The sequence below is a fragment of the Equus caballus genome, chromosome 5 (assembly GCF_041296265.1).
Source record: "Equus caballus isolate H_3958 breed thoroughbred chromosome 5, TB-T2T, whole genome shotgun sequence".
NCBI classification, from domain to species: domain Eukaryota; kingdom Metazoa; phylum Chordata; class Mammalia; order Perissodactyla; family Equidae; genus Equus; species Equus caballus.
The window spans coordinates 68,434,254-68,578,432 of NC_091688.1; the positions used below are offsets into that span (position 1 = coordinate 68,434,254).

At 35.1% G+C, this 144,179-nt stretch overlaps 2 protein-coding genes across 9 annotated transcripts; both read right to left on the minus strand.

The window, feature by feature from the left end:
• Positions 1-11,646: 11,646 nt before the first annotated feature.
• LOC100049851 (pancreatic alpha-amylase) lies at positions 11,647-47,670 on the minus strand. Of its 2 annotated transcripts, none has more exons than XM_023641532.2 (11): positions 47,533-47,670; positions 19,514-19,727; positions 19,009-19,155; positions 17,741-17,938; positions 17,108-17,338; positions 16,313-16,446; positions 15,418-15,540; positions 15,224-15,323; positions 13,433-13,551; positions 13,196-13,321; positions 11,647-11,870 (listed from the first exon to the last, which is right to left on the minus strand). In XM_023641532.2, exons 2-11 carry the CDS (start codon positions 19,679-19,681, stop codon positions 11,681-11,683), a joined length of 1,536 nt encoding a protein of 511 aa, XP_023497300.2. In that variant the 5' UTR covers positions 19,682-19,727; positions 47,533-47,670; the 3' UTR covers positions 11,647-11,680. The 2 variants fall into 2 exon arrangements, with proteins under 2 accessions (XP_023497300.2, XP_001487909.2); XM_001487859.5 differs by lacking the exon at positions 47,533-47,670 and adding an exon at positions 27,606-27,944.
• Positions 20,524-75,114, minus strand: RNPC3 (RNA binding region (RNP1, RRM) containing 3). 7 transcript variants are annotated; one of them, XR_011438800.1, is made up of 17 exons: positions 74,525-75,114; positions 73,068-73,115; positions 68,383-68,501; positions 67,389-67,472; positions 66,881-66,992; positions 65,737-65,805; positions 64,436-64,578; positions 60,528-60,653; positions 57,408-57,559; positions 54,699-54,857; positions 53,527-53,621; positions 53,380-53,438; positions 51,019-51,151; positions 50,175-50,246; positions 49,070-49,125; positions 48,425-48,496; positions 47,390-47,609 (listed from the first exon to the last, which is right to left on the minus strand). XR_011438800.1 is itself a non-coding variant. In XM_023641531.2 (15 exons), exons 1-14 carry the CDS (start codon positions 74,717-74,719, stop codon positions 50,187-50,189), a joined length of 1,554 nt encoding a protein of 517 aa, XP_023497299.1. In that variant the 5' UTR covers positions 74,720-75,114; the 3' UTR covers positions 47,390-47,609; positions 50,175-50,186. The 7 variants fall into 7 exon arrangements, 3 of the variants coding, with proteins under 3 accessions (XP_023497299.1, XP_023497298.1, XP_070123364.1); XR_011438801.1 differs by lacking the exons at positions 48,425-48,496; positions 49,070-49,125 and adding an exon at positions 20,524-20,541 and having other exon boundaries at positions 47,533-47,609; XR_011438799.1 differs by having other exon boundaries at positions 47,390-48,496.
• Between the last annotated feature and the right edge of the window lie 69,065 nt (positions 75,115-144,179).

Sequence of the window (144,179 nt, forward strand, 5' to 3'; positions counted from 1 at the left end):
CCTCTTCAATTTCAATATGACATTTTCTTTTAAGGTTAATAGATATTAGTAATACATATGACCACAGAATATCAGCTACAACAATACCCTAAACATACAGAAGGTAATTCTGTGGCTTCTGTGCCATTAGACACCATCACGGGGCCCAAATCTGACTGGATGTAAGCTCCTTATACTTTAACTCGTTCAGTCTACTATGGCATCATAGAGCATCTGAGCAAGCCTCTCAGTGACAGTGTTTTACCATAACATCTTTCCTGACTTAGTTTCCTCTGTCATAGGATCTCATAGCAACAAAATTTTGGAAACTGTAGGTTTAACCATCAAAAGCAGTGTCATTGTGAAAGACTTTGGGTACTAAAGTAAGATATTAAATGCTAATAATGATCACAGTACTGAGTTAAGGCATATATCAAAATATAAGCTTTGATTAACTTAAATATTGTGACACTTGGATTGCTAACCTAATCAATACATTAGGGTGACTAAATGAAACAAGAAGTCAACTCCCATTTGAATTATTTATATGTGTGTGCTGGAGTCTAGGGGACAGGGAGCAGAGTTAGATGCTAAAGTGAGTCCAAAGTGACAATTCCAGATAGTCAAAAAAGAAGAAAATAATAGGTCTGATGATTGAAACAATTCATATAGCTCTTTAATTTTTAATAGGAAATGACAGATCTATTGAGAATTCTGAAATGCTTCTGCTTGCCTAAGGAGTCTACTCCGTTCTGTTTTAGTGTTAAGCTTCTGTGATCTTACTCTGCAGTCATCTATTTGTTTCTTGTTCTGAGGATAAGAGGAGATAATGAAGTTATATTTCAGAACTCAGCCTATAAATGTAATGCCTGTAAGAATCCACGAGCCCAATAAGTCCAATCGGACGTGTTTATTTTTTTGTGGAGGGATTCTCAACAGGATCAGAAGCTGTGACAGTGATAGAATTTCACCAAGGAACGACTGCGAGGGGCAAGACCTCTCTCTTGCCCAAGAAATCAGAGAACTTTGAGGGAAAAATTCATAAAGAAAGAAAAGCAAAACTTGATGAAAGGATTAAGGAAAAGGAGTGATTCCGAGTACTGTAATGTTCCCTCTATCCCTCAGATTTTTCCTTGTTGTTTACTTGTTTTTGTTTTGTTTTTCTCTATTTATTATTTTATGTTGTTTAGTAAGATTTTATAGTTTTATTCATGTAGGTTTTGTACAGTCTGTGTTAGTGGCTTTTTAATTGAAGTATAGTTGAAATGCAATATTACGTTTCAGGTGTACAACTTAGTGATTCGACATTTGTATACATTACAAAATGATTGCTACAGTCTAGTAACCATCTGTCACCATATAAAGTTATTACAATATTGTTCACTATATTTCCCATGCTGTACATTACATCCTCGTCACTTATTTACTTTATAACTGAAAGTTTGTACCTCTTAATCTCCTCACTTATTTTGCCCATCTCCCACATCACTTCCCTCTGGTGACCACTAGATTTTTCTTTGTATCTAGGAGTTTGTTTCTCTCTTGTTTAGTTTGGTTGGTTTTATAGACTCCACATGTAAGTGAAATCATATAATATTTGTCTTTCTCTGTATGACTCATTTCACTTAGCATAATATTCTCTAGGTCTATTCATGTTGTTGCAAACGGCAAAATTTCCTTCTTTTTATGACTAATATTCCATTGTGTACATATATATATATATATATATATATATATATATATATATATACCCAGAAGTGGAATTGCTGGATCATATGGTCGTTCTATTTTTAATACTTTGAGGAGCCTCTGTGCTGTTTTCCACAATGGCTACACCAATTTACATTCCCACAACAGTGTACAAGGGTTCCCTTTTCTCCACGCTCTCTCCAACACTTATTATTTGTTGTCTTTTTGCTAATACCCATTCTGACAGGTCTGTGGTGATAGCTCATTGTGGTTTTGATTTGCGTTTCCCTGATAATTAGAGATGTTGAGCATTTTTTCATGTGTCTGTTGGCCATCTGTCTGCATTCTTTGGAAAAGTGTCTATTCAGGTCCTCTGCCCATTTTTTAACTGTTTTTTTTTTTTTTTAACATTGAGTTGTATGAGATGTTTATATATTTTAGATATTAACTCCTTATTGGATATATCATTTTGCTAAAATCATTTCCTCTAAGATCAGGAACAAGACAAGGATGCTCACTTTCACCACTTTTATTCAACATAGTATTGGAATTTCTAACCACACCAATCAGACGAGAAAAAGAAATAAAAGACATCCAAATTGGAAAGGAAGAAGTAAAACTGTCACTATTTGCAAGTGACATGATACTAGATATAGAAAACTCTAAGGACTCCACCAAAAAAATATTAGAACTAATAAATGAATTCAGTAAAGTTGCAGGATGCAAAATCGGTATATAGAAATCTGTTGTGTTTCTATACTTTAAAAATGAAGAATCAGAAAGAGAAATTAAGAAAATTATCAAAAAGATAATTTTACAATTGCATCAAAAAGAATAAAATACCTAGGAATTAATTTAACCGAGAAGGTGAAAGACCTGTACTCTGAAACCTATAAAACATCACTGAAAGAAGTTGAAGATGATATAAATAAATGGAAAGAGAGAGCATGCTCATGGATTGGAAGAAATAATATTGTTAAACTGTCCATATTACCCAAAAGAGTCTACAGATTCAGCACAATCCCACGGCAAATATCAAAATACCCATGGCAATAGTTTTCACGGAACTAGAATAAATAATTCTAAAATTTTCATGGAATCACAAAAGACCCCAAATAGCCAAAGCAATCTTCAGATGGTTTTTTTGACAAGTTCCCATATGTTAATAGTTAAGGCCTAGAGAGGAAACTATGCATAGAAACCGAAACTCTTTGTGATACATTTGAATTAAAAGGCAACACTGATTTGAGACTTATGTAACATATCATTGTTGGAGGAAACAGATTCTTCCCAAATAAAAAAAAATCCTTTGGCACATCAAGATCTCCTGCCCATCCGTAAGTACATGAGCTCTATTAGTAGCTTTGGCACGGAAGTGTGGCTTCAATAGAGCATGGCCCTTTTACAAGGAGAATTAGCATCAGCAGGGAAGGGGCTGGTGGTCTATACTAGTCAAAAGACAGTTTCACATGGTGACTTAATAGGCATCGAGGAAGTCATAATATAAAGGAGGAAAATAGCAGGTGCCACATGGTTCAGAAGAATACATTTATGCATGAGTTATGGCATAATGCCTCCAGATAGAGAATTTGGAAGACTTTGAAGGCTAGCTGTCAATGCCACAGTAATAGGTGTTTAGAGTCTGAGACATATAATGAAACATGTAAAACTTGGGATGCATTTTCACTGAGATTTGGGAGTTAATATGAACACCAACTAAGGAAACAAAGATTTTGGCTAAAGAACCCATTTTATTTAGCAAGTCTGTACCTTCAGGAAAAATAACAAATGAATTAATTATGAGTCCAAGATTTGCTGAAAAATTAAGATCACAAGGAAGTAGATGACTCTTAACAAATGAAGGGATATGTATGTGCCAGCAAGGCGACATGACAAATGAGTCCAGAGAAAGAGAACTTTGGAGAAAGACTGCAGAACAAAAAGAAGCAATAAGTATCAGTATGAATGCTTTGGATTTCAAGTGACAAACACTATCCAGCGGGCTCAAGCACAACGAAAATTTGTTAGTGTTATAATTGGGAAGTAAGGGATGCAGATGGCTTCAAACTGGAATTAGGAGCTCAAAAAAAAAAAGAAAATCTCAAGGCATTTTCTCTCTTCATCTCTTGGCTCTGCTTTCCACTGTCTTGGCTTCATTCTCAGGTAAACTTTTCCCCTGCAGTGGCAAAGCTGTTCAAACAGTGTCAAGCTCCCTTCCTATCAGATTGGCAAACTCAGAGAAGAAAGTAAGCATCTCTTTCCCAATAGTTCTAACACCTCTTTCCCAACAGTTCAAGCCAAAGACCCAAGGCTGACTCTTAACTGGTGTGGCTTAGTTCGTAAGCCTATCCCTGAACCAAACATTGTGACAGGGAAATGGAATGTCTTGATTGTTCCACATAGATCACATGCCTGCACCTGGAGGTGAGAAGTGAGGTCAACTTTGCCTTCACAGCAAGGGTGAACCATGGTCTCTGGGTAGTTTCTTAACGGGAAAGTGATATACTGTTACTATACTGTTACCAATAAAGGAGGAAAGGGTGCTTGACAAGTATAAATAGTAAATATCCATCACATGCACATGTTGAAAACTTCTGGTTCATGCAGGCCTGTAAAATATTATCAGTAAAAGTTATTGCTAACTATAATAAAGTATAAACAGAAACTATGCGATCTTAGAATTATGGTAGTGGCAAGTGTGCATGTGCATGTAGGTGTTTTGTCTAACACATTGCTGATTCAGTATACCATACTTGTTCTGAAGTGTCCATGATAAAAGCTGGATTTGATTTTTGTTTTTATTTGCCTTTGATGTTTTTGGTTTGGATTATTATTCAAAATTCTTTAGTTTGCCAATATTAAAGAAATATACATCCATGTCTTTTGCCATATGACTTTGCAATTCCTCCTAGTAGAGTAAAGAGTACGTTATCCCACTCAAGTGATACTGGGCTTGTCCATGTGTGTTGGTTTTACCCACGGAATGTTTGCACATTGAGGCAAGCAAAGGCTTTAAATGTTCTTTCACAATTAGACTTGGTCCCTTGTATTTCTGCTTTGCACCATGAAAAGAACATGCCTTGAGTAGCCAGTGATGGAAGAAAATGGATCAGGCATGACTCCAACCCACAGCCTGGAGTCAAGCCCAGGCAAACTCAAGCATAAAGCAGAGCTAGCCCAAATAACCTGCAGAATTAGGAACAAGAAAAATAAACGTGTTATTTTAAGTTCCTGAGATTTTGAGGTTGTTGATTATGCAACATTATTGCAGCAGAAAACTAAATATTAAAATTTTATGCTTCTTGTGCATTAGATTCCACTTATTTTCAACTTGATATATTGTCTAAAAATAGTGCTGTTAAAAATACTAAGAAAATTTTGACATATCACAGGTTATTTCATAATATTCTTTAAAACAATTTCACTTTTAAACCTCTCAAAAACATTTCCCATATAAGATATTGAAATAAAAAATAAAGCATTTTAAAGATTTCTTCCCAGACTTTAGTTTAAAAGCAAAGCATCATGCCCCTAGAGATACTTCCAAGTTGTCCTGGACAGGGACAGAGAAGGTGAGGGCAGGCACTCCAGCAACCCCATCCCATCCAGTGCAGCTTCGAACAGAGCAGCCTCATCACTAGATTTTGATACATTGAGATTCCGTAAGATTTCAATTTTTAAAGGGATGGGGGAGGGGAGTCTTCTAATTTAAAAAAGCAAGTTTGTAACCTATTTGACTACACAGTCATTTTACCTAGAAAATTACAGATTTTCTCCTTACTCCTAATTTGTTTAAAAGTTTTATATGACATATAGTCATACAAAAGTCTGCAGTGAGGCCTGACAAACACATGTTCAGGCAAATCTGAAACCATTCAAAGATCGGCAGACCTGTGGGCTAGTGGACTGCAGGGGCAATCAGTTTCGCTTTTTAAACTACACAGCTCAGGGCTGGTAAAGAAGGGAAGCAGACCATACAGGTAATGTACACTAAAACTTAATTAGCTAATTCTGTATTAATATCAGTATAAGGAATAATAGTTCCTAGAGTTTCCCAGTAGGAACACATGATTATCTTGCACAGATAGGGATATCTTTTATATCCAGAAATGCCATTGCTGGTATCGGTACATCAAACTTAATAAGAAAGTCTTGACAGAAAATGTATTCTTCTGTGTTTAGCCTCATTCTACCTTTCCAACTGATTTTTCACCTATAAATCCCCTTCTCCAGCCTCACTAATAAACCCATCTATTCACCACTGCACAGTCTCTTTCGTTCCTTTGTCCCTTTGTCACCCCTTTTCTTCTTCTTGGAATATCCCTCCCTCTTTTCTCTTTCTTACAAATCCTTCTTATCCATATCAAGACTTTCCTTTTCCACAAAGCTTTCTCAGACCATTTCAACACATGCATTATCTTCCTCTTTTGAAATCAAACAACCTACTATCCATACTTTATTATACATAACTTTAACTATTTTCCTTTATTTTCATTAGTGAATCACATAGTTATATTTTGCTTTCCCAATTATACTTTGTACTTAAACATGGGTAACATGTTTCAAAATACCTAAAAGAGTGCTGTGCACTTAATAAATATATGTTGGATTTATTGATGTGCATTTTCATTGTAAATACAGACTGATTTAATCTTTACTTGTGGCCCTTTAGCACATAATATACATCATAATATACAAAGCTGAGGCTGAAGTTTCCGATAGAGGCATTTCCACAGATTCTATGACCTACAACTGAATTAGAAACACTAAACTCAAGACACAGATTTTCTGTCAACTAACTTTCAGATAAGGGCACACAGACTGAACCTGGCAAGATTTCAAATTAGAGTAAAATACTACTTTCTGCTCCAATTCCAATCCTTTGTGATTTTTTCTTCTTTGAGTTAAATTTTAGGAGAATATTAGGTTGCCCACACTCAGCATTAAGAATTAGAAGCACATTTTTACTGAGGAGATGAAGAAGTATACATTTAGCCAGAAATAGTGAGTAGTATATTAAATACAATTTTTCTTTAATACACCACACTAAATAAGTAGATACCACTTTTACTTTACAGATGAGAAAACTGAGGTTAAGGGAAGTTTTAATGTCCATTGATTGAATTAATTATGAAAATATAATCCTTTCATGATTCAAAAAAATCTTTAAAAGTATCAAAGAAAAAATAATGAGTTGAATTTGACAGATTTGTAATTACAGGAAATGATAACTGTCATCTTTCATTCTAGTGAAAGTGATGCTTTTTGTACCTAAACTCTTCCAACATGCTTGTTTCTATGTAAAAACAGATTATGTTGAGTGGCTCTGAGCCACACTTCTCTATACAACAGAACCATTTTTAGTCATGAAGATCACTTTGGGTAGCATGGACATTTTAACAGTATTAATTCTTCCAGTCCAAGAACATAGAATATCTTTCCATTTATTTGTAGCTTCTTCAATTTCTTTTTTCAACGTCTGATAGTTTTCAGTCTACAGATATTTCACCTCCTTGGTTAAATTTATTCTTAAGTATTTTATTGTTTTTTTATGCTATTATAAATGGGATTGCTTTCTTAACTTCCTTTTTCAATGGTTTGATGGTAGTACATAGAGACACAGCAGATTTCTTCGTGTTGATTTTGTATCCTGAAACTTTACTGAATTTGTGTTAGTTCTAACAGCTTCATGGTGAAGACTTTAGGAGTTTCCATATATGAGATCATGTCATCTGTAATCAGAGACAATTTTACTTCTCCCTTTCTGATTTGGATGTCTTTGATTTCTTTTACTTGTCTAATTTGTCTAGCTAGGACTTCCAGTAATTTGTGAAATATAAGTGGTGAGAGTGGACATCCTTGACTTGGTCCTCATCTAAGAGGTAAAGCTTTCAGCTTTTCACAATTGAGTATAATGTTAGTTGTAGGCTTGTCATTTATGCCCTTTATCATGTTGAGGTACCTTCCATCTATACCTAATTTATTGAAAGTTTTTATTATGAAAAGATGTTGAATTTTGTCAAATAATTTTTCTGCTTCATTTGAGATCTTATGACATTAACGACCTGAGAAATCAAGGTTAACCATGAATTAATTAAATTTGGGAAGAATTAGAGAGAGAATGAGAGAAATTTCTCTATTCCAAGGGCATATGTTTACTAATATATTTCTCTGTCAAAAATTGATATACTTTTATTTTCTTCTCTTTCATTATCTCAATCTATTTTACAAATAATTATTGAGCTCTTACACAATATGTGCCAGACACTGTCCTGAGACTAAGGATTCAACAAGGAGCAAAACAGACATTGTCCCATAGGACTATTATTAGTGATAAGAAGGAAAGTACAGAAAATCATGACAATAATAGGAGGACTTGGCCTAATCCTGGGTAAATGTCCATGTAGAAGTGGCCTTTGAACTAAGATTTGAGTGATGAATAGGAGTTAATTAAAAGAACAAGTGAGGGACTGGCCCAGTGGCGTAGGGGTTAAGTTCTCACATTCCACTTCGGCGGCCTGGGGTTCACCTGTTTGCATCCTGGGTGCGGACATATGCACCACTTGTTACGCCACGCTGTGGCAGGCATCCCATATATGGAGTGGAGGAGGGGTGTGCATGGATATTAGCTTGGGGCCTGTCTTCCTCGGCAAAAAGGAGGAGGACTGGCAGCAGATGTTAGCTCAAGGCTAATCTTCCTCAAAAAAAAAAAAAAAAAAAAAGAATAAGTGAGTAAAAACATTCCAAGTAGAAGCAGCAGAATGTTCCTTGAGTTGAACTTGAGAAGATAAAATGAGCTTGGTGAGTTTGGAGAAACTAAAAAATTAGTATCGCTAGAGAAAAGTTAAAGAGGAGAGTTCTCTGAGGTGAGGCTTCAGCTGTAGACAAGCCTTATAGTCCTGTTAAGAATTTTGGCCTCTTATCCTAAGGTAAGTGGTAATCCATTGATAGGATTTTGGAAAAGAGGTGGTGGTGATGGTGGTGGTTTTCTGATTTAAAGAGATCACTCTGGCTGCATGGTAGCAAATGGAATCCTTGGGGGCAGTGGAGCTGATGCTGCAGTAGCCCCTTCATAATCAACAAAGCATGAAGTTCTGTTACTCAGATATCCCAAGGTTAAAATTTCAACTAAGACATCCTTGATGTTTTATTCCCCTGGACAAATTCTTTAACCTCTATACAAATATATTGCCTTGTACAAATACTGTTACCTCATTATTGAACTCCTTTCTAATATACTTTTTGAGGTTTTCTAGCTTATGTCCATAAGGTTCATCCTCCAATCCCCTGCTGGGGTAACGCATACGTCTTCATCATGACCTGAACATCGTGAACATCTTGCTCCCCTGCTAACCACCAGGAAATTCTTAAAGGGGTTCTCTGGGTACAATCTTAAACAAAAGAAAGCATGTAATTCTGATATATTACAAAACTTGTATGAGGTGGTCCCAGCCCCTGGTTTGTGATTACTTTCCCTGCTTCCAACGTGGAATGCATTTGTTATAAATAATAAAATCTGGCTTTAAATAGTGAGTCTGTGGCCTTTTACATTCATAATAATGGAGATAAAATAAGATATTTTTGTCATTTAATAAAAAGATAACTAGATAGTGGCAGAGAAGAGAGAAAAGAACATGGTCAAGAAGTATTCAGAAGGTAAAATAAGAATGTGGTGTTTGATTGGACCTGGGAAACATAAGAAAAGGGGGTTTCAAAGATGAGATCCAGTTTCCTGGCTTGCAGAACTGAACGAATGGTGATGTCAGTCACTGAGTTAAGAAACACTTATAAAGAACAGGAGCCGGCCATACTAAAAACTGGGTGAAGAGGATTCCAAAAACTGTGAGGGCAAACTATAAAAAAAGTCCCCAAGATAAAAAATAACATAGCATCTTCAAGAAAACGAAGAAAGGCAGCGTGGCTAAGGGTGTGGAATTGCCAAGGGAAACAGCAGAGCACAGGTTGGAGAGCTAGGTTCATGCCAGATAATGTGTGATTGTAGGCGGTCATGGATAGTTGGGATTTTACTCTAAATGAAATAAAAATTTAAGAGTTTTAGGTGTAAAAGTTTGTAATATGAGTTAAATTTTATGAATATTATGCTGTGATTTTTATTAAAATAAATTGAGGGTAAAAAAGAATACAAATAGGAAATTATTTGTTTGGAAATGCAAGCAAGAGATAATGGTGACCTGGATGAAGATGTGACAGAGGATACAAAAGAAGTGCAAGGAATCAAGAGATATTTTGAAGATAAAATTAATAGGTCATGCTAAGCTTTATATGAGGGGATAAAGAAAGTCACTGAGAGAAAAGAAAAAATCAAGGAAATACCCTTAGTTTCTAAGTGAAATGGTGAGTCAGGATAGCAGGGAATACCAAAAAGTTTGTTGAAGAAAGAAATGGAAGGTCCCATTTTGGATATGTTAAATATGAGATGTCTGTGAAACAGTGAAGTGGAGATGTCAAGCATCTGTTGGAAATGTGAGGTTGAAGTCCAAGAAAAGAAGTGCTTTAGGGACACAGGTCTCCGTGCAGAAGTGTGTGTTTTAAATCCATGGAAATGATTGCAATCGCTTAGAGGAGGGAGGATAGAGACAAGAGAATTAAATGCAAATGAGACCTTACGTTGAACAGAAGACGAGTTAGTAAAAGAATCTGAAAAAGAGCAATCAGTGAGAGAGAAAGAAAAGCAGGAAAGAGTAGAATCACAGAGGCCAAAGGAAGAGAGGAGGAGAGAGTGGCTCAGCATATTGATACTGTTGTGAAGTAGAATAAGTACATTGGATCAGTAACGGAAATGTTTTTGATGATGTTGACAAGAGCAGATTCAATGAAGTGATAAGGGAAACTAACAGTAAAGAGATGAAAAATGATTATTTTTGTGGATGTGGAGACTGTGTGAAGAGAACACAGAATTTTGATTAAAACGAGGAGCAGAGAATGGACTGTACCTAGAGGACAATGGGTTTTTTGGTTGGAAGATCCTAACACATGTAATCTGAGGAGAATAATCTGGCAGATAGGGAAAGATTGTTAAATCAGAAGAGAAAGGATAATGTAAGAAATAAAGTCCCCAAAAAGATAAAGATAGAATGGTATTTTTAACACAAGTAGAGGGAATGGCCTTTGGTAGAATGAGGTGGACTGTCTTCAATATGACAGGAGGAAAGAAGAAAATGATAGAGGCAAGTGTAGAATCATTTGTAGGTGAAAAGAAGAGAGAGTTTCCAAGTTATGGCTTCTGTTTTCTTATTCAAGCATAAGAAAAACATCTGAGAGATATAAGAACTGCTAGATGAGAGCCTCAACAAATTCCACACTTAAAGCCAAGTGAAGAAAATGAATAGGCAAAGGATGAGGAAGAAAACTTGGAGCGTGTGGTGCCTAAATAAACATCCATCCATCTTGGGGATGAAGAGATGGGACTAAAAGCCATACAACAACATCGAGTTAAAGCCCTTAGAAAGAGAAAGAAAAAAGAGCAAAGGATATAGAGAAAGTAGGAAAAGATTCCTGGGAGCTCCATATAATTAAGACAATATAGTTTGCATAATTTAAGGGTTTTATTTTAAATTTTCAATTTATTAACAGTAAAAGAGTATTCACACTGTCAAAAACTACCCAAATATTATAATTTTGCATGGGAACCATCATTAAATCAGCTAACCCTAACTAATTGTTAGAAATACTCAGTGGAAGAAATTCATTAGAGATTCACAGCTGGGCAAATGCTGTTAATGGCAGCAAGCATATTTGTCAAGATGCCTCTCTGAGTTCTTAGAAATTCCTCTGACAAATAGGTTAATGTAAGTCACTAGAATATAGAAAAATGTTGATTGTTATTATCTTATAATTGTATAATTATATGTGATTTACGCTTCTCTGAGTTTTTTAAGTTGATTACTTATGATAGATTTTACAAAAATTAATGAATTATAAGAATTAATGAACATAAAAGAAAAGAAGAACACTTGGTTATTTCTCAGGGTGAATGTATTTAATTCAAATTTTACAATTTTGATTCAGCATGAATAGCAATAAATGGATCTTCAGCAGTGTTACTAATAGAAAAGTAAGCACTGCCATCACTGGAAACATAGATTTTAATTCCTGTACAATTGCCATCAACTTTATCTCCAGAAATAACGTCACAATATGTGCCCCCAGGAAGACCAGTTTGCAAAGTTGAAGACAATGCCCTGCAAGATAAAATTTAAGATTAACTTGAATTCAACACAACTAAAAGCACGAATACAGACTGTCTCTAAAACAAACAGCTTCACTTTGTGCTGTAGAACTCTAAGCAATCAAGGTCTCAGTGAGAAGAAAATTCAAACACAAAGACCTCCCCAGTGAGTGTAAAAAGTATTCTTAGGACCAGAAGAAATCCTACAAAAGACTTAGCAATTTCCTAGGCTTTTATGAATTTTACCAAAAACTTAAAGCAGAGGAATATCACTGAAGATTTGAGTGAACTGCCACTCTTAGAAAAAAGTATATCCTATGGTAAACACAAGTATTTTAAATGTGTCCTCATTCAAATGTAAGAAAATACTGACTGCTTTCATGAATGGAAATTGGATTATTTCTTGGAAAATCTCTTTCTTCCAAGAGGCATTTGGGCTGGAGATAAAAATAATCTAGGATTTCTGTGAAGAAGTATATGGTTTTAAATATAAAGCTGTCTCATAAATTTACGTTGGTTCTCCCATCCACAAAAGACAGAAATTGAAGGACTAACCATGGATACTTCTGGCAAGAAAGAGATATATCTGATTTATTTTTTGTCAGTAAAATATGATTTAGGCTAGAAGGCACTAAGCAGGAGTGAAGTTGGCCTTGGACTGAGACATTTCAACTGCTTGCAAAGTCTTCTAAGCTATCGTTCTGCATCTGAGGGAATCTGTACACTAGAGGCAGAGGCTACAAGGATTTTACAAATGAAAAGCAGGCAGAGAAGTCTCAGAACCAACACCCAACAATCTCCTGAGGTGAATCATTGACCATAAGAGACATATTCTTTATACATATGCTTAAAAAATGCTGTTTGTCACAGAGAGAGAGGGAAATGCAGAAAGAAGACCAAAGAACCAGATACAGGAGTAGTTGAGAAAAAGAGCTAGAAGGAGGATATTTCAACTCTGAGGCAGTATTTTTCCACTATAAAAAAAAACAATGGGTGTGTAAGACATGTTCTTCTAGTGACTTCACAACATTTATACTAAGTATGCTGTGTATTTTGCATGAGGTGTGCATGTGAGCATATACATGAGTCATATCCGTATGCACGTGGTATGAAAGTGTGCATAAAAAAATAACTCTACTTAGAACAAAGTCCTTTAAAGAGGAGATCAAAAGAATAAGAGCCATCATCATTTTTCTTCTCGGCCTTTTCTGATCTCTCTGTTTTCTTAATCTACTGAGTGAAGAATTTTTCAGATATGAAAAAAGTAAATGAGCAGGAAAAGAATAAACCAAGAACAAGTTAGTATAAAATGTAATTTCTACTATTACATCTACTTACCAGTCATCATTGTTAAAGACAATGAATCCTCTGTTTCCTCTTCCAAAAGCTACTTGGTTGCTACCATTATCCCACCAGTTTGTAAAAGCTTGGCCATCAACTACATTACGGAACGCAACCATGTTCCTAAAAACAACATATCATATCATACAAAATGCTCACTAATAATTCAACAGTTTACAATAAAATGTTAAGGAAGTTTATCATGAGAGGATATCTCTACATAGGTCTTCCTACCTTATTTGACGCCATCGGTGTTCACAGACCCAGTCATTGCCACAAGTAGTGTCTGGATTAATAGTAACTTCTTTAATCACACCATTATGATTTGGTGGCCCAATCCAATCATTAGCATCCTTAATCAGCACAAAAAGAATTTTAACTTAAAACGTTCAGTTTTATAACATTACATGTGTTTGCTTCTTCCTTCTCCTGTACACCACACCCAATCTGCCCTGCTATTTGTGTCTCTGCAGTGTCTTTATTTAGAATGCAACTCCTGCAGTATTTTTACAGCCCTCTACCAAGGCCTCAGCATCTTCTCCCCAAATTCTCATTCTCTAGTGCCCTATTTCAAACAGGGGGAAGATATTTTTACTCTCTCATTTTCTTTCCAAGGAATTGCAATGGGTTCTTAATATCACTGTAGGCAGCACAATGTCATTGAAATAGCAAGGGCTTCAGCGTCAGAAACAGCAAGATTAAAACATGGGCTCTATTACCACTTGCTAAGAAAACTTAGACAATATGCGTAACTTATCTGTGCCTCATTTTCCTCTTCTGTAAAAGGACCATATTGCTTAATTGCTATAAAAATTAAATAACATTTGTGAAAATGCCTTGAATATGATAATTGCTAAATAAATGTTAGTTCCCTTCATTCTTCCTTTTGGATAACTATACTAATCAACACATCATAATGTTCTTTACTAAACTGACCAAATTTTTAATATTGTGTCTTTCTGATTTGTACTTTTAAAGGTAGTCATAGAAAAAGCAGATTATATCTAGAAAGGTTCTATGTGTCTCTTAAAATCATGTCATGGGATATCTAGTGGACAAAACTAAGAGTTTTCAGCATGCAGAAGTCTTGGGAAAGTGGAAAAGTTCTGAGGAAAAGGGAAATGGTCATAGTCCATGACTCATGACATCAGACATAAGACCAACTCGTGGAAATTAGAAGTTGGCTTCCTATAAAGGGACATTTTCTAAATATCAAAGTTGCCTAACAATAGAATGAGTTGCTGTATAAAGTAGTGGATTTCTCAATTTGAAAGGACTCTAGAAGAAACTAATTAAATACCTGTCTGGCTTGTAGTAAAGAGGGTTTTCTACTTTAGGTGTGAAATTGCTGTATGACGCTCCATCTGAAATCTTCAGTTTAAATAAAAATTTTCCAAATATTTTCATAATGTTATTGCTCATTTCCCTTCTAAAAGAATTGCTACTCAGATTAATGTATTTACCATATCACAAGTATTTTTCTCATCCTTATCTTTCCCAGAATAATCTACAAATTTCTCTTCTTTAATACATATAATTTCCTTCCTCTTATAAGATACTTCCCCTATTTAACCTCAGTTCAAGTGAATAATTTCTGTGCATTTCATAGAACTTTTTAAAAAAGGCATTTAATGAATATTTATATTGCTCATACTTTGGGCAGGTACTGTCTGAAGTCCTTTACAAGTGTTAACTTATAAGCCTCATATCAACCCTCTGAAGTAGGTACTTAGGAGAAGTACATATTTTACTCAATGTATTCTTATTTTTAACTGTTTTCTTTTCACGTGAGGCGATATATTTGTCATATTTCTGAAGCAGTTTGCATACTCTTTGACAACAGAGACTGACTGTGAATTTTAATTTTTTAATATCCACTTCATTGCTAAAAGGGTCCTGCATAAGGTTTTCTCTTAATAAATATTTGATAAATAGTAAATGTAATAGCATCATGTGAAATTAAAACCAAATTTCCTTCCTTTTCTTCCTTGAGAAAAAGATATTTCGTACAACAACAAAACTTACTTGTCCATTCTGAAAATTTCTTGCCCAACGGTAGCTTGACATTATTCTTGTAAATCCATAAGGATGAGCCAGCATAAATCCAACTGCCATTTTGTACAGTCTGAAAGTTACAAAATGACAGCACCATAGAAGAAATGATATTTTTAGTATCATTAAAAGGTAGGTAAAAACAATTGGGGAACTTAGTTTCTTACCTAGAGTCCCAGAATGTAAGAATAGACGCTCCTCCAGCTCCATGTCCTCGCTGATTGTCATGGTTATCCACAAAGACAAGTGCTCTGTCTGAAGGCATGAAACCCCAGCCTTCTCCCCAGTTCCTATTAAAAAAAAATTATATATGTATATATATATACCTTTTAAAATAGCTTTAAAGTAACCTAAATGTGTATTTCTTTTAGTATACCATCCTCAAAGGAAATTCTCTCTCTAATTAAATGGTTATTCTATAGGGTTTTTTAGAGAAACTATGTAGGTACATTATCTACAAATACATCTCATGTATGTATATGTGTATGAATTACTTGTATTACTTTCATGTTACAGGTATAAGATTTTTGTTGTAAAAAGTCCTTTTAGAGGTTTCAGTATATTATAATTTAGATGGATTTCAGAAGTAGCAACATGCATATCATCTTATACAGAATGGCAAACTGGGCTAAAATAAGGCCTCAATATTTTATTGTTATAATACAAACATTTTAATATTTGAAACTAATTAATTGATATGATATATGTAAATTCCACAGTATGGCCACATGGTAGGCAGTTCATAAATGATAGAGTCATTTTAATAACAATCTGACCATCACAGATTATATGCAAACATTAGTCAAATCTAGTAAAGTCATATAATAGGTAGATTAAAATCTCTAAGTTACGTTTTCGGTTTCTAGACATACTTTCTTGTCATTGACATTCTAAATAATAAAGATGATCTATTGGAGTTTGGACCTCTATACCAGTTATTACTGGCAACAGAATCTTTGAAAGTTTTCTAATTAAAAAGGTTCTAAGAAGATAACTCATACTGGGGTAATATGACTAATAAATCTATGAAATAATTCAAAAGATAAATCATATTTCATTTACTTTAAGTATGCCATCTTCTCTCCATCCCACCTGCGCAGAACTGTGCCTAGTTTAGCACCATACTTGAATTCTGTCACACGGCCATTTCCAAAGTACTCGCTGCCTTTAATTGGCTCAGTACCCAGATCAATTACCTAGTAGAAATAACAGAAGAATATATAATTTTAAATAGGAGCTTTAAAGAATTTTAACCATCACATTAATATTTATAGAAAATGGCTTTAAACTATATTATTTGAAATGCTCAAATGGTTTTCCTTATACAAGATTTTTTAAAAAAATTTTTTGCTGAAGTATATGCAGCACTTAACATCTGGCAGACAACATTTCTACATGCTTGGTAAATATTAACTCATTTAATTCTCCAAAGAAAACAAAGACGTAACCATTATCATTATCTCTTTTCTTCACAAGAAAAAATTGTTGCACAGAAAGGTTAATCAATTTGCCTAAACGAACACAGTGAATAGTGCTATAACCAAGATTTAAACTCAGATACACTGGCTTGAGACAACAACTGTATTATTATCTGTCTTTTATAATGGTCTCTGGGGAGATGGTAAATGACATAGAGATGTTTGCAGCTTAAATAAATTCTTTGCTCTTCCATAAAACCTCTTGGAACAAAGAGTTTGCTGTGTTGTCTCTGAATAAAAGGAGGTTAAAGAACACTGTTTGATAAAAATGGTTCAACCATTAACCAACAGAAATTGTATTTTCAACTAAATCTGCCATTTATTTTCTAATGAATTAAATAATATTATTTTATATGCACATATATATATATTGACGTACCTCCTGGTAAATGAAAGGTTTACTTCCTTGAGGGAACCAGTTTGTGTTTAGATTATGCAGTTTATCCAAAAAAGCCTTTATGTCTCCAGGCCACATGTGCTTAGCAGCATCCAATCTGAACCCTGCTACACCCAAGTCGATGAGATGATTCAGATAGTCAGCAATCGTGGAACGCACATAATCTTTCTCCAGCGCAAGATCAAGAAGACCAACCACGCGACAATCTCTGACCTGTAGAGGCAAAAATTTTGTGATTGATACATAAAACATCATCTTTACTCGAGACTTCATGTGATTATTCATTCATTTATTCACTAACAAATATTTCTATAGAGCCTCCTTTGCATTGGCACTACAGGGATGCTGACATTCTGATATGGACATACCTTTGAAATATTTTCTAGTACTAGAAAAACGGAGAATGTAGGAAATAAAGTGGGTGAGTTTTTTAATTGATTGTGGAAAATGTTTTAAATATTGATTCGAGTTTCTTATTTTTAAACAGTCAGATTTGGAATCCTGTTTTCCTAAGGACTCTAAGCTAATATTTAAAATGGAGATCAATAAACCACATGTGGATAATTAAACGCATAGATGGCTCTTTATTCAGATTACTGTTTTTTTTTTAATTACCTGGTAGATATCATTATAGTTCTCAACCTCGCCACTTCCAGAGTTACATTTACCATCATTAAAATCCCAACCAGAGTATGGGACTGCTGGAAAGTCCCTACTTCCAGCATTGTAGTAACTTCCACAAGTACTGCTCGTTCCTGCACCGCCACCACTTCCGCACATATGATTAACTACAGCATCCACATAAATACGAACCTGAAAAGCAAAGTTTCTATTTCAGTTTGACTTATGGAAAGGTAGAAATCTATAATATTACTGATGAAAGTTTACAGCATGTAAATATTTCCTTGCCATTTTATAACTTATCTTCCTAGAAGACAAAAAAGTCAAGTGTGAAAGGAAATCAATGTGAACGGAAGACCTACAGGCATTCTAGCCACTTGCATTGAGAGAACCAAAAACTACCACAACTGTGAAAAATGCAAAGAGCACTTGGTCAGTAGGTTACAATGAATTGAGACAGGAGAGGTTGTTGGTTTTTGAAATTTCCATGGGCCATCCTATAAAAGAAGTAATCAGCCTCTACTATCTACTTAGCATCTGTAGAGAGGAAGGTAGACATTGTCTCTCCTTATGCTCCTCATCAGAGAGAATATAACTATTTACCATCAAAAAACCTATGGGGAAAGAGGCCCGCCTGGTGGCACAGCAGTTAAGTTCACACGTTCCGCTTTGGTGGCCTGGGGTTTGCCAGCTCACATCACTGGTACGGACCTATGCACCACTTGTCAAGCCATGCTGTGGCAGGCATCCCACATATAAAGTAGAGGGAGATGGGCACGGATGTTAGCTCAGGGCCAGTCTTCCTCAGCAAAAAGAAGAGGATTGGCAGCAGATGTTAGCTCAGGACTAATCTTCCTCAAAAAAAAAAAAAAACCTATGGTGAAAAAGACCCAGGAATTATGGGTGGAGATACAAGTCACATAAAATTGACAGCAAATACTGCAACTGGAATTTCCAATTCCTAACTAGAAAAGAGTTCCCTGGAAATGTGTATAATTACAAAGGTTAAAAGTTGATATTTTGCTTTAGAAATAAGTTCAGATTAAACTTTGACTTAACATCTTCTTAGTAGATAAATGACGCATATACAAAGATTTACCAAAATTGAACATAAGGCAATAATTAAATTTTAATTATAGCTAAAGTACGAAGTAAAATAAAAATTAAGAAATACGGAAAATATTATGCTCAAAAAGCAAGAAACAGGAGAGTGAAAGGATTTTCCCATATAATATTTTGAAAGGCAATTTTCATTCACTTACACCGACGTTGTTACATCTGGTCACCATGTCTCGAAATTCATCTTCATTTCCAGATCTTGTACATATCTTGTAGCTAATTGGTTGGTATCTTTCCCACCAAGGTCTTGAAGGGTTATTAACTACGATATTTTCATTGGGTGGAGAGACCTATAAATAGAACAGTCTTACTAAGTATCAAATTATGGCTTACTTTATATCATTGGATACTCTAGAAACTAATTAATAATCTAAAATTATTTCTGAATCTTTGTATAGCAGCTACATTACTTTACAACCATTTGAAAATATAATAGCATATTGTAAATGTCCTACTGAAGAAAGATTCTATCAGACACAAAACATAAAGTTGCCAATAGTACTAAATGTTTTCTTCCTTAGAAAACTGTTTTACTCAGAGTACTTATTATTGAAGTAAAATGTTGCCCCAGCTTCACAGATACAGATCATTATACAATTTACTATAAGCATAGCACATACTGCAGTGTATCCTATGAACAATACCCACCTGAACCCCTCCAAATCCTTTGGGAGCTAAGTATCGCTCACATTCAAGAGCAATATCAACCCAGCGCCACTCAAACAGATGGACAATAGATGTCCGTCCACTTTGGGTATGTGGGTCATACTGAGCCCAGCAGAACCCAATGGCTGAAAGTAACAGAAGGAACTTCATTGTGCTTTGAAGTTGTCAGGGTTCTTTGCAGCAACTATTTATATTCCTGTAAGAAGCATATTTTTCTAAGTAAATATTTACATGAATAGGTACTTAGAGCACAAGCCCTTTATTTATTCATAATCTGAAGAACATTATCAATAATAATGTTAACAAGTGAAGAACATCCGTAAAATCTCCCAGGAAAACAATCTAAATGACCTCTTAGAACTTAATGTTTTCCTTATCGAGGGAATATTAACCTTTTTAAACATCTGGCATTATATATATACACAAAGAAAGCTTAATCGTGTATTATTTAATTAGGATTAGATCTTACTTCTGAGTCCCTCACTAATCAAAGGAAAATAACAATCAGAGACAACTGAATTCATAGTCAAAATATGCCTTAACTATCTATTTGCAAACATTTGTAATGTTTCAAATTCAAAAAGAGACAGGATATTTAATTCAGTTCTGTTTTTCACTCCCAATCCAAATTTTTATTTAAATTTCTACACTAAGATTTAAGAAACTATTTGTGAGTTGAATGTACATGAATTGAGGAAACGGACTGTTTTTCCTCTCCACTAAGTCTTATGCTTAATTCAATGGCTATAGCAGTAGAGTGGAGTTTTCTTTTCTTCTTTATAGCAAATATCTCTTGTACCTGATAAAACACTAAATTAATGAATTCACAACCCTTTCCTTCTTAATGTGAGCGAAATCCTATAAAAAATAGTACAGGTCAGAAAAACTTAATCCATTAATCCAACAAGTATTAACTGAGTGTCTGCTTTTTGCTAAGCATGTGGATGATGTTCAGGATACGATGAACAAGACAAGACAGACAAGTTTCTTGGTCTCCGGGAGCTTACATTCTAGTGGAAAGGAAAGAAAATATATGAGTAAATGGTAATAATCATAACAAAAAAACAAATTAAGATAGCAATAAAAATTAGTATGAAATAACAGGGTAATAAAATAGAAAATGACTTTACCACCAGGGTATTTTAGACTGGATAGTAAGGGAGAGCATCTCTGAGGAAGTGATTTTCAGCTGGGATTTGAAGGATTAGAAGGAGCCATTCATTTGAACACCAGAGAAAGACAATCTACACAGAGGAAAACATGACAGTAAAAAGCCAAGGAAGGAAAAAGCTTAAAATATTCAAGCAACATTTAAAAAAATTGTGCAGCTAATCAAAGTGTGATACAGTGGAGGGTACAGTGAGATGAGGTTGGAGAGGTAGGCCAAATCATGCAGGACCTTGTCGAACATAAAGAAAGAGAGAGTCATTGAGACTTTAAGAGGGGGAGCTGAGAAACTCGGATACACTATAAAAAAAAAAAAATCACTTTTGCCTCTGTGAAGAAATTGTATTTTAGGAAGACAAAGTGGAGGCAGGGACCTCAGTTAGTCTTTTTCACTGGTCCAGGAAAGCACTGCTTGGCTTGAACTAGGGTACTGACAGGATATATTTCAGAGGTAGCAAGAGGCTGATGGATAGATTAGAGCTGAAGAATGAGGGAAAGAGAAAAATTTTAAAAATAGATATTTGGTGGTGATACCATTTATTTATTTATTTTTTGCTATGGAAGATTTACCCTGAACTGACATCCATTGCCAATCTTCCTCTTTTTTTGCTTCAGGAAGATTAACCCTGAGTTAACATCTGTGCCAACCTTCCTCTATTTTTTTGTACATGAGACACCTCCACATTGTACCTGGTGAGTGGAGAAGGTCTGCACCTGGGATCCAACCCATGAACCCGGGCCTCTGAACTGGAGTGTGTGAAAGTTTAACCACTCAGCCATGGGGCTGGGCCCGATACTATTCATTAAGATGAGGAAAAATTAGGAAGTACTTGCTTTGGAGAAGGTGACCAAGAGTGTTATGGTCAGTAATATTTACTCTATCAACCCTTGCTCTCCTTTGGTCTTTCCTCCAACACCCCGTGTCAACACTGTGTCCTATTTTCTTATTCAGTTTGAGCTATTATAACCAGAATACTATAGACTGGCTGGCTGAAACAACAAATATCTATTTCTAACAGTTCTGGAGGCTGGGAAGGACAAGGTCAAAATGCCAGCACAGCCAGTGTCTGGTGAGAGCCCCCTCTAGTTTCGCAGATGGCATCTTCTCCTTGTATCATCACACGGTGGAGAGTAGAGAGAGCTCTGGTCCCTTTCTCTTCTTGTAAGGACACTAATCCCATTAGGGGGTGCTCCACTCTCATGACCTTGTCTAAAACTGATTACCTCCCCAAAGCCCCACAGACTAATACCACCCCACTGGGGATAAGGGTTTCACATATGAAGTTGGCAGGGGTGAGAGGACCACAAACGTGCAGTCCATAACACTTATCCACTGCAAAGCCAAAGGTTCTTGTATGTTACAAGCAGTTTCATTCCCCTGTGACTTTCAAAGTGCTTTGCTTCTTTCTATGATCCCCTTCTACCATCCTTGTGTACCTGGTAACTACTCTTCTTTCCAAATGCAGTTGAAGCAACATCTATATGAAGCTTATTGCAATATTTCCAGGCATAGTTACTTATTCCTCTGCATTATAGCTTTTTCACTTATGTGACCTTATCAAATTAAATCTGATTTATATTGTAAATAATTGTAAATAGCTAAGTATTCACACATGCATCATTCTGGGCCAAGCTTCTTAAAGGTAGATTTCATATACAATATTCCTAGAATCTAGCAAAACAATTAGCATAATCACTTATGTGATCAATAAATGGTTGTAGCATACAGACTCTAAGTTCCAGGTATTTTGCAAGACATTGGCATAACTGGGGTTATGTCCTCATTGATTTTATAAAATAATTGAACACTATCTCGAAAATTGTATAATGCAATCTACTCTAACCCTTGCAAAAACTTAGCACACATGAAGGAATTAAGGCCCAGGGAGATTCAATAAATTGTCCAGGCTCAAATGGTAAGTAATCAGATTTCGATAATAGGTCCTACTATAAGTGAAAATTCTCTGTATTACACCAATGTTTTCCATAGAATTCTAGACTTCATGTATAATATTCCTAGAATCTAGAACAATTAACATAATGGCTTATGTGATCAATAAATGGTTGTAGAATACAGATTCTAAATTCCAGGTATTTTGCAAGACATTGGCATAACCAGGGGTATGTCCTCATTGATTTTTAAAGGATTGTGTGTGTGTGTGTGTGTATGTGAGAGGAAGATTCAACCTGAGCTAACATCCATTGCCAATCCTGCTCTTTTTTTGCTTAAGGAAGATTAGCCCTGAGCTAACATCTGTGCCAATCTCCCTTTGCTTTGTATGTGTGTTGCCTCCACAGCATGGCTGATGAGCAGAGTAGGTCCAAACCAGGATCCAAACCAACAAGCCCTGGGCCACTGAAGTAGACCCCACAGAAGTTTAACCACTCAGCCATGGGGACAGCCCACTCACTGATTTTTTTAAAATAAATGATCACTATATCAGAAATTGTGCAATACAGTCTACTCTAACCCTTAAAAAAATTTGTACACATGAAGGAACTATGGCTCAGAGATTGAATAAATTATGCTTTCTTATAGGGTAAGTAATTAGAATTTGAGATTGGTCCTCCTACAAATCAACATTCTCCGTATTATGCCAACGTTTCTCAAGAATTCTAGACTCGTGATGCCCAGTATGGTAGCCACAAGCAATATTTGGCTACTGAGCACTTGAAATATAATGAGTCTGAACAGAGATGTGCTATAAGTGTAAAATGCACTCTAGATTTGGAAGACTTAGTGTGATAAAAGAAAGTAAAAAAATTAAGAATTTTTTTGTCGTTCACATGTTGACATAATATTCTGTGATACATTTGACTAAATAAAATGTATTATTAACATTAACTTCCCATTTCTTTTTATGCCTTTTAATACGACTACTAAATTTTTGATATTATTGTCATGGTTTTCATTACATTTATTTTGGACAAGACCATTCTAGACACCACGTAACGTCAGAGAAGGGACAAATCCATGCAAAAAAAACAAAAAACAATCACAAAATGAGGAATATGTTCACTGTCTTAAGAGTAAAGTTCTTCAGCATTTCATTGATAGGAAAATTCATTTGTGATGAATGGGAACTGAGGAAGATAAAATTGATTCAAAGAATGGGTTTGACATTACTAAAAGAGATAAGGTGAAATGGCTTTTAAGGAAGAAAAAATAGAATTATTCAATGTAGGAAATTGGCAAGGAGGATGGCAAGAAATCAATACACTTTTGTAGAACATTAAGTTTGCTGTGGAGGAGCCATAGGAGTTAAAGTAGGAAGTTATATTGCAGTCTCTCAAAGTCAGGGAGAAGAAAGTGGAGCTTCTTCCCAAAGTTATAAGACGCTATAAAAGGTTTTCTTTAATTTGTTTATTTGTTTGTTTTTAAACAGGAAAGTAATGAGAGTAGAGCTTTTGGAGTATATCAGATGGATTGAAAGGCAAAGAGAACTGAGATAGAAACAATTGAAAACTTGTGCAGTAGTAAACAGAGTATCGATGAAAATCTAAACTAGTATTATCGCAATAAGAATGAAAATTGGGAGAGTATGGTAAATTGTTACAATAAGATACACTCAATGAATAGCATTTGCTAATATCAACAGCATCCCGCAGTCTCTTCCAACATAGGCTATAGAATTGGTATACAACTTTGTAGACTACAGAGAGAATAATTGTCCCTAGCCATTCCAACCATCTGAGCTGATAGCCACTAACCGTAGTTGAATAATGACACCAAGGCTAAACTAGCTGAAGAACCATCTAGAATTGTGAAACATAAGTTATTGTTATTAAGCAATAATTAACTAATACAGAGAGGAGAGACGTAATAGATTCAGTGGAGACCTATTCTACAGGAAATGGCTGCTAAGCAGATGTATGGAATAGAGAAAAGGAAGAGTCAGAGGGGACTGTGATTTAAAGTTTAGTGAGTAGAAGAAGGACAATGCCATTATCGTTCATAGTGCAATCTAAAGACAGACTTGGTTTAGAGAAACTGAAGAGCTGATTTGGGGATATACTGAGTTTGAGGGATAAAAAAGCATTAGATATAAAGAAAGAAGCAGGGAGATTTAGGAGCTTTCGACAAGACAATGATAGTTTCAGAAATGGCACACAAAATACTTAACAACTGACTTAGCACAGATACTGACCAGTCAGAACAGATGCCATTCATGAGCAACCAGTATGTACAGGCCAAAGCACGCTGTCTGCATTATTGGGCCTGGAGAGCCGAACCCTTGAGAACTGACAAGGTACCAAGAGAGATGCTGAATCTAAAGTTACAACTTTGGGCAAGCCCACCAATCGATATGATGGGGCTGATAGGAGAGCGCATATAAAGAGGTGTCTTCGATTAGGGAGAGGAGTTTCATTACTAAAGAAATATTTTCAAAAACAGATCCAAGGAAAATTTGCAAGGATGAGAAGAGACTAGCTGGATGAAGACGAATATTAGAAAGAGAATAAGAGAGAAGACTAACTAGTTAGTGGATGACATAGGGCTGATAGTGATAAAGAGCTGGAAGCTGGAGAAGAGCATCATTTGAACTTCATACTTGACTTAGCGTTCCAAATAGCAAAACGTAATGGTTAAGAACATGACCTTAAGAGTTAGGTAAACTGTAGTTTAAATCTTTACCTTGCCATTTATCAGCTGTGTGATCCTGGAAAGTAATGATTTACTAATTTATCTATGAACTAGAAAAGGTAATATGTACTTCATAGAGTTGTTATGATGATTGAATACATTTATACAAATAAAGCTGTTATCCCAGTGCATGGATATAATAAAAGCTCAATATTTGGTTGCTGTAATGTTGTCATTATTGTATTGTGATTTTTACTGCTGGTACTATTCAAACTCCTATAAACTCATGCTCTCTTCCCACCTTCACTTATTATCACTTGGACATTCTCTCTTTCCATTCCACCCTTCCCAAATTCTAATAATACTATCTACTTTTCAAAAATATCTTCATATTCCCCGGAAGAACAGATGGTGATAAGAAGGAAACAGCAATGTTTTCAACCCCAATTTTTTCACATTTTCTTTCTTTATCTTTTTTTTTTTAACCTCTTTACAGCTTGTGGCAGATTACGTGTTGGTTTTAAAATACAATTCTCGTTTTTGGCTCATCAGTTAACTCTGAAATGCTCTTTTAATAACAAATAAGTTTTTTCACAATGCATTCTAGGATGTAATTAAAATAAAGGATAACTTGTGGACATAATATGGGGAAGTTTATTAACCTCCCAGCATAGATGGAGATATACAAGCACATTATAAGATCTACCAATGGTCAGGCATTGTCATATGTTAACTCACTTAATCTTAATTTTCATCTCAATCAATCTAAAGAGCTATAAAACTCCATAAGAGAGGCATTCAAATATATTTATATCTTGTGAAATAAAATCTGCAAACAAATCCTTGATGTCCTTGGCATCAATAACGTAACAAAAAAATAAGAACTTAAAATCATTGTTATGACTAATTTCTGTTATAGTTATCCTAAAATGGTTCTCCTCAGAAAAGATATTCACAGTTATTAATATTAATATCAATGCTCTGTTGCCCACATCTCATATTTCCTGCATTGACCTACAAAGAGGAAATTTCCCTTTATCCTAAAGCTCTAATGGTTATTATAAAGTGCCAAATGAGATGTCTTGGAAATTCTTTAAAAATATGAAATGGGACATTTGATAATGTCCTAATAAGTAATATTCCCTAATATTTGAATTACCAATAAAACATGTCCAATTTTATGAAGAAAAAAATTCTAACTCAGAATCATCCACAGGGTTGCTAGTTTCTGATGTTCTCATGTGTTTTTCTCACAATCAGTAGTAGTATATAAAAGGCATTTGTTATTTTATTTAATGTCCAGAATATGAATGACATTATAGGGGAAAGGCACTAGTACAAATTTAGGTTTTCTCTTAACAGATCAAATGCCATAAGTTCAGTCACTTAGCTTAAAGTCTACTTACATCACATCGAAGTCATGATGTAAATGAAATGAAAGAGCTGTATTAAAATGTTAAGCATAAAGCAGTAGTCAAGAAACTTGTATCTACTTCCATAGATTCCTTTCTGCCTATATAAGTATCAGTTACCTATACTGTATAAGTATCAGTTATGTACAAATGTCTTTTCCCCTATTCAAAGCAGCCTCACATCTCAGGCAGATACTGAGATATTTTTTAACATGTAAATAAACTAGCATTAATGAAGAAGGGACACTTTTTCAACTTTTATCCTTTATAGTTATTTGCCTAGATCCTTACAGTTAAATATCTTTATAACAAGCAATTTAATAAAAGTATCCTTAAAAATTTTAATGGAAGTAGCTTCAGTGTCACATCTATGCTTGTTATTTTGTCACTTATATTTATCTCTGTTTTTATTTTTTATTTTTTATTTTTTTCTATTTTCCCAGCTTTCAATATTATGGACTTTTAGGTAGTGTTATTATTATAGTACTTGGTCATTAGTGGTTTCTCTTACGGAAAAAAAGTCATAATTACTCTAAATTCTACATTGAATTATGTACAATTTTCTCACAATACTATCTCAACATCCAAAAGCCCTCCTTCCCAGAAAAAGGAAAAAGAGCCTGAACCCACTGTAAGTCACATGTAAAGGTTAGAGAAAAGAAGGAAAAGATAAGCAAGTTTGCCTACTAGATTTCTGAAATGAGACAAACATTTTGAGCCAAAGTTCACACACATTTCAAACATAAGTAGTATATTTGTGCTGCTAGAACCTGAAACTTGAGTTGTCAACAAACCTAAAATAGATTGGGCAACCCTGAACCATATCAAATCATATGACAGAAACTACTTATTTCAAGACAAAAAGCGGGGCAGGGATTATGCGATACTCAAGAAACATTAAAATACTTACCACATCAACTTTCTTATATCAGCAATCTCTAAAATCCACAGTTCAGTCTTTTTCAATCATAAAATCACAAAATCACATAGTTCTGGCTTTGCTTTTTCTTTAGCTAGGAAAAATAATCCTGGATATAAGACTTTATAGATTTTCTAGAATCCTCTTACTTTCAATATGTGTTCTTACAATCCTGTTCCAACTCTCTAAATCTAGTTTATACAAAAAGACTAATCTGAGCTCCACAGTGAGAACAGATTGGCCACTGTCACTGCTTCCCGAGCAAACCACTGTCTTCCCCCCCTGCTCAGCTGCTGCACTGCCCCCTCTTCTGAACACACTGCTCCTTTTCAGTTGTTTGCTTTCTCTTTGTCTTTCTTTCTCTTCCTACAAAAACCTCTCTCAATCTCATCTAGTCTTTTATTTCCTGAACTATTCATTTCAATCTATAGCAAAAATTTTGCTAAAATAATCTTAAAGACACAGATTAGAATATGATTTTGTCAAATTAGTTAAATAAAGTGTGTGTCTAAAAGGTCAACAAAAATCGCTAAATTGAAACCCTAATTTGAATCAAAGCTTTGCCATCCACTGTGTGAACCTTAGAGAAAACATGAAAGTTTGTAGATTGCATTTTGGTCCTCCTTTAGAAAATGGACATAATAGTATTGTTGATAAATGTGATAAAAACCAGAAATAACTAACAGCAACTAACAATATGCATTGAGAGCTGCTATGTGCCATTTCCATGTATTAACACTTTCATTCTTCACACATACATAAACGCAAGATAGAACTACGACTATACCCAGTTTTAAAAGGAGGAGACTGAGGCACTGAGAAATTAAGTGATGCAATTTGTCCATGGTCAAAGTTCAGTAAATGCTGAGACTGAAATTCAAAACCAAGCATTCTAACTTGTGGTGAGCTCTTAGGCATTACTCAGTCCTATCAGTCTGCCTCAGTGGGTTGTTATAAAAGTCAAAGAAAATATTGTATGTGAAAATATTATGGAATCTGGAAATTTCTGTTTAGCTAATATTAACATGTTTAGAAGACTGCAGAGGTGGTAAAGTTTATTCTCATATTTCTTATTTTTTAAATTTTCACTCGAATCTAAATTAATTTTCTCTAGCACAGTTTTTATTCCTGATCTCATACTCACCTACAGAATATACAGTTATTCACAAATATTTGGTGCTTCTCCCTGCAGGTGAAATATACACCCCTGTCCTATTGTAGTCGGGAATGTCCATGTGATTTGTTTTGGCTATGAAATGCAAACATAAGCAATATGTTCCACTTTGTGGCCTCTGTGATAGTTAAAGTATGTGTCAAAATGATGTTTCTGTGACAGATTGTAAAGTGATCTGATACAAAGAGCGTCCTTGTTGATCTGAGATGAACATGAGAGATAAACTTGGCATTTGTAAGCCACTGAGAAGTTTTAGTTTTTGTTACTTTCGTATAACCTATTCTATCCTGATTGGTACAACCACTAAGTACCCTTAAGCTCTTTGATTCATAAGACATTCCATATACATTTCCTTTCTTTTGGGATGAAGGAAGTCAAGGGAAGAATAGATCATAGGATCAGAGAACGTTAACATTGAAATAGACTACTGGAATAAACTAGGCCAGTGGTTTCCAGGATTTCCAGATTTCGAGTCTAACTAATCAGTATAACTTCAAAAATTTTATAAACATATTTTAACAGAAATAAACATTAAATTTAGCTTTATAAAGAAATCTACCATTTGTACATTGTTCTGGACTTTTTTTGTCATTTGGAACCCCTTATCTAAAGCTAATCTTATTTTATTGATATAGAAAACCAGATCTAGGAATGAGACAAGTAGAATTACATTTAACAAATAATCACTTTAAAAAGTAACAAAAACGTTTTTGCCTGGTAAATAGTTGTAAAAATTAAAGCAGATACGTCTTTGGCACTATCTTAGTTTTTAGCCACATCTATGATTTCTCAAGACTGGAGAAGCTATTCAAAAAACAAGTGACAGTCTGAGAGAATGTACTTTCTACATACCACAAAGAAACTATAACAAGAACATAAAATAAACTTCAAGTAATCAATAAGGAGAAAAAACTTTAAAAAACAAAAATAGATAGAAAAAGCAATATGCAAATCCTAAAAAAGGAAACCCAAATGGCCAAAAAAGCATGTGAAAGAATGCTCAATCTTGATGGTAATTTGAGAAATGCAAATTAAAATAAGAAATTATTTTTCATCTCTTAAAATGGCAAAAATGAGAGGCTTTATAATGTTAATTTTTAGTGAGAGTGTGGTAAAGTTATTCTGAATGCAGTATTACTACTAGAGAGAGTACAAATTGGTACTATTTATGGGCAATTTTACATAACATCAAAATATAAAAATGTGCTCAAAATTCCACTTCTACTTATCTAGCCTACAGAAATATTCACCCATGTGTACAAAGAGATATGTACACAGAATTTCATTACAACATTACTCATAACAACAAAATCTTTGGAAATAAATGTCCATTACATGGGGAAATGGCTAAATAAAATATAGTATAACCATACTCTGGAAGATAATGCAACAGTTTCTTATTTTTATTTTTTTAAAGAGACAGATTTAGTTGTAATAACATGAAAAGTCATTTTGAATGAAAAAACACTTTTATAGTCATTCCAAAAATATGTACAACATTCTATATGAGCACATGTATGTATGGAAATAAATTGCATGTAAATTCACAAAGGAAATTAGTAACAGGTTCTTTCTGGTGAAGTAGGGATGAAACTCAACGGAATTGAAGTTTAATGTGTAATGTTTTAACACTTTTGAACAACAAAAATATACACATATTACATATAAAATATTTTTAATTGGGAAAAAATACTTCCCCGAAAATGTAGCAATTAATTTCATAAGCCATTTGATAAGAGCCTCTTATGTGATCTTAGTACAATTAGTATATTCTGTAGTATTTCAATCCTTTAAAAGGCTTGCAGGGGCTGGCTAGTGGTGTAGCAGTTAAGTTGGCGTGTTCATTTTGGTTCGCCGGTTCAGATCCCCAGTGTGAACCTACGCACTGCTTGTCAAGCCATGCTGTAGCAGGTGCCCCACATATAAAGTAGAGGAAGATGGGCATGGATCTTAGCTCAGGGCCAGTCTTCCTCAGCAAAAAGAGGCGGATTGGCAGTAGTTAGTTCAGGGTAATCTTCCTCACAAAAAATAAATAAATTAAAAAAAAGAATGTTGAAATGGACAGATTATCCTGGATCATCCAAGTGGGCCCTAAATGCCATCACATTTATAAGAGAGAGGAAGAAGGAGATTCGATACACATATATAGAAGAGGCAATGTGACTCAAAAGGCAGAGAGTGCAGTGATGTGGCCACAAGTCAAGGAATGCTGGTGGCCACCAAAGCCGGAAGAAATAATGTTTCGATTTTTCCTTTGAGCCTTTGGAGATCACATGGTCCTTTTTGACACATTTTTGCTCAGTAGAAGAGATTTTGGATTTCTAGTTTCCAGAACTGTGAGAGAATAAGAGTCTGTTCTTTTAAGCCACTAAGATTGTGGAAATTTGTTACAGTAGCCATAGGAAACTAATACAAGTATGTAGTCTTTTGTATATCACTAGTTGCTTTAATCATATCACCATGGGTTTGGTATGGTAAAGCCAGGCTCAGATCAAGAGAGAGAAATCAGAAAGTTTTTCAGTTTGTTATGATCACAGTTCCCTGAGGGGAAATAGGACACCACACAGGGCCACTCAAGGGAAGCCACAAGGCAGAGGGAGAGCAGGAAATTATGGACCAGTGCCTTTTTTATGGTGTCTGTGGGGAGGAATGGGTGAGGCAGGGGAGGCAGATTTATGATGGCTAGTTTTAAGAATTTCAGTGGGCTCTGGGGTATAAGGCATTTTCTTGGTTGTCTAGCACCTAGCCCTTGGGCAATTGCAGCAGGTATATAGTGGTGTAGAGCAAGAGAGTTAACTAAGGGAGATGGTTTAGAGCATGAATTTAATCAGCTGTTCAAAAAGGAGAACCAACTGGCCTCTAGTCAGGGCCTCAAAATTGGGTCAGACAGCATTTGTAAAATATGTATTACAGTAGTCTGCTCCTTTATATTGCTAGGTGGTATTCTATTGGATGAGTGTACCATCGTTTGTTTATCCAACCACATGTTGATGGACATTTGGGTTGTTTTCATTTTTGGGTTATTATAAATAAAGATGTGAACAAGGATGAACAAGACATTTTATAGTCTTATGTTTTCATATCTCATGGGTAAATACCTAGAAGTAAAATCGTTGGTTCTTATTGTAAGTGCATGTAAAGTTTATAAATATTGCCAAACTGTTTCCAAAGTGATTATACCACTTTATACCTCCACTAGCAACCTGAGTGATGCAATCGATCCACGTTTCATACACTTGTCATTATCAGCCTTTTTAATTTTAGTAATGCCACTCTTCTGTGAGTGAAGTGATATTTCATTGTGGATAAATTTTCATTTTCCTGATAACTAAGGAGATTGACCATCTTTCTCCAAGCAATGTCCTAAAGTGTTCAGTGTTTTGATCTTACATATAGTTTGCTAAATTTATCACTAATTAGTTTATGGGTTTTGGTGCTATTTTATGCTATTTTTCAAAATTTCATTTTTCACTTATGACTACTATATAAATATATATCTTGCTAAATTCACTCATTAGTCTTAGCAGTTATTTTTTAAAGTTTCTTCATGATTTTCTGCATAACCATGACACCTGAGAATGAAGATATTTTTACTTCTTTCTTTCCAATCTATGTCTTTTCTTTTTCTTGCCTTACTGCATTGGCTAGGACTTCAAATAAAATATTAAATAGCTTGCATCCTTGCTTTTTTCTTGATCTCAGAAAGGAAATTATTATGGGTTAGACTGTGTTTCACAGCACCCCCCCAAAGCCTAATTCATATATTGAAGCCTCAGAATGTGTCCTTATTTGGAGATAGGCTCTTTACAGAGGTAATCAAGTTAAAGTGAGGTCACCAGAGTAGGCCCTAATCTAACATGACTACTGTTATTATAAAAAGGAGAAATTTGGACAAAGAGACACACTAAAAGGGAAGAAAATGTGAAGGAACATAGGGAGAAGATAACCATCAACAAACCAAGGAGAGAAGCCTGGAAAAGATCCTTTCCTTTCAGCTCTCAGAAGGAACCAATTCTGTCAACACCTTGAATTTAGACTTCTAGCCTCCAGAATTGTGAGACAACAAATTACTGTTGTTTAAGCCACTCAGTTTGTGGTACTCTTTTATGGCAGCCCTAGCAAAGTAACACAGGAACATTCAATGTTTTACCAATAAGAATAACATTAGCTACAAGATTTTTGCAAATGCTTTTACCAGGTTGAAGATATTTTATTCTCTTCATGGCTTGCTTTTGAATATGAATGTGAGATAAATTTTGTTGAATGCTTTCTCTGTATCCTTTGAGACAAAGTTATTGTGGAGAATTACATCAATTGATTTTTGAATGTTTAAAAAACATTGCATTCCTGGAATAAACCCCATTTCATAATGATCTAGTATTCTATTTTATATACTGCTGAACTGAAATGTTCTCTTCAAATTTTGATATACTCTAACATCACTATTTATTTTTTTTCTAATTTCTCTTGTGATAATTTTCACCCACAGGTTACTGAGAAGTATATTATTAAATCTGCAAACATCTGGGGCATCTTTTAGATATCTTATTGTAATTCCATTTTGGCCAGAAAACATAAATTTAGTATTTGGATCTTTTGATATTTATCAACACTTATTTTATTGCCCCAAATCTGTTGACCTTGGTGTGGTAGGCAGAATAAGGGTTCCCCAACGACGTCCACGCTCTAGTCCCTGGAATTTGTGAATATGTCATGTTAAATTGCAGAGACCTTAGATGTAATTAAGGTTATACCTATTAGAATGGGGAGACTATTCTAGATTGTCCAGGGGGTTTCAATCTAATCACATGAGCCCATAAATAAAATAACTTTCTCTGGGGTTGGGGGTAAAGTGATATCAAAGAAGTTGGAGCAATTAGACTTGTTATTGCTTGGGGGTTAAGGCACACTTGGAAAACAAGAAGGAATGTAGGCAGCCTCTAGGAACAAAGACTGGCTCCTGACTGACAGTGAGCAAGGAAATGAGGACCTCAGTTCTACAACAGCAACTGAATTCAGCCAATAACCTGAATGAGTTTAGAAGCAGATTAATCCTAAGTCTGCAGGAAGAGATGCAGCCAGACTGACACGTGGATTTTGGCTCTGCAGACTCTAAGCAAAGGACCTAGCTGAGTGGCACTGTATCTGGACTTCCGATCTATAGAACTGTGAGATAATAACTGGTCATTGTTCAGAGGCAAAATTTATGGTAATTTGTTACAGCAGCAACAGGAAGTTAGTACACTTAGTTAACATTCCATGAGAACTTGAAAAAAATGTATATTCTACAATTGTTTGGTGTAGTGTTCTGTAAATGTTAATTAATGCATTAGTTTCCTATTGCATTTGTAACAAACTATCAAAAACTTAATGGTTAAGGGGTCAGCCCCGTGGCTGAGTGGTTAAGTTCGTGCCCTCTGCTTCAGCGGCCCTGAGTTTTGCCGGTTCGAATCCTGGGCGCGGACACGGCACTGCTCATCAAGCCATATTGAGGGGGCATTCAACATGCTACAGTTAGAAAGACCCACAACTAAAAATACACAACTATGTACCAGGGGGCTTTGGGAGAAAAAGGAAAAATAAAATCTTAAAAAAAAACAACGATTTAAAACAACTATCCTGAAATCTCCCTCTGCCTCCCTTTTCACCTTGAAGGATCCTTGTGGTAACAGTGGGCCTACCCGGTAATCCAGGATAGTCTCTCCATCTTAAAATCCTTAACTTAATCAACATGTGTTGAATTCCTTTTGCCATTTATGGAAAAATATTCATAGGTTCTGGGGATTAGGATATGGACATCTTTGGGGGCCATTTAACTGACAATGTTGTTTAGATATTCTATATTCCTACCAATTTTTTGTCTATCAATTACTGAAAGAGATATTTTCAAACGTCTACGTATGTATGTCGATTTGTCTATTTCTCCCTTTAATTCTTTCAGGATTTTGTTTATGAATAAGTACTTTTTTATTTCTCATAGTTTTTCTTTATGAGTTTTGACGCTATTTTGTGGATTGTATTATCTAAATATATATATTTTATGAGTATATACAATATACAAATACATATATATTTCAACTGAATTATTCATTTTATCATTAATTGCTCTATCTCGTTATGGTCTTTGTGTTGACCATCATTTGTCTGATATTAATATACCCAATGCCTGCTTTCTCATGCTTTATTTTTATGTTGTCTTTCCCATTCTCTTATATTCAATATGTATCTTTTCGCTGATAAGATGTCTCTTGTGTATAGCATGTAGTTGACTATTGGTTTTTATCAGTCCATTAACATTTCAAGTAATTATTGATATGGCTGAGCTTAAGTCTACCATTTTGCTACCTGATTTTCGTTTATCTCTTCTGTTTTCTGTTCTTTTGCTATCTTTTTCCTATCTTCTTTTGGATTTATCAAAATTTTTTAGGGTATTCTTTCCTCTATTGGATCCTTAGCCTATGTGTTTTTGTTATTTTTTTACTGGTTCCTCTGGGGCTAACATTATGCATTTCTAATTATCAGAATCTACTTAGTATGTTTTGTACTTCTTTCTAACATGTCAAACATCCAATTTTATTCTTTCACTTTCTTCTTTGCAGATGTAATAAACTTACAGCAGTATAATTCCATTTCTGTGGTTCCTGTCATATCTTTTACTTCTATGAATGATGTCAATCCATCTCTCAATGTTATTAGCTTTGTATTCAACAATTATCTTTTAAGTAAATCATGAGAGGAAAATAAAATTCTTTAGCCACTTATTTACCACTTTCCAATGCTCTTCATTCTTTTCTGTTGACCGGATTAACATTCATCAAATTTAGGATGTTTTTGGCCATTATGTCTTCAAATACTTTTTTCTGTCCCCTTCAGTCTCTCTTCTTGTCCTGGGACTCCCATGACATACATGTTGATATAGTTGGTGGTGTTTCACATATTTCTAAAGCTCTCTTCATTTTTCTTCAGTTTTTTTTTTCTTTCTGTTCTATACATTGGAAAATTTCTATGGATCTATTTTCAAGTTCATTGATTCTCCTTTTCCATCACAAATGTGCCATATAGCCATCTAATGAATTTTTCATTTTGAGTATTGTGCTTTTCAACTCCAGAACTTTGTTTCTTTTTAGTTTCAGCTTAGCTGGAATATTTTGTGTGTTGAATCATCATCATATTTTCTTTGGATACTTTAAACGTTGTTTCTTCTCATTCTTGAACATATTTACTATAATCGTTTTGAATTTTTGCTGAATCTAACATCTGTGCCCAGTCAGAGTGAGTTTCCAGAGTACAGGTCTCACTTTCCTGTTTCTTAGTATGTCTTACCATTTTTTGTTGCTATCTAAACATTTGGTTTAGGATAGAGAGTACAAAGTTCAGGGAATTCTCAAATCTGCCTTAGCATTTTCTTTCCATAGGGCCCTTTTCATTCTGTCTGGAAAATGGATATAGTTTCCTAGTCAGGCAGAAACTTGTATAGACCTCATTTCAGACTTTCCATGGCTCTTTGATTTCCAGCACCTTCCCATGAAATTTCTAGCTGGTCCACCACTTGCCACAACGGGGACCACAACATTGCACTAGCAAAGCTGTTTCCATAATATTTCCTAGAGTGTTTGCTACTTTTACTGACACTGGTGCCATAGGTTTTTCAGCCTCCATATAAAATCAATTGCACTCCAGCAGAAAGGCTGCGGGTTACCATGGCCAGGCCCACACTAATCAAGCCAGAGGATGAGATTGGTAGCAACACCAGGCAAGAGGTCAAACTCCAACTGTTCTTACGTGGAGTTATCACAGCTTCTCATTAATATACACTTATCAATTTGTTGTTATCTTGTTCAATATCCAGGATCCTGAGATGGTGGCTTTTGATACTGTGTCTAGTTTTATGCTTAGTTTTTGGACATAGAATTTGCTGATCACTTCAGACTGCATTGCCAGAAATATCACCCCTATATTTGTTTAAAAATTTAAAAAGTTTGACAAATCCAAGGTGTCTAGATAAACTTGAATCTTGATATCATGTATAATACCATGATATTCTTAATATATTTCTGTAAGCTTCATATCCTTTGTATTTGATTAAACTCCCATCCATGCCATAATACTTTCATAAATTTATATAAAAGAAATTAAAATTTATTTTAAAATGTTAAAATTGATTTCTTTACAATCAAAAAGTAAAACTTCTAAATTATGACTATACTAGTCATTGCCCAATTTTTTATTAATAATGCATACTACAAAATTCATACTAATCTAAAGAAGCTTAATGTCACTGATTCAGTTATTTCTTGCCCCACTTACTCAGTAATTGTCTTTCTAAAAATACAAAGCTTGACATGTGTTTGTTTTCCAATGATAATTTGGGAAAGTGATTATAAAACATACAGTTTATAAATTACCTCATCTCCTATCATCATTTACCCATCCAGTACCTCAAACAGTAAACCACCTCTCCCTGAGGCAAGGTCTACAGATTCAGCTGCAGAATAGGATTGTTTTGGAAGAAAGTCAATGTCAAAAGTGATCAAGCTCTTATAAAGAAACTTAGTTTGCCACACAGTCCTCACAAAGACTTCATCTTTCATGATAACATTGGAGCAGTAACAAAAAATTAGATTCCTTATTATAGTCTTTCTTTTGTACTGCACTAATTTTAGTTTCCCTAAATCTAAAGTGGGACATAGGTAACCCATCTCTCTCATAAAAATGGCATGAAGATTTTACATAATATATATATAAAATACTTTGTAATTTACCACACACACAGAGCTATAATATATAATATAGATGGCAACTAATAAATACCAGTAGTAATAGATACTTTATGTATGTGCAGGTATGTGTGCACGTTTATGACTCCTAAGCAATACTGTTGGATTGATATTACACCAAATTATAAATGTGAAAATCAAGGCTCAGAGAGATGAAGGGATTTGCTAAAATCAAGGATTCAAATCAAGACATTTAACTTCAACGCCAAAGTTCTTTTTATTACAATACTGCCTCCAGATACACGTAAAATTTTCCTTTCTACTCACAGATGTAGCCATAGTACTATTTAATATCCTTGAAGAATGGTAGCTGGCATTCACAAATAAAAATTACTGAAAAACTAGCCCTTCATCAAAGCTGACTGAAATGTCCAGAAACTATTTATACATTTTGGAAAAGATTATAGGCAAAGTGGAAAAATCCTTGAACTCCATGCGTTAAGAAAAAAAAAAAAAAACTTCAAACTTAAGGGAGAAAACAGCATGCGTAACACAAAATAACAGTAATACCTCAAAGATATCTCAGTTAGAATAGAGATTAGGTTTACCACCATAAGTTCTATCCTAGTTATATCATCAAGCAGATACAGAAATTATGAATGATACAGACTAGGAAAAAAAAGAATTTTTTTTATTATGCAACTTATTTACATAATGTTTTTTCTAATTATAAATCTGTATTTGGATAAATGCACAGTGTACGGCCAAGTACATTTTTAACATTAATCGCTCTAGTCTTTTTAATCACCTATTGTTAGACTAACAGGCTTGTTCATCCTAGAACCAAATCTTTTTTCAGTAAAAGGTTAAATGTTTATACTGTCCCATTTTCTTCTGTTAATACTTATGATAATATCAAACTGAGCCTCACTCACATTAAACGATTCACTTGAAACATACGCAGAAGTTGTAATTTGCTTTTTATTATTTTTAAGGGGCTTATTAAAGCAACAGTTTTCCACTTAAGTAAATTTATAGATCCTAAATTCATGCACCCCTTAATGGGAGCTAAAGATTTATCAAAACGAAACAAAAAAAAAACCCCACAATATACAATATTTCCATCACATCCCCAAATTCCCATTTCTCTTTTTAGTTTTAACCTGTCCACCCACACCTGGCCCCTGGCAACCACTCATCAGGTCTCTTTCCTATAGTTCTGTCTTGATAGAGATTCATGAAAACGGAGGCACACAGTATGTGACTTTCTGAGTCCGGCTTCATTTACTGATCTGATGCCTTTGAGATAAATCCATACTGTCACATGTATCAGTCATTACTATTTTGTACAGATTTACTACAATAGTTAAAAAAAAAAATTGTGTTGTTTCCCCTTAGGAGGATGATGAATAAAGCCACCATAAAAACTCACATACAGGTTTTTATTAATCAAGTATTTATATATGGTAAAATATACACACGTAACCAAATTTACCCTCTTAATTTTCTCAGGTGTACAGTTCACTGGTATTAAATATATATAACGTTGTGCAACCATCACCATAGATCTCTATAGCTCTTTTCATCTTGTAAAACTGAAACTGTGTATCCTTTACACAATAACTCCCCACTCCTCCCTCCTCCCAGCCCCTGGCAACCATCATTCCACTTTATGTCTCTACACTTTTGACTACTCCAAGTACCTCATACAGATGGAATCATACAGTATTTGTCTTTTTGTGACTAGCTTATTTCATTTAGTATAATGTTCACCCCTCAAAGTTCATCCCTGTTGTAGCATATTGCAGAATTTCCTTCTTTCTTAAGGCTGAATAACATTGTATTGTACACATATACCACGTTGCTTATCCATTCATCTGCTGACGGGCACTTGAGTTGCTTCCACTTTTGGCTATTGTGAATAATCTTCTACGAATATGGCTGTACAAATATCACTTTGAGACTTTGCTTTCAATTTTTTTGAGTATACGTCCATAAGTTGAATTGCTGGATCATATGGTAATCCCATTCTAAATTTTCTTAGGCACGACCATACTGTTTTCCACAGCTGCTATATCATTTTACATTCCCAAAAACAGCACATAGGGTTCAATTTCTCCACATTCTCACCAACACATTATTTTCTGGGTTTTTTTGATAGTAGTCATCCTAATGAGTGTGAGGTGGTATTGCATTGTAGATTTGATTTGCATTTCCCTAATGATTAGTGATACTGAGCATCTTTTCATGTGCTTATTGGCCATTTGTATATCTTCTTTGGAAAAAAGGTGTATTTAAGTCCTTCGCCCATTTTTGAATAGCGTTGTTTGGTTTTTTGTTGTTGAGTTTTAGTTGTTCTCTATATATTCAGGATATTAATCCCTTAACAGATATATGATTTGCAAATATTTTGTCCCATTCTGCGGGTTGCCTTTTTCCTCCATTGAGGGTATCTTTTGGTACAAATTTTTTAAATTTTCATTAAGTCCAACTTGTCTATTTTTTTTCTTACCTGTGCTGTTGGTGTCATATGCAAGAAATCACGGCCAAATTCAATGCCATAAAGCTTTTGTCTTATGTTTTCTTCTAAGAGTTCTATTGTTTTAATTCTTAAATTTAGGTATTTGATCCCTTTGGAGTTAAGTTTCGTACATAGTGTTAGGTAAGGATCCAAATTCATTCTTTTACATGGGGATATCCAGTTTCCCCAGCACTATTTATTCAAGACTGCCCTTTCCCTACTGAATGGTCTTGGCATGCTTGTCAAAAACCATTTCAACGTTTATAAGTGAGAGTTATTTCCGAGTTTCCCAGTCTATTCCGTTGATTTACATCTGTCTTTATGCCAGTACCCCACTGTTCTGATTATTGTACCTTTGTAGTATATTTTGAAAATCAGGCAGTGTTAGTCCTCCAGTTTTGTTCTTCTTTCTCAAGATAGTTTTGGCTATTTGAGGTCCTTTGAGATTCCATATGAATTTTAGTATGGGTTTTTCTATTTCTCAAAAAAAGTCACTGGGACTTTGATAGGGATTGCATTGAACTTGTAGATCATTTTGGGTAGTATTGACATTTTAACACTATTAATTCTTCCAGTCCATGAACATGGGATGTGTTTCCATTTAGTTATGTCTTTTTCAATTTCTTTCAGCAATATTTCATAGTTTTCATTGTACAAGTCTTTCATCTCCTTGGTTAAGTTACTTCCTAAGTATTATATTCTTTTTCATTTGATAGAAAATGGAATTGTTTTCATAATTTGCTTTTCAGATTGTTCATTATTAGTATGCAGAAATACAATTGTTTTTTTCTGTGTTGACTTAGGATCCTGCTACTTTGCTGAATTCATTTATTAATTCTAACAGTTTTTTGAAGAATCTTTAGGGTTTTCTACATAAAAGATCATATCTACAACTCTATAGGAAAAAAGCCCAAATAAATCAATTAGAAAATGGGCAAAGGACCTGAATACACATTTTTCCAAAGAAGACGAACAAATGGGCAACAGATACATAAAAAGAGCATCATGATTAATCACAAAGAGAATGTAAATCAAGACCACAATAAGCTATCCCCTTACACTTGTTAGAATAGCTATTATTAAAAAATAAGAGATAACACTGGCAAGGATGTGAAAAAAAGGAACCCTCGTACACTATAGGTGGAAATGTAATCTGGTACAGCCACCATGAAAAACAGTATGGAGGTTTCTCAAAAAATTAAAAATAAAACTATGATATGATCCATCAATCCCACTTCTGTGTTTATATCCAAAGGGGGTAAAACACATTCTCTAGAAGAGATGTCTGTAATCCTGTGTTCAGTGCAGCATGATTCACAACAGCCAAGGTATGGCCTGCTTTGCCAGGGCAGGGCAGGGCAGCTGGATAGTGATTCCTCCAATAAGAGACACCTTGGAACCTTGGTTCTGAAGAAACTAGGGACACCAGGCAGCAAGTCCAAATGTGGTCTGATGGTCACCAGTGTGCGGCTGCTGTCTTTTCAGGATTTTCAGGAGGTGGGTTCACTCCACCATGGAGGTTATGTACATGATTGTGGCCAGGCCCTAGCACCCCAGGCCTGGAAGGCTCCAGCTGCCCAAGGTCTGCTGAAGAGGAGCCTACTGTGCATGTGCATCAGCATACTACATGGTTGCCAGGGATCTGAACAGGACAAAGGCCTAGACAACTCCAGGTCACAGGAGCCAGTTTTTGCCTTAAAGGAGTATGCCTAATCACAAGCCCTAGGATGCACAAATGTTCATATTTCCCCTGAGAGCACAGCTGGGTGATACAAGACTGCCTTGCCAGGGCAGGGTGGCTGGCTGGTGATTCCTTCAATAAGAGGCACCTGGGAACTTGGCCACATCCAGGGTAAAACCAAGAAATAGGTAAATGCTTAAAGCTTGTATTTAAAAAGTACTGTAGCAGTTCTAAGCAGTTTTTGCTTGGCTCTATGCTGGGCAGTGAAGAAGCCCCCTTAATCCCTGGCCCAAGGACTGAGCAGATGTTCCTGCAAAATCTGTGGTGAAAAACCAGAACTTACTTCTGTCATTTTGCTTATTTGTTTTCCAGTATGCCTTATAGATTTTTTTGTCCCTCATTTCCTGCATTACTGTCTTTTGTTTACTTGATTTTTTGTAATGAAATGTTTAAATTACTTTCTCATTTCCTTTTCGTGTATTTTGTAGCTCTTTTCTTTATGGTTACCATGAGGTTTACATTTAACAGCCAAAAGTTATAACATTAATTTGAATTTATGCAAGTTTAACTTCAGTAACATAGAAAAACTCTGCCTTTACAGTTCTGTTCCCACTCCTTTTGTTTGCTGAAGTCCCCAAAATTATATCTTTATACATCATGTGTGCCAAAACATAATTATTTTACATGCATGTCTCTTAAATTATGTAGAAAACATGAGGAGTTACAAACCAGTTACAATAATATTAGCTTATAAGCTGATTTTTAAAATGTATTAGTCTCTTAAACCAGGTAGAAAACAAGTGTAGGTACAAGTCACTATTATAATACTAGCTTTTATAATTCTTGTATAGAATTGTTGGTTTCTTCATTTAATTTTTGGCAGAATTTACTAGTGAAGCTATTTAGGCCTTAAATTTTATTTGCAGAAGATTTTTAAGTACAAAGTATATTTATTAAATAGATATAGGATTGCTGAGGTTATCTACTTCTCAAATAACCTTTGGTAGTTTGTCACTTTCAAGAAATTGGCTCATTTCATCTAAGTTGTCAAATTTATGGCAACAAATTTGTTCAAAACATTTCAATCTGATCGTCTTACAATTTGGGGAGACTCCTTTTTTCTTTGCAGTCTGGCTAGAACGTTTTCAATTTTACTGATCTTTTTTAGAAACTAGGTTTGTTTATAATATTTGCTATTGTTTTCTGTTTACAAGTTCACTGATCTATGCTTATTTTTATTATTTCCTTTTTCTGCTTGCTCTGGATTTGCTCTTCTTTTCCTAGTTCCTTAACGCGGAAGGTTAAATCATCAATCTCTGATTTTTCTTTTTCTAATATAAGCAAATTCCGTTTAAACACTCCTTTAGTTGTATCCCATAAATTATGTTGTTCTATTTACATTTTCCTTCAATTCAAACATTTTCTAATTTCTCAAGAATTCTCTTTTGACCCATATATTATTTAGAAATCTATTTTTTAATATCCAAAAATGTGAAGATTTTTCATTTTTTTCTGTTACTGATATCTAGTTTAATTCAGCTAAGGTCAGAGAATATACTTTGTGTGATTTGTTAAGGTTTTGAATTTGTTAATGTTTTGTGGTACAGAATCATGTCTTCCAAATGAGTCACTGTTGCTTACCTGGGGGGTGGGGGGGTGGGAAGAAAAATCTTTTTGCACACAAAGACAGATACAGATATAGTTTAGAAACAGACATAGTACATTGTGGTATTAAAATTTCATGTGCGGTGATTATGGATAAAAACGTCTAAAAATGCTCCTTTGGTAGAGGGGTGAATAATGAAGAAATGGCTGAGAAACATTCAATTAGAGATGTTCCACTATTTTATTTTCATTTAAGTTGTAATATATTTGTCATTTAGGAAAAAAAAATATATATATATATATATATATATATAAAAAACAGACCCCATGTCCCAAGGCCCATATTTAACAGATGTTAACATTTTCTAAAAATATTCTTCAAATATCTTATTTAAAGAAAAATACAATATATACAGTGCTACCCACTCAAACCTCAATCTTGTTCCCTTCCATCTTTTCTTCCAAAGGAAGATATTCAATATCTTCATGAATATTACATAATAGTATTTTGTGTATATATTTTTCTAAGCTCTTAAAAGTTTCATATTTGAAGAATATATATATATCAATTAGAAATAAAAAATGGTATTTGATTACACAGAAGAAATTTTAACCTTTTAAATTATGACACAGCACCGATATACCACTTATGATACTTATAATAATACCAGGTGCCTAATAGATACTGATTCCTTTCCTTTCTGTTCAAACACTTAATATCTCTCAATATTGATTTTGGAAGAGTCTCATTTGCACAACAAATACTTTCAAAATCCTCTAAAATAGCAATTTGAATGCTACTCCCTTTTGTTTGGATTTATCTAATTAGGATTATGCTGATTCTGTTAATGTTACTAAAAGTAGGAACCAGAGCCATGATTGGACTGAAGTGAGGAGCATTTGCATTACTCTGAGTGTCTCCTTAAATTTTCCACCCTAGGTGCCTTACTCGCCTTAAATTAGTCCAGCCCTTGTAGAAGGCATAAATGGAAAAGCACCACATGGCAAGAAGAGTTTTACATATTGTATATTGTAGTAAAACACTTGTTTTTGGCTGCCAAGTACCTAGTTTCTCTCTTGATTTTACAGCGCTATGCTTTTCCTTTAGAGAACAAGCCCTTTCTCAACCCTCATGTCATGTAGTTTATATAAAACTTCACTCCTCACCTCAGGGGTGACATATTTGACCCACATTTGGCCAGTTAGTGCCAAATCCCTCCAGCAAAATAAAAAGGAAATAAGTACTTTATTGTTTAAAGTAACTGAAAAATTCAATGATAGACAGCTGTTAGGGCTGCTTTTACTATAGGCTCAAATTATCAGTACTCCATCTCCATGACTCTTTTCTTTAACTCATGGATCATAATGAGCTATCATCATGATAACTGTCAGGATAATGATTACCAGCTCCAAATACAGCTCCACCCAGGAAAAAAAAAAACAAAAAAATTTCTGTACAAGCCCAGGAAACCCTTCTAATTGAACTCACTTAGGTCATACGCTCAATTTATGAAGTCGGCATGAGGTTGGGATGGTTGCACATCATCCATAAAGAGGTTAATTCCTAGACACCAAAGTTCCTAAATTTGTCAAATAGTCTCATACTTCAAGTGCGGCAATGAAGCAATAGAAGCGCCGAGCATCTCAGTCATAATCAAGGTGATAAGATGACTCAAGTTTTTTCTAAGACCTCAGAATCTTTACATCACCTTGGGGACTGAGGTGAGTTGAAAACCACCACAAGAGCTAATGCTTAATGGTTACTGAGAACTTGATTTTTTATATATATACACACACACATACACAGACTTGTTTTAAGTATTTTATATTCATCAAATCATCTTTATAACAAACCTAAGGTAGCTATTATTATTATCTTCATGGAAACTGATAGAGAAGTAAAGAACTTGTCCAAGTCCATAAAGCAATTAAGCCATAGACACAAGACTTGAATCTAGAACCTATACCTGGTAAAACCACTATAATACACCGTTTCTCAGTAAACTATTTAGGCTGCATTTCCTGTCACTGTGACAGCATGGGGACTCAGAGTTTTATCTGTCGATTTTTAAAAACATTGTGTTTTTGCACACCTAATAATTAGCTATTGGCTCACTACTCCTGTCATAATTCTTGATCATTTCAAAATCCACTTAGACGATCCTTTCAATACCCGAGTTTCTCAATTTCTTGAGTTCATCTCTTTCCATGACCTCTCTTTCACTCAAGTATCATGTTCATATCCTAGGACTTAGTCACTTGTTACTGTACTCTCTCTAATATTGTCAATTTGTCACCTTACCGTCTTATTTCAACCTCCCAAATCTCTAGTTCCTACTTCTAGTAAATAACTGCAACTCATCTTTAACCATACTGCAATCTACAGTTGATCATATCATTTCTCCACTGTCTCAACGTCCTTCATTTTCTCACTTTGCTTTTTACCCAGATTTCTTTCCATGTCACTCCTTTATAATCATTCCCCTGAATATACCAACAACACCTCTTCCTTTCCCCTCTTTGTTGTATTCATCTAGGAAAATTCCAACTCTGGTTAAATTTGACTCTGTGTCGACTCAGTGATAGTACCAAGGCTAAACATAACTGGAGAAAAACACAAAACCATGTTGACTGGTCTCACTTAAATTAACAACCATGGACTTGAAGTGGGCACTTTAAGTACTGTCTAGTAATCCTTCTAAGAGTCTATTCACTCTTCCACTTTCCTAAATGTCTATTTTACACCTTCTTTTCTTTCCTCAATCCAACACTTTTCCCTCTTCTTTATGACCTTGCTTCCTATTTCACTAAGAATATATAACAAAACTTTTAACATTCTCCTACTATATATTCCAAACTATGAATCTCTAGACCTACACAATCAGCCCTCCTCCTATTGCTACTAATGAGCTATATGCATGTACATCTTTAAAACTAATCCTTTTATTTGGACACCAATGTATGGCTCCAGTAATATCCCTCTCCTTCCTGTATCATGTGCTTTTTTTCTCTACTGGATATTAGTTCTATTAGCATACAAACCTGCTCTATCCTCAATCTTTATAAGACCAAACAAAGTAAAAACAAAAACCTTCTTGATTCTATACCCTCTTGCATTAACAGCCCATTTCTCTATTCCCCTTGAGAGCAATATTCCTTAACAGAGCTGTCTTCAATTCTCACTACATTAAATTCCTCTTTACTATTCTCTTGAATACCTCCTTTCATTCTTTCCATCATCAGATCAGTTGGTCAAAGTCAAGGTCACAAATGTTGCTAAATCCAATGTTCAATCCTCAGAACTCATCTTTCTTGCATCATCAACAGAGCAGACATATCTGATCACCTCTTCCAACTTGAGATCTTTTCTTCTTTTGGCTTCTACCTATTCCTCCTCAGTTTTCTTTAATGGTTCCTTACCTACTTGACATCTATAAACATTAGCATGTTCTAGGGTTCACTTCTCCATACTTCTAATTCCTATCTTTAAAACTCTCATTGTCCTTATTTCACAATGCTAAGAGTAAAAGATGGGAAGTTGTGACTTACAACAGCATTCCAACAAAGACCCACGTCTTTGGGCAGTGACTCTAAGGGGAAGCTGTTATTACATACTCATAGGAGAATATCAATAAGAATAAATTAAACAAAATACATCAAAATGTTCCTGCTTACATACAGCTGAAACTAATTTCACTAAGAGAACAGAATAATTTTATATGGAAAATATTTACACCTTTGAGTGATATTTTGAAAGATTTAAGGGCACAAAAATGGAAGATTAAATTAGAGCAAGGATACAAATTCCCTAAACTGAGAAAAATCCTCCACTGTTAAACACACAAAACAAAAAAAACAAAACTCAAACAAAACCACTCCTAACATAATCAGAAGCCGTAAGATTACTATTTAAAAAAGTACATAAGCAACTGCGTTGGTATCCAGATAAGACTGAAAAAAGAGGAGTACTTGTAATCATAAAGGAAATTTATATTTAGCATTATAAAATTACCTTAATAACAAAATCTATGTAATTATCAAGTTATACTTTTCTAGATGTATAAAACAACAATAAAGAAAAGTTAGGAACATTATTTTATTGGAAAGAAAATAATTTATTATATATGAGATGATTAAAATACATGTAATATATCTCCAATAAACTGATTTAAATGCATATAGATTTAATTTTTAAATACACTTTAAAAGCTGTTACGCACAGTTCCATAGTCCAGGTGGTCATTTTTATCTCCTCAAAGTTGGAAAGCACTTGAAAGATATGAAATTCAAAAGGAACCTAAAACATCATAAAAGTTCATTAAAAATAAGCATGATTATATAAAACAGTTAATTTAAAGCAACTAAAAGCTAAAACATTCATATTTAGAAAATTAGTGAATCATGTCAGTACAAAATTTTAATCGTCTAAGTAAACAGCTTATGCAGAAACTGTAATTTACAACATTAAAAAATAAAAATTTTAACAGTGCCTATAGGAAAAAACAGCAGCAATTTCAATATCTATAACTTTTTGTACTCTCAGGGTGATACCAATTAACAGAATTTTGAAATGTTTCCATAGGACTATTAATAGCAGGATTTTCAAGAAAGAAATGCAGAGCCTCCAACACCTTATTTTCCTATTTATATAAAAGGTTAGATGGCTAGGCTAGTATTAGGCACCTAACCATTTTAATCTAACAAAGCAGTATCCAAACTGGTCAGTCCTTAGAACTACCAAGGAAATCTGTTCAAATTAGATTCTTGGTACCACTCCCAGAGATTCTGATTTACTAGTTCCAGGATAGAGTTCAGGAATGTATGCATAAAAGTCCTTCCTCGATGGTCCTCAACCTTGATTGCACATGAAAATCAAAACTTTCAGAGGTTTCAAAAATTCTAGTATCTCTGTTATACTCCAGACCAATTAAATCAAAACTCCGGGGAAGGAACCCAGGCATCAGTATATTTTTTTAGCTTTCTTTTTTTAAAAATCAGTATCTCTTTAAAAGTTCCATAGGTCTTTCTAATGTGCAGCCAAGATAGGGAACCACTGCTCTGGGTGGTTCTGGGCATCAACTAGTCTGGAAACCACTGTTCTTACATACCTACCAGGATTGTTTCTTTTCACTTAATGTGCTATACTGAGTCAACATTATGTCTTCTCCCCTCTGTTATTTATTTCTTATTCCTTTTGTTTAGAAAAAGAAAGGAAAGAAGATACTTCTACTTGCTATATATCTCAAAGGAGATTTCAATAAGACGACCTCAGAAGTAAGGTCTGCTTACTCTTACTTGGAATTCACAAAGAAAACCAGCTATTTAAATTTTCAATATACGTACTTTTCAAAAAGAAAAAACTGTTTCCCCAATCAAATTTTACAACACGTTATATAGAACACCTAACCAGATACATCATAAAACAGAAATTACGTGTTACTGAATTAGGTTTAGAAAATACATAAATAGAAAAAAACAAGACTAAATTCTGTGTCAAAGCAAATGTTTACATTCTTCAAGTAAGTTGACCTGATTCACTAACTTTCCTTGGAAAATTTACATAATCTAAAGCACTGCATAGAAAAGTCAGCAACTAATCTTTAAAAATACATAAAATATTTGTTCAATCAACAGATAATTTTAAAAATATTTCATTTCAAAAAATTGTAAAAAATTATTGTTTAATCTAGATCAATGGGTGGGGGAGGGACAAAACATTTCTAGGAAAAACAGAAAACACTGCCCCAAAAAGGATACAAGAAAGGATACACTTTGTATGACAGTATTACAGCAGTATTTACGCAGGAATGCTTCTAAAGAAGAACAGCAGAACGCAGTTTAATTTTTTTTCTTATTTTTCACATTAGATTTGCAAATAAATTTTTTTTAAACACACACTGAAAATCGTTTATTTTTAACTATTCTTCTAAGGTACCTGTAAAACTTCTGACTACACCAGTATAGATACAACAAAATTCAAATGTTCATGGCATCTCCCAAAAGGAATAAATATTAAGCAAACTTCTCTTATTTAGTTATATGATTTTTTTTCAGCTTAACAGCAGTAACTCTGACCCATTTACTTCATGTTCTTCCAGTTTACAAAGGCAGAAAGATTTAAAATAAACGACAAAAGAAATACATTTTCAGTCATCTTTCTTAAATCAAACACTGTGAGATAAACTTTAGAGTTTAAAGTGCTTAAATCTACCATTTTTAATCGTTAAATTACTTAAGTACGCATTAAAATTACATATTTGAAAGGTAAAATATTTCATTCCACAAAACAATATGTATATACTTCTGTGAAGTGTACAATTAGTAATTAGCAAAGCAAATTCTCAGATGCCAACAAGGGTAACCAACTTGTCCTGGCTTGGCAGACACTGAAAGTCCAGTGTCCCAGAAAACCCCTCCTAGGAAAACTGGGATAGCTGGTTACCCAAGGTCTCCAGTCCAGACCTACTGAATCACAAACTCTGGGTGAGAGTAGGGGGAAGCCTAGCAATCTGTTTTTTCAAGCCCTCCAGGTGATTATAATATATGTTAAAGTTTAAGAATCACTGCTTTACTCTAGACAGAAAAAGTAAATAAAAACTAACAAACATACATTCTCTTTATAAATGTCATCTCCAAGTTCAATTTTTACAAAGAAATGGACTTTATTCTGTAGTTACAATTTGAAGTTTAATGGGAATTAACTGCATAGACAGAGAGAGAGAGGGAGGGATGGATGGATGGATGGATCAATCTTTTACAAACCTCAGGAGATACCCAAATTATTATTCTATCAGGCTTTTATCCTTCCTTAAGTTTATCTCAAGAAAGTCTTGTCCTTTGAATATGCTATATCCACACTTACCTTCATTAATTTTTAACACTTTCTTTTTCCTTCTTTAGAATCTTGTTTTGGTCTAGCAGATCGAGCAAATTGCTAATATTGAAAAATTAAGGTTTCTTTCACAAACATGAAGTAATCTTTTCTAAATAACTACAAAGAACTTCCTAATGTAGGGTAGGAGTATAGTTTTTTAATTTATCTTTTATACTTGTCTTCTCATTCTGTCATTTGTCAAATATTTTGTTGAGTGCCTCCGACCTGCTGTCCACAATTTGGGGGACAAGTAAAAACGTACTTTTTCTTTACAGTCATTTTTTATACCTGACCTTCACTCCTTCACCTATCCCTCCTATTTCTAGTTTGCAAACTGCATTAACTACTAAAAGCAGGATCGTTATCAATGACATATTCTGGTTATTAAAATTCTCAAACAGAAACATGAATTACAATATATACTATAAAATAATTTTTTTAAATAGAGATATGAAATAAACAAGAGGTTTCCTTTATAACATAAATATATAAAATATAAAATAAAACTATAATGAATCCTACCTTTAACAGCTCCAAATATATTTCTGGATAATGTAGTCTCAGGCTTAGCATGAGTAGGGACTTTTGAGCTGTACAAGTGAAATGATTTTTTATAAACTGAACTCTAATAACCTCATGACGCTGAGATTCCTTTATTTTCCAATAAAAATATAAATAATACTATCCTCTGACTCAGCTAAGTATGTTTATAACTATCTCAAGTTAGAATGCCAGTTGTTGAGATTTCTAAAAGAAAATATAAAAATTAGTTTCAATTATACTCTTCTCCTCAAAACTACATAGTGTTGGAACAGATTGACTTAAAGGATACAACCACCATAGGTTTTCCAAAAAGAACATATCCGTTAGCTTCCTTTAAGGCTTTTGCTGCTGCTTTTTCATTTGGAAGTCCAATGAAAGCTTGTCCTTTCATACGACCTTCTTTCATCAAGCGTATATCAAACCTAGAAGTCAAAGAAGAGTGGTTTTGATTCAAAGAATGCCAAACAATTTTGATGAAGTGAATGGGAATGTGTTGAACAATTTAAAATTTTGCTATTTCAGAGTAAAAATGACTACGCTGTCTGATTAACACATTAACTACTCAGGCTTTCTAAAATTATATTTTGTATTCTGTTCTAAAATGGATTCTATCTTTTTTTAGCTATGATAAATAGATGTGATCTAAAAATTATATTACTAGCAAGTATAAAAGCAAAGCTCAAGTTTTTATCTCATATCTCTATTTAAAAAAAATTTCATGCAGCCAATTCAATACTATCTAGTGAAGTGACAAAAAAACAACTATATAACCAAGAATAGAAGGGCTGACAGGAACCATAGAAAAGTAACGTAGGATTTCAGAGTAGGAAAGGACCCCACTGATCATCTAGTCAAAACCATCGTTTTACAGGTGATGTCTACAGAGACTGAGTGACTTTTTCACGGTCATGCAGATAACTAAAGTTAGAGACAGAAACACAAACCAGATCCTTTTATTCCAAGTATAGTGTTCTATTATTTCCTAGTGTACTAATTTTTCAACATTTTCAAGAAAAAAAGTATATTGAAAACTAATTAAAAAAATCAGACTGTAATTACAACTAAAGTATTGCCTACCATTTAGATAGTCTATATGACTACCAAAGCATATAAAATATTTAAAAGTATCAATTAAAAAACTGAAATTTTCTTTTTTTAAATTCACATGACTAGTCCCATGGGAAACATTATAATTTATTATTTTGATATGTACAGCTTTCTCAATACAGAATCATTTGTTCTCCTCAAACTCTAATTGCAGGCAATACTGGAAATAGAGGGAAAGGATGTATACATATATATATATATAGGTATGTATTCACATACATGAAATACATATATGTTTTTCTTATAATTGTAATTCAAAGGCAGTAACAAGAAAAAGGATCAGTATTTTGCATGGCATGCAAAAGCAGCTTTTGGTATCCTCATCAAAAGAGATATCTGCCACTAATGAAGATAAATAGAGAATTTTAAGACATGGTACTTTACTCCTTGTGCATACCTATCTAAAAAGATACACAGGACAGATAAGACTTTAAAAGTATTGATTTCACATGAAGATTAAAACAAAATTAGTCTTGAGCCACTTCTCTATTTTACCTCAAGAGTCTCTCTCCTTACCTTTTTTATTATTCCCTACTTCTAAGTTATACGGCCAAAGGTCTCATATACTTGGAGCTAACTGACTTGGAATTTTAAAGAATGAAATTCTAATTCTAAACATTAGCTCTTATATAATTTACAAATCATATTCTTCTCTTTTGCTCTCACAAAATTGGGAGCCTTGCTTAATGCAACCCAATTAAAAGAAGAGAAGTTACAGCCAGGGTAAGAATCTAAAAGAAAAATTTGCCTAACTGCTCTATATTCCTGAATGAGTTATTAAACAGTAGCTCTCCAAGCGTAACCTTTGGGCCAGCAACTTTGGCGTCATCCATGAACTTTTTGGAAACACAAACTCATGGGCCCAACCTGATCCTAGAAAATCAGACTGTCCGGGGAGGGACCCAGGAAACTGTTTTAGCAAGCTCTCCAGGTGATTCTTAAGCAGGTTAAAGTTTGAGAACCATTGCTTAAGAGCTGGGGATCAAGGCTAGAATCTATGATGAAGCTTGTTTCTATAAATAAAGTTTTTAATGGAACTCAGCCTGAATATTCCTTTATGTATCATTTATGGCTGCCTTCAAGGTAAAAAGACAGAATAGAGTACTTACAACAAACACCATATAGCCTGCAATAAAATAAAATTATTAAATTTTTACTACCTGCCCATTTACAAAGAAGTTTTCAAACTCTTGCTCTAGATGACTAAAAGATTAATTATGCAACACATAAGAGAAATTTCTTCATATAATTTTTATCTCTTAAGGGGAAATGTTGGAATAAAAGGGGGTTAATTTGTAATGGATAAAAAACAAAACACAAGGCCAGCCGCAGCGGTGTAGTGGGTAAGTTTGGCAGGCTCTGCTTTGGCAACCCAGGTTCAGCTCCCAATGCAGAACAATGCCACTCATGGCGTGCTAAGGCAGTGACCTACATACAAAATAGAGGAAGACTGGCAACAGATGCTAGCTCAGGGAAAATCTTCCTCAGCAAAAAACAAGCAAACAAAAGAACCCCATAATTTGAGAATACAACAGCCACTTACATTATTCGTTGTGTTTCTGATGAAAAGTCAACATATCTTCCAAAAATAAATTTAAGGTCCTAGAATTTCAACAAGAAAAAGACAGATAAGGAAGTCCAGAAAAAAAAAAAGTAAAACAATAAAGTCAATTTATAAATTTAAACTTACCTTTTCTTGAACATGTTTAGCTAAATTCTTTACATAAATTCTACAGTTTGGTTCACCAGGCTCATAACTTCTAAAAACCGGAAGTGTTTCCATTTCTTATTTAAAAAAAAACCAACAAGGATATAAAATTAAGATATTTTCATCAATTTTTTAAAGAAAAACTGTAACATTCAAATATAAATGTTAAATAGACAAAATAAGCATTATGAAAATGTTAAAACCACAGAACTTAACAGCAATGCTATTAATAGTATGAAAATACTCATTAAAAATCTGAAGTGATAATATGAAAAGTTAAAAATTTTCAGACATCTGGAAAAATTAAATTTATGCAATAAGGTATTTATTATTAAAGCTTCTTTAAGATGAGTTACTTTATGAAAAAGACTGAAGTCAATGAAAATGTCATCAATCATTTGTGCAACTGTTTTGCTTAAAGTCAATTTCCCAAACAAGGCACCAATACGTTGAAATGTACCAATGAAATATACAAATGTAATAATCGAGTATTTCAGACAAACTATGGCTTCTGAATCCCTATACAGCTATTCCTATTTAGTGTCAGTAATCTGCTCCTGACAACTAGATGCTCTATGCAAAAATGCTAGTTGGAAGTTTATTTCCCCTTATTATGGGAAAAATTATTATGTGTTATACATCCATCTAAACCCCTTAAATATTTTCCTAAAACGTATTAAAACAGGAATAATCCATTTGAAATAAAAAACTATCATGTTAGGATACAAAAATCCTTAAACCAGACTACTAATCATCAAAAAATTAAAACTGAGTATTTTTTTTTTTAAACAATTAACTTGCAAGCATCTCAGACACAGTAGTGTGATGGTCTAGTAATTGGTTTTGGAATACAGAACTCCTGACTGTAGGCCTCACTGATTTGTTTAAGATGTCATATGAAAGTTTTAGAAATGAAAATAAAAATTTTTTCCAAACAAATACAGACTGGAAACATTGTATTGTGAGAGATACTTCCCTCTCTATAAAATATAGTTACTAAAAACCAAAAGTGGTGACTAAAAACAGTGACTCGAGAGATGTTTTGAAGTATGTGCCTTAATTAAGGTAAATAACATGAAGAAATTGGTGTTTTGTTTCTGAAGGATTAAAGAAATGTAAAATGAAATAAGCGTTGGTTTATTTCATGAAATTACCTTCTCTAGAAATTCTGCCCTTTTCCAACTCTCTTCTAGAAATACATTCTGATGGCATTTCATCAGAGTCTTCTTTAATCTCCTCTGCGATGTTCAAATTAGGTTTTGGGAAGATTTTTCCAAATCCGGAATTGGCATCAACTTCAGTAGTGGATAAATCTAAGAGTTAACATTTAAACATCAGACATTAAAACTCCCTCCCTTCAAAATAGTTTTTGTTTTCCATTTTTAACCTTTAAGATATCTTTTGGCACTAAAACTCTTTGGTGATTTTTCTCAATGATTTAGAACAGGGATAGGCAAACTTTTTCTGCAAAAAGATTCAATATTTTAGGCTTTGGAAGCCATATAGTTTCTGTCATGACTATTCAACTCTGCCACTGTACCATGGAAACAGCCATAGACAATAGCTAAACAGCCAAATGGTTGCTTTGTGGTGCCATTTAGAGGGTCAGCAGAGTGGAAAGAAAATGAATTTATTTTCAACATACTTCATTTGAGGTGCCAGAGGGGCATCTGATGAAAAGGTTTAGACAGGAAGATGTGTGTTTTGGGGGGCAATAATCAACATTTTGTTTAACCTTCCCTCTCTGAACTATTAATAATTAAGTGAAAAGAAATTTGCAATTTATTACATAAATTACATAACTACCAAAGGCATTCTGCTAATGAGATGTGGTCATTCAAGATTATTTATACAATGGGTATAAAGACTTCATAACACTACATCAGAATATTGTGAAACAAACAACCTTTAACGGTCTCATGATTAAAAGATTAAAATTAACACATTATGCTGGAATAAACTTCATAAAATAAGACACTTCCATTTGAGGATATTGAAAAAAAAATACATTAAACATCCCTCCATCAAAAAAAAACGACCAATCCTAATCTTGGCCCTATAAGAAGTAAAGAAAAATAAGTATTTGCACACTTAAGAAATTATTCGTTCAATTAGAAAAATTAAGAAACATGGTGAATTTTTTATTTTAGACAGCAACAGAATAGATCTCAGAAAATATAAATTTTAGCTTCAGCAAAAATTAAACTTGCATGGGGGAGAGGGCTGGGAAGGATAGGGTTAAACATTCACTAAAAAATTTTAGTGATATTTAATAAAAAAGAAACCAAAAAAACCTCTAGGAAGCTGAGATGATGATGCAAAGAACATGCGACATTTAGGATTATAAATGTCTTTTCGGTATGTAGAAAAACTATTGTATAAACAGACCTCCTGTGTCCTCAAGGCATCAATAAGAGAAAAACTTTTAAAACTGCTTCTACTGTTTTCAGTATTACTACTTGACACTGATGTAGAATGAGATGACTGTCCCCCTCTCATATACATCTAAACCTTTGAGTAAAAACTAAGCTTAAATAAAAATTTGTGTCAAGGGGTGACTAGCCATGAGATAAGAAAGACACACATACAAAAAATGTATATAAATATTGAAACACACAAAAAAGGACCTGTGTGGAAAGGGAATGCATTCTCACTAACCATCAGAGACAGGAACTAAAACCAGTTAGTTTTTCATTCACTACATGTGCAATACTTACTATAATTCTATATTCACACAAGTGTTCAAAGATATATATACAAAAATGTATATTGTAGTATTTTCCGTAACAGTAAAAAACTGGAAACCACTTCAACTTTTATCAACAGAGTATGATTAAATAAAGATTGATATAACTATATTACAGAGTATTATGCAACCACAAAAAAAGTAAAGTATATATTTTTATGTTGACACAGTAAGCTACTCCTACTAGACTTTAAACTCCAAAAGATCACAGACTATGTCTAACTTGTCCTCTAGGGCCTAGCATAAAGCCTGCTATGCTCTATGCTTTCCCTAAGTCCTTACTGAGTCAATGACAAATCCTACATAAAACATAATGCTCACTTTAAAAAAAGACAGAGAAAATGTGTTTACACACGTATATGATACGGCCTGAAAGGCTATCTTTACACCAACTTATTAACCATAACTATTTCTAAGTAGTGAGATGGGAACAGTGGGGTTTGAGGTGTAAACTTCCTAAAATTTTACTTTACATGCTCCTGTTTTGATTACATTTTCTGTAAGCTGGTATTATTTCCAAAATTAAAAAAAAATTATTAAAGAACAAAGGAATACCATTGTATTATATTGATGCCTAAAAGAAGCAGAAAAAATTCGGTAATTTCAATACATTATCTTTAAATTTAAGAATAGTATCTTGGTAAACAACCTTCCATGTGTTCTGGAGGAAGAAAAAAGTACATGACATCTACAATTCACAAGATAGTCACTCTGCTTATTTTCTAGCCAATAATATAATTATACTAATAAAACCACAGAACATCACATTTAACAATCAATAAATAAAATAAGTCAATACAAGAAAAATAAGTCAATACAAGAAACTCTTCTATTTATTTTTAGTGTAAACATCAGCAAAAACCAGACTAAATTTCACCCTAGATTTCATTACTAGCAAAAGGCAACTGTGACAATCTCACCATTAAGCACTCATTTTACTTACATAAAAAAAGTTCAAAATGGACAGTATTCCATGATGTCGAGAAGACCTAACTGCATATTTTAAATATACTTCACAAATACTAAAATAGAGAAACATTATACATAGAATTCTAACATAAAAAGCTGATTGAGAAGAATTTTTACATAGCATATTAAAGAACTAGAATATGCTTACCACACTTCTGTTCGTCGTAAGTTTGTTCCTTTTCTAAATCTTTCTTAAATGCAGCCACCATGTCAGTAGATATATGGAATTCAATTTTTTTACTACCTACAGGTTGTGGTTGGTCAAACACATCTGAAGGTAACAGCACTGGATGTAAATTGCTGTTTATAAACAATTACAGCATTACTTTATAATTGCAAATAAAATCCTAAGTAAAACATTATTTCATATTTACTTTAAATTTAAAAAACTAACACTGATAAAGCACTCACAACACTATAGGCACTGCACAAAGTAACTTACACTTAATACTTCCATAAACCCTAACAAATGTTCTAATACTATTAAATTCCTATTTTAGATAAATAAGGAGACTGAGGTTAAGGGATGTTAAGTATTGCATAAAGTCATTCAGTAAATGACACAGACAGGACTTGAGCACTATTAAATCTATATTTACTAATATGCAAAAAAGCTCATTCTATGTTTAATATAGGATTATAAACTATATTCTGTATACTATATAATAAAGCTATGCTGTCCAGTAGAGTAGCCACCAGCCACATGTGGCTAATGAGCACTTGAAATGTCGCTGTACAAATTAAAATATGCTGTAAGTATAAAATACATACCAGACTCTCACAACTTTGTATTAAAAAACAAGGTAAACATCTCAATAACTTTTTATATTAATTGTATGCTGAAATAATATTTTGGACATAATGGGTTAAATAAAATATATTATTAAAATTAATTCCATCTGTTTCTTTTTTACTGTTTTAATGTGGCTATTGGAAAAATCTAATTTGGTTCACATTATTTATTTAATTTAATTAATTAATTTACTTTGGTAAGGAAGATTGTCACTGGGCTAAATTCTATGCCAATCTTCCTCTATTTTGTATGTGGAATGCCACCACAGCATGGCTTGATGAGTGTTGCATAAGTCCGCACACAGGATCCAAACTCATGAATCCTGGGCCGCCAAGTGGAGTGCATGAATTTAACCACTCAGCCACCGGGCTGGGCCTTCATATTATTTATTTTTAATTGTTCAGTGCTGCCACAGAGATTAAAAGCATGGGACTGTGATGTCAAGACAAGTAACATGGGAAATACATCGTATTATTTATACTTAATGTGAAATAAGAAAAAAATTAAAGACCCAGTCTTTTAAAAATGGGAAAAAAACAGTAATTTTAACAAACTCCTTTCTCAACTTATAAAGTTACTTACAAGTTCAAGGAAAATTTACCTTGTAGAGTTAAAACTGCAATTGATGGTAATTTTCATTGGATAAAGGTATTAAAACACATAGAATTTTACGGCAAAAAGGCAAGTAAAATTTCTGCCATAATTTCAACCAAAATCATGTTAACGCAAAATGTCAGAAAATCAGTCAAAAGGAAAAAACGGGCAATATCTTTCAAACAAAATACATATAACGAATATCATTTCATTGGCAATTTCTGTACTACAACAAAATATTCAAGGAACAGTGGAAAGCTGATTTATATCTAATTAAATTCTTTCATATTCATAGCCCTGACCTTTACCCCAAATTTGCTTACTCACTGAAAAGTTTATTATAAGATAACATAGTCTGAAAGAAATTTTTTTTAAATGTCAATGGCATTACAATGGCTCCCTCAATAAATTCAAACATCTTAGCCTAAGACTTAAGGCAGCTCTCTCTCCACATCCTTCTAGTTTTCATCATTTCAATCTCTATCCAATAAATTTTCCTACCTCTACAAACTTTCCTTTTACTTTTTCATTCATACTGGATATCCTTTCCTTGACTAATTTTTGCCTCTCATCTTTCAAAGCCCAGATGAAATGTCTCCTCTCTCTTAAAGTCTTTCTAGATTTCTTAACTAGCTGTGACCTCTCCTTTCTCACAACCCTTCAGTTCTTAGTTTATATCTTTTTCTTATGTCATTTATTATAACTTCTAATGCAATAGTCATCTATGCATATGGCTTACTGCCCATAAGACTGTGAACTCACTCTTTGAATAGATAGCACTAACCTTTGGACACATGCTCCAAATCACACATGATATTCAGCAGAGAACTTTATCACACATTCAATAAATATTTAAAGGCACTTCGGTAGGTGCTGTGTGCTAAGCTAAGATGTGCGAATTTTTATCCAGTTGGCTACTTTTAAGTCAAAAAATGTTTCATATTGGTAGTGGAGTCAGGAGGAATGAATATAATTTCATATAAACACACTGGTGATTCCATTATCAAAACTGAATGCAGAAGGGGAAAAAGACAGTGAAAGGACACTAAAAGAGTATTGCTTTGGGGGCTGGCCCCGTGGCCGAGTGGTTAAGTTTGCGCACTCCACTTCAGTGGCCTAGGGTTTCACTGGTTTGGATCCTTGGCACAGATATGGCACGGCTCGTTAGGCCATGCTGAGGTGGTGTCCCACATGCCACAATTAGAAGGACCCACAATTGAAAATATACAACTATGTAATTTGGGGATTTGGGGAGAAAAAGCAGAAAAAAACAAAAAGAATATTGGCAACAGTTGTTAGCTCAGGTGCCAATCTTTAAAAGGAAAAAAAAAAAAGAGTACTGTTTTGAAGAATATCTTAAGTGCCTACAGGATACACTGAGCAGGCAAAAAGGAGGAAGCTGGAAAAGAAGACTTCAGGTCTCAGTAGGTTAAAGCTAAAGATAGAGATTTGGTATCTATTAGCTTCAAAAGGTGAAACGAGAAAAATTAATGAGATTAATAAGGAATATAAATATATGAACAAAAGATCATGGACAGAAGCACATGGAATCCAATATTCAAAAGAAAAAGAGCGAGCAAGAGAGAGAGAATGACACGAAGGAAAACAGCAAGAGAGGCAGTAAGATGGGAGATTAAAAAAAAGAGAGAATGATAATGTAAGATTAAGGCTGGACAATTTTGAGACCCAGGGTAGTCAAAAGCATCAAATGCTGGTCAACCGTGACACAATTATGAATATTTGTGAATCTGGCAAATAGGAAGTTACTAGTGAACCAAACAGATGAATATGAAATAAAAGCCAGACTGAGGAATGACATGAGTTAAGCAAGTAGGCAAAGAACATACAGAACCTTTATTTCATAATTCAAAACAAAGTTACCTGTGTGAAGCAGGTGAAGGTGTAATCAACATATCCTTTATTTTTTGCTTTTTTCTCACGTGGCGCTGCTTTACTGTTTTTGGTCTTTTGGGCTGAAGATTTGCTAGTTCCATTAGTTTGGTCATTCTACATTGGAGGAAAGGCAAGTGAAAATAAAATTTCTTATGGAAAAGCATAGCTATTTACCACTGTTGTCTGCTAAGCTTAAATATGCATTTGGGCTTATAAATTATAAAATGATTTGTGTACAGACTAAGCGTAATTTCTAAGTCATCAATTAAGATATAAATTTGACAAAAGCTCAAATTCTAAATCTCCTTGCTCACCTTTCATCTTACTTTGAAGGAATCAAAAATCTATTCAATTGTGATTTATCAACTTTTAAAGATACGTTTCATTATAAAAATTATTATTTGCCCAAATAAGAATGGTTAGACTTAATGCCAAAATATTGAACAGGATACACTAATACAATCTATGTAACTATTTTGCTCTTTTCTTGACTGATATTCAAAAGACCTTACGAACACAGTAAAATTACTTCCATTTATAGTCTAATTATTACAGAGCCTGGATTGAAGTATTTTCATTTAAAAAACCTTCTGTGGGGCCAGCTGCATGGCCTAGTGGGTAAAGTTCTGCATGTTCGGCTTTGGCAGCCCAGGTTCTCAGGTTCAGATCCTGGGTGCAGACCTACACCATTTGTCAGCCATGCTGTGGCAGTGACCCACATTCAAAATAGAGGAAGATTGGCACAGATGTTAGCTCAGAGCAAATCTTCCTCATCAAAAAAACTCTTCCTCACCAAAACAAAAAAAATATTTGCACATAATTGTTGCAAATCAACACTTATGTAAACAAGATAACTTACTTGAGAACAAAATTTTCAAGTCCTATACCCTGAAGTAGCTTGTAAGTAACAATCAAGGTATAACAATTGATACCTTGTACATAGCTTGTCTCCATTACCAGTATGTGTAATATCTGGAACAGATCTTTTCAAAGCATTTTTGTATCTTCCACAGGATCAGATACAGTGTTTCCACAGAGCAGGCTCAAAAACCACTAGTCACAGCTCTACTTCTCTAGCTATATTTGTGAAACTTGAAAGCAAAACAAATACAATAAAATGCAAAGGAGGAGGAGGAGAGTATGTTTAAAATAAGTTTTAAACCTTCCCTAAGCAAGGAAAAATGAAAACAAATACTGTAAATTTTTAAAGCCTCTTTACAACCATGGCTTGCGAAAAATTTTATGAATAAATCCAGTTATACAAAACATGTCTACATTCACAAATTGCTCACCCAAAGTATACTAAGCCTCTACAACAGTGTCTGGCATATATTAGGTAGGTAATCAATATATATTTGCTGAACAAATAAATAGTACCATTTTTTTTTTTAACATTTCTAGAAGATAACAGAGAAGCATGAAACCAGAGATTGATTCACGCAAAGGCTTTGTTCTCATGACTCAAGATGAATTATTTGCAGAATTTCTTACTATATCCCTAAAATGGAAATCTAAATGAACAAAACAAAAACAAACAAAAAAGGTTCTAGCTAGTCTAGATAAAGTATTTCTTATTGCTATCATTATTTTTATTAAGAAAGTAAGATTTACAGAGGTTAAGTAATTAACCTAATGCAACACTCTGCAGCATTGTTCTTTATTTAGCACTAAGTTACAGTCTATTGAGAACTGCCAGCCTTTCTAAACACCTCTGTTCAATGCACTCTATTCACTCCCACTTTGTAGTTTCAGCCCTGCCTACATTTTGATCTTAACTCTTTCCCTAGAAAAAGAACATATATTGAGCCAGTACTTCAGTAACCACCCCTGGTTGTCTAGCAGTTAAGATTAGGCACTCTCACCGCTACGGCCCGGGTTCAATTCTCAGTCAGGGAACCACACCACCTATCTGTCAACTGTCATACTGTGGGGGCTGCATGGTCCTGTGATGCTGAAAACTATGCCCCTGGTATTTCAAATATCAGCAAGGTCACCCATGGTGGACAGGTTTCAGCTGAGCTTCCAGACTAAGACAGATGAGGAAGAAGGCCCTAGTCACTCACTGCCAAAAAACTGCCCATGAAAACCTTATGAACAACAGCAGAGCACTGGCTTCTACAGCACCAGAAGGTCAGAGGATGGTGCAAACAGACCAGGTAGAGTTCTGCTCTGCTGTACACAGGGTTGCTAGGACTCAACAAGCACTAACAACAACAACAAATTACTTAAGTGGACACTGAGTCAACAGATGTCAAATTGCTGCTGATTATTTGTATATGTTTCCCAGTCTGGGTTTTGGTTGACTCATGTCAACGACTCCTTCTGTATCTTGACTCTTCTGTGCAGTTACCTATTCCCATTTGCCTATATGGGTCTTTGAGGCTCGGGGCTGGCAAATTAGAGCCCAACAACCACATCAAGCCAACTGCCTGTGTTTATAAACAAAGTTTTGTTTGAACACAGCCACATCCACTCATTCAGGCATTATCTATGGCTGCTTTCCCACTCCAAAAGAACCCTTTGGCCCTATACAGAAAATGTTTAGCAATTCCTATTCTAGGTTATGCTGTGGATTACATACCTGAACCTTATTAACAACTTACTGTTTTAAGACAGTCTTTAAATAAAATATATGTAGATCATCAAGAATAACCAATAAAAAGAATAATTTATCTGCAGTAGTTACTACAAATAATTTTGTATTAAATCCTACAGAGTTGCTCTAGAAATTTTTCTGAGGTGAGTAAAGTCCAGGAGAAGAAGCTGACAAAATATGACAAAATATGAATACAATTTACTTCTGTTCTCATTATTTGAAAGTAACGAGAGTCCCATAAAGCCTCCACAAACACTAAATTAGAGAATGATGAATCATTGTCTACAGGGGAAATTCAGGATTAGGTTCCCGCAAGCTCACATTTCATCAACTGATCAACACATACCTTGTTTTATGTGTGTTTCTGTTTAAGGACGCTTCATCTAACACACACAGTTATGTGCTACAAAATGATCCACATTTTGGTCCACAATGGACCACATATATAATGGTGGTCCCATAAGATTAGCACGATATAGCCTAAGTATAGCCGTATTATCTAGGTTTGTGTAAGGACACTCTGATGCTCACACGATAATGAAATTGCCTAACAACGCATTTCTCAGAACGCATCTGTCATTAAGTGGTGCATGACTGTATGTTGTCGATTCATTAACGGTGAACTCACAGTCAATAGCACTATAACTCATTCCTGAACAAAGTTTATCTAACACATGTATTTTCTCCATAAAGCACATCACAGTCTTCCTGATCTTGAATTGAATACATTTCAACACTATGCTTGGGGACTATTTTAAACACCAAAATCACCAACAAACAGCACAAAAATGTGAAAAACATGGTACTAAAAAAGACCATAGAAAGGACAAGGAGCTACTGAAACAAGAAGGCAGACTGTCACCTTGTTCTACCTCATCTAAGAATGTGCAAGTTGAGCAACTCAAATTTTCCACCATCTGCATATGCCTATGTTCACAAAAGACCATAAATGCAGTGCAAGTATTGATTTTTGGGTTACAACTAACTTTTACCAAGCTAGCCACATTAAAAAACATAGAATCCACAAATAATGAAGATCAACTGTACTTTATGATACCATAATCATTCATCTAAAAAATTACTCACAATACAAAAATTTTTCCTTAGGTCTTGATATCTTCTCTCAAGTTTCAATCTATACCGACTACATGTTTGAGGGGTTGGGGGCTAGGAACAGACAAATTTTAATGATCCTAAATTATGAAAGATTATATGCAAAATTTTAAAAGAGCTAGAGAATCACTTTCCCAATAGTCTACGTTTCTTGGAATCTAAACAAGTATTATTTAACATTACAAACCTTTGTCGGTCTTCATCATCACTGCTTTCATATTCTGATTCTTTACTAGATAGTTCCTCATCCTCATCTGGCAAAGGAGGTTCCTCTGGTGGCTGAGGAGATGTAGGTGGAAGAGGTGCGTGTAATGGCATATAGTCTTCATACTAATTAAAAGAACAAAACGAAAATACTATAGCAATCTATGTTTATGGAATACAAAAACCATCCACCCAGGCACAATTCTCATATCTCTCTACCTCATGATATTCTTTGACACATTTAACATATATTGAGGGAACATCTGCTGTGGCAGACTGCTAGCTGATCATAAAACTTGTTTCTTTTTCCTTGGCATCTAGCTGGACTAAATTTCCAAACTACAAGATCCCTTGTAGTTAGATCTCACCATGTAACTGCGTTTTAGCCAATGGAATGTTAGCATAAAAAACTTCCATACATATAATCCTCTCTCCCTTCTTGATCTGCAGGTTGCATGGTAATGTCCTCACCAAAACCTGAGAATGCACATAGTGAAGATAACTTAGGTCTTTTGAATGACTCAGTAGAGCAGAACATCATTCTGCCTTACTTTTGGAATGAACTTGACATGAACAAGAAATAACTCACATTGTTTTAAGTGACTAAGATTTCAGTTTTATTTGTTAACAGTAGCTAACATAGTCTTAACTAATATCCCTGCAATGTTCCAGGCATTGAGGTCTTGGCTTACAAAGAAAAATTATGAAGCCAACAGTGTACACATTAGAAAAGCAGCCAAAATACAACAGAAAAGCAAATTTTCCATTTAAATGTTAGTAGTCAAGATAATTTCTCATTGCTATTATCTAAAAAACTACTAAGAGTATCATAGCAAAATAACTAAAATTATTCAAGAGCAGACACAGGCTACTAACTAAATTGGTAGATTTGCATAGCAAATTCTAATTTAAAAAATTAGCAAACTTTCTTGTCTTCTGCAAATGAAGTTCTATATGCAATAAAACCAGAACAGAAATTTTAGAAAATTAAGTTTGTTAAATGCAATTATCTTATAGAATGGCACAACTGTCTGGATCAAAAGATTGAACAATAACACTGGTAGAAACAATGGCTTCTATTACCAAAAGCACCTCTTTCATGTTTTGGCTTTCTTCCACTTTCAGCTCTCCACTTGACTATCATCACATTAACTTTATATTTGTTCCTTCTTTTCAATGTGCATTAGAAGTCACTAGCACAACATTTAAAAATGTTAGCATCAATATTCCCACCTTCAGAAGAGAAATTTAAAATCTTAGAAAAAATCCTAAGAGCTTTCTTACCATGGGAGGTCGTGCAGTAATTGGTCCAAAAGGTGTGGGTAAATTCATTTTATTCATAAGATGAAGCACCTTAAAGTAATTAAACATTTAAAATCACATAGTGAAATGATGATTTGACTCATCTTATATTTTACATAATTAAAAACTTTGCAATAACACTATTGAGTAATTTTTTGCCTTTATAATCCCTGGACAGGGCTAAAACTAGGCCCTAGTATATCTCATATCACCCTTCCTAAAATGTTTGTCAATTCTACTAATGCTATTATTCTCATTATTAAAAATGTCACTTTCTTGCAATGTTAAATCTACTGAAATGTTGTGTCTTTTTCCCTGATTACTAATTATAAAACAGAGAGAAGCAAAATAAAGGAAATAAACATCCATATTTTGTACTTCAAAGAAGTATCTTATTACTGTCAATACTTTGAAGCATTTGCTGAGGGTCCACTATGTCTTTTCCTTTAAGAAAGAATCTCTACATTAAACATGTATGCTAAGGTAACAAAGAATTACCAGAAATTATATTTCCCAAATTAGCTTATGTTTATTATACTAATACTAAACATATTAGTATGTTTATATTATAGTTTACAAAAGGCTTTACTTGAATGTAGAAATATTTCATTCCTTTTTGCAATGGACTGAGTGTTTGTTGTGTCCCTCCAAAATTCATATGTTGAATCCTAACCCCACAATTTAATAGATTAGGAGGGGAGCCTTTGGGAAGTAACTAGGTCACAAGGGTAGAACCCCCATGAAAGCGATTAGTGTCCCTTATAAAAAGGAACCCAGAGAGCTTTCTCACCCTCTTTCAGCTTTGTGATGATACAAAGAGAAAACAGCCATCTGCAACCCAAAAGAAGGCCCTCACAAGAAACCAACCATGCTGGCACCCTGATCTCCAACTTTCAGCCTCCAGAACTGTGACAATTTTTGGTTGTTTATAAGTCACCCAGTCTATGGCACTTAGTTATAGCAGCCTGAACTGACTGACATATCTTTAAAATATTATAGTATCATTGCCTGTCAGAATTTGTCTGATTAATACTATTATGAAAAAGCATGAGAATTAGCATGGAAAATAATTTATCAAGTTATATAAGCACTCACTTTGAGGAAAGTAAAGTTTTATTCTACTTACCTGTACATAGAACTTAGGCACACTTGCCAAAGCATTTACTATGTTTGCTAGGATTGTGCTGGAAGGTGGTGGGTACATATACTTGAGGCATGAATTGAGAGGAAAAGTCAGCCTAAAAAAAAATTTTAAATTCTTATCATGTCTTAATACGCTTCATATCAATAACTTGTAACCTGCTAGCATACAAAATTGCTCAAATGATTCAGTACTCTTAGATTAACCTTATTTCTAGTAGATCCAAATAAGTACATTTAAAAATAAACTTGCCTTGATTGCATTAAAGAAAAATAAAGTATTTCTTAGAGCTCATCTTATAACCCTGCACATGCTGATGGAACCAAATTTAGCGACAAACTCTTATAGCTCAAAATGTTTAATCAACACATTAAAAATATTCATGACATACCCTTTAAAAGAAAATTTATCTTATTTACTATATATATAGTATATATATGTGTATGTATGTATATATACTCAGAACAACAAAATACAAACAAAAAATGCTAACCCATGGTTTGGTGCAATTCCATTTTCTATGGTTAAACAACCAAGTTCTTTCTTTTCTTTATCATCTTCCACAGGATCATCAGACCTAAGAAACACAGAATCAAAGTTGATCTGATCTTTAGAAACAGAGTGAAAAACTGCATACAGAAAAGACATTATCTTTTCAAACATGGCATTATTAAAACAGTCCTACAATATGTAAAAATTTGAAGTATTTCTCAAGCAACCACCAATGAAAAGGAAGGGAAACAGAATCAAGCTTCAGTAAATACCTCCTCTATTCCAATACTATACAAAGTATGCCACATTTTCATTTACTCTTCACAGTACCACTGTGAAGATGGTATGATAAACCTCACTGACCAAAAAAAACACCACACCTGAAGTTTACATGGCATAAAATCGTGACACTCAAATTTCTTTAATGTGCATCACAATCAACTAGAGGATTTGTTAAAACTCAGGTTGCTGGGGCGTTATCCTCCCCACAACCTCAAATTTCTGATTCAGTAGAACTGGGTTAAGACCCAAGAATTTGTATTGCCGTCAAGATCCACGATGGTGCAGCTGGTCCAGGGACTACACTTTGAGAACCACTAACATAAAGCCAATTTGCAAGGCTGTATAACTACAAAGAATTACAGCTGGGAACCAAATATTAGTCTTTGATATCAAAGCATGCCCATTCATGACACCCTACTATCTCTAGTACAACAAAGACTTTATACTAATTACCTTCCATCCACTTAAAGTGGAATGCTTTTCACCATCTCTCTTCCCACTTCACATTGATTAATTCCTAATATTAAATCAACACTCAGGTTCCTACTGTACAATTAGGACAAAAATAAATAGACTATTTTAATGTACAGATTCAACAGATGTATCATTTACTGTTTTAGATTATTTACTTGCTAGTCTGAAAACAATCCAATAGCAATACAACTGATTAAAAAACACTGTAAAATGTTAGGAAAACTTAACTATCTACATACCTTTTCTTTTTCTCACTGCCTGAAGAGGGACATGGGGAATGAACTCGATCTTGCTCTTTTGCAAATTCAACAACTAAAGTATGACCTAAAAGTTTCAGCTGATGGAGTCTTGTCAGTGCCTTCGGTTGGAAGAACAAAAGAGTAAAAATTTGCTAACTGTACCAAAAATTATTTGTTAGAGATCATATACAAAATAACTTATATACAGTTTTTGTTAATGCTGCTAACATTTCTTCAGCTATTTCTTACACATTTCTAAGTTCAGGCTGCCAAGGCTTTAATGATTATTAAGGGACTAATTCCCATCACTTAGCAAAACTAAAATCTGCTTGAATCCAACTCTGTCTATACCCAGGCAGCTGAAAATGGTTAGAAAAGCAAACATAATGAATTGGCCTGGTCTCATTTAAATTCATGACCACAGACATAAATCTGGGGGTGGCTCTTAATGAAGGCACACACTTACATATTACATACCACATTCTTAGTTCATTTTTTTCTATCAATCTCTTAGAGAGTATTTTGTACTTTCTTCTTGTTCCTCAACCTCACAATATTCCTCTCCCATTCTTTTAGCCTATGACCTCGCTTCCTACTTTAAGAAAAATGAAGCAACTAGATAGAACTTCACATTCCCAACATAACTCCCCACCTACCAGCATCTGTACCTACATATTCTACCTTCCATCTGATAACACATATTAACTATCCATGTTTTTATCTAAATCAAGTTGCTTCACTTGTATCCTATATCCCACCCTCTCTAATCTATTCAAGAGCCTCACTTCTACTCTCTGGAATTATGGGGGTGTTCTTACCTATTCTGCTAATTTTCTGTCCTCTACTGGATTATCTACATCCGAGACAAACATGCTCTTATTTCTCCCATCCTAAAATTTTTTCTTCTTCATCTATTGATCCCACTTACCACTGCTTGCTCCCTTTTTAATTACTCGCAGTAAAATTCCTTAAGAGTTATCTAAGTCCTCTATCTAAAATTCCTCTCCTGTCTTCCAGCTTCAAACTCACTTCAATCAGGCTTACATTTAATCTGTCCACTGACACTGCTGGTCACAGGCAACAACAAATTCTATACTGCCAAGCCAATGGTCAACTCTCAGTCTTCAGTCTACTGTATTTTTAACACAGCTGATCACTCCCTCCTTGATATATGTTCTTCACTTGGGGTCAAGACACCATACTTTCCCACAGTTTTCTTCCTAGCTCACTGGTTTCTACTCCTCAATCTCTTCGGCTTGTGCCTTCTGTAACTCTTAATGTAGGCATACTCCAGAGCCCTATTATTGGTCTTCTCTATCTAATCTCTTGGTGACCTAATCCAGCATCCTAAATTTAAATACCATCTCCATGCTAATGATTCCCTACTTTCTAACTTCAGCCCAAACCTCTACGCTGAAGTCCAGGAACATATACCCAAACTACTGGATAGCTCCTCCTAGATGTCTAACAAACATCGTAAAATCAACACTTCAGAAACTGAACCACTAATCTCTCCTCATCCCCCTAAATGTTCTCCATCTGGAACCTTTCCCATTTCAGTTGATGGTAACTCCATTCTTCTCCTGACTCATGCCAAAAATCCTGGAATCATGCTTTACAACTCTTTCCCACATTGCATATGAAAGCCATCAAGAAATCCTGTTAGTTTCTACCCTCAAAATATATCCACAATCTAACCACTTCTTACTACGTCCACTGCTACTACGGTGGTCCAAGTAACCATCATCTCTAGATTGAATTACCAGAATAATCTTTTAACAGATCTCCTGTTTCTACTCTTTCTTGCCTTTCATCTATTCTCAACACAAAGTGATCCTTTTAAATATTATTAAGTCATATTATGTTACTGATTTGCTCAAAATACTCCAATGGCTCCCCATTTTACTCAGAGTAAAATCTAGGGTCCTTACAAAAAATATAGGTATGAACTCTATTAATACTCTGACCTCAAATCCAATCATCTCCCCTCAGTGCTTCAGCCACACTGGCTTCCTTGAACATAACAGGCATGTTCATTCACCTCCTAACTTCTTTCACTTCCTTCAAATTGTTGCTCAAATATGACCCTAACCACGTTAACTGCAACTTAACCCTCCCCAGCCAGCACATTCCTGATTCTATTGCTCTTTTTCTTTTTTTCCCATAGCATTTATCATTTTCTAAAATAATAAACAATTTATTAAGTTTATTATTTATGGTCTGTCTCCCCTTTTGAGAATGTGAGCTCCAATGAGGGCAAAAATCTTTGTTTTATTCACTGATGTATCCCAAGACCTAAAGAAGCATCTAGCACACAGTAGGCACTTAATAGTTTTTGAACAAATGTAGGCCTTAACTGGGACTACAATTTTATTCTGTCTTTAGGCATCCTTATTTGACTCCATTATACAAAGCAAGTTTTAAAATACTTCAATAATTTTCCAGTCCCTAAATCAACTCTAGACCTCTTCACTATCAATGGACCTTTGATTATCTGAAACACAAGTCATCTAAACTGAATTACTTCAACTTTCTTCCTCTCAAAATTGTATCACACACAGTCTCTTCTTTTCAAAGATTTATGGCTTTTCACTTTTAATGTTAACTAATCTCCCTATCTAGCTCAGTTACTTTATTCTTAAACATTTCTCTTCCTCTTTTTTTTTAAATCAATCAAGTGCACTCTAGCCTAAAAGTCCTATCACTGCTATTATTTTCTCATTCCTTCTCTTCAATACAAACATTTCTCAAAGACAATGACCGGCTCCATGTCCTCTCTTCCAAGTTATTCTTGACCCTAAAACAATGTGGTTTTCATTAACATATTTCATTTATAATTTCTTATGCTATATTAAAAAAAAAGTCTTCTGAAAAAAATTTTAAAAATACATATAATGTGAAAATCTTCTGTAATACCACTCTCAGAGAAAGACATTAAGAATTTGGCATATACCTCTACTACATTTTTTTCTATGCATAAATTAACAAATATACCATTAGTTTTCCATAAATTAAAAGTTATGTCATACATAATGTTTTGCAACTTTATTCATGTACTCTATCTGGGCTACATGCTTTATTAATACATATTCATTCGACCTTAATTCTCTGACAGTCAAGTATATGGATATACGACAATTTAAGCTGTCTCTTCTCCTTACTGAGAATTTGGGTCATTTCTATCATTTCATAATAAAAAGTCCTTTACTAATAGGCTGTTCATTCCTCATTTTGTGTCACCACAGGATCTCATCTTCTTGAAACGCTCTTCTCTTTGCATCTATGATCATTTTTTTTCTAGTTCTGCTTCCTTCCTAACTTCTCCTTTGGTCTTCTTCGCTGGCTTGTCTTCCTGTGGGTAACCATATCCATTCACTTGATTGAAGAAACTCCATTTTTCATCTTGCCTCAGCACTAGACTCATATTTTTAAATGTTTTTAAAAGATTTCCATAGAAGTAGCACATTGACTCCTCAGAGTTAATAGATGACATTTGAATTATCTACCTTGCAAACATCCTCTGAATCCTGCCTCTGTCAGCTAATGTAATAACCCGATAACTAAGTCCAAAAATCTTAAAGTATTCCTGCTCTCAACTTCTACATCTATAGGGATCATAAGACTTACAAACTCAATCTCTACCAAGTATTTACCTTCTTCTTCCTTTGTCTTCTTATTGCCTTATTCAGATCCTTTCTCTTGTCCTGGCCATTATAACATTTCTCTTGTCTTGGCTTTCCATTTGGTCTTCTTACCTCTAACCTTTTTCCACATCTAATCTATTACATAAACACTACCAGATATCTTTCACAGACCTGACCATATTACTGGCTAACTCAAATGTATCAAGTGTCTTTAGAATACCTACTCAACAAAATTCAATCCCTCCCTCCCACCCAAATTTAGACTCAATCTATTTTCCAAGTCCTATTTCCATTTCAACCCTTAGGTCTTGATCCACTTACAACTTTCCATGCCCCATAGCTTTACTAAATGTTCTCCAAACCTAGATGGTCCATCTCCCTTTGTTTTCTTCTCAAAATCCAACTAATCATTAAAAGTCCACATCAAAGGTCACCTCTTTGCAATTGATTCCCTAAGATTTTTAAATATATATTTTCTCCCTTTAATACTTAAAATATCTTACTTTGCAACAGCTACAGAGGTAGTTATCAATCTTTGCATCCTTTAGAACTTATTTTTAATTACATAACATTACACTTCAATTTTAATTCACTTTCTAGTAATCTACTATTCTTATGTTTAAATACGTAAATATTGTGCAAGATCTGCCAACTGACAAACCAAATGTAGCCTGTAACCAAACTCCTGAAATACAAATGCTTTCACTTTTAAAAAGTGTAGTTTAAGGGGCTGGCCCCGTGGCTGAGTGGTTAAGATCGCGCTCCGCTGCAGGCAGCCCAGTGTTTCGTTGGTTCGAATCCTGGGCGCGGACATGGCACTGCTCATCAGACCACGCTGAGGCAGCGTCCCACATGCCACAACTAGAAGGACCCACAACGAAGAATATACAACTATGTACGGGGGGCTTTGGGGAGAAAAAGGAAAAAATAAAATCTTTAAAAAAAAAAAAAAAAGTGTAGTTTAACATTATGTTTCATTTTCAAACCAAGATTGATAATAGAAAATTGTTGATAACTCTAATGGCAAAGAAAAAGTCATACCTTTATAGCTGCTTTTTCATTAGCGAAAGTAGCAAAAGCTGTATGTTTCTGAAAAAGAATTAAGATACACATTATTTCTAATATAATTTCAATTTCTCATAAAAATGTCTGATATTTTACCAGTTGACAGTGATGTGACACATTAATAAAATCATGGAAAAATCAAGATCTTTTAACTGTTTATTAATTTCAGTACAGCGGTTCTCAATCTTTTTTGAATCAAACTTCTTTGAGATGAAAGCTATGTAGCCTTCTTCATATACAGGTGTGCACAGGCACACAATGTTTTATATATACATTCAAATAGTTCAAGAGACCAGAATTTAAAAAACTCCTACTAAACACAGAGGATCACACTTAAACCATGCAAAATATAAAATAGCTCCCATTTATAACATATCTAAAGATCTAAATTTTCCTCTATCCGGCCAAATGCAAAGCTTAAAAACGTGCCTAATATAAAATCATTCCTTAAGTGTATGTTTTCTTTGTGTTTTATCTTTTTAATAAGGGTTCAAAAGGAGAAGTCATTTTTAAATATAACCTGTAAATATCTTTTAAACCATCAGAAAAGGAACATAAGTCAAAAGTACATGAATCATTATGCTAAGGAAGAGTCCTTGTCAGTGCTTATTAAAGTATTTGTAAGTTGTTTGAGTAACCATATCACACATTCTAATTTTTTCCTTATCTGATCCAAGACGACCCAATTAAGTGTACTTAAACTGAATCACATGAATATTTGTATTTGCTGATATACATGAAGCTTTTATCAAAATCGGTCTTTCTTCTAACTCAGTAATTCTCAACGCTGGCTGCATATTACAGTCACCTGGGAGAGACTTTGAATCCATTGATGTTTTACCCCATCACAGACCATCTCCCCATTTTAATGGAGAGAAATCCATCTAAAACACCTTCAGGTATAAAAACGAATAATTACATTCCTGTAATATTGTTCCCTAAAAGATTCCTTAGGGAAAATTTTACGAAGAACTTCTTCGTCAAAAACCTAGTTGAAATTCTGTAACTAGTTTACTCAAGTTACTATTGTAGTTTCTCCTCTATTTTGATACGTTTTAACACTGGCTTATAAATGAACCAAGATCTTTAAAAAGGCCTTTATTACACATTTCTGACAGTACTCTAACAGAAATACCCCCAACTTCAGACAAGTTTTGAGAGTCTCAGGATGAGTCGCAAAAGGGAATTTACGCTATTTTCCACTCTCCTGCCTTGCCTTTCTCACTTGCCCTTTTCCGCAGCCCTGTGACTAACCTAGGCTCGAGCCAATTCAAACTTGACTTGGCACGCAAGATACTTAGATGTGAAAGAGGAAAGATGGGGAAGGGCCTCTTCCTACTCGTTTCTGTCTTCTTCCTTCTGTCAGACCTGCCCCTCCCTGGGTCACCAGCCAAGGGCCTTCCCGGGAGGCTGAGGACTGGGCACGCCCTTACCAGTCGCCCCTTATCGGACAGGACGCGCACCGACTGTGCCCCGAAATACTTCAGCAAGTCCTCTTTCTCCTCCGCGCTCAGCTCTGCTGGCAGGTGCCTCACCAGAAGGGTTCGGTCGCCCCGCGGCGGAGAAAGCGAAGCAGAGCTCTGGCATCCTCTCGACATCGTCGGCAGCGGCTGCTCGGGGGCCGCCATCTCCCTCGCGGAAACAGCAACAGGAAAGCCGAAAAAAGAGCCGCAGATAAAATGCGGCAATCGACGGAAGCTGAGAGAAAGCCGTATTTTTCCGCCTCGCGCTAAGGATTCTGGTTAACAAAGAAATACCGCGAAAAGTAGTCAGCTTCTCGCGAGACCTTTGCCACGGAGGAGTGACACCTGTTCAGAGACCCGTTCCTCAGACAGCAGGGAGAGGTTTTACAGTGACGGGAAAGCAAAGTGATTTAAATTCCAGGTAGCTGTTGAAGGTGTTAAGAGCAAAAATTCGCCCGAGAGAGGCGTGAGGATTTAAAAAGTTGTCAAAGAAGGAATCTCAGGCCGTGAAGGAAAGAGGCTGTAAACCCAGACAGAAGGAGTCACTGCTACGCATGGGCGGGCAGGGGGGGTTGGGTGGAAGGAGCGAGTCTGTGCTGGCGCAAGCGCAGTGTGGAGCTGCACTGGCAGGGCTCCTGATCCTGGTGTTTGGGAAAATACACCCGAAGCACAGGAGGGGAGGGGATCTTGGTGTAGGAATGTGAGGTGTGTATTTATAGTCTGAGGATAGTAAGGCCTAAAGATAGCAAGTTCTTTCTTCAGCTAAGGGTCCGGGTAGGTGGACAACTCAGTTTAAGGAACAAAAAGTTGAGACAAAAAAGTGTTTTGTTTTCTTGACTCATTTGCATATAACAGCCTCATAGGCTCTGGGGTTCATTTCACAGAATTCACAGCCCCTAGGCAGAGGATGTGTGTATATGCACAGTAGTGCCTGTTGTCCATGGTTGTTTTGCTTTCTCCATTTCAGTTACCCCCCCATCCAAAAATATTAAATGGAAAATTCCAGAAATAAACAATTCGTAAGTTTGAAATTGGGTGCCATTCTGAATATCATGATGAAATCTGCCATTCTGCCTGGGAGGTGAATCATCATTTTATCTAATACGCTACCTGCCCGTGTCAGTTATCAGATAGACTGTGGTATCGCAATGCTTGTGTTCAAGTAACCATTATTTTACTTAATAATGGCCCTAAAATGCAAGAGTTGTGATGTTGGCAGTTTGGATATGCCAAAGAGAAGGCCTAATGTGCTTCACTTAAGTGTAAAGATGAAATTCTCAATAAGGAAAAAAAATCATACGCTGTGTTAAGATCTATATTTTATTAGAGTATGTTATTGTTCTCTTTTATTAATTTTTGTTAATCTCTTACTTTGACTAATTTATAAATTTTTATCATAAGTATGTACGTAAAGGAAAAGGTATAATATGTGTAGGGTTTGGTACTGATGTTTCAGGCATCCACTGGGGGTCTTGAAACGTAACCCCCACGAATAAGGGGGACTACTGTATCTTCACATATTTAATCCTGACAACAACCCTAAAGGGTAGCTACGCCTCCCCATTGTACAATTGAGGACACTGATATACAAAGACGTTTAAGTCGCACAGCTAGTAAATGGCGGAACTGGAATTTGAGGCTATTAGTGTGACTGAGCTTTATACTCTGATCCACTATTCTGCCTAGTTTCTGAACACAGTGAAGCAGAAATGTCTCCTTCACTTCATACAGTGAGGGTCTTGAGGATTCTAGAGAGAAGTGTTATTTTAGGTGCAGCTGCTACAGTCTCAAGGTCAAAGGTGCTTCTTACTGCTCCTTTTGCTGCTTGATTAGATATAAAGACATAGCATTAAACAATACATCAAAATTTGGCTCTCATGGAGCATTGGTTGGGTAGCAGATGAGGGACAGACATTAGAAAAAACTTGGGGAAAACCCCCCAAAATGTCGGGTATGTAGAGATTCATGTGGGCCCTACAGATTTTTTGGTGGAGTCTTGATATGTGAAGAACAATTGGAAACTGGACAGATTTTTTTAGTAGGGATGTGTGTGTGTGTATGTATATGTATGTATAATGATTAAATTTTGGATATGAAAGTTTCTCTTTGGTTGCGGTGTGAAAAATAGATTAGAAGCAAGAACACTAGTTGAGTTACCGCAGTAGCCTAGGCAAAAACACTGCTTGAAGTAGTTCGATGAAAGCAGACATGGAGCGAAGGAGCTGGAATTAAGATGTATTTTGGAAGTAGAATTGGTAGACTTGCAGATGAAAAAGAGTAATTAAGGGAAAATTCTGAGCCAGCCTTGATGGCCTAGTGGATAAAATTCAGCACACTCCACTTTGGCAGCCCAGCTTTGGTTCCCAGGTGCAGAACCACACCACTCATCTGTCAGTGGCCATGCTGTGGCAGTGGCTCACATAGAAGAACTAGAAGGACGTACAATTAGCATATAGGACTATGTACTGGGGCTTTGGAGAGAAAAAAAAAAGGGTAAACTCTGGGGTTTTGGCTTGAGCCTCAAACTGTCCACCATCTAGGTGGTTGATGATACCATTTAATGAGCATGAGAAGAGTGACAAAAGTGTAGCTAGGTTCAGGACTGGTGGAGGGACAGGGAGGCAGGAACACATTAAATTTAAGGTATCTATTCAGTTTCCATGTTTCAAGTAGGCAGTTGGATGCGTAAATATGAAATTCTGGACAAACATCAACACTGGATACATATGTATCCATGGATACATATATGGCATCAACACGTATAATAATTATATGCAAGGGTAGGTAGAGAGAAGGGGGCCCAGTATTGATCCATGGGGTGTGCCAATGTTGAGAAATTAAGGAGAGGAGGAATAAATAATTCTCTCTTGGTACTCACATTGTAGTAGCAAAGACAGACTGAAACATGTAGATAAGTAAATAAATGAGTTCCTTCTGGAGAGTAATAAGTGCTTTGGGGAAAAAATAGAGACAGGTAGAGGGATAAACTGTGATTAGAGAGGGCATGCTACTTTAAACGCTGTCCTTTGCAGGCTTTTTCTTATGTCTTTTTATGGTTAGCAAAATGATTTGCACATAGTAGTTATTATATAAATATCTGTTCAATGAATGAATGTTTGAATGGGTTAACTTTAGTATTTACTACTGCCGCCTATCATCAAGAATTGCTGCATGGGCCAACAAGATAAGGTGAATTGTCCTTATCTACAATAATTGAGATATCGCAACTCAGTAGGATAATAACATGACAGAATTTTATTTTCTCTCCTCTTAATTGCTTTTAGTTGTACGCAATTAAATCTGCCTTATCCTTCCCTTGACAATAGCTTAGGCAGATTTCATAATTTCTTGATCACTTTCAGTTATTAACAGTCCAATTTGGTTTGAAATGACAACCTCAAACTCCATTAAGATCTCGCTTCTTACACTTCCCTCATATTAGGCTTTACCAGATGGAGAGGAGGAAGATAGAATTTGCTTTCATCTATTCTGTGTTTGAGTGGAGTTGGGTGTGATCTGCTCTGAGTTGCACCTTTCTCGTTTTCTTTTCTTGGTATAGTCCAGAGGTTCCCAAACTTTCTCAGCTCATGGTGCCCTTACTGTCTCAATAATGTTTTCACAGCATCCCTAGGTGCCACTTCATTTCCTGTTGCACTCTAATTTTCAAGGGGCACTTGTTCTTTATCAGAGCAGTAGCCCAAAACCCACCTTTGCAAAGATAGGACATTCTCAAAAGGAATTTAACAGGATCTAATTTTGAAATGGAGAAATATCTCAAGCTGATATTTCATGTAGTGTCTGGCAGATATCTAGGATTGCCATGTTTCCCGCAAATATTTAAAATATTCCATAGCACCCCTGTGAGGTGGCCAAAGCACCTGTGACACCTCAACACACAGTTTGAGAACTTTGGATGAACTTTGTTTTTGGTTTTGATTTTCTTTGTTGGGGGGATGGGAGGTTGGAAAGTAGTGGAGGTTGGGAGTATCTTACTTCATTGGCCAGTTGTTGGTGTTCTTTATCTCACTCTGATTCTCTCTGGTTCTATCTGTTGATGGAGGCCTATGGTAATGTGATTTTTTGGGATTCATCTTCATCAGATCCGCCTCTGTCACTTTGTCAGACAGGTGTAGGGTTTTTTTTTATTTGTCCCTTCCTTTGGTTTATGTTCCCAGTTTTCCTCACTTGGCCATGTGTCTCTTGAGCCTCCCTGTTACACCTTCGTTTCTATTTCCAAACTCCCTATTTTTTCACATGAAGCCAGGAGAACTACTGGGCTCTATTTCTGAAAGGCCTTGCAGAACTAAAATGGAGAAAGATGCTTATTCCATTTTTTTTCCTGAGTTTTTTTTTTCAATTAAGGTATAATTGACATATAACATTATATTAGTTTCAAGTGTACAAAATAATGATTGGATATTTGTGTACATTGCTAAATGATCACCACAATAAGTCTAGTTAATATCCATCACCTAACGTAGTTACAAATTTTTTTTTCTTGTGATGAGACCTTTTAAGATCTACTCTCTTAGTAACTTTCAAATATTCAATACAGTATTATTAACTATAGTCACTGTGCTGTACATTACACCCCCATGGCTTATTTATTTTATAACTGGAAGTTTGTATCTTTTGATCCTCTTCACTTATTTTTCCCGCTCCCCACCCCCTGCCTCTGGCAACCACCAATCTGTTCTCTGTGTCTGTGAGCTTGGTTTTTTGCTTTTCTGTTTGCTTTTAATTCCACATGTAAGTGAGATGATACCATATTTGTCTTTCTCTGTCTGACTTATTTGGCTTAGCTTAATGCCCTCAAGGTCCATCCATCTTGTTGCAAATGCCAGATTTCATTCTTTTTTATGAATGAATAAGATTCCATTGTATGTATACACCACATTTTCTTTATCCATTCATCAATCAGTGGACCCTTAGGTTGTTTTCATATTTTGAATATTGTAAATAATGCTGCAATGAAATGGGAGTACATATATCTTTTTGAGTTAGTGTTTTCATTTTCTTCAGATAATTACTCAGAAGTGGCAATGCTGGATCATATCGTGGTTCTTTTTTTATTTTTTTGGGAGGAAGATTCTCCCTAAGCTAACATCTGTTGCCAATCCTCCTCTTTTTTTTTTTCTTGAGGAAGATTAGCCCTGAGCTAACATCTGCAACAATCTTCCACTACTTTGTATGTGGGATGCCTCCACAGCATGGCTGATGAGTGGAATAAGTATGCACCTGTGGTCTGAACTTGTGAACCCCAGGCTGCTGAAGTGGAGAATGTAAAATTTTAACCACTTGGCCACAAGGCCACCCCTGGTAGTTCTATTTTTAATTTTTTTAATTTTTAATTTTTAATTTTTTTTTTTTTTTGGTGAGGAAGATTGGCCCTAAGCTAACATCTGTTGCCAATATTCCTCTTTTTACCTAAGAAGGATTGTCCCTGAGCTAATCTCTGTGACAATCTTCCTCTATTTTGTATGTAGGATACTGTCACAGCATGGGCCGATGAGCAATGTGTAGGTCTGTGCCCAAGATCTAACCCATGAGCCCTGGGTCACCAAAGTGGAGTACACAAACTTAACCATTATGCCCATTATGCCACTGGGCTGGCCTCCATTTTTAATTTTTTGAGGAACATCTATACTGTTTTCCATAGTGGCTGCACCAAGTTACATTGCCACCAACAATGCACAAGCGTTCCCTTTTCTCCATATCTTTGCCGATACTTATTATGTCTTGTCTTTTTAATAGCCATTCTAACAGGGATGAAGTGATATTTCATTGTGGTTTTGATTTGCATTTCCTTGATGATTAGTGATGTTGAGCATCTTTTCATGTACCTGTTGACTGTCTATATATCTTCTTTGGAAAAATGTCCCTTCAGATCTTCTGCCCATTTTTTAGTTGAATTGTTTGTTTTTTTGTTATTGAGTTGTATGAATTCTTTTCCTGACTTCTTGCCAAAAGCATTCTCTCCCTTCACAGCCAGACTTCAAGAGAGAGACATACGATATACTAATTTTTTCACCTTCTACTACTCCAAAATGCCTTTCTATCTGGCTTTTGATCCCATCAGTCCAAAGAATAGTTTTTGCTAGGGTCAACAGTTACCTCCAAGTTGCTAAATCCAGGGAACTTTTTCAGTTCTCATTTTAACTTCTCAGTAGTGCTTGACACTTTTGACCACTTTCTTTTTGAAATACTATCTTCCCTTGGTTTTCAAAACACACTCTCTCTCGTACTGTTCTAGCTCACTTTCTCTCCAGCCTGACTCCAATAAATCTTAGATTCTATATTTTCTCCTCTGTCCTCTAATCTTGAACCTTCTTCCCACCTTTCCTCTTATAGAATAACCTTGTTTCTTAAACTCATTAAAAAAAATTGAGGACTCCCATACTCATAAACCCTACCTGCCTCTCTGCTTCTTGGTTATGCTAGTCTCTCAATTGGGAAGTAGGTCTGCTTTCTCCTGTACTCAAATGAATCATTCTCAGCCACATGTGACTACGTTATTATTTATCCTTTTGTTAAAAAAAAGCAAAGAAAATAATTAAAATTGTTTAGTACATAAATTAAAATATACCACTCCATCTCTTTCTGTTTATAGCAAAACTCCCAGAAATAGTGGTTTATATTTGTTGTCTCTGATTTTCTTCTCCCATATTTTCTTTAGTCTATTCTAATCATTTGCAACCCCACTGCTCTGTTAAAATTGACCTTTTGAAGATCACCAATGACCTCCACATTGCTAAATCCAATGGTTATTTCTTAGATCTTATCTTACTGGTTCTATCAGGATCGCTAAACACAATTGTTTACTCTCTGCTGTAAAAACAACCAAAACAAAACACAAGCAACTCAAAAACCATGCTCCCTTCATTTGGCTTGCTAGGCATCACACTTGCCATGTTTTCTTCCTATCATTCTGGTCATTCCGTTTGTTTCTTTTGCTGGTTCCTCCTCATCTCCTTAACCTGTACATATTGGAATTTCTCAAGGCACAATCTTTTCTTTTTTCTCACCACATTCATCTAGAGGTAATTCATACAGTTTCATGGCTTTAAAAATTATCCATATTAATGACTCTCAAATTATATTTCCAGCCTACACCTCTTCTCTGAACTCTTCAGACCTTTGACATCTCCTTACTGCTGAATTTGACATCTCCTGCATGTTGTACAATAAGTGTCTCAAACATAACATGTCTAGAACTTAGCTCTTGATATTCTTCAAATCTTTTCCTTCAGTTTTTTTAATCTTTGTTACTTTTGATTCCCCTTTATCTTTTATGCCCCATGCCTTTTCATTCAGCAAATCTTTGTTTTACCTTCAAAGTATATTCAAAATTTGACCATTCTTCTCCATCTTCACTCTTACCACCCTTGTCCAAGCAGCCATGAACCTTCTGAAATACTGCAGTAGCCTCATAGCCAGTCTCCTGCCTTTGTCCTTGCCCCTTGGACAGGCACAGTAAGGCTCAGCAATTATTCCATGTGTTCCTCTACATTCCCAAACTCCCTTGGTGTTAGGTGGGGTGATGCACTTCATTCTAATCAATAGGCTGTTAGTAAAAGCAACATGTGTCAATTCCAGACTGTGTCACAGAAGAGTGGATGTGAAAACAATGATCATGGTGGTCACATTTTGAGGTCATAGAGCTGCAAATTAAACACAGCATAGAATGCCTAGTCACCACATCAGTGACAACGGCCCTATAAAATTGCTTAACTCCCACCAAACTTTTGCATAAGTAAGAAATCTTTTATTATGTTAAAAGCACTGATAATTTAGGATTATATTTTTTTTCCATAGCAAAGCCAAAGCAAAAATTTACCCAAGCAAAGATCAAAAATACACTATGTGATGGTTCATTTTATTTGTCAACTTGACCAAAGTGTGCTCAGATTAAACAATATTTCTAGGTGTGTCTCTGAAGGTGTTTCTGGATGAGATTAACATTTGAATTGGTGGACTCAGTAAAGTAGATTGTCCTCTCCAGTATTGGTGGGTGGGCATCATACAATCCGTTGAGAGCCTGAATAGAACAAAAAGTGGAGAAAGGAGGAAGCCACCCCTTTTCTTCCTGCCTCATGATTGAGTTGGGATGTCTCACCTCACTTCCTCAGGCCCTTGGACTGGGATTTACACCATCAACTCCCCTCATTCTCAGGCTTTCAGACTTGGACTGAGTTATACCACCAGCTTTCCTGGGTCTTCAGCTTGCAGAGGGTGGATAGTGGGATTTTTCAGCTTCCGTAATCACATAAGCCAATTCTTCATAATAAATATTCATATATATATATATATATATATGATTCTTAAAATTTTTATTTTTATTTATGTTTTAATTTATTTTATATATATTGAAGAAAAAATATATATGTAAAATATATTATTCAATATATTTTTATCGCAGCACCTAGAGTGATTCTGTTAATCCTCAAAACTCTCTAGTGGCTTTTCCTCTCAGACTAAAAGCTAAAGTTCTTCCTTTGATCTATAAAAGCTCACATGATCTGGCTCCCTCAACTTATTATTTTTCCTACTTCATCTGTTCTTTTCTACCTCCATCACACTTTACTATAGACATATTGTCCTTCTAACTGTACTTGAATTCTTTAGACCCATGACTCAGATCTTTGTACTTGCGAAAACTTTCAAAAATGCTTTTCCCACAGCTATCTCCATGTTTAGCCCTAACTTTCTTCAGTTGCACAAATGTTACCTTTTCATTAAATTGTTAATTATCAGTCAACACAATCTCTGCCTCTTCCTTTACGCCTTCTGTGTTACAGGGGCTGAAAGACTAGAAATTAGATTTTTCAGTGTTTTGGTTATCTATTCCTATGTAACAAACCACCCTAAACTTAGTAGTTTAATACAACCACCATCCATGACTTTTCCTTTTCCCAAGGCAGAATTTATGTCTTCTTCCATTTATTTTTGCAGTAGAAGTTGTCATATATAGATTTTATTATAATTAATTGAGTGTGTATATAATTTCCTTATTATTAGTAAGCTCCTTGAAGACAGGGGTTGCTATATTCATCTCTGTATCTTCCGAGCTTTAACATAGTGCCTTACAAATAGATTAATGGTCACTGAATGTTAAAATATGTAAATAAATGTTTCAAGAAACTAAAATACATCCTGCCAGCAGCTAAGGATTACATATTCATTGATTTGCCTGATGACTTTAAGAAACCAGGCTAAAGATTTCGTTGCAAAATTATCACACTGGTCAAAGAAAAAATGTCTGTATTATTCTGTGTTACTTACTGAGAGTTGATTATGTGTAGATCCCATGCATAGTCATTTGTAGACTTAGTCCATGTGTGAAAAAATAACATTTTACATAGCCATAAAATCTTATGTTGGAGTGCATATGAAGGCAAATTTTTGTCACAAGCTTTCATTAACCTTAACATTTATTTAAATAAAATATAAACATGCCTTTTAACCCAGCAGTTCTGTTTTTCAGAATCTGTATTAGTCAGTTTGAGCTGCCATAACAAAATACCATAAACTGGGTGGCTTACACAACGGGAATTTATTTCCTCACAGTTCTGGAGGGTGAAAGTCCAAGATCAGAGTTTCAGCATTGTCAGGTTCTTGTGAGAGCTCTCTTCCTGGCTTGCCTTTTAACTGTGTCCTCACATGGTGGAAAAAGAGAGAAAGAGAGACAACAAAAGATAGAGACAGAGGAAGAGAGTGTTCTGGTATCACTTCTTATAAGGGCACTAATTCCATCATGAGGGCCCCACCTTCATGATCTCATCTAAAGCTGATTAACTATCTCTAAGTACCATCACGTTGGGGGTTAGATCTGCAACATATGAAATTTGGGAGAATATAATTCAGTCCATAGCAGAATCATTCTTATAGAAATAAAAGCATCTGTATCTAACCAGTTAGCTCAGTGGTTGAATTAGTTGGATCTCATGGAGCTACCAAAAACAATCTTTATTTTACAGCTTCAAACATGTTTTATTGGCCCTTCTTTCTTGATACATCCCTTAGCTTTCCTGTTCATTTAGATTTTTAAAACAAGCCATTATTTATCATTAAGATTCACTTTCAGTCCATTTAAAATATTAATCTCACTTCTAAGTGTATACTCTTCCCTAAGGGAACCTGTAGAGGGGAAGCTGGCATAATCTTTTCTTTCTGTGTTCTTCACCTCCTCTTTCTGCTTCGGGCTCCTCTGGGAAAAGAGATATTACTCTCTTGGCTGTTCATTTCCTCTCATGGCAGACACGCAAATATATGGGGCACTTTTTTGGTGGTCCTTTAAAGGGCCCTGCAAGATCTCTGCCATACAGTTTTATGATACTGGCAAAGTGCTTTCTGTCTGACCACATATCATTCTCCTTCAGTTATTGCTTCTAATCGCTCAGAGCCGTTCAACGAAGCAAATAACCCTTGAGTAGGACCCTATCCACAAAGAGTCTAGCTAACCCCCTCAGTGATTTGCTGGCCTAGATGTCAGTCACTTTCCAGGAAGGCTCAGAGCTCTTATGACTAGTTCCCAAAAGTGACCTGGCAAATGGCAGTTTGTCCCCACTAACCTCTCTAAGCTCCTCTGTTCTCCTCCTCATTCATTCCCAAGACAGACATGCTCCTACTTCACAGCCTTCTTAAAATGAACTTCAACATTTTAAACAAAACTAGGGTTTTAAAATTGTGCTTAAATAAATCAAACATTAATGTTAAAAGTTGTGGTGATATAAAACTGTAAAATATTTCTTTCGTTAATTAATTCCAATGGCAAAGCACTGAAAAAACTTTGTTCCCTAAAATCTTGGACTGTGAGAAACTGTGCTTTTTGGAATTATATTGGGGCGATGGGAACACCTCCATATTGCCTGGGGAGCTGAGCTATGCAGCCACTTTGACATAGAGAAGCAGACTTGATTTCCTATCCAGGTGCAAAGCTTCAGATAATGTATTTTCCTACACAAGATTCCACATTCAGTTTCACTCTGTGGGAAGATTTAACTTTTACTTTTAACATTGTAACGTCCAAGGAAACAGGACCCAAGCCCACTTCTCAATACAGCCCTGATGCTATCACAGCTCTGCTTTGTTTTCAGCCTGTCAGAGAACTATTCATTTAAACTGCTTAAACTCCACTCTCCACCTTGCCCCCAAACCAGTAAGAACACTCGCTCTTCCTCACTTTGTTTTGGTAAAATACTCCACAGTTCTGCTGATGTGGAATCTCTGATTGCAGCAAATTAATAAAACTAACTCTGTAAGACTATGAATGTGCCACAGTTTGGTGGTCTTTGAGCAGATTTATTAATCATTTCCAAATAACATTTTCTGTGCCCAATACTCTCAATGACATTTAAAAAGACATACACCAACCACATTGACAGATGGAAACCAGCATGTAACTGAGTTGTTATAAAGCCCACCTGGAAGCTGTGTAAGACAGCAGAGAGAAGAAAAACAAAGGAGAGATTAATTTTTATCTCCCCAATCCTTTGAGTCCCATAGGATCCATTAGTTGATTCTGATTTATGTTTCACACTTACATTCACTTTATGCTGCAGTGAAGTTGAACTACTGACTCTTTCTTGAAGACACTTACATATTCTTTTTTTTTTTTTTTGAGGAAGATTAACCCTGAGCTAACTGCTGCCAATCCTTCTCTTTTTGCTGAGGAATACTGGCCCTTAGCTAACATCCATGCCCATCTTCCTCTACTTTATATGTGGGACGCCTACCACAGCATGGCATGCCAAGCGGTGCCATGTCCGCACCCAGGATCCAAACAGGCAAATCCCAGGCCACCGAAGGGGAATATGGGAACTTAACTGCTGCACCACCGGGCTGGCCCCGACACTCACGTATTCTCATCTCTGTATACTTAGATGTGCTGCATATGCCACCCCCTTAGTAATAATTTTCTTGATCATCATCCAAATGTGACCATTCTTTTGATTTCCTGTATACTTTGTACCTTGTGTAATGACTCATATAGTTTCCTTTGCATTATAGTTATCTGTAAGCTTGATTTGATTGATTATTAGACTTCATCATTATCTCTCACTGCAATGTTGCAATAGCCTCCTAATCAGTTTCCTTGTTTCCACTCTACACACCCTCTGGTCTACTCTCCTCACAGCAGCTAGTGTTAGCTTTAAAAAAAAACAACATAAATTTGATCTTGTTACTTCCCTGTTTGAAACTTTCAGTTGATTTCCCATCACACATGGACTAAAATCTAAAGTTCTGTTCATGTCGTCTAAAGCCTTTCTGGGCACTTCTATAATCTCATATTCTACTACTCTGCTTCTTGCTGCAGTGGTGGGGTCGGGGGTAGAGGCACAGAATGGAAAGTAAAATCCCTACTGATGGCTTTTGTCTTTGCTCTCTCTCTGTCTAACATTCTTCTTCCAGATGCTCACATCGCTCACATTTATTCAATCTCTATTCAGATGTCCTTTCCTCAGAGGGGACTTCCATGACTGCTTTGGAAATAGAGGTGCACCTCCTCACCTGCCCATCACTAACCACTTATCCTGCCTTATTCATTTCTTGGCATATAGAAGCCTAGAAATTATATATTAATGCTTATATGTGTATGTGTGTGCATGCACATGAGTGATTATGACTTAAGCTCCATGGTTAAGATGTTTTTCTTGTCTTTGTCTTTTTTGCTTCTTTATCCACAGACCAAAAATAGTAGCTGCACATTGTAGGATGTCAGTAAATGTTTATTGAATGATGAATGTTGTCCAGTCATATATTTATCTTCATCAGTATATCAAAGTTTCAGTTTTATATTCAGAGAAGGTTAAAAGCACAGATTTGAGAGTGAAACTGACAATGTTTATATTCCTATTCTGTGTGATCTAGGGGAAGTTACTTAACCTCTCTGCCTCAGATTTCTGATTTGTAAAATGGAGATAATGTCTTTCTCATATGATTTTTATAAGTATTATATGAATTAATCTGGCACAGATCGGTGCTATAAAAGTTGTATTATTTGTTATTTTTACATTTAATTGGTGACTGAGTAAGGTCTATCTTCCCCATGGACTTTTAGGAACCATATTAATTTTTTCCCAGCATTGTATCTCCAGACCCAGCTCATAACAGGAACTCTATAAATTATTGTTGAACAAAAAACCCAGAATGGTATAAGTTTTGAGGTAATGCATGTGTGCCCTGAACAAGTTCTATATTCTGTAGTTACTAGTCATTGTCACTAGATGGCAAGCTTGTCCTAGACAAAGCAAGTGTTGCTGGCATTAAGCTCTTGAACTGAAGAATGAGGTCATGAGATGGGGGAAAAGTCATTTATGTGTTTTTTAGGCTGGTAAGATAATAGGAAGATGAAAGTTTAATCATAAAATAAGAAGAATTGCCTATATTTTATTCTGCTTCATTCTATCTTGTGCTCTATCCTTCTGACTAGTTCATCTTTTGCATAGTGATGCATTTTAGCATTTCTGGCATTCTTCTAACCCCTTGTTACATTATTCATAATTTTGTTAAAAAACAATGTTTAGAAAGGTCTCCTATAGTATTCATTATTAACAAGTGTTTCCTCATTATTTCAACCTCAAACCCTTTACCTGCTGGTTCCAAAATTGTTATGATTTTGGCTGGGACATGAGTTACTCTATATCTTATATCCTCTATTCCTTATTCTGGAGCAAGAACTTTGTGTTTTTTTCTGATTGTTGGTCACTCACATTGATGTGAAGCCCATGTTGTTTTTATTTTCTTCCAACTCTTTTTTGTTTTGTTTTTTGTTTTTTGTTTTTAAGATTGGCACCTGAGCTAACAACGGTTGCCAATCTTCTTTTTTTTTCTTTCTGCTTTTTTCTCCCCAAATGCCCCCAGTACATAGTTGTATATTTTAGTTGTGAGTCCTTCTATTTGTGGCACTTGGGACGCCACCTCAACATGGCCTGATAAGCCGTGCCATGTCCGTGCCCAGGATCTGAACCAGGATCCGCTGGGCCACCGCAGTGGAGTGCGAGAACTTAACCACTCGGCCACAGGGCCAGCCCTCTTCCAACTCTTAATGTACCATTTTTGGAAAAGAAAATGTTAAGTTCAATGCTATTGTGCCTGTCTAACTAAACCTTTGTTTAGCAAAATTAGCAATAAGCACCTGGTATAAAAGAAAGAAAAGAATGGGGGATTGTCCTGGTGGCGTAGCAGTTAAGTTTGCCTGTTCTGCTTCAGTGGCCTGGGGTTTGCAGGTTCGGATCCCAGGCACGGTCCTAGCACCTCTTGTTGTCATGCTGTGGTGGCATCCCACATCAAATAGAGGAAGATTGGCACAGATGTTAGCTCAGTGACAATCTTCCTCAAGCAAAAAGCAGAAGATGGGCAACAGATGTTAATTCAGGGTCAATCTTCCTAACAAAAAAAATAAAGAAAAGAATGTGTTGAAGAGCCTACAAATTAGATAATCAACCTCTAAAGGATCAAGTTTTTTGGATTCTGGAAATTAATTTTATAAATATCAATTAATTCAAATGGATGAAATGTATGTATATACTTTGGTAAATTAAATTTACCAAAATATATTCAAAATGTGTACATGTAAAAAATGAATAATAGTACTTTGAGACAGTGGTAATAGTTTTCATTATAATAATATTTAGAAAGTATATTTTTTCTTATTTTTTGAAAAAATTAACTACTGAAAAAATAGAAAAACGATAACATATTTCTTTATATTCTTTCTCACTTTGTGTGTTGATGTAACATATTATTGGCTAAAAGAAAGAAACCTGGTTACTTTGTTTTCAACTGCTAAAGAAACGATATTTTCCTTCCTTCTTTCTGCTTAGTAAGAAAGGTGATTATCTATTACTTAATTCTCTACTTGGTTAGAAAGGCTTAATATGAAAGAAATGTAAGTTACTTAATTGTAAATTTTTTCAAATTAACCCAGACCTTGCTACCTTAGCAATTTTGGCAGGGATTCAAACTTGCTGATAGTCTTTCTCAGGTTAAATGATTCGAAGTGGAAAGAAAACCTTCAGTGACAATGATTTCTTATACCAATGGAAGACCTACAGTATGAATTCTGAATATTGCATTGACTTCTACCTCATATCTATTCCCTCCGCCCCATTCCCAACTTCTCTTTCGAAGCTGACTCATAAAATTATTTTATATTCAACTTGAAAGAGGATTCATGAGTTGAGCTGTTATAGTGAGACGTCATCCTCCAAGTAAATTTTTCAAATATATTACTGTCCCAAAAATATCTCAGATTTAGTCACCCTAAGAAATCACACTTTTAAAAACAACTATAACCTAGATGAAATTAATACATTACTGTTTTCCAAAAGTAATATATATTTACTGTTGAAACTTTATACTCATTAGCAAATGAAAGAAAGAAAAAAACAAAACCCTATCATCTATTGATAAATTCTGTTAACAATTTAGTATAATTCCTTTTACTCCTTTATCTACCTATATTATACATAGGTGTTTGTAAAAACTGATTATCATTCATATCACTTTGTAATTTTTAGTGATGTGTTGCAAACACCTTTTGTGTGATTATACATTGTTCTTCAAATCACGTTTTATAGGATCCCAATATATGGATTTAACCAATCTCTTCATTATTTTCCTTTATTATATCTTAAAATATAGTATTAGATAGATATAAAAGAATGTATGTAACATAAATGTTATAGAGCCTAGTGATAATAAAAAGAACACCCACGAACCCACCACCTCACTTCCAAACTAAAATATTGCCTAATAGTGATCATTGTACATTGATAAATTTCCCAGTGTAGAATAATAGCATGTGAGGAAGTTACAGCTGAAGAATGCAGGTTGGGCTCCGGCACTCATAGTCCTGCCCCTATAGAGTCTCTCCAACTGCTTGAGGTCAATTTTTTCCTTCTTGTCTTTATTTAGCGTCTTGTATTGATCGATCCCTTATAAGTAACTGTTTGAATAAGGATAGGCAGACACACATATATCATATCTCCCCCGAATAAATAGTTTTTAGAGACTTTATCTTAATCCAGATTTAGCAAAGATCCGTTTTCATAAAGGAAACAGTCAACACTAATGCCGATCCTTTCACAGTAAAGTGTTTGTAATATTATACAAAACAACTAATTCTTTATCTTTTTAAACTTTTCATTTCAGAATAGGATCTTTGCTTTACCTTTTTATAATCAAAAGACCTGTTAAAGTAACTTTTCTTGTAGAAAAAAAGAAAGGCTAGCTTAAATGTTTCTTGTGCTTCTGTCAAGTTTTAAAAAGCTTTAATGATTTTTAGGTAGATAATTTTAGATAGTTTTAGCTAGATTATTACAATTTATTAAGTCAGAGAAAATAGCTATTTCTTAAGATCAAAAACAATGTCTTATTCTCTTCTGGGTAATTTTTATGGTATACCTAACCAATAGAAGTCTGGCATTTAGTCAATATTTGCAAAATGAATGATTTTGGTCAGTAGAATTATTCAGTAATACTTCAATTATCTAGAATTAAGCAAACTGGCAACCTATTTTGTGTAAAATAAAGCCTAGCTCCCCCTCAAAAAAATATTTGCAGAAGTTTCTTAACACTCATATGGGGAACTTGCTCCCCACTCTGTTATTTCTCAGCCATGAGGTATGAATTGAGTTACCCCTCTCTACTTCAGGGCTGGACTCATGGGCTTGAAGCTATCACAATTTGGCCACTGTTCCAGGGGTAAGCAAAAGAGCCGGTCAGTTCAAGTACTCTTAAGGACTTTTGCTGTGAATGCCAGGGCAGATCCTCTCTTCAACTCTGGACTTGATGATATGACAATAATTGACTTGGAATTGGCAAGGTATTTTGTTAAGCAGAAGGGCATGGGCTAAGATCAAGGCCTCCAAAGGGAACAGAGCCTGAAAATTGATCCTGGTGCAGTTTTATTTCCGGCCTGGAGATAGATCAACCCCTACGTTGTTCCTTTATGTTAGCTGGTGTCCCTCCTTTTTTGTGACATCCAACTTTGTTGAATTTCCTGTTGCTTTCAACCAAAAGAATTCTGATTGATTTTGTTATTCATAGATGATTTCCTTAGTTCTTTATTCAGATATATATCTTTAGTTTATGAACAATTTTAAAATCCTCCATTTTGTGGTTTTCAAGCAAACAGTAAAGGAACAAAAATGTGAAAAGAAAGGGTGGGTGGGCCCACTGCCATTAGTCAGCCATTCAATCAGTCAGTGCATGTTTATTCAACCTGTCGGACTAAAAGATTCATGAAGTTAATGGACCATGTCTTCCTTTTTATGTTTTGTACCAATTCCTAGGGTAATTTCTCGCACATTGTAACTGCTCAATTAATATCTAATGAATGGATGAATAAAGTAATTAAGGGCATTATAATTTAGTAGGAAAAATCTAGGTTCTTATTGTTTGAAATATTTGATAATTGAAGAAAAGTAGATTTATGCTTAAGATATTATGGTACAGATAGGCATAAACAAGTAAGGAAAGACTGTTATTATTATAGTACTCTGATCATGAGAAATCACTTCTCTGAACCTCATCTGTAAAATAATGATTATTTCAAGCTCAAGAATTTCTATGAGGATTTGATGGAATAATGTATGTAAAGTGCCTGTAAGAGCTCAATGAATGTTAGCTACTATTATTGTAATGAATGAACAACTTGGCCATAATTTAATAATGTTTGATTATTACTGTGTTGTTATAACTTTTAAATTTTGTTGAAAACTAAATCTTGTAGTTAAATTTGACACTAGGCGTATCTAGCCAAGTTTGGATTTACATATTTCATTAAGTAATCACTTATCAAATTTTCACATCAAATGCCTCAATTTAAGAATATTGCTGGCAGACACTTTTATAGAATGCTTACAGCAAGGAAGCTGACAATCCTCGCTGGCTTATCCAACTATACTAATTCTTTACAGTGGATTAGATGTGTTAGAAAAGAATTAGAGCTATCACTCATGATATTCAAGAACATTCTTATAATAGAAGAGTAAGAAAAGTAAATTATTGAAAGTCTTTACTTCTAAGTAAAAATCAAGGAGAGTCTGAAAAGCATCTCATTATGACTTTTCCAAGTAGAAAATTCTACTAAATATCCACAGAATCATTGCAAATTCTAATGAAATAAAAAATAACCTGCCTTTTAACTTACCCAGTTCAAATGTGCTTTAAACATATTCACTTAGTGCATTTTTTATTTTATGTTCAAAGTACATATCAGAAAAATAAGTAGCCAAGAACTGAGCACTATTTTCTCCAGTTTACTTGCTTTCTTCATTTCTTTTCTCTGGAGCTCCAAAACCCAAAACCAGTGTTTCTCAAAATGTGTTCCAGGACTACTTGTGTCTCCTGACTGCTTTTAAACAATATAGATGGAATAATTCTACCTATTTGTATTAGATGTTCTTGAGCCCATATGAGTACATACACCACCAGACTCTCTTGGAGTGAGAGCTGAAAATCTTTGTTAACAAACTATCCTTGTGATGCAAAGACAATGTCTAAATTCTCTGAAGAACTTAAAACACACACACAAAAACATACACACTTAACACCTGTTAGTTGCTGTTAATGGTCACTGTACTTTAATAAGGCCAGTCTACAAAATTGAGTTCTATATTACTATGTTTAATAAAATTTTAAAAAATCCGTCAAAATTGCTACTGAGAATTTAATAAAGGTTTTAATCGATGTGTCCATATATTAATTATGTGAAAATATAGAAAAATGGCATAAAAATTATAACTAAACACTAAACAAATGTTACCTTTGTTATCATTATGGACCATGGAATCAGTGAGTATTCCCAATGCTGTAGGAATTAGTGTAGTGTATATTAATAATACATATTTATTAATGTATTCAAACATATACCATAGTGCTTATCACATGATATGGACTAAATCACATGATATGAACTAAATGCATATTTTTAATGTATTTGCATACTTTATTTTTCCATTTGTTTTAAGCTTTAAATATAAATGTATACATTTATATAGCTAGATCTGTACTTGTAAGAAATAAAGTTTTTGGCGATTTTTTTTACTTGTGTGGTGGGCTGAATTATTTGCTTCAATTCCTTTTCCCTCTCCCTGTAATCATTTACCCTTTAACCTTTCAATTCTGTCCACACACAAAAAAAGGAGTATACTTCCTTCTCTACCGCTTGACGTTGAGTTCAATCATGTGACTTGCCTTGGCCAATGGGATTTTAGAAGATAGAACACAATGTGTTTGTGCATTCAGGCTTTCCTTCTAGCTCTTTGCGATCACCTATGAGAAGAATATACCCCAGCTAGCAACTGATTCCAAGAGGAGAATGAAGAACATGTGATGCAGAACCTCTCCAGCAAACCCAAAGATGTGAATAAAATTCCTCTTAGAGTTTTGGGGCATTTTTGATGTATCAAAAGATAACTCATAGAATTTAATTCCTTTTTTTTTTTTCACAGTGCTTTTCAAGACATCTTTTCCAGAAAAATCTTCCCAATACTCTTCCCTTTTCTCTAGGCTGAAATAGATGCCTCTTCTCATATCTGTGTATTGCCTTCTCCATTTTTTTGTCACTCAACTTACCACACTACAGTGTAATTCCTTTTTACTTTGTTGTAATCTTTCATCAGACAAATTTTCTATAAAGCAGGAAGTATACCTCAAAAATTTTTGAAAAGAAATTTGTACATTACACATAATAGGAGCCAAGTGAATAAATTAGTTTATGGGAATAAGTCTAAAACGCAATGTGAAATTACATTGACTTTGGAATAGTACAATACGATCTTACGGTAGATTGACTTAGTGGTCTAAATTTTTGATTCCTTATAGTAGTAATGGATATCTACATCCTTGTCCTGTCTCAAGGTAAGCGGGAGGTACTTCATCAGTCCTTAATTTTGGGCTTGAACAATTGACTAACAATGGTCTATGAACTGTTAGCAGACATGAAGTCCTAAAAAAATAATGCAGCTGTTGAGTTTGCCTTCTGTGCTTCTGTTATTGTCATGTGAAGAACATGTCCCAGGTAGTTTACTAGTCCCACTAATCCAAGAAAGACATATAGAGCAGACTATGACCTAATCTATAGCTTGAAGCCAGGTTCAGTCTAAATCAGCCAACCTCCAGCCAGCACACAGATGTATGAGCAAGAGTAAATGATTCTTGTTTTATGCTTCAGAGTCATCAGGTGGTTTGTTAAAAGCACAATTGTGCCAGTAGCTGATGCTTACCTATGAAGACTTTTTTTGTCATGTGACTAATTAATGAATAAACCATACAGTTTATTATTTATCCACAGAGAAGTTTTGCAGTGCTTACAAATTTTCATAATCAAAATAAATCTAGTATGCCTTATGACATAAAGCAAATCTTTATTGACAGAATTGAAATATATCATTCATGATATCAGCTGGATGGTTACAATTTTAATTAATTTCAAGCTATGAATTACACTATCTACCTTTTCCTCTAAATATGTGTATATGTATACATGCACACACATACCTGCATACACATACATATCTATGTAATTATTAAACTAAAGTTTAGATATGTGGTCAACACTTCTGGTTATTTATGCCCTATCATTCAATTTCCCCCTTTCTTCTTATAGTACCAGGCACAAGATCATCTGGACTAAAGAAGATTCCCGGTCTCCCTTCAAGCTAGGTGTGTTTGTGTGCTGGAAAATGGCATGTGAGTAGATATAAATTCTGCCACCTGTAAGTAGTACCCATAAAGGAAAAGGAAATACCTGTCCTTCACTTTTTCTGTTTACTGCTAGCTAGAATTTATATAGGTGGTAATGAGCCATCTAGGAACCCAGAGGTGGACAAACCACAAGATAGACGGAAGCTGACCCTCTGATTACTTTGTATAGCATAACTGCCATACCAGCATGGGCCTTTATCTTGTGTGAGAATAAGTGTCTGTCTTGTTTAAGCCATTGGTAATACTATACTTGAAATGTAATCATAAAAATGCATAGTTTATATCCTGTTTATCTAAGTTACTCTAATTGGATGGCCTAATTTTTTTAATTAAATATTTTTTAAAGTTACAAAATATATGTCTGTTAATGCACTTTTGCATTGAGTAAGAAACCAGAAATTTTCCCATCTGCACTCTCCTGTCTAGGTAAGGTTATCTTAAGAGTTTGGTACTATTATTGCCCTTGCCTGACTGGGCCAGTTGTCATGTCTGCATTCCCTCTTGTGTAGGGTATTGGATGTCAAACACACCTCGCCAGAGCCAGTGATCGCAAGTAATTCAAAGGTTTATTACTCACTTAAGCGTAGGCAAAGTGAGGGAAGTCTGACTCGGAGACCTCCAAAGAGGAGGGAAGCAGAGGAGAGGAGGGGAGAAATACAGGACAGGATACCTCCTGCCCACATTGTTGAATAAGGCTGAAGACAGACTAATGTTGATGGCTCCTCCAAGTAGGCGTAGGAGTTAGGGAGTAGGAATGGAGATCAAAGACAAGCAGGGTGGCATGGCTTGCACACTATTTATCTATCACAGCAGAAGTGATTGAGATGGGGATGGACATCTGACAGTGTTTTCCCTGGTAGTGACTTTTTGCACCCAACTCTATTGCTCACAGGTGTGCATCCTTCCAGTCCAATTTTAAAAGTTGCATTAAACTTGATTACAATTCAGGAAGGGTATGATAACTAATATTATGTGTCACTTTGGCTGGGCTATGGTGCCCAGATATGTGGTCAAACATTATTCTAAACGTTTCTGTGAAGGTGCTTTTGGGTAAGATTAACATTTAAATTAGTGAATTTTGAGAAAAGCAGATTGGGCTCCGTAATGTGGATGAGCTCATCCCACTTAAAGGCCTGAATAGAACAAAAGACTGACCTCCCCTGAATAAGAGGGAATTCTGCAGCAGGCCTTTGATCTTCAGCTGCAGTACTGGCTGTCCCCTGGGTCTCCAGCCTGCCTGCCTACTCTGCAGATTTTGAACCTTCCAACCTCCATAATCAGGTAAGCCAATTTCCTAAAACAAATCTTTTTATATACACAGATCCTATTGATTCTGTTTCTTTGGAGAACCCTGACTAATAACAAGGGCATAACCAAAATAGTTACTAAATATGAAGTATGTTCATATTCATTTTCTAAGAGAAACTTCTATTCCACACGAAAGTAAAATGATCATGATGGTGATGATGATGATGATAATTGCAATATAGCTATACAAATTATATCATAATCCACTTTATTTAAAACCTCGCAGTGTTATATTATCCTTAACATATTACCAACCATGTATTTTGGCCCCTATATGTTATTTATTAATTTATTTATCAAACAAAACTATTGTTTATAGTGAACTAGTTCAACTATTAATCAAATAATTTACCATGACAAGTAAACAGGAATGTTTACCCAGTAAATTTTACCTTAGATTTGGTCTGCAACCAGTGGAAAATGCTCCCTTGTACTAATGAATAGATTCAGTGAAGCTAGCCAAAGCACCTGCCAAAAATACCTTAAAAATGTTCCTTTTACAGAATCCAAAAAATTAAAAGTGTTCAAAATGTTAATTCAAAGTACTAAAGGAACAAGCACATACCTTGTGTTAACCGGTGTTTATATGAAGTGGGAATTCAAATTACAGGGGCTTAATTGTATAAAGATATCTGGGACCCAGCAATAATTTTTGGGTAAGGTGTTTGGTTTAGGCACTACTCAAGTAAGTAAATATCTTTCTCTCATTTTTTTTATTCAATAAAATACCTTTATAAATTTCCCTTTTTTGCGGAGGAGGAGATGATTTTATAATATACCAAAAAAAGCAAAAAATGATGATGATGATAATAATGGCTGCTTTCAAACTTGTGGATAAAAAATGAATATTCTCCAAGCTTCAGGTGGAAGTCCACTCAAGGTGGGACATACCAAGAAAATCTTTGCTTAAAGTTTTGGGTTCTCCATATTGATACCTATCCCTACTTTCTGTCTCATGGGAAAGATGACTAAGATAAATGCCTCTTCTGTGCTTTAGAGCCCATCCAATCCTGTTTCTTCAACGATATTGTTTCACAAAATGATCATTATTTATTTCTTAATAGCTTCATTTTATCACTCTTCACTATTTCCTTCTTTTCAGAAAATCAATTTTTATACTCGATTTCTCCTATCTTGAAAACACCCTGTCTTAGTTCTGTGCACTTTGATCACACTCACTTCTTTATTTCACAGCCAAGCTTCTTGTAAGGGCAATATAGGCTTGCTCTCTCCACTCCTTTATTCAGTAATTCAGAAATATTTCTAAGCCAAGACTTCGAGCTTGGGCTTTGCATAGATTATCAAATTTAATTCTTGGGGCTGGCCTCGTGGTGGAGTGTTTAAGTTCACGTGCTCCACTTCAGTGGCCCAGGGTTCACAGGTTCTGATCCCCAGAGCAGACCTAGCATCACTCCTCAAGCCATGCTGTGGTAGCATCCTGTATACAAAACAGAGGAAGATGGGCACAGGTGTTAGCACAGAGCCAATAGTCCTCACACACACACACAAATTAATTCTTAACTGTCTGACAAAATATATGTAGATATCCCTTATTCCCAATTTACAGATGAGGAAACTGAGATTGAGAGAGGCTAAAGGCCTTGCTGAAGGTAACCTAAATGCAAAGCCTGTCCACTAGAATATGAATATTTTCATTCTCCCCTAAAATTGTTAACTGATGTTCATTTATTGAGTGCTTACTCTGTTACTGTGTATCAGGAGCTGGTCAAGATCTTTACCCACATTTTGTTGTTTAGATCTCACGACATCTCTATCAAGTGGATGTTTCCATTCATTCTTCAATCGCCATGGATCTTCCAAATTCACATGAAATGTTCTTTCTTAAATTGTAAATAATCCATTGAATGCCAGATCAGGTGAACACTTATTTCTCCTTCTTATTTATTTCTCTGTGGCATTTAGTATTTTTGAATACTCTTTGTAGAGGAAGATGTCTTCATTAATTTAAAGTGTAAAAAACTTGGCTTATACATATTTGTAATAGGAAAATTGGAAGATACTAATAAAAGGAGAAAAAAATCAACAGTATCCTACCATTCAGAGATGATTCTCATTACCATTTCATGGTATATACTTTAAGAATTTTTTGTAATATGCACATTCATATATATATTTAAATGCAAATTCTATGAAGTTTCATACTCTGTTCTTTTCACTGGTCAAGGTTACTCTCTTTGCGTTTTACTAAATGCTCTTTTACAAAATTGTGTGTGTGTGTGTGTGTATGAAGGAGATTGGCCCTGAGGTAACATCTGCTGACGACCTTCCTCTTTTTGTTTGAGACAGATTGTCGCTGAGCTAACATCTGTGCCAATCTTTCTCTATTTTATATTGGGATGCTGCCACAGCATGGCTTGATGAGGGGTGCTAGGTCCACACCCAGGACCCAAACCTGCCAAACCCGGGACACCAAAGTGGAGTATGTGAACTTAACCAATAATACCACTGGGCCGGCCGCTTTACAAAATAATTTTTAATAGTTGCACAGTATGGCTGTGTCATCATTTATTTAATCAATACTCTATTGCTGGATTTTTAGGTTGTTTTTGAATTTTTCTTTGGCTGTTAAAAAAATACTGTGATTTTCCTTAGGATAATTTGCTAAAAGTATAATTACAAATTAAAATATACACAGATTTTTAAAGCCTGGAAGACATATTGTCACATTTGTCACAAGCAACTTTCTGGCCCCTCCTTGATTATTTATTTGCACGAGTCATTCTTGGTCCTCTGCCTACCTCCTCCAACATTACTTGTCAATCTCCGTTACAGATAGCTTCTTTCTCTCTGGACCCCTAAATGTTTCTGTTTCCCAAGGATCTGACTGTGCTATTCTCACTATACATACTCTTACTGGGATATATTATATAAGCAAATGGATTCTGCTTCTAGCTTCCTACAGCAGTTTCATCACCACTTTTTCAGCCTTCACTAACTGTGTCCCCTCTACTTTTCAAGACTCCACCCTTTACCCAGTCTCAAAGCCAACGCCATTTGCTTTAGACTTTTAATACAGCAGACTTCATTTCTCAGTACTTATTTTTGTATTAGTTATTTATTACTGCCTAACAAACTATTCAAAAATTTGGTGGCTTAAAATATCAAATGCATCTGTGGATCAGCAATTGAGCAGACTCAGCTGGAATCCTTATGTGGCTGTACTCATTTGGCGTTAAATGGTCTAATATAATGTTTTCTATTGCTGCCGTAATAAATTAACACGGATTTAGTGGCTTAAAAGCACACAAATTTATTATCTCAATTTCACGTCAGAAGTCTAGATTAACTGAGCTGGTTTCTCTGCTCCGGATTTCGCAAGACCTAAATCCGTGTGTTGGCTAGCTGGATTCTTATGAGAAGGCTCCAGGAAGAATCCACTTCCAAGCTCATTCAGGTTGTTGGCAGAGTCTAGTTCCTTACGGTTGTGGGACAGAGGTCCTCATTTCCTTATTGGCTCTTAGTTCCTGGAGGAATCTTTCTTTTACATCTCAACCAGCATCAATGTGTCGAGTCCTTCTCTGCTTGGAATCTCTTGGACTTTCCTTTGTGCTAATTTCTCTAACTCATTCTTCTCCTTTTAAGTGAAACTTCAAGTAGTCATATAAAAGAAAACACATTAACTGTAGAACTCAAAATAAAAACATCACAGGGACAAAATTGAAACTCGTATTTTTCTAGCTGATACTCCTATTCCATTTTTTTCAGAAGAAGGGGAGCATATTAAGGTGTTCTGGCACATTTCCTTTGCTTTATTCTGTCAAATTCTTCTCATTTCAAGGTACAGAAAACAGCTTAAACTGGGTTAAGTAAAAAGTTGTTTATTATTAAAGCCATGGATGCCTCAGGATTCCAAAGAATGGAAATGAGTAATATACGGCCTCATGGGGTCTGGATTTGGGATTCCAGGAACTGAGACCACTCTCTGTTATTCGCAGGAGCCCTAGGGAGTCTAAAATTTGCTTTATAGCTTTCTATCTGCTGCTGAGCTACTCTGTTTCTCTCTTATACCTTCTTACTCCCTTTGTACAATGCCCATTAGAACCATCAGCAACATCTCTAAATTATAACTGCTCAGCATCTGTTTTTATCAGTTATTGATTATGATCTCTCTGTCTCTCAGTTCCTTTCTCAAAAGATTTGTATTTGACATTGGGCTGCCAGTACCTTGACTGGCTTTGGCTAGGTGATTATCCATGGTTGGACATGAGGAGGCGGGTGAAAAGGTCATAAAGGTTTGCCTTTCTAGGGTCTATGATTACAGTAGATTCTAGAAAATGAGTGTCTAGGAGAGGAAATGATAGACATGTCTAGTATACTTGCTAAAAATTTGAAAAGAAAAGTTTTAAGGAATACTTAAAAAATATATCATTACTACATTTAATATCTGTGATTAACATTACACTATATTTCTCTCCAGTCCTTTTATATGCATTTTTATGGTTATAATCATATATGTCTGTATACCATTGTTTTTGCTTTTTTGTTATTTCTTGATATAGCATAAAAATTTACTTACATCATTAAAAACATTGAGACACATTCTAAATGACTGTATCATATTTAATTATTTGAGTATATAATTCACTTAGCTATTCCTCTAATATTGCAAATTTAATCTGTTTCCAATATTATAAATATTGGTTTGACTAAATTCATTGTTCATAAATTTTTGTCTGCATTTTAGATTTTAATCTTTTTTTGTTAGATTCCTTATGTAATAAGGAAGCAGGGTATGAAAACTTTTAAAGCTTTTGAATTTTGCCAAGGTATTAGAAAGTTTCTGAAAGGATTGTATCATTTTATAACACTGCTTCTATTAATCCTTTTTACTCATGATCTAGTGATGAACTAAGGAAAAAACTAATAGTCCTGAGAATATCAGTCTTGTTAAAATTCGATTCCAACTGCAAGGAGAGAAATCTAGGTTTATACTTGCATCCTAACTAAAAAACTTTTCTTCTATGAAATAAAGGTAGATCATGAAAAGTAATATCCCCTTTTTTCGTGAAAGATCTATTCATTGAAACAATAGTTTAATAATCACATTTGTTAGCAACAATTATCTTCTCTCCATTGTCTCAACATAGCCTGAAAATAACTTGATTAATTGTTTCAGACTGGTAACTCTATAGATATGTTCTTGTGCTTTTTACAGCAGAAAACTATTTATGAACTTTCCCACTCTTTATACTAATATACTGTTATCCAGCCTAAAATAATTACCTCATCAATGATTGGAATCATATTCTCTGTGTTCTCATACTGGATGGTGACTCTGATGTCTCATAATCTTAAACCCTATGATTGATGATCTGCCTAGAGAAACCTCCTTGGAAGTTGAAGCAATAGCATAAAGATTGGCTTGGCTCTGAAGTAAGACAGTATGGCTTCGTATCACACATTGTTTATGTTACATATTTTCAACTTGTCTAATCTTTTTCCACGTCTGTAAAATAGGGATAATGCCAGAGCTCGTCTCATGTTGTTTCAAGGAGTAAATGCGCGTCAGTTAGTTGGCCCACAGTAACCACTCAAAATGTTAGTTAATATTGTTAATTTAATAAGCTAATAAATGTTAACCATTAACTATTTTTACCCTGTTTACTCTTTATTATTTTTACTTTATTTAAACCTTGGTTCTTTGAAGTAAATAAAAAACCCAGTTCTTACTTCAGCCTTATTCTCTCCATATATACTTTCAGATCTTATTAGATTATAAGTTTTAATGAAAAAATTTCCCCTACATGATCCATAATGTAAAGTGGAAGCCCATCCAATATTATTAAAACTTAGATTATTTTTAAGATCACATCTTTAGTTATAATAAAAAATGAAGCTTAATGAAATTAATATTGAGTTCACTCCAGCCATATTGCTTATTCAGCAGCACATGTCAATACAAATGGTGAAAGTACAGAATTCAGTAAAAACAAAGCCACTATGGCACTAACCTGGTGGCATAGTGGTTAAGTTTATGCACTCCACTTTGGCAGCCTGGGGATCACAGGTTTGGATCCCAGGCACGGACCTACACACTGCTCGTCAAGTCACACTGGCAGCATCCCACATACAAAATAGAGGAAGACTGGCACAGATGTTAGCTCAGGGGCAATCTTCCTCAAGCAAAAAAGAGGAAGATTGGCAACAGATGTTAGCTCAGGGGCAATCTTCCTCAAGCAAAAAAGAGGAAGATTGGCAACAGATGTTAGCTCAGGGCCAATCTTGCTCATAAAAAAAAAAAAAAGCAACCATAAAACCCACCCCCTAGAAAAACAAAGCCACTATGTATATGTTTACTGAGTTAAAAACAATTATCTTCATAAACGAATACTGAGAAAGAGAAAGGCAGCTCCCTACATTTGGGAGCTGGTCTGATACTATCAACTAGTATTTGTTGTTCCTAACAACTGGCCTGACATTCACAGTTAAGTGTTGATGTTTTCTTGTTGAGCATAGAATAATTTCACAGAGCACCAACATCAGAGAAGACCACTCAGTGACAATGATGGAGAAAGACAAAAATGAGCCCACTGTAGAATCATGTCTGAACACAAATAAAGCATGAACGATGTGGAAGCCAGAAGTCAGCAAACACTTCACTCTCCTAGCTAATATGAGTGACTGTCGCTTCTTTACCAATGATAGCTTGAGCCTCACTCTAGTCTACCTTTCCTATAAATAGGATTTATTGAGATACCTAATTATAGAATTGTCCTACTTTCTGACAGAATTCAATTCAGGGGGTCTCTGCCTGCACCCTCCCCCAAATCATCCAACCAAAGCCCAAAGTCTGTAAGTCTTTTCTAACGTCCCCTTACTGAGAAGTCTCACAGTTCTCTATAGACAAGTATTCCCCACTTTTTGAAAGTTCTTGTAAGGCTACTTTGTTTTCACCAAAGATCTATGTTAGTACCTATTTCCACTAACCAAAAGAAATCCAAAGAGGAGTTTTGCTTTGATGAAAAAATATAAAAATCAAAAATTGCTTCTCCATTTTACACCATTTCGGCTTACAAAAAATTTCATACACATAAATGCTCTACTTTTGGATAGCAGGGGAACTGTATAGTTCATTCTCTCTCATAGCACTGGGGAACAACCTAACTTGTTCAACTATAGGTGTGATCCTGATGGTCTTTGACTAGAGGGCATGGATAGAACGTAAAAGTTGTCAACCTACTCAGATTTTCTTTACTTTTACACAACATCAATTTTATGCATTTTGTCAAGGAGTGAGGCCACTCTTAAAGTGTCATAGTTGGTTTTTTAAGGTTACAATTCCAAAATTTTGTGTAGTTTCTGTAGCTTCAAAAAATTCACTTTTACAGATTGGTAGTTACCAGAAGCGGGGAGTGGAGGGTGGACAAAAAGGAGGTCAAAGGGTACAAACTTCCAGTTATAAAAATAATTAGTTCCTAGGAATATAATGAATGGTATGGTTGACTGTAGTTAACAATACTGTGTTGTATATTTGAAAGTTGCTAAGAGAGTAGATCTTAAAAGATCCTAGCACAAGAAGAAAAATTTGTAACTAGGTGTGGTGATGGGTGTTAACTAGACTTATTGTGGTGATCGTTTCACAATATGTACATATGTTGAATCATTACGTGTACACCTGAAACTAACATAAAGTTCTATGCCAATTATATCTCAGTTAAAAAATTCAATTCTGCTTCTTCATTTAGTGATTGCCACACATGTTCTTTTATATTTAATAATATCCCTCAAATACTGTGTTTACCAAGCAAATTCTCTTGGATACCCTTTAATTTATTTAAGATAAATTCATTTAAGAGCTCATTAGAGCCACATTCCGAATTGGAATGCACCATTTAGTAGCATGCTGAGACAGTTAATGGTTTGTGAGTTCAGAGTACAATGTGAAAACTTTATAATGCTGTACTTTTTAGTAGGATAAAATAAGATATAGTTAGTTACACTAATTTCGATATTGAACTGCTACCTAGAAGAATTGTTTAATCACTAGTTCTAAGGATAGTAATATTTAAAAAGATAAACATTTAAGTAAATGAAGCTTTTTAGTACTTTGCTATCAATTGCAAATTCAATTTAATAGGGGAAACTTTCTCATGAATTCCTTTTTCACTATCTCATCTAACCAAATTAAACTAGCTTTGGCTTTTTTTCCCCTAAATCCTTTTTTTTTTACCCTGAGGAAGATTCACCCTGAGCTAACATCTGTTACCAATCTTCCTCTTTTTGTACATGAGCCACAGCATGGCCACTGACGGACGAGTAGTGTGGATCCGCACCTGGGCACCGAACCTGGGCTGCCAAAATTAACCACTAGGCCTCTAGGGCTGGCCCTCCCCTGAATTCTTATATCAAAATGTCAGGGTGTGGAAAATGAAATAACTCCTATTGTACTTGTTATAAATACAATGTTTAATCTATCAAAGATTAATTTATATTTATTTCCTACTTTGTCATAAAATTTACATGTAACAGCAATATGAGATAAATTTTTTATGTTTAGAGTAACTAATCATCTAGATGGGCAAAAATATATTCAATGGAAGTACATAAATTGCATACAAAGTTAAATTTATATTTGGGTCAGCTAGATCTTTTAAACTAACTGCTATGGATCAGCAGTACTAGACTTTATTCAGGGGAAGCATAGGAAATAGAAGAAATACTCTTTTTCGTTAGGATGCCTTTATTAAGAGTTATCTGAGTTACAGGACTGGAATTTGTATGTATAGAAAGAATTGAAAATAATCATAATGAACATTTATTGAGCATGCATCATGAATCAGGAATTGTTAAAGTGCTCCATATGTATTAACTGATTTAGTAATGACAAAGAAACTTCTGAGGAAAAGTGACACAACTGCAAAGTGTTCACCCAAACCATAGTCATCTCTTCTTTGCAGCTGAGAATTAGATGTTTCCCAGTTTGCTTTGCAGTTAGAAGTGGTCATGTGACTGAGTTCTAGCCAGTGTAATGGGAAAGTGTTCTGTGTTCTTTCCAGGTCTGGCCCATAAAACCCTCCCACATGTGATCCTCCATGCTCTTTTTGTTCTTCCAGTTAACAGGAATAAAGGTGTTTCCTAGGCTGCTCTTGGAAGGCACGTGTTAAAAATGGAGCACCTCTGTCTTAGATCACTGAAATTGGATCTCTGCTATACAAGTCAAACTTAATTATAACTGAAAGAGTTATAACACAATGTATGTGAAAAGGTCTTTTAATTCTAAAAGGAATATAGTGTACTTAAAATGACACCTAATCATGTTTTGTACTATGTGATTTAACTTTTCATCTTTTCTTGTTGCATACTTTTAGAATTATATATAGTTTAATCTCTCGCAACCTACAGCAGAGTATGGTATACATAAATATGTTTGGATGTGTCAATAAATAAATGAACTTGGATTTACTGCATTTATTCCCTCTAATTTACGAAATACTTGGAAAAGTATTGTAGCAGAGATAAGACAAAGCATCATTTTAAAAAATTGTGCTTAAAAATGTAATTACAGACAAACTTCCTGGAGAATTTTCTACCCTTTATTTTATTTATTTATTTATTTATTTGAGGAAGGTTAGCCCTGAGCTAACATCTGCTGCCAATCCTCCTCTTTTTTTGCTGAAGAAGACTGGCCCTGAGCTCACATCCGTGCCCATCTTTCTCTGCTTTATGTGTAGGATGCCAACACAGCACAGCTTGCCAAGTGGTGCCATGTCCGCACCTGGGATCCAAACCGGCAAACCCTGGGCCGCCGAAGTGGAATGTGCGCACTTAACCACTGCGCCACTGGGCCAGCCTCATCCCCTTTAGTTTATTAAGAACAGAAAATGACTTAGTTTGTTAAGGAAGATTGTTAAAGATTTCAATTTGAGATTTAAGTTTTAATCAGAATGTTCTTTTGTTGTTTAATCTCTAGTCTCTATTATCTGTAGATTGTTTAGCTACTTTAAAAAATTATATTTCCTTTTGGTTGTTTCTGTGTGACTTTGAGAACAAATAGTATTGAAGTGGAACTTTAAAAATTAGAGCAAAACTATAAAGGTACAGATTTAGAAAGGATAAATGTCAAGGTCTTAATGGTCATTCTCTGAAAAGTTATGTAGTTAACTCCTTTACACTGGAGATGCAAGGGTCCAGTGGAATTCTTATTCTAAACTTAGCCTAAACTTTTTCACATGCTTTGACAGGAAAGAACCAAGGACTGATGACAAAATCACAGCTCTTGAAATTTGCAGCACATCCTTGAACTTCTACTGTGAATCTAACTTGCCCTACAGATCTAGAAAGAGCTGGGCACATTCTTGGAGCATATTATATTCCTTTAAAACGTAGGATAATTAACTCCAGAGACAGATATAAGTTGTAGCGAGGAAGTCTGACACAAACATGTAGTAGAACAGGTTGACTTTTGACTAAATACAGCTCACAAGCATTTATCTTGGCTTTTGCAGACTAGTTAGTAGACAGGATTTCTCTTGGTAGCACTCTGCCAGGAGACTTGCTATCTCTATTCTAAACTGTGAAGTTTGAGGGAAATTATAAATGTTCCTGTTGGGTATGCAAAGAAAGGGAAGATGAGAAAGCTGTGGATAGTGGAGTTAGTGATAGCGAGGGTGTGACAGATATGTGTATGTAATCAGTTGAACAGTGTAGTAAATTATCACATTTCATCAAATTGGAGATGTATATTTTTTCAAATATTAATCTATGTGAAATTAGGATTCATCTTGCAACTTGCTAATATTGTGTCATAAAAGATAGTGGGATATCTTATAATAATGGCATCTTGGATTAGATAAAATATCATAATTTATTACAGTTTCCATGACCAAATAGTACAGTATTTTCAAGCACTTTTAAAACAATCATAAATCCAAGTTTAAGAATATGTAATATTTGTATGTTAAAATATCCATATATTGGTTGATCCCTTTTGCCCATCTAGTGTTACAAAAATATTAGGCTATCTTTCATTGAATCTACCTCAGCCTACTTATCTAATAGAGAGGAAAAGGAAGAGTGACTTCATTATCATAATCATGACGCTTGATGATTGAATACTTCCATTACTGAACACTGGGCTGAGTGCTTTTCATGGGCTTCTTCATAGAATCCTGACAAAGATCTGTATAAGATATCATTCCAGTATGCAAATGAGGAAACTGAGGCTGAGAGAAATTATGTCAAAGTCACATACATAGTATGTGGTGGAGCTGAGATTTGAATTCTGGCCCCAGAGTCTGGGCTTTTCACCACTATAGTATATGGGGAGGTTATATTGCATAGTGATTAAAATGTAGAAACAGAAACCTGATTGATTGGGTTCAAATTCCACTCTGCCACTAACCAATTGTGTGACTTTTTAACTTCTTTGTCTCAATTGTCTCATCTGTAAAATGAAATACACTTAAATAAGTATCTTACTCATTAGGATGTTATAAGGATTAAATGAATTAATATATGTAAAACATTTGGAATGGTGTCTGGTATGTGATTAACATCATCTAAATATTAGCTATTAATATACTGTCTCCTTTATGTTATAATTAGCCAGAGGAGGATTATCTGCCCTGAAAGAAACAACTTGGTGATCACAGAAAAATCAATCAGGTATTCTTTTTTTCTCTGCTGCCTATATTCATTTTTACCAGAACACCAAGTAGGATGACTCTTTTCTAATTGTTCTATTCAATTGAACAATTATGATTAAAGATAAGCATTCTCTTTAATGAGTTTTCCTATTATCACATTAATCCTATTCTTTAGTGTTCAGTCGACCTTTTAAATTTATCGTTGATAATAGCAAATTCAAATTTAAAGGCATTGTTATATTTCTTTCTTATGGAACTAGATATGGATACTCTAAAGTTTGCTTCATATTGTTAAAGACATTTTTTTCCTAAAGGTGAGAATGTCAAGAAAGTTTAAAAGAACACCTGAAAAATCACAAGGACAAGTTATAAAGTTATATAGTTATTGAGATTATTGTTGAAATATACTTAATGTTGTATTATTTTTTCAAGAATTATCATTATTGAAACAAACTCTTGAGAAAACTAAGTTATTTGTTTTGGCTCTAAAAATTACCCATGCTGTAAGAGTATTAGGAAATCATTAATATAACATAGAAGATAGAATACACAGTGACACATATCTGGACTTTAATCGTGGTTCTGTTAATTACTAGTTTTATGACTTTGAGCAAATTGTTTAACTTTTCTGCGTTTCTGTTTCTTAGTAAGCACTGAATAATGTCTACTTTATAGGACAGTTGTGAGGATTAAAGGAGTAGTTAACATAAAACATCTAATTCAGAGACTCGAAAATAGTTAACTCTATTGTTCCCCCACTCCCTTACACCCATCCTCTGCCCTAGCCTTTTTCAAAAAGTAGAGCCACTGCCAGGATGTATGGGTGTATGGGACACCAGCAAACTATTTTTAGTTTAACTCATTGTAGAAATAAATGACTTGACTTAAAAAAGCTACAAAATAGTGGGCCCGTAGGAGGCACAGTGATTTATTTATAAAGATTTAGAATAGTGCATAGAGAAAATGCACACACATATTTGTTTATTGCCAATAAGTGTAAGTAAAGATTCTTCATAGGGTTCAGGCACCATCCCTTCCTGTTTAAGTTCAGGAACCATTTCTTTTCATTCTTTATTGTCAAAGGTATGATTCCTAGTTAATGGCATATCTCCTACCACAAGAAAAAGATAACAACACTTATTTTTCATGATGCCATGGCTTTCTAGAAGACACTTTTTACTGAAACAATCCAGATTTTTGTTGCCTCTGCTTTTCCAATACTATTTATTTAATGCTGGTTTTGTCATTGTTTATGATATTCTATCGTCCATCATGTTCTTGTGAATACTGGCTTACCATGCCTCTCTCAAAGTATGTGCTTCAGTGGTGATGATATTTATGCAAGTCTTACTCAGAGCATGCAGGCAATGTAATGATCACTTATTTTTCTTATCTTATTAAATATACAGTTTGGAATATTTTAGCATAAACATAGAGCAACCCATTTCCAACTGTGTCTTGAAACTCTTTAGGTCACAATAGCTGCATTCCTAAAATGTGATCTCATTCAGTGAAGACTGCATCACTACCTACATGCACTGGAAACAGTAGGGAGGAGAGATGAGGGACCTGTGGGCAGTGCAAGAAGAGTTGTCCCATTTGTGCAATGATTATTTTTTCCTCACCTGGCAAGCCTTAAAATTTACCTGGAAGAGCATGAAATTACCACATCAGTTAAAGGCAAGAGAGGACATTGATTAGAAGAACACATTGACATTACAGAGCAATAGTTTCAAAAACCCTTAAAGGAGATAGACATGACCACCCCTGGAAGATGGCTTAACATGTGGAGTGGAGTCTGCCGAGAGAGGGTGGAGTAACTACCCAGGGTGCCAATGGCAGGGGATTCATAGAGTAAAGAATGTCTACTGCCATCCTCACCTCTCTCAGGTGTTCTTGACCCAAGTTGGCAGTGTGGTTAGAATACCTACAATTGATGTTCTACTCAATTACAGCTCAAGACCAATGTTTGTTGAAGGACTAAAGTAACCCGTAACCTTGAATTTGTCCTGTTTTAGACATGAGTAGTCAAAAATTATCGTATCAGTACCACTCTGGGGGCCAATCTCACAATACCCCATTACAGAAATACTATTCCAGATGACAGAAATGATCCCTTTGCTAAACCACCTTCCAGGAACCAGGGCCCGGGTATGGTTCTTACAGGTACAAACTCCTAGACTAGTCATGATATCTGCTCAACACCACACTCAGAATGGAGAGTTGGAGAGTTCTCCAAAGGGGAAAAACAGAGACAAATTTCCTTGTGGGCCCTGATCTAGACTCTAGATGCCCTGCCCAGGTGTTCTTGACAAAGAAGGTACTACAAAGTATGAGGCACCTCAGTTGTGGGGCCTGCAACAAGGGCCCTACTGGCCCGTATCTGGAGGTGGTTCTGCACAAGTTATAATCTCTTTGAGATCCTTGAATAACATGGTAAAGATCACAATGTTAGCCAATTACTCTGACTTTCAAAGTCTTCTGTAAACTTACGTAAACTTATTGACATAAGACCTTCTGCAAGACATCATCACATTAGTTATTAGGATATGTCAAGCCAAGTTGCAACAAGTAAATTTTCTTAAAAGTTTAAAATCCTTTAGCGTCTTTCCCAGATCCTGCCAAGTTCAATATCCTCCCATTAACCATAATGGTTTAAAGTTATTAGAAGAGTTAAAAGAATGGGCCTATGAACGGATACTTTGCTCTGTATTCAGAGGTGTTTTTCTTCAGGCGTTTCATTGTGATATTTTTCTTCTAATAGATTTTTGTCATTTTATGCGCTGCAGCTCACAATTGTTAACACAGGTATATTCTTGGCTCTTGACAAACATTTCGGCACCAAGGATATAGCCTCTCTGGTGTTTGGGAAACATAAATATTATGTATTGAGCCTTATCCCATTCATAATATGCCACTGCAACCAATTCCAAAAGAAAAGAGAACTAAAAGAGTTAGAAGACTTCACAAATAAACCTATAATACAATATATTAGAGTGGCAATGCATTACCCAATGCATTTGTTGATTATTTACCTCTACTTTAAGTTGTATATATACTACAGTTCTTCCAATTCTATTCACTATTCTCCCCTTTAAACCTAACTCAACCATGTTAGATACTTTTCCAAATTTCATTTTAATTCCTCTTGTAGCTTTTAGTTATAATTCTTTGTACTTTTTTTTAGTGCATTCTCTGGAGATTACAATATGCATCCTTAATTTATCACAGTATATTTCAAGTTAACATTGTGTCACTCCATGTAAAGTGAAATAATCGTACAACAGTAAGTAATCTTTATTATCCTCTTCAATTCTTCGATATTTAATGCTAGCACCATTATATTTTCAGTAATTTTTTTTCCAGCTTAAAAAGTTGGCTTTACTGTGAAAGTTTGTCTGAACCATTTAGTCCTAATGTTAGAACTACTTTGTGCTTCCGGAATAAACTTAACTTGACCACAGTATTTTATTTTCAAAAATACATTGCAGGATTCCGTTGGATATATTTTGCTTAAAATTTTAGGATACATGTTTATGAATGCTATAAACCAGTCAATTTATTTTCTTGTACTGTCCTTATAATGTTTTGTTACTGAGATTTTATTAGCTTTATAAAAGAAAATGGGAATGCTTCCTCTTTGTATCTAGAATAGTGTTTGTGCAAGACTGCAATTGTTTTTGAATGTTTGATAGGACTTGCTGGCCTAAGGATCTAAGCTTGAAGTTTTCTTTATTGGAAGATTTAACTGTGATCTAATTTCTTTAATAATCATAGGACTTTTCTATTTTCTATTTCTTTTTGAATCACATTCAGTCTACGTTTCTAGAAATTTGTTTCTTCTACTTGTTTTCAAAGTTATTGACATAAAAATCATTTCTATGTCTTTTATTACAATTTTAACAACAGCAGCGTATGCAGTTATGTCCCCATTTCATTTCTAATCCTGTTTATTTGGGTCTTCCCTCTTTTAATTTGATCAATTTTATGAATTTTATTTATTTAATTAATTTTTTCAAAAACCAAGTTTTTCTTTATTGATCCTCTGGTTTGTTATGCCATAATTTTTGTTTTTATCTTTATTTTTTCCTTCTTTCAACTTTTGTGTTTGATTTGCTGTTTTATTTTTCTAAATTATCATGATTATTGATTTTCAGTCTCTCTACTATATGCTTTTAAGGCTATAACTATTCTTCTATATATGCCTTTGTACCACCCCAGTTTTAATACAGTAATTTAAATTATTTCAAAAATGTCTGATTATAATCAGGATTTCTACCTTGTTCTATTGAGCAATATGAAGTGTTTTTTCTTAATTTGCAAACATATAATGATTTTCTAGTTATTTGAGGGTTATATCCAACTTAATTTCACTGTGATCAGATAATGTGATATGTATGTTACCAATATTTGCAAAATATTTGAGAATAGGGTTAAGGCTCAGTATATCATCAGATTTAATATATGTGCGATAAACACTCCCACTGTGATGGTAAGTTTGATTTTTCTTTTTTGATGAGGAAGATTGTCACTGAGCTGACATGTGTTGCCAATCTTCCTCTTTTTGCTTGAGGAAGATTGTCACTGAGCTGACATCTTTGCCAATCTTCCTCCATTTTGTATGTGGGACGCTGTCACCAGCATGACTTGATGAGTGGTATGTAGGTCCGCGCTCAGCATCTGAACCCATGAACCCTGGGCCGCCAAAGTGGAGTTTGCAAACTTAAGCACTGTGCCTCTCGGCTGTCCCCTAAATTTGATATTTTTTATAGAGTTCTGTTAAAAGTACTTTTATATGTTTTTTGAGCCATGTTAGTAACTACATAAAAGTTTAGAAGTGTTATGTAATGCTGGAAAATTAAAACTTTTATCATTTATTGACCCTCTTAACTCCAGGGAGACTATATATATATATATATATATATACACATATCATTAAATACTATTTTTTGCTTATAGTTACTATAGCTATGTGAGCATTACTTTAGATAACATTTGCCTGATTTTTTTCCAGATTGGCTTTCAACCTTTCAGTGTCTCCTGCTGAGTTTGGTCATATTCAGTATAATTAACAAACTGAATATTTTGGCTCTAAGTTTTCTCATTTTTCCTTTGATATCCAAAAGAAAATGAAAGATATCTCTAGAAGAAAAAAACAGGATTTTTGTGATAATTAAATATAAGTTTTTTCAGTTATCTATTACATAATAGATATTTGGTATCTCAAAATCTATTTTGTATCACTCAAAGTTCAAAATATTCAAATTAAAGTTAGATAAAAAATAGGTTATACTTATAGAAGTCCCTGCTGTACCTCCCCCACCAAAGATCAATTTTCTTACATGAAGTTATTGAAGGAACTTCTGCAGAATCAAACACATGACAATCAGTTGGTGAAAATTTGTGAGAAACAATTCAGTATCAAAAACTTTAAGATGTAGGATTTTGTAGTAATCTTCCACCTTAGAAATGACATATAAAAACACTACAAGTGACATAAGCAAGTACTATTTTTTTCTAGGCCTGGATAAAATGATTGAGAATTTCCATCCCATGATCCATGATCTGCAACACATAAAATAGAGGACAAACTGAGGTTTGAGACCATTATCACAGTGGTGCGCAATTTATGCTTAATTCGTCTGTAGGCTCATAGACTAGTTTCACCTGACCTCCATTCCACAAGTCTATGTCCTTAACTTTGTTCTACAGAGAAAGAAAACTAGTGTCAATGCTGGGATATGTTAAAAGTTGTCATTATGCATCTTCCCCCAATAAGTATCTGGAAGTGTACAGATAGATATAGGAAGGAAATGGAGTATTTCCTGAGTGCAGCTAAAGTCAACAAATGGGAGACAGATGTAGATTTACAGCTATATTGTTTATGACAGCATTCTTCTACCCAATTTTGGAATTATGTCTTTCAATTAACAGTTTGATCTTGTAAAATTCCAGAGCAGATTAAATGGTTGTTAATATTATAAAATAGTGTATTTAGACACATCTGCTGAGGATTTTATAAGGCCTCTTAGAATAAGGGAAGCACCCTATCAAATATGTTGTTTAAGGCTGTTTCCTAACCCTGAGTTTTGAATAGTATTGTTTTTTTTAATGGGAAAGCATTTACTTTATAAATCAGATGCCAGAATTTAATCCTCGATCTTAATACTCTGGCAACTTTGTATACATGACTTGAACCTGATGAGCCTCATTTCTCTCTTTCAGGTAGTGTGGCTAATAATACATACATGTGTTCTCCATACCTATTTGCTTTTGAAGCACTGTCCTCAAGTCTTTACTGGCTTTGTCATTTGCCTTATTTGGCAGAAGTGAAGATAAAGGCTGGTAGACCATAATTTCCCTGAATAGTATTATTGAATAGTATTAAGTAGCATTGTTCTGCATTCTAAAATCTGTATAGGAGATCCAAGTATTGAAGACCAAATGACAAACAGCTCTTAATTGCTGTTTATAGATATCAACATTTTGTTGACATGAAATCTCTAGGATATAGAAAAGCTTTATGAATTTTATCGTTTAGCTCTTGCTTCATAGCAAACTGATCTAAACTTAGCAGCTTAAAACAATAGCGATTGATTTTGCTTTTGATTCTGGGCTGGCTTCAGCTGGGCAGTACTGGCCTGAGCCAGACTTGAAAAATCTTGGCAAGGTTCACTCACGTGGCCATGATCGGTTGGTGGGTTGACTGGGGCTGGCTATTATGGTGTTGTCTAGGAAAACTGGGATGACTGGAGCCCCTCTGACATAGTCTCTTAGTCCTTCACCAAGCTAGTCCAGGCTTTTTCACATGATGGTGTCAGAATTTTAAGAGCAAGAAAAGAAGCTACAAAGCTTTTTGCGTCCCATGCTTGGAACTCAACAGCTCAACTGCACTTCTGGCATGTTCTAGTCAAAGTCATAAGGCATGTTCAGATTCAAGAGGTGAAGAAATACATTCAAATTTTGGTTTTTTTTTTTGAGGAAGATTAGCCCTGAGCTAACATCTGCTGCCAATCCTCCTCTTTTTACTGAGGAAGACTTGCCCTGAGCTAACATCTGTGCCCATCTTCCTCTATATTATATGTGGGATGCCTGCCACAGCATGGCTTGTCAAGCAGTGCCATGTCTGCACCCGGCATCCGAACTGGTGAACCCCAGGCCGCCAAAGTGGAATGTGTGCACTTAACTGCTGTGCCACCCGGCCGGCCATACACTCCAGTTTTTGATGAGAAGAATTGCCAAGAATTGTGCCCATTTTTGAAGTCTAACACATGAACCAAAGTGTGCAAACAAATTAAATACGCTGTTTATCTCTAATGTTCAAACATTGTGAACAGAAATTGAAAAATTCACTCAACCTTTAAATGTTTTGTTCACAAATTTTAATAATCATACATAACTGGAAATAAATAGTTTTGTTTGTTAATGCCACCAAGGCCAACTCCTAGCAACCCTATGTATAGCAGAGAATAACCTTTCCCGGTCTTTTTGCACCATCCTCTCACCTTCTGGAGCTATATCAGACAATGCTCCACTGCTATTCACAGGGTTTTCGTGGCCAGTTTTTTCAGAAGTGGGTGGCCAGATCCTTCTTCCTAATCTGTCTTAGTCTGAAAGCTCTGCTGAAGTCTGTCTGCCATGAGTGACCCTGCTGATATTTGAAATACTGGTGGCATAGCTTTCACCATCACAGCACTGCACAGCTGCCACAGTGTGACAACTGGCAGACAGGTGGTGTGGTTCCCTGACTGGGAAATGAACCCATGCTGAGCTGGTGAGAGCACTGAATCTTAACCACTAGACCACCCGGGCTGGCTGGAAATAACTTACACCACCTTAAATAAATTATCTTGAATTTTGGGCATTCATAATTCTTCTAGTATTTGTTAGAGGTCATAGAACAATAAAAAATATCAATATAGGAAATTTTAAAATTTCTTATTAGCACTCATAAATAGTGTGATGGAGAGGAAGACATTGACCAAAATCAGGTTTTCAATTAATTATGAATTCTATTTATCCATTTTACCTCCATCCTTATTATTGCAAAAATTTTAGTTCTCTATTGGAATTAATAGGAACATCTGATAACTTGACTTAGGAAATGTTTAATTAAAAATGAAGATTTTTACAGGAATCCCTGAGTGTTTAACCTCTGTAGAATTTTGTATAAACCAAGAAATAAATGGAATCCTGAAAAGCTTGAACTAAACATGGATTAATCCTTCAGGCTTTTTTGGCAAAAGTGTAGGCATAATTCAGGTTTAGCTAATTAAAGGCTTTTCACAGCCATAGCTTCATCATCCTCTATTTGTAATCCTTCACCTATTACAAACACTACATTGGAGGCTTGAAAAAATAAAGTTCTGAAGAATGACAACCTCTAGAAAAATGTGTTTACTGATGGAGCATAATGAATATATTTTATAGAATTTTGCATGTTATCCAAAATGTGCATATTTTGCTTATTTATAATTTTATCAGAATTGAAAAATCTGGGTGTGTATTAATTTATACATCTATTAAAATACATTTTATAGATAACAAAACTATTTTTAAATTTTATGAGCAATAATATTATACAAAAATAATTATAATACATTATTTTGTACTAGTTATTGAGCTGTTGAAGAGTGAAGAATTAAAGTGAGGGGGGATATTCAAAGGTGTCTAATTCCACATCTGAGTTTAAAGGAGTTCACCTAGGAAAATATGGAGTAAGATTCTAAAAACTGGGGCACAGAAAAATAATTTCTAGTTCAGAAAATAAAAATACAGGGAAAAAAGATTAAATTCCTACAATTTCTAGAGAGCTTGAAGAGACTATCCTTCAGCATATACATATGAAAGCTGAGTCTCGGACCTGTTCTAGGTCACAAAACTAGTTAGTGTCATATATGAGTTGGAACTCAAATTTTATAACTTTAAACCCAGTGTTCATTCTTTAATATCAAACTCTAGAAGGTGGAGGATGAATAACTTTCAGTGTCTGCCTATTACATTTTAGAAGGTTTATCCCATTTACTAACTTTATTATTATTCTGAAGATTATCAATAAAAGGTTTTTGATTATTTTTAATAATTATTTCCAACAAAAGGTATCAAAAATCTGGGAACATTTATGAATCACTTTTTCCCTGAATACCTATATATCTGTGTACTCATAATACAGAAGATGAGTCAACCTCATCTCTGTCTCCTCCCGTGTACATAAACGTGAATGCACACACCCATACATAAGCATACAACCTGAAAATGTTAAAGATGATTTTTCTTTCCTCATCTTTATTGGGGAAAATGGCTTCCTAAGACATATATTTTGAGTTCGTTTTAGAACTTTTTTTAAAATTTAATTTTCACATCACAAAATCCCATTGATCTTACTTCCTTAATAACTCTGAAAATAAATCTTTCTAAATAGCTACTGTCTTCTTTCAGGCCTGCTAAATGACCTCTCAGGTTACTTTTGCCCTCTCCCTTGTGCCATTTCCCTAATCCATCTTTATGATCTGGGCTCTACATTCTCCTATAGTATCTCAAATTCCAGCCATACTATACCACTTGATCTTCTTCCAACAAACCATGCTCTCTCATGCCTCTATGCTTTTACCTACTTCATTCCTTATGCCAGCAACACCCTTTTCCACTCTCACTACTTCATAAACACTCAGTCATCCTTTAAGACCTGACTCAGATATGCTCTCATGTGTTCCACAACTGGCCCCTATAGCTGACAGTGAAATCATCCCTTCATATATTAGGTGTCCTTATAGGACAGTTAGGTTAAATCAAACTTAATGAGAAGCTCTGAAAGCCCCCATGGCTATAACAAACAAGCAAACACCCCTTGCAGTGTTATGGGTTGAGAAAAAAAAAGTACTGATTAGAGAAGATAGGTTATGCTTTATAATGTTGTTTAAAAAGTCTATTTTAACTTTTTTATATCCTCATTCCACTCTACTCAAGTATGTTATATCATATATATGACAGACAAATTTCAATATGGTCAAATCACCCAATGCTTATCAATATCTTTGTTTTTAGGAAACTTTTGTCACTGTACAAGACTAAATGTGTTTTCCCCAAGGGCTACTACTCCAAAAGAATTTCAAAAAATTATGTATAATCATGTGTATTTTTAGGTTGACTTCTAAATGTTTTATTATAAATTTAAAGCTTAATGGACTGCAAATAATGTAATTGCTGTAGTATTATAAACATTTCATTTTTAAAAAGTTAGATCACATTTTTATTTCTATAAAATGGAACTGAAATGCCTTAGCAACTTACTACCTACTGTACTGATTTGAAGAATGTCCTTGAAAAATCATGTCCAGAACCATTTGTGGTACTTCATTATAGCAACCCTAGGGAACTGATACAGATTTTGGTACTGAGCATAGGGTGCTACTGTAGCCAATACTTAAAAATGTGGAAGTGGTTTTGAAATTGGCTATTGAGTAGAAGCTGAAAGAGTTTTGAAATGCATGATAGAAATATTCTAGATTGTCTTGAAGAGAGTGTTGGTAGAAATATGAACATTAAAGGCCATTTTGTTAAGGATGCAGACAGAAATAATAACCATGTTGTTGAACACTGGAGGAAAAGAAATCTTTCTTATAAAGTGGCAGAAAACTTGGCTGAATTGTTTTTGCTGTTGAGTGGAAGTAGAACTTGTAAGTGATGAATTTGGATATTTGGCTGAGGAGACTTGAAAATGAAGTGTGAGAAGTGTGGCTTGGTTTCTCTTTCCTCCTTATACTAAAATGAGAGAGGAAAGAGAGAAATTGAGGAAGGAACTATTAAGCAAAAAGGAGCCAGAACTTGATGATTTGGAAAATTTTCAGAGGATTTATATTGCGCTAAAGCATACTCTGGAGAGAACAACGTGGGATGAATGGACAATCTTTTGCTGAAGACATTAGATGTTTGACTTATGGATCCAATCAATTATCTTAGCAAAAGCCAGGAACAGAGAGGAGTAGCCAAGAAGGAACTGTGTATAAACCTTGTATCTAATGGTGTGGATCTCCTTGACGTACACAGAGTTATGTACCAGCAGAATAACTGCCAGCCTGGACTGAAGGGGACAGAAATGATGGAGTCTGTTAGACTTTTAGAATTCTACAAGCAGGAAGTGGGTTGCCCAGAGGGCAGGAGGGCCCAAAGACTAGGGCTACTTAGAGTCTGATGGGGCTTCCATGACCCAGAGACAAGGGCTGATGGGCACTTTTCAGACCCAGAGGGCAGACTGAACCTCAGGGAATTCTTTTCCAATCTTGAAACCCAATGGAACTTTCCCTGCTGGGTTGTAAAGTTGCTTTAGACCAGTGACTCCTTTGTTGCTTCCATTTTCTACCTTTAGGAATGGGAACGTCTATCCCATTCCCAACAGGAATGCGTGTCCCACCATTGTATTTTGAAAGCAGGCATATTGTTTTCTAGTTCACAGGTTCACAGATGGAGAGAAATTTCTCCCTAGGATGGAACATGTCCAGAATCTCAACCATACCTGACATAGATGATAAGATTTGGAACTTTTTGAGTTGATAAAATTTAGATAAGATTTTGGATTTAGAGTTAATGGTGGAATGGTTCAAGAGTTTTAGGGATGCTGTGATGGATGTGAATTTTTGAGGGCCACAAACTGGGCTGTACTGGGTTGAATATTGCCCCCCCCCCCCAAAGTTCATGTCCATTTAGAACCTATGAATGAGACTTTATTTGGAAATTTGCAGATGTAATAAATTTAGAGGTGGTCATACTGGATTAGAGTGGGCCCTAAATCCAATGACTGGTGTTTTTGTAAGAGAGTCATGTGATCACACACAGGTAGAATGCCATGTGACAACAGAACCAGAGACTGGAGTGATGAACTGTAAGTCAAGGAGTACTGAGTGTTAATGGCAAACACCAGACACTAAAGAGGCAAGGAATGATTTTTCCCTAGAGAATTCAGAGGGAGCATGGCCTTGTGACACCTTGATTTCAGCCTTCTAGGCTCTAAAACTATGAGAGGGTAAGTTTTGTTGTTTAAAGCCACATGTTGTGTGGTACTCTGCTACAGCAGCCCTAGTAAATTGATACACCTACTATCAAACTTTAGTAATAAATAAATAACAAATAATATAGTTGGAAATTTTACATTGTTCCTTTTCTCCTTGAACATACATTTGCATCATACTTTCCTACTGAATTTATTTTAATATAATATACTTTTAATCTTCAAAGTCTTTTATTGATCACTTTAACTTTACTTTCTTGAAACAACCAAAAAAATGTATATAAACTAAAAGTTTATTTAAAAAATTTTCTGTGACAATAAGTCTTCAGGTTAAAGTTAATACTGTGTTGTAAGTACAGGTATTATCAGTACACACTAAAAAAACATAAATATGTGATAGAAAATAGCAAAATTTACAAGTAAACATTTTGTTGTGATAACAACTCTTAATGAATTTAATACGTTGTTTATTTCCTAAGTTCAAGTATCCATGAATGAATATAACTAGTTTTGTTTATCCATTCATCTGTTGATGGACGCTTGGATTGCTTCCACCTGTTGGCTACTGGGAATGATACTGCTATGAACATGGATGTGCAAATATCTCTTTGAGATCCCACTTTCAATTCCTTTGGATAAATACCAAGAAGTGGATTGCTGGATCATGCGATAGTTTTTTAAGTTTTTTAAGGAACTGCCTTACTGTTTTCCTTAGAGCTGCAACATCTTACCTTTACAGCAACAAAGCATGAGGCTCCAATTTCTCCACGTGGTCACCAACGCTTCTAAGACTTGCAATATTCTGGTTCTTTTTTTAAAAGTGGCTGTCCTACTGGGTGTGAAGAGATATTCTGTAGTGTAAAAATCCAAAATATAGCGCATTTAATTTTTATACCCCGTATTTTATTTAAAAATGTACTTCAGAGCTAATAATCTAATTAATGAAATTTGTATAATATGCCTAAAAATATGATTCCAACTGCAATGGGCAAAATTTGAAGCAGAATGATTTTAAAAGACTTATAAAACAGGAAGAGTATTTTCAAGATTTTTCTGAATTGAGTCATCACTGTTATATGAATTTTAATAGAATTTAATCTAAGACTTACAAAGCACTTACTCTGTGTCAAACATTATTCTAAGAGCTTTTCAAATATTAATTATTTTATCATATTAACTATCCTATCATATATGTTTTATTATCCTCATTTTACAAAAGAGGAAACAAGTTTAGGGAGGGTATTTATCAAGTAAATAGAATAACAAGGATTCATTTATTACTGTCTAAAGTTAACTTCAGAAAGGCAAGGGTATTCAAATATCTCTAGATATTTATAATAACCTCTTTCATAACCATCATTAAATACATATCTAAAAATCCTGAATCTACTCATTTTTACTTAAAAAGAAAAGAGTTTATTTATTGAAAAGAAATATTGGTGATTTGTAGTACCATAAGTCTGAAAGTCAAATGAAAGATATTACTCTTTTTATAACTTAAAAATACCCAACTGAAAAAGTCAAACAATATGAAAATATGTTCAATGAAAAGTTAAATTCCCTTCTCTCCATATCTCTAAACTCCCTCCCCAGAAGCAAATATCATTACTAGTTTCTTGTTGTGTCTTTTGAATAATATCTTTTATTGACATATAATTGACATATAACATTATATTAGTTTCAAGTATACAACATAATGATTTGATAGATGTATTCATTGTGAAATGATCACCACAGTAAGTCTAGTTAACATCTATCAGCACACTTAGTTATACAGTTTTTTTCTTTAAATGAAAACTTTTAAGATCTGCTCTCTTAGCAACTTCCATCTTTCAAATATACGATACAGTATTATTAACCACAGTTACCGTGCTGTACATTGTATTCTGAGGTCTTATTTATTTTGTAACTGGATGTTTGTACCTTTTCACCACCTTCACCCATTTTGCCTAGCCCCTACCCACTCTGGTAACCACCAACCTGTTCTCTGTATCCATGAGTTTGGGGTTTTTTGTTTCTTTAGATTCCACATATAAGTGACATCATATGGTATTTGTCTTTCTCTGTCTGACTTATTTTGCTTAGCATAAGGCCCTCAAGATCCATCCATATTGTGGCAAATGGCAGGATTTCCCTCTTTTTATGGCTCAATAATATTCAATTTATATGTATTATATACATATAAATATATACACCACATTTTCTTTATCCATTCATCCATTGATGGACCCTTGAATTGTTTCCATGTCTTGGCTATTATAAATAATGCTGCAATGAACATGGCCTGCATATGTCTTCTCAAGTTAATGTTTTCATTTTCTTTGGATAAATACTCAGAAGTGGAGTTGCTGGATTGTATGGTAATTCTATTTTTAACTTTTTAAGGGGCCTCCAACCTGTCTTGCATAGTGGGTGCACCAATTTACATTCCCCTCAACAGTGCACAAGGATTCCCTTTTCTCCATATCCTTGTCGACACTTGTTGTTTCTTACCTTTTTGATAATAGCCATTCTAATAGGTGTGAGGTGATATTTCAATGTGGTTTTGATTTGCAGTTCTCTGATGATTGGTCATGTTGAGTACATTTTCATGTACCTGTTGGCCATCTGTATATCTTCTTTGGAAAAGTGTCTGTTCAGATCCTGGGCCCATTTTTTAATTGGATTGTTTATTTTTTGCTATTGTATGAGTCTTTATATATTTTGGATATTAACCCTTTATCAGATATATGATTTGCAAATATTTTCTCTCTTCAGTTTGTTGTCTTTTCATTTTGTTGATAATTTCCTTTGCTGTGCAGGAGCTTTTTAGTTTGATGTAGTTCCATTTGTTTATTTTTGCTTTTGTTGCCTTTGCTTTTGGTGTCAGATTCAAAAGTCATCACCAAGACCAATGCAAAGGAGCTTATCACTTTTCTTGTAGTAGTTTTATAATTTCAAGTCTTATATTCAAGTCTTTAATCCATTTTGAGTTAATTTTTGTGTATGGTGTAAGATAGTGGTCCAGTTTCATTCTTTGGCATGTGGCTGTCCAGTTTACCCAACACCATTTATTGAAGAGACTATCCTTTTCCCATTGTATATTCTTAACTCCTTTGTCATAAATTAATTGACTATAGATGTGTGGATTTATTTCTAGGCTCTGTATTCTGTTCCATTGATCTATGTGTCTGTTTTTATGCCAATATCATACTGTTTTGATTACTATAGCTTTGTAATATAGCTAGAAATAAGGAAGTGTAATTCTTCCAGCTTTGTTCTTCTTTCTCAAAATTGCTTTGGATGTTCAGGGTCTTTTGTGGTTCCATGCAGCTTTTATGATTATTTGCTCTATTTCTGAAAAAAATACCATTGGAATTTTGATAGTGATTGCATTGAATCTGTAGATCACTTTGGATAGTGGAGATATTATAACAATACTAATCTTCCAATCCGTGAACATGGATTATCTTTCCATTTATATGTGTCTTCAGTTTCTTTCATCAATGTTTTATAGTTTTCAGTGTACAGATCTTTCAACCTCTGGTTGAATTATTCCCTAGGTATTTTATTCCTTTTGATGCAATTGTAAATGGGATTGTTTTCTTAATTTCTCTTTCTGATACTTTGTTATTAGTGTATAGAAATGCAACTGATTTTTGTATATTGATTTTGTATCCCACAGCTTTACTGAATTTATTAGTACTAACTGTTTTTTGCTGGGATCTTTAGAATTTTCTACATATAATATCATGTCATCTGCAAATTATGACAATTTTACTCCTTCCTTTCTGATTTGGTTGTCTTTTATTTGTTTTTCTTGCCTAATTGCTCTAGCTATGACTGAATCTACTTTTTTATAAACCTTTTTATCCCAGATTTCAGAAGTTTATTATTCAAAGTAATAGTTCTTTGTCAACAAACCATACCTTATTATTTTCAAGAGATGCTGCCTAGTTTTACTGGGAACTAATTATAGATCTTAAACATACTCTTCAATCGCCAAGCCCCTCTGTTTGAGAGTAGGCCTACAGAAATCAAACAAGAAAGTATCATTCAGAGTTAGGTTTATGTTAGTTTACTGGAATGAAATGTATTACAGTCAAGGAGTGTAGGATGTTGACAAGAGAGTGTTTGAAGTATTGGCCCATGGATAGGAAAAATAAAGAGATGTCAGTAAACTTGAGGGTCCAATGAAATAAAAGATAATGGAAGTAGATGGATAGATAAGAGGCTGGAGTCAGAAAGTTGCAATGTATTAATTTATAACTTTCCTGTATTCATTGGGACATCTAGTTTAACTAAAGCAAAATAACAATAACTAAGAAGTCTAGTTATTGGACTGATTAATTTTTTTAGCTGGCTTGAATGAGAGAGTTTACCCTGAAAATCCAAAAAATCCAAAATGGTAAATGTAACTTAAGCAATATTGAAACATTTAACAGTTTATTTGTATGAAATTATTGAATTTAATACTGCAAACAGAGATATTTTCTCTTTTATGGACTTATTAGAGTATATTGTAATTTAAAAACTAATTAATGAATAACATACTACTAAAATAAAAGTATACAATCTATTCTTGAAAATAAGGAAGTTCCGCAACTACTCATTTGCACTATTGGCTTAAAAAGAAGTTCATGGTGAGTGAGGAAAAACATGCTGTGAATGATTTAAGCTAAGAAAAATTTATTCTTTTATGTTAACTTTCATGTTCACATACTTTTTAGAAAAAGAAATCATAATATAATGTTTTTATCAACAAAAATTTAACATGAACATATATTTTAGGTTTTTCTGCTTCTAAGCTATCAAAGTTTGTTAATTCTCTTTGAATAAATCCACCAAGACCCTGTCAGGTATTATTTTGTTTTCGAATTAGATTACCCAGATATTTATGAGACCAATTGATTTTTGTGGGGTTTAAAGATTTAAAATATAAATTGCCATTGAGGGTCTAATATTTTTTAACTTAATCTTACAGTTGTACCGCTCTTCTTCACTGAAGGAACATTTGACACCAGAGCGTCTTCCCAGGGATGCTATGTTGTTGTTATAGTTGACCTGTAGAGGTCACTATTAACAGACAAATGAAAAGCCTTTTGGAATTACAGCCTAATGTAGTTAAATCTTAAATTCCGTCTGCCCAAAAGCACTAGGAAGACAGTAGCATTACCTCATATTAAGACATTATAGAAATCTAACACAAATTTAAACTCAGAATACTTTTAGATAATTAAATGATAAGAGTAGATATTACTACTTAGATGAGTTGGTCAAATCATATGATTTAAAACTTCCCATCTCCGTAGTTTCTTAAACAAATTGAAAGGGACCCTACTAAATTGAGTTTTAATAATTTCCTATTATTTAATTATTTTCTCTAATATGTAATATAAGAATATTGTGGCAAAAAGGTAGATGGAAATCAGACCTTATTTGGATTCTCTAAACATGAGGTATGTCTTAGAAAGTGAAAATTTTACGCCATTAAAAAAAAACTGAGGAGATAATTCTAATAAAAAGTGATATAAAGTAATCATTTTTAATGTTCATTCAGTTGGTTGGTAATCAGGTGGGTATACGTGGGAAAAGATAGCAGGACTAACCAATAGAGAAACCACCCTTACCACGCGAATGCCAGTAAAACTCTCTTAAAATGAAGGGAATCTGTCACTTTGTGTAAATTCTCTTCTGCTTCCATAAACACAGCCGTAATCAATTAAAGACCCACTTGTGAAGGAGCCATTGTTTGCAGTTCCATTCAGACATTGCTGAGTTGTCTCTTAGACTGGCCATGCGGAAACCCTGGTAAGGTGATGAGAAAGTTCAAAGCACCTAACTTTTCAATGTGGATTTTGTTATTGAGACTTCTCCTTATCTTTTTATTCATTTAAAAAAATTGTAGTGTGGTATATGTGTTGCTTGTTGGTTCTAGAAACGGGAGGAGGCTTAAAGACATAACAAAGAATGAAAATGATCTAATGACATAATTCGGTGTGACTCAGATTGCAATGCCTTAGATATTAGTTCAAGAGGAATCAGTATGGAAAATGTTTGCGAAGAAAATAAATAATGTTACTTTATCATCAGTCTCTTGGTAGAAAGTGAGAGTACATTTTCCAACATTAGTAAATCCTTCATTAATTTTTGTCATTATTGCCATTTTATTTTTGTTCTCAAGCTTTCTCCCACTTTCCTAATTTGAGCTAGAAAGTATTACTGACACTGAAGTGGTCAATATTCAATCTTGATTGCTAGATTTGAGAGACTGGTGGAACTTCACTAAAGAGGCAGATCTAAAAATATTTCAGACAGAATTTGGCATAAATTATTTAAAGAATTAAGATAAAAATGAATCAATATTAAATATGTAATGTTATTGATATGAACTGAACCAGAGGGAGTAAACAAATTTTCCCTCTCAGACATAGGAGTAAAAGTTGCTTTGTAAATGAAAGTAAATCCTCATTCAGCAAGCCTAGGAGCTAAGAAAGAAATGCTATAGCGTTAGCCTCAGCACCTCACCTTGTCAAAAGTGGGAATCTGACTTCTGGGTCACCTTGATTCTTTGCTTTCTAGGCAGAAACGGGCCAAATTTCTTCTCCAACTGCCTAAAGAATAACCTGGCATAGGCCTGGGGGAAGTCACATTCAACCATAACTGGATATTCAAGGCAAATATAAAAGATTTTGGAATAGAAACTAAGGAATGAAGTGATCCAACAAGAAGACACTTTCTTTCCTAAGATTCCTTTCCTTTTCTAGATCAAATGAAGAAAACGGCTTTCTTTGGGATTACAATTTACTAAAACTGCTGAATCTGTGACTTTTGCGCAAACACATAGGCCTCTCTCTTTTCCTTGAGTGACATGTCTGGGGAGGTTATAAGGAAGAGCCTCAGTGCCCAGACCAGCCACTCTACAGATGACTCAGGACACCTTCACTAAATCCATTCATTACCCTGACCCTAGTGGGAGTTACAAGCAAAGCCTGCCAATTAGATGTTGGTAATGTGGACTCTGCTTTAGGGAATTGGGTAAGACTGCCAGAATTCATTCCTGAACTTTAGCAGCCACAAAAGAGTATTTTTCTGTCGTCTGTAACTGATTCAAAACCAGGTCTCAAAAGGACAAGCTTCCTTTTGTGCACCATCTTTCCTACAGTCCAACAACTAATAATGTTACAACATCAGATTTTTCACAAGATCACAGGAAACATCTGACGAAGGAGAAGCAAAGAAAAAAAATGTCATCTTTTAACTTGATTAGCCTCTGTTTCATTCTGTTTTCTAATTTTAGAACATTCTCTTTGGAAAATAATTACATGGTAATTCACCATAAATTAATGGTGCTTTATTGTTAAATGAAAGATTAAAACTGTAATGTACCAAGAATCATAAAACAAAAAACTTCCCCAAATCTTTAGATGTTGAATAAAGCAATTAACGTCAGTTCGTATTCAAAACTGTTTGCCCTTGCCTTGAAAAAACATTTCCAAAATTCTATCCTGAAGCTGTATTGGCCTCACTACTTCCTTCTCTGCTAATAAACACACATAAGGATGAATGCTTTGCTTTCAAGTTCATTGACATTATTATTGGTGTTTTTTTTTTTTAAGTTTTACTTTTCAGTCAGTTTGAATGCTTGGATGATGTTTTGAAATTTTTGAGGTGCAGAGGTAGATTTTCTTAATAAGGATTCTGTGAACTTAAATATCTTTTCAGTAGAATAAACAAATCTTGGAAAATGTCCAAGTCATTTTCTAGAAAATGTCAGAGCTCTGAACAGTAGGAACTTTAGATAGTAAAATTCATAGTCAGTCCATGTAGGCTCTAACAAGAAAGATTTGACTCTGTACCTCTGTGTCAAGACTTTTTTTCTTTTTAGAGCAATGTATTCTTTTGGCTTCTAGTCCTAATTTTACTTTAGAAATTATTTTTAATGTGCTTCAGACAGGGGCCTTCTGTCCAGGTCTTGAATGCAAGTACTGTATCTTTGTTTTGTATTCTTGTACAAATATATTTTATTGGGAACCTATTTCAAAATGCTTGTTAAACATATGAGCTTATTCACATGAATGTACTCTAGTGCTGTAAATGTAGGGGCTGAAGTTGGAACAGAGGAACCTATGTCTTACACTCATGCTGCAGCTCACTGTTTGAGGAGAGAGGTTTCCTTCATCAGCTCACTGCCAGTGCACACGTTGCACTACGTACAGACTTACTTCTTTCTGCTGTGACGCACATGCACAGACACACACACACATCCCTATGATTTGAGGAAAACATCACATTAGTCATAAAGCTCAGGAGTCAAAAGTAAGAGAGTAAGGCTGGGATAGTGACTGTTCAGAACCTGAATGAATTGCCAGTTTTCACCAAGTAACTGGCTGGCCTTCTCATGCAGGCTCCAAATTCCTGTTGAAATGAAGACTTTCTTTCCTGGACTAGGCCTGGCATTCCTGGGAAACAATGGCCCTTTTCAAATAGGCTCTGAAATTTCACAGGTGAAGGGAGAGGGGCAGTCATTTGATCCCACCCACAAGAAGCCTGTTAGTATTTTAAAAAGTGAAGACAGAGCCTATCATGGAAATGCAGGCGAAGCTGGCTAGTGGCTAAGAGCTGCAATCTAGACCCGTGGTTCTGCAGATCTCTGTGAAATATGAATCAATTTCAATGTTCTGTCTTTGACTCACATTGCAACTCTTTTTCTAGACTTTAATAGCAGACTACAGAACCCCAGAAACAGGGTTTTATTTTGTATTATGTGTTATGGAAGAACAGTATTAAAGTTATTCTTTATTTAGAAATTAACATTAGAATTTATAAAATAAAATATTCAATCACTGGTGTGTGTGTGCGTGCATGTGTGTGTGTGTGTGTGTGTCATTTTGGAAGAGATGTGAGGTAAAAATATTCCATAGCTATATAAACACATACATGTATAATTATACATATACATGTAATAATGTAATAATTTTACCTTGCATCCTTTTCAAAATGATTTTAAATTGGATCTAATTATATTACAATTCAATAATGTAAAAATTCAAAAATGTTCAGATAATTTTAGGGATCTGTTATGAAAGTACAGACTAAATCTAATGTGAAAGAATTTGGGCATACCAATCACCATACTTATATGTACAATTAATATCAGATGCATTTCATAGATATTAGGGAAACCTTTATTTGATCAGATCTTTCAATGATTGAGGGAGATAAGCTGAAGCTTTTAGTACTGTTTCATGAATGAGAAAAGTAATGAAAGTTTAGATTGTGATATTTATCATCAATAAGTAGACAAATATTAGGCACACCTTTCTGCAAGATATGCCTAATATTTGTCTGAATCTTCCCTCTTTTGTTATTTTTAATGATCCTGATAACATCCCTAAGATTGGTGATTCACCCAGTGTTTAACATAGGCCTAATCTGAAGACCTATTTTAGAAATAGACTACTGGAGACTCAGCAAATACTTTTTTGTTTGTTTGTTTGCTTGGGTTTTTTTGCAGGGGAAGTTTTGCCCTAAGCTAACATCTGTTGTCAATATTTTTCCTTTTTTCTTCCTTTTCCCCTGCAAAGTCTCCATACATGTTTGTGTATAGTTGTAAGTTCTTCTGGTTCTTCTGTGTGAGCTGCCACCACAGCATGGCTACTGACAGACAAGTGGTGTGATTCTGCGCCCAGGAGCCAAACCCTGGCAGCTGAAGCAGAGCGTGCCAATAGGCCATCAGGGCTGGTTCAGAAAATACTTGTCATTTACTTAAAAATAAATAAGGGAACTATTTATGAAACTATTACTCTAAATTATATACATCTTCTCTAAGAAACATTATTAACTTGATCATTATGTAGTGGTATAATATTTTGAAATATTTTTCCTGATATTTTGGTTATTACGTGGAGTTCTTTCCCCCCAATTCCTTCTCACCCTGGCCCCAATTCCAGCAGCAACTTGGGTATTCTGAACTTATTTCTTAGAAAATGGATAAAAGAGCAGAACAACAACAATAAAACCAAAGTATTGGTGTTTGAGTTTCAAATGGAAAAATAAAAAATAATTTAAAAAAAACATACACACAAAAAGGAAATAAGAGGAGCAAAAAGCCAAAGTGCAATAATACTCTAACACTTTATCAATGAAACCAGTTTTCTCAAACTATTAGGAAAAATTTCTTGGGTGGGGAAGAGGACAAGAAGCAGAAGATAAAGAACATTTAGATATTGGTGTATCACTTGAGAAGAGATTCTATGTACCTTTATTCCCCCAACTCCTGGGTTGATGGGGATTAACAACAGAACAAACTCACAAATTCGGGTTTTTAGAACTAAGAGAACTGATGTTTCCTAAGTGTAGTTTATAGAGGTGTCAAGCTTTATCTCTATCCTACTCTTCCCTTCCCCTTTCCCCCTTGCAACGAGAGGAACAAGAGTAGGGATGGAAGGGGTGTTCAAGATGCAGCTCTAAGATGACCTCGTAGATTCTCTTGCTCCATTACTATAGCCTGGAGGGCAGCAGAGTGTTTTTCTGTTGAGCTGAGAGCACGTGAATATAGTGCAGAGAATCAACAGACTTTAGGAAGGGAAATGTTGAGGAACAGGATGATGCAGCTGACATGTACATGGGCCAATGACAGAGACCAAGAGGAAATACGTACATCACAATGAAAATTAGTGTGAAGCGACCATTAAGAACCATATAAAACCTGCTAATTGTGTGATATCCTCTCAGATCCTTGAAGCTTAGCAATAACCTCAGTGAAGGGTTTGTAGGGAGAAGGGTAAGTAACTGAAGTAATTGAGATTACCCTAAATTGATCAAGATTATTTTTACTACCCAGAAAAATGGGGGAAGGAGGGGAGCAGACTAGAAATTAAGTTTATTTATAGAAAATTAAAGTTAGTAATTTTGCACACTTGAATTTTAAGGACTAGAAATCTGACCCTCTGCATTTATAAAGGACAAGATTCAAAGGAAAAGATCTAAGTTCCCTGCCACTTTGCCCAAGTTAGTTTGTCGCTTCATTTATCCTACTGTCCTACAACTTCATTTGAGTTCACATTGAAATGTCCAGTTATCTACTGGTACCCTGAGCCTTGGCAGTTTTATGGTTTGCTGCAAGCTACTGTCTTGATTCTACTTGTTCTAGTTGCTTAAGACAGGACATGTCAGTGTCCGTTCTGAATTTGGCCACTTCAGACACTCAGTTGTCTTCAACTGTAATTAGGACTTTATCTATCCATACCTAAATCCCGCTATTCTTACCAGTGGTGGTGTTAGAGCAAATATCCTTCAGTTCTGATTCAGCATGAGTCAATGGAAAAAAAAAAAAAAAAGAAATGGATATTTTCCAACCAAGTACTTTTCAGGAACCTCTTAGTACAACCATCTCTTAGAATAGACCCCTTGTACTTCTACTTATTCTCATCCCTATTGCACTTTTGTCTCCCTGTTACTATGAATATAATTATTTTCTGCTCTTTCCTTCCTCTCTTGACCAGTAAGGCATCTATATTTTAATAAGCACTACCCACTTCAAATATCAGTTTCAAGGCTATTTCTCAAAGAGGATTCCCTTTCAAGAAGTAGAAATCTCTAGCTTTATTATTATCTTTTGCAACTTCAACAGTATATTGTTATTCTTTTTTTCTTTTTTTTTTTTTTTGAGGAAGATTAGCCCTGAGCTAACATCTGCTGCCAATGCTCCTCTTTTTGCTGAGGAATACTGGCCCTGAGCTAAGATCTGTGCTCATCTTCCTCTACTTTATATGTGGGATGCCTACCACAGCATGGCCTTCTAACCAGCGAACTCCAGGCCACTGAAGCGGAATGTGTGCACTTAACTGCTGCGTCACTGGGCCAGCCCCCTATTGTTATTTTCTGATGCAAAATGACCTAACCCAATTTGTTAACATACAGCTATTAGGTTATTTGTGGTAAATATATATGACTACCGCGAGAGAGAGAGAGAGAGAGAGAGAGAGAGAGAGAGAGAGAGAGAGAGAGAGATAGAGAGAGATAGATAAGGGACATAGTCAACCTCCTACAATCTTGCTGCCCGGTCACCAGGAAAATACATATTCTGCTACACATGGATATCTGTGCACAGACAGACAGACACAAAACAGCCCCAGCCCTTTTCTAAGGGCCATTAAGTCCCAACTCTCCATCGTCTGTGCTTTTGTGCCAGAGCATAAAGGTTTACTGGAAGCAAATGAGCAATATTGTAACTCTTTTGTCAGGTGATCCACAAACTTCTAGAATCACTGGATAAATACAGGCCATTTAAGACCAAGGTCTAGGGCACCATTTAGAAGGGTGAAGGGTAGAAGATTGGCAGATTCTTGTAACAGTTGATACAAAGGTGGGGAAGGGAATGTCTGTATAATATTTTAGTTAGTCCACGTATCTAATGATATCAGTGGAAATCCTATTTAAATTAAACTCATTAACAAATATCTGGTGTTTATAAAGATAGATGAAACCTATTTAGAGAGTGTCTTTGGGATTAAGTGGTAAAAAACCACCCTGGAAGACGTAGGCCAACTAACTGTCCTAGAGTACATATTGAAAGCAACAAATATTTTTATCACATTTTCCACAATTAATCATCTTGGAAGAAAATATAAGCCACACAACATTTTCCTTCTTTTCCCTCATGCAGGTAGTTTACTGATATTCTCAACCTAAAGGAACATTATAAAACCATTAAAAAATACACTGATCCTTTGTGTGCTTCATGCAACCTCTCTCTTTTTTTCTCTCTTTCCCGCCTTTCCTTTTCCCTTTCCATACTTCCTTCCTTCCTTCTTCCCTTCCTTATCACAAGTGTATAAAGAATGGATATAAAGTAACTACCCTTATAATTCAGATAATGAAAGAAAAATTTCTTTTTAATCACTAAGTTGTCCAGATAATTGCTGAGTTATTTGTTTTATTTAATCATGAACTTATTGATAGACTAAATATTAGTCTCTTTCTATTTTGGGCCAGATCTATTATCTTTTAGAAATATGGGCTGTAATAAATGTAATAACAATAACAAAATAGTCAAGATTTTTATATAATTTTTAACTTATTTCTCACTGCAACTTTATGAGGGAAAATTTATTATCTACACTTTGCAGAGAAAGAACTCACACTTAGAAAGTGTAAGCCACAAGTCCAAGGTTACACGACTAGCTGGCAAAGGGTAGAGTGTGGATTTGAATCCATGTCTTATTCTTTTTTCATGTTTTTATTTTTTCCTGCTTTATTGAGGTATGAATGACAAACAAGAATTGTTTCTTTTTAGGTTGTACAATGTGATGTCTAACTCTTAATTGCTTAACTCTTACACTCTGCCGTATCCCATCAGACCCCAGGCCCTAGGCCTTGGTCAGCTTTCCCTGCTGATCTGTGTGAAGGTTCAATTCAACGGTTAATTATTGGGCGGGTCTATATGTCATGAATATTATATAAAAAAGTATATCATGGTATCTTCTTATCAGGAAAATACAATTTAGTAGGGGACACAAGACATGTATAACATATACACAAATGTGTATAATACAAAGCAGAATGTAATATATGTAAAACAGGTTGTTGAGATGAGACTCTTCTTATCTAGTTTTTTACTGAAGTAATAACACAATAGCTGTGAAATTAATATGAGGCAAAACTTACCCTTTTCCCTTTTGCTGAACATACAAAGGAAAATTCAGAAATTCAATTTTCTGATTTGAAACCCTCAAGTAGTTCAAGGACATAAAAAACTGTCAGAGTGTGGAGAAGTGTAAATACTTTGAGGAGAATTTCTTTGAAGAAAATGGTGCTGTAATCCTCATCTCCTTTTCTTTTCAGAAGAGTGATATGGCCTTGGAAAGAGTGGGCTACAACGAGACCACTCAGAAAGCTTTGTATGTGTTTCCTGATATCAAGGGACTTTGTAACCTGGAGACAAATGCTCACCTCATCTCTCTAGAGGATGCAAAAACAGTTAACTAGCTTCTTTGTGTAGAACCAGGAGAGTACTGCTGCTGTTTCCAGACTGTCCTGTTCTCCTTGAGCTTGTTGTAGCAAAGGATGTGTGAGTAGACCAGCTATGGGCCATTAGAGGAAAGAGAGCTGGGTAGAAGCCATTTAAGAACTGCCCAAGAGAATCAACAGGGGACTTCAGTAGTGTGAGATTGTGTGAGGGAGATCTCCAGGGAAATTAGAGGCTGAATGAGGAGTATCCAGCCAGGAGAATGCAACACCACAGCTATGGAAACCTCCAAACTCTCCAATCCATGAAATCATCCCACAGAGAGTAAGCTTTGACTACTTATCAGGCACAAAGAATATGGCACAATCAATCAAGGAAAAATCATTTTATTCTCTCACTTTTCCTGCTCATTTTGACCCTGGGGGAGTCTGAGAAAGCTGCTAGCCAATGAGGGAGCATATATGTATATGTATACGTATAAGCATATATGTGCTCAGCTGTGTGTGTGTATGTGTAAACAGCTGGATATTTATATAGGACTGTGTCTAAGCATGTATATATAGTGAATTTAGTTCTCATAATAACCCTATGAGATGAATACTATTATTTTCTGTATTTCACAGATGAAAGAACTGAGACACAGAAAGTTTAAATAACTTGGCTAAGGTCACACTTCTGGTGAATGGTAGAACCAGGAGTTATACCCCAACAAAATAGCACCAGCATTTGTTCTCTTAAGTATACATTCTATTCCCACCATCTAAAGAGAGCTACAACACAACCCATGTAGGAATTAGAAAACAAATGATTAAAAATCAGCTTTGGAAAGGTCAGTGTGTATAGAAGTGAAGATTAATAATTAAACTGAAAAGTAGGAAATTAAAAGAATTGTCAGGGTACTATCAGTCCCCCATGAATGGGAGTGGATTGCTTCCCACTTACCTCAAGTCAAGTGGGAAGGACATCAAGAAGAATACAATTAGTACTTGATAAGTGCTCTTTGCAGCTTGAGGCAGAGACACTCCCAGATGTCTGATTCACATCTTAGAAATCTAAATGACAAAGTCTGGCTGAAGCAGCTTGTGGCGGTATATTAGAGAATGCAGGTCGGAAGTAACTCCATTCCCACCAAGAGTGAATTAAAGTCTCTGCTCCAGATGTGGGCTATATAATAGAGTCTGTTGGAGCTACCTTAGACCCACTCCAAGAGTCTGTCTAAAAGGGAGCAACTGCAACAGAGATAGATAATAAGGAGAAGTATCACAGTTAACCACCCAGTGAAGAGGTATTTGCCCTCATCAAGGAAGCTGTTGGTATAAGACCTCAGTGATCAGAGATTTCCAGTACCCCACAAAGTACCTCCATGCAACTAGCAGCTTAAACATGGGCAGAGAAAACCAATGCTAAATTACATTGGTACCCGCCAAGTAATGTATTTCCTGACACTTATTTTTCCTACAGGAGTCAGAAACTGTAGTTAGCCCACCTTTTCCCCACTACAAATGGTCTCAGTTCAAAATACCCTTTTTTCGGTTATTCAAACATGATGTTTATCTCTGACTCAGGGTTTTTGTATTAGCTGTCTTTTCTGCCTAAAATATTCTTTCCTATAATGGTCAGGTGGCTCTCTCCCTCCAGGCCCTGTAGTCAGTAATTTAAATATCAAATAGCATCTCTTCAGAAAGGCCTCCACCTAGGGCTTTGTAGGGCTTGTTTAGGAATTTGGCATTTATTCAAAGTGGGAAATGAAGCCAAAGGAGGGTAACGTGATTTGATTAAAAAAATTTTTTTCTTTATGGTCTGTACAATTTACACACAGAAACAGGGACCCAGCCTGGGTCTCTGCATCCCCTATAAATGGAGACTTCTCTCTACAAAATATAGATAATTTGGCCCCCCATAACAGTGGGGGAGGGGAGGAAGGGTGCAAAGAAAAAAGTTAAAATCCACCCCTCTGGGGAAGCAGAGCGCAGGGGCAGGACTGGGAAAGGGCATGAAGGCAGCATCAGCACTGAGAGGGGAGGGCCACAGGGAGTGGCTACAGGAGGGCATCCAGAACCTGGGGACACCAGGGTGTGGCCTCTGAGGTCAGTGTTTGTGAGGGGAGAGGAGGTTCACCAGTGTCTTTGGTAGGGGTTAAAGGTACCAATGGTGGAGGATGGGGATTGCAAAGGAGTCTTAGAAATAGAAATAGGGTGAGGGAGAAGGGGTGTGAGGAGTGGTGCCTTTTTCTAAAGGTCATTCTGCTTTGCATGGAGAAAGGATTGTAGAGGAAACTAATGGAGAGCAGGAGACAAACAGATTCAGGTTATGCTTTGGAGGTAGAGTTCACAGAATTTCGTAATAGCTTGATTATAGGTTGTGAGGGGAAAAGAGGCTAAGACTTTTAGGTTTTTGACTTGAACAATTTAGTCACAGGAAGACTCACAGAAGAGAAGTTTGGGTGTAAGTTAGTGTGGTGAGCAGAATAGTAAGACAACCCGGAAGATTCCTGCCTGGTTGTATGCGTACCTTGTATAAATGCTTCACCTTAAGTGTGAGTAGGGACTACAAATATCACAGGATTTCACTTCCATGATTAGGTTACAAATCAGTTCACTTTGCATTAATAAAAAGGGAGATTATCATCTGTGGGCCAAACCTAACCAGGTGAGCCTTTTAAAGGAAGGTGAAGTGTCAGAGAGATGCTCTCCTGCTAGCCTCAAAGAAGTAGCAAACTGAGGTGCTGAGAGAGGAAGGGGTCACACAGCAAAGACCTGAGGACAGCCTCCAGGACCTGATAGGTGTCTCTGGAGGACAATCAACAAGAAAATGGGGGTCTCAGTAATATGTCTAAAAGGGACTGAATTCTTTCAACAATCTAAATGAGCTTGAAAGAGTATTCTATGCTCCAAATGAGACCACAGCCTCAGCCAACATCTTGATTTTGGCCTTAAATGATCCTGAGCAGAGAACTCAGCTACTCCATGCTTAGGTTTCTGACCTATAGAAACTGTGAGATAATAGATGAGTGTTGTTTTAAGCTACTAAGTTTGTTGAGACTTGTTACACAGCAATAGAAAACTAATGAGGTTGGAAAGCAAGATTGCCATTTTGGGCATATTAGATTTAAAATGCCCACTAGACATTCAACAGGAGATTTCAAGCAGGGAGTTCATTACTCCAATCTGGATTTTAGGGGAAAATTACACTTTGTCTTCGAGCTTGTGCAAAACTTTCAGAGCAAATGGAGAGAGAAACAGACTGACAATGGCCTTATTCCATAAACTCAACAGAGAGAATGCACCTATCCTCTAGGAACTTATAATTTAGACTAGGGAAACAAGCATTTTCTTGACTAAATATCATATAAGACACTATCCTAGGAAACTGCTTTAATAATAAAAATTTCAAACAGGAGAAAGATAATTGCAAATTTTCGCTTTAATTCAGTAAGTTCTATTTTATGAACTTTATTTTATTACAAAATCAAAAATAGATGCTGGTTTATTTTTTTCTATTTATTGGTTTTTCTCCTTGTAATATTGTTTAACAAGAGAATTATGGTAATTTTTTCTTATCTTGCCTTTGATGACTTTTCCTTAGGAATTCTTTTAGCCTACTTAGGAGTTCCATTTACCATGATCTTTTTAACATGTTGAGAACTCCAGAACTAATGGACATTTTAGAAGTCACTTAACACAGTACCTTTATTTTACATATAGGTAAACTGAGGAATACAGAGATTAAGTGATTTGTAAACATCAGTAAAAATGTCATGGCTGGAGTCAAAATCTCCCATTAGCCAGACCATTGTTCTTTCATGTAACATGCAGTATCATATTACTTCTCTGCAAGTATCACAAATTCGTTTATTTGGGAAGAAGGAACAATGAAGATCTGTGTAAACTTAAACACAAAGTTGGATTTACATTGATTCAATGCCGTCATTTGATAAATGACAATAAATATATCTTTTAACATTACACAAACAATTAACAGGGGCACTAAAATAGGTTTGGGCCCTGTTAAAAATATTTGAAGACAACAATCCAAGTAGAAATGTTCACAGGGAATTTATACTTACATGTGCATTAGAAGGGCCCTGAGCCCCCAGGGACCATCAGTGCTAGTTTTTTGTACTGGCTCCTCCTCCTGTCCTGTTGGTCCTGATAATTAACAATTGTAAAATACTTTTGAAAGTGTGATGCATTTACAAATTATTTTCTTATTTTTTTTGGGGGGGGGCATGGCAATGAGTCTAGAGAAATATAGAGCAATTAGAACTGTTGATAACTGGAAGAGGAATGACCTCAGCCTCTCTCTGTGGATGACAGCATAGTCTTTGGCACTATGATTTTTCCCCACATGAAAATCTTATTGAGTAGCCTTGGGTCGAATTGTTTTTTTGGAAGGGAATAGGGAATAGTTAGTCCCTAGTCATTTGACTGGATTATCTTGAGTACTACTGGGGCCACATAGAGAATGACAACAGCAGTTCGGAAAGGGATTTTCATTGTAGTTTCTGGTTTTTACATAAGTGCATATTGTGAGTCCCAGCAAAGTTAAGAGATCTTTGCCTTCAAGTTGATTATAATCTAAAAATAGAGATTAGGTCCTATTTAGCATTTTAACATGGTACCCTGAAGTGAGTGGGGGGAATTTGATATTTGCAACTGTATTTGTAAAGTGGTTCAGTCTGGAGATCAGAATTTCTTTGCTTGTGTGGGGACCTGGAAATGGCCACCCCAAGATATATCTTTTTGGCATCAGGATTATTTGTGGCTGATTGCTTTTGATAAACTGGGACAGGGAAGGAGGAATGGAACTTGCCCTTTGTTAGGACACATTTACATTTGTAAGGTAAATCTCTATCTGTAAAAGTTGCCTCCCTCTCTGTACCAGGAAGAAGAAAGGAGATGACCTTCTCTCTAAAAACTCTTAATCAATACCAAAGGCAAGGACTTAAAATCTGCATTTTATTGTGCTTCTCTGGTAACTGACTTCCTCCTGTAACTGACTTCCCTCCCCCTCCCAATGTTGGCATTTCTTTAAGGATTAAACATCTTTCCTTAGGCTAGGAACTGATTGCTGCACTCACCTGTGACCGCCCAGCTCCAGACGATAGACTTGCCTCCTGCTACGCTGAGATAGCAGACTACTACCTGCTGTGTCCATCAAGCACTGTGCTGACAGGGCAATCTTGTGACTATTGTGGGAGGGACATTTCAATCACATATGAAACACCCTGTTTGGGGGTATATAACCACTATGTGCACCCCACTTCTTCAGTGCCCTTTCTTCCTTCGGGAAGAAAGGCCCCGGGCCATGGTTCCTCATAAAGCTTTGTTTAATTTTCTCTTGCTATTCTGTCTCATGTGAATTTAATTCGTTCTCTGGCCAGACGAACCCACATTTGGGAAGAGGAAATGTCTTCCTCCCCTACACTTGTTAAGAACCAAATAAGGTATTTTGAATATATTTGTTCCTAGAAGAACAGAGTTGAAATCTTAATTAAGCTTTTCCATTGCATAGTTTTAGGTTTTGTTTTACAGCCACTGCTCTTAATTAGTAGTTATGTAAAGAGAAAAATAAGGCTTGGAGTCGACCAGGTCCCTTTCATTTGTCCATGTGGAACTGGTTCTTGTTCTTTTGCTGGAACTCAGCTTTACCAAACTGGTGTTTTACTTGGCTTGGTAGCATTTTTATTTAAATAAATGCAGAAATTTAAGAAACATAAAATACCAGGTTCACTATATTCTATATAGTTCAGGAAAAAAAGAACTTAAATATCTAGCTATATCTATTCCAAATATTAGCTAAAATCTAAATAGCTCTTTATATAGTCAGGTCAGTGAAATTATACTGATAAATTATTTTCTTAAGCTTTTATATAATATCTTTTTAAGTGTAAAAATACATAAATTACAAGATTTTAGAGAAAGACTTTATGTGTCATCTCCAGTAATCCATATTTGTATAAAATATATACAAAAAATGAACAGTTTCATAGTTACTAAAGCAATTCAAATGTGATAAACACAAATTGTTTCTTGAAAAAAGAGAACTTCATGCTTAATTTATTTCTTTTTTTTTTTTTTTTTATTAAAGATTTTTTTTTTTTTTTTTTCCTTTTTCTCCCCAAAGCCCCCTGGTACATAGTTGTATATTTCTCGTTGTGGGTTCTTCTAGTTGTGGTATGTGGGACGCTGCCTCAGCGTGGTTTGATGAGCAGTGCCATGTCCGCGCCCAGGATTCGAACCAACGAAACACTGGGCCGCCTTCAGCGGAGCGCGTGAACTTAACCACTCGGCCACGGGGCCAGCCCCGCTTAATTTATTTCTTAATCTTGAAAAGAGTAAGTAAAGACTATTGGACTTCATAAAAATTGTGCTTAAGTGTGGTACTATTAGCATAATAGATACTATCAATGTTTGACATGTAAAATATTATACATATATTCATCAAAGAAGAAATTACTCTCTTCACATGTATATGGTTTGGGGAAGAGGTTTGATAGAATAGTTCAAAATACACAATTTGGAATCAGAGAAACCTGGATTTGAATCTTAGATACACCACTTAACAGCTGTGTGACTCTCTATAAAGGGGGATAATAATGCTACTTATATCATGATGCTATTGTGGATAGTTTATTTTCATTCACAATATTGTAAAGGTCCTTTTTTCTCATTCTGGGAATCGATGATGATAAATGGGCTAAAGAGGCAATATATGTCAACCACAACATGCTTACATATAAGCTAACCCTCTTAAAATATTATTTTAAAATGTAATAATATAAATGCATATTTAATAACCTTTTATTTTAGAACAGTTTTAAATTTACAGAATTACTGTGCAGATAATACTGAGAGTCCCTGTATACCCTACATCTAGTTTCACCTGTTATTAACATCTTAGATTAATGGTACATTTATCAAAATTAGTTAATCAATATTGATTCATTATTGTTAACTAAATTTCATACTTTACAGATTTCCTCAGTTTTCCCTTAATATACTTCTTCTGATCCAGGATCCTAGCTAGGATACCAAATTACATTTAATTATCACGTCTCCTTAAGTTCCTCTTGGTTGTGACAGGTTCTCAGACTTTATTTTTGATGATCTTGACAGTTCTGATGAATATTGGTAAAGCATTTTGCAGACTGTCCCTCGGTTGGAATTGTTCTGATGTTTTTCTCATGTTTACACTGGGGTAAAATTTTTCGGAGAAATCCACAGAAGTAAAGTGCCATTCTTGTTACATTATGTTAAGGCAACATACTTAATATAGGCTATATACTATCAATAAGATTTATCATTGTTGATGCTAACCTCGATCGCCTGGCTTGAGATAGTGTTTATCATATTTCTCCACTACGAAGTTACTTTTTTTTCTCCCTTTCTATGCTGTAGTCTCTGGAAGCAGTCACTATGCACAGCCCATACTTTAGGAATGGGGAGTTATAAGCCTCCTCTTTGAGGATGGAGTATCTAAAAAAATTAAGAAATCAATATATACAATACATATAAAATATGTTACTATATATTTTATGTTTATATGTTATATATAATTACTATATATAGTAATATATAACATATGATGTAAGTAACATGTGTTATTTATTATATAATATATATAATATATATTATATATGTTATATATTACTATATATAGTAATTATTCTGTATGGGAAATTTGTTTCTTCTTCATTTATTTTTTTTCGTTTATTTGTATCTGCATGGACTCATGAATCGTACTTTTACTTTGGATTATAATCCAACACTATTTAATTTTACTGCTCAAATTGTTCCAGGATTTGGCTATTGGGAGCTCTTCAGTTGGCTCCTGTATCTATTTGTCATGCAACCCATCATTGTGAAGTTTTGTTTTTTAAACACTTTCTCACTTTCTACACTACAAGATGTTGTACACTTCAAGATGCTCCAGGCTCATCTTATATACTTCCTGTCCCAGTTCTAGAATCAGCCATTTCTCTAAGGATCTCAGGTTCCTTTTATTGGAGAGTGGCATTAGCACCCAAGATGTGGGCACTAAGAGTGTTTGTTGCTACTGGGGCGTCAATGCTTCTAGACCCTCTCAACTGACAGAGTGAGGAGATGTTTGTTTGTGTATTCACATATCTATAAATCTCTATATAACTATATGTATCTATATTAAGCAAACTATGAGTTCATATTGATGTCTCCAACTCTAATCCATTATCACATGGATCACTGTAGTCTCCTCTCTTTGTTTATCTATAATCTCCCACTTCAGCAGGGAAAAACTTGGCTCCCATCATCTGCCATGCATTTCCTTAATTGTTCAGTTGCAGTATACATGTGCTGTGGTTTCAGAATTTTTAATTTGTACTCTTATCGAGAAGACTTTATCAAGTAGAATGCAGTGCTTCTGTACAGGCATTTTTGCCTTTAAGACTAAGTCTCCACTCTTTCTAAAATCTTAGGTCATTACCTTTTTCTCTCACCCCTTTCAGTGAGGTTGCTTCATACATTTGTAATACATTTAGATTCTTTTGTAATATTCTACATTCCATCCTAGGATTCCCAGAAGCTCTAAATCATCTTTTAAAATTTACATACCTTAAGGTTTATTCTTTTTACTGCAAATTCATCTATTTTATATGTACAAGTCAATAGTTTTTAGTATATTTATGGAATTGTCCAACTGTCAGGACTTTTACCTCTCAATATGGCAGCAGTGGAAAGAATGAAAAAGTTCCCCTGGGTTGTGAGAATATATGATGCTTTAGTCTGATCTACATATTCTCAATTTCTGCCTAATTAAAAAGGGCACTTAGACATGCCAAACTTCGTGTTTTGCTGCCCCATAGGTTACCCAGTTTTGATGGACAGCTCAGATCACATGGTTACCTGTCCCGTAGTCAGCATGTTCCAATAATAAACCAAGAAGTGTTTCTTAAATGGAGAATAGTTACTAGCTATAGAAGAAATTGCTTCAAAGACCATAGACTGAGCTATGATTTTCTTAACGTGAATTGCTGTAGACTCCAACGAGCCAGAGACATTTTGTGCATCATTTAATCTGCTTCATCTCAAGAGTCATGTGACAGAGCAATTTGCTCTGCATCTTGAACACCTGGAGAGAGCACATCCCATATAGTAGATAATATCTCCTAAGAATGAAAAGCAACCCGCCATGTGTTCACCTCTTTAATAATGTTAGGATGACCATGGTACAGAAACCTATTGCTCAGAAGAGTACTAGATTCTTGGGTCAGCTTTAGAGATGATGGTAGGCTGTGAACTGTGGGAAGAAGTGATAAATGCACTGCAGCATTAACCAAGGTTGTAGTGAAGCTAGAAGAAATGTAGCTTTTGAGGTGGTCAAGAAGTACAGGAAGCAGTGTCTGGGAAGAGACTACTAGACAGACGTCTCTGAGTGGAGAGAAAATATGCCTACTTTTTATATTGGACTAAGGTGATTTTTCCCAAGGGAGTTTCAGAGGCTAATACTTAAGATGAGGTTAAACAATTAAAGATGGATAGGAACCTTGCCCTTGATACTCAGGATTGCATGGAATATAAAAATTATATTCACAAGCACAAAAAATAATTTTAAAAAATGGTCCTATTACATCATGTAAGTATTCCTCAAAAGGTCATTATTTCATGTTAGAGTTTCAATTGCAAATACCAATTGACTTGATGGCTCTCTATTTGCAATTTGTATCTTTTTTTTAAAGTTAAAATCTGTACTTTATGCTTTCTCTAACTGATAAAAACAAGGACCCCTCCCCCCCCCCCAAACTCCACCAATGTTTAACTGAGAAGAATATCTAAAGCTTATTGTAGGTCCTCTTGTGGTGAACCAAATGTGACCACCTAGAAATATACAGAGAAGAAAGTAAGGAATCAGGTAATAAAGCCGTAATAGCCAATAGTATATGTTCTATCTGATTTCAGGCAAAGAAGTAGACTAATTTAGCCAGACTGATTTCTGTCTGGTAAAGAAAAACACTTTTGCCAGAGCAAAGATGAGAGAGTAACCACTTTTTCCACCTTGAAAAGC

What these genes read in the sequence shown, in the direction of transcription:
- RNPC3 (XM_023641531.2), bottom strand. Translation starts at nt 74,719, where the DNA reads ATGGCGGCCCCCGAGCAGCCGCTGCCGACGATGTCGAGAGGATGCCAG. An exon ending in ATGAAAAAGCAGCTATAAAG is followed by an intron (nt 68,502 to 73,067) that starts GTATGACTTTTT and finishes TTCCAACCGAAG; the next exon opens with GCACTGACAAGACTCCATCA. An exon ending in GGAATTGCACCAAACCATGG is followed by an intron (nt 66,993 to 67,388) that starts GTTAGCATTTTT and finishes ATTTTTTTTTAG; the next exon opens with GCTGACTTTTCCTCTCAATT.
- LOC100049851 (XM_023641532.2), bottom strand. Translation starts at nt 19,681, where the DNA reads ATGAAGTTCCTTCTGTTACTTTCAGCCATTGGGTTCTGCTGGGCTCAG. An exon ending in CTTACATTCTGGGACTCTAG is followed by an intron (nt 15,324 to 15,417) that starts GTAAGAAACTAA and finishes TGTAACTTTCAG; the next exon opens with ACTGTACAAAATGGCAGTTG. An exon ending in CACCGATGGCGTCAAATAAG is followed by an intron (nt 13,322 to 13,432) that starts GTAGGAAGACCT and finishes TGTTGTTTTTAG; the next exon opens with GAACATGGTTGCGTTCCGTA.